The sequence below is a fragment of the Petromyzon marinus genome, chromosome 51 (genome assembly GCF_048934315.1).
Source record: "Petromyzon marinus isolate PM22_M1 ecotype Great Lakes invasive population chromosome 51, UKy_Petmar_22M1.pri1.0, whole genome shotgun sequence".
NCBI classification, from domain to species: Eukaryota; Metazoa; Chordata; class Hyperoartia; order Petromyzontiformes; family Petromyzontidae; genus Petromyzon; species Petromyzon marinus.
Genome location: NC_133717.1, coordinates 2,502,056 through 2,646,234, shown reverse-complemented (window position 1 = coordinate 2,646,234; position 144,179 = coordinate 2,502,056). Strand labels below are relative to the sequence as shown.

Below are 144,179 nucleotides of genomic sequence, written 5' to 3'. Positions count from 1 at the left end.
GTTAAAGTGGCTGGAGATGCCTGAGAGGAGATCTCAGTGGAGTGTTAAAGTGGCTGGAGATCCTGAAAGCAGATCACAGTGGAGTGTTAAAGTGGCTGGAGATGCCTGAGAGGAGATCTCAGTGAAGTGTTAGAGTGGCTGCAGATGCCTGACAGTAGATCTCAGTGGAGTGTTAAAGTGGCTGGAGATGCCTGAGAGCAGATCACAGTGGAGTGTTAAAGTGGCTGGAGATGCCTGAGAGTAGATCTCTGTGAAGTGTTAGAGTAGCTAGCGAGGCCTGAGAATAGATCTCAGGGGAGTGTTAAAGTGGCTGGAGATGCCTGAGTGTAGATCTCAGTGGAGTGTTACAGTGGCTGGAGATGCCTGAGAGTAGATCTCAGTTGAGTGTTACAGTGGCTGGAGGTGCCTGAGTGTAGATCTCAGTGAAGTGTTAGAGTGGCTGGAGATGCCTGAGAGCAGATCTCCGTGGAGTGGTAGAGTGCCTGGAGATTCCTGAGAGTAGATATCAGTGGAGTGTTACATTGACTGGAGATGCCTGAGAGTAGATCTCAGTGGAGTGTTAAAGTGGCTGGAGATGCCTGAGAGTAGATCTCAGTGGAGTGTTACATCGGCTGGAGATGCCTGAGAGTAGATCTCAGTGGAGTGTTAAAGTGGCTGGAGATGCCTGAGAGCAGATCTCAGTGGAGTGTTAAAGTGGCTGGAGATGCCTGAGTGTAGATCTCAGTGGCGTGTTAAAGTGGCTGGAGATGCCTGAAAGTAGATCTCAGTGGAGTGTTACATTGGCTGGATATGCCTGAGAGTGGATGTCAGTGGAGTGTTAAAGTGGCTGGATATGCCTGAGAGTAGATCTCAGTGGAGTGTTAGAGTAGCTAGAGATGCCTAAGAATCGATCTCAGGGGAGTGTTAAAGTGGCTGGAGATGCCTGAGAGTAGATCTCAGTGGAGTGTTAAAGTGGCTGGAGATGCCTGAGAGTAGATCTCAGTGGAGTGTTAAAGTGGCTGGATATGCCTGAGAGTAGATCTCAGTGGAGTGTTACATTGGCTGGAGATGCCTGAGAGTAGATCTCAATGGAGTGTTAAAGTGGCTGGAGATGCCTGAGAGTAGATCTCAGTGGAGTGTTAGGGTTGCTGGAGATGCCTGAGAGTAGATCTCAGTGGAGTGTTAAAGTGGCTGCAGATGCCTGAGAGTCTATCTCAGTGGAGTCTTAAAGTGGCTGGAGATACCTGAGAGTAGATCTCAGTGGAGTGTTACATTCTCTGGAGATGCCTGAGAGTAGATCTCAGTTGAGTGTTACAGTGGCTGGAGATGCCTGAGGGTAGATCTCAGTGGAGTGTTACATTGGCTGGAGATGCCTGAGAGTAGATCTCAGTGGAGTGTTAAAGTGGCTGGAGATGCCTGAGAGTAGATCTCAGTGGAGTGTTACATCGGCTGGAGATGCCTGAGAGTAGATCTCAGTGGAGTGTTAAAGTGGCTGGAAATGCCTGAGAGCAGATCTCAGTGGAGTGTTAAAGTGGCTGGAGATGCCTGAGTGTAGATCTCAGTGGCGTGTTAAAGTGGCTGGAGATGCCTGAAAGTAGATCTCAGTGGAGTGTTACATTGGCTGGATATGCCTGAGAGTAGATGTCAGTGGAGTGTTAAAGTGGCTGGATATGCCTGAGAGTAGATCTCAGTGGAGTGTTAGAGTAGCTAGAGATGCCTAAGAATCGATCTCAGGGGAGTGTTAAAGTAGCTGGAGATGCCTGAGAGTAGATCTCAGTGGAGTGTTAAAGTGGCTGGAGATGCCTGAGAGTAGATCTCAGTGGAGTGTTAAAGTGGCTGGATATGCCTGAGAGTAGATCTCAGTGGAGTGTTACATTGGCTGGAGATGCCTGAGAGTAGATCTCAATGGAGTGTTAAAGTGGCTGGAGATGCCTGAGAGTAGATCTCAGTGGAGTGTTAGGGTTGCTGGAGATGCCTGAGAGTAGATCTCAGTGGAGTGTTAAAGTGGCTGCAGATGCCTGAGAGTCGATCTCAGTGGAGTGTTAAAGTGGCTGGAGATACCTGAGAGTAGATCTCAGTGGAGTGTTACATTCTCTGGAGATGCCTGAGAGTAGATCTCAGTTGAGTGTTACAGTGGCTGGAGATGCCTGAGGGTAGATCACAGTGGAGTGTTAAAGTGGCTGGAGATGCCTGAGAGTAGATCTCAGTGGAGTGTTACAGTAGCTGGAGATGCCTGAGGGTATATCACAGTGGAGTGTTAGAGTAGCTGGAGATGCCTGAGAATAGATCTCAGGGGAGTGTTAAAGTGGCTGGAGATGCCTGAGAGTAGATCTCAGTGGAGTGTTAAAGTGGCTGGAGATGCCTGAGAGTAGATCTCAGTGGAGTGTTAAAGTGGCTGGATATGCCTGAGAGTAGATCACAGCGGAGTGTTAGAGTAGCTGGAGATGCCTGAGAATAGATCTCAGGGGAGTGTTAAAGTGGCTGGAGATGCCTGAGTGTAGATCTCAGTGGAGTGTTAAAGTGGCTGGAGATGCCTGAGAGTAGATCTCAGTGGAGTGTTACATTGGCTGGAGCTGCCTGAGATTACATCTCAGTGGAGTGTTAAAGTGGCTGGAGATGCTTGAGATTAGATCTCAGTGGAGTGTTAAAGTGGCTGGAGATGCCTGAGAGTAGATCTCAGTGGAGTGTTAAAGTGGCTGGAGATCCTGAGAGTCTATCTCAGTGGAGTCTTAAAGTGGCTGGAGATACCTGAGAGTAGATCTCAGTGGAGTGTAACATTCTCTGGAGATGCCTGAGAGTAGATCTCAGTTGAGTGTTACAGTGGCTGGAGATGCCTGAGGGTAGATCACAGTGGAGTGTTAAAGTGGCTGGAGATGCCTGAGAGTAGATCTCAGTGGAGTGTTACAGTAGCTGGAGATGCCTGAGGGTATATCACAGTGGAGTGTTAGAGTAGCTGGAGATGCCTGAGAATAGATCTCAGGGGAGTGTTAAAGTGGCTGGAGATGCCTGAGAGTAGATCTCAGTGGAGTGTTAAAGTGGCTGGAGATGCCTGAGAGTAGATCTCAGTGGAGTGTTAAAGTGGCTGGATATGCCTGAGAGTAGATCACAGCGGAGTGTTAGAGTAGCTGGAGATGCCTGAGAATAGATCTCAGGGGAGTGTTAAAGTGGCTGGAGATGCCTGAGGGTAGATCACAGTGGAGTGTTAAAGTGGCTGGAGATGCCTGAGAGTAGATCTCAGTGGAGTGTTACAGTAGCTGGAGATACCTGAGGGTATATCACAGTGGAGTGTTAGAGTAGCTGGAGATGCCTGAGAATAGATCTCAGGGGAGTGTTAAAGTGGCTGGAGATGCCTGAGAGTAGATCTCAGTGGAGTGTTAAAGTGGCTGGAGATGCCTGAGAGTAGATCTCAGTGGAGTGTTAAAGTGGCTGGATATGCCTGAGAGTAGATCACAGCGGAGTGTTAGAGTAGCTGGAGATGCCTGAGAATAGATCTCAGGGGAGTGTTAAAGTGGCTGGAGATGCCTGAGTGTAGATCTCAGTGGAGTGTTAAAGTGGCTGGAGATGCCTGAGAGTAGATCTCAGTGGAGTGTTACATTGGCTGGAGCTGCCTGAGATTACATCTCAGTGGAGTGTTAAAGTGGCTGGAGATGCTTGAGATTAGATCTCAGTGGAGTGTTAAAGTGGCTGGAGATGCCTGAGAGGAGATCTCAGTGGAGTGTTAAAGTGGCTGGAGATCCTGAAAGCAGATCACAGTGGAGTGTTAAAGTGGCTGGAGATGCCTGAGAGGAGATCTCAGTGAAGTGTTAGAGTGGCTGCAGATGCCTGACAGTAGATCTCAGTGGAGTGTTAAAGTGGCTGGAGATGCCTGAGAGCAGATCACAGTGGAGTGTTAAAGTGGCTGGAGATGCCTGAGAGTAGATCTCTGTGAAGTGTTAGAGTAGCTAGCGAGGCCTGAGAATAGATCTCAGGGGAGTGTTAAAGTGGCTGGAGATGCCTGAGTGTAGATCTCAGTGGAGTGTTACAGTGGCTGGAGATGCCTGAGAGTAGATCTCAGTTGAGTGTTACAGTGGCTGGAGGTGCCTGAGTGTAGATCTCAGTGAAGTGTTAGAGTGGCTGGAGATGCCTGAGAGCAGATCTCCGTGGAGTGGTAGAGTGCCTGGAGATTCCTGAGAGTAGATATCAGTGGAGTGTTACATTGACTGGAGATGCCTGAGAGTAGATCTCAGTGGAGTGTTAAAGTGGCTGGAGATGCCTGAGAGTAGATCTCAGTGGAGTGTTACATCGGCTGGAGATGCCTGAGAGTAGATCTCAGTGGAGTGTTAAAGTGGCTGGAGATGCCTGAGAGCAGATCTCAGTGGAGTGTTAAAGTGGCTGGAGATGCCTGAGTGTAGATCTCAGTGGCGTGTTAAAGTGGCTGGAGATGCCTGAAAGTAGATCTCAGTGGAGTGTTACATTGGCTGGATATGCCTGAGAGTGGATGTCAGTGGAGTGTTAAAGTGGCTGGATATGCCTGAGAGTAGATCTCAGTGGAGTGTTAGAGTAGCTAGGGATGCCTAAGAATCGATCTCAGGGGAGTGTTAAAGTGGCTGGAGATGCCTGAGAGTAGATCTCAGTGGAGTGTTAAAGTGGCTGGAGATGCCTGAGAGTAGATCTCAGTGGAGTGTTAAAGTGGCTGGATATGCCTGAGAGTAGATCTCAGTGGAGTGTTACATTGGCTGGAGATGCCTGAGAGTAGATCTCAATGGAGTGTTAAAGTGGCTGGAGATGCCTGAGAGTAGATCTCAGTGGAGTGTTAGGGTTGCTGGAGATGCCTGAGAGTAGATCTCAGTGGAGTGTTAAAGTGGCTGCAGATGCCTGAGAGTCTATCTCAGTGGAGTCTTAAAGTGGCTGGAGATACCTGAGAGTAGATCTCAGTGGAGTGTAACATTCTCTGGAGATGCCTGAGAGTAGATCTCAGTTGAGTGTTACAGTGGCTGGAGATGCCTGAGGGTAGATCACAGTGGAGTGTTAAAGTGGCTGGAGATGCCTGAGAGTAGATCTCAGTGGAGTGTTACAGTAGCTGGAGATGCCTGAGGGTATATCACAGTGGAGTGTTAGAGTAGCTGGAGATGCCTGAGAATAGATCTCAGGGGAGTGTTAAAGTGGCTGGAGATGCCTGAGAGTAGATCTCAGTGGAGTGTTAAAGTGGCTGGAGATGCCTGAGAGTAGATCTCAGTGGAGTGTTAAAGTGGCTGGATATGCCTGAGAGTAGATCACAGCGGAGTGTTAGAGTAGCTGGAGATGCCTGAGAATAGATCTCAGGGGAGTGTTAAAGTGGCTGGAGATGCCTGAGAGTAGATCTCAGTGGAGTGTTAAATTGGCTGGATATGCCTGAGAGTAGATGTCAGTGGAGTGTTAAAGTGGCTGGATATGCCTGAGAGTAGATGTCAGTGGAGTGTTACAGTTGCTGGAGATGCCTGAGGGTAGATCACAGTGGAGTGTTAAAGTGGCTGGAGATGCCTGAGAGTAGATCTCAGTGGAGTGTTAAAGTGGCTGGAGATGCCTGAGAGTAGATCTCAGTTGAGTGTTACAGTGGCTGGAGGTGCCTGAGTGTAGATCTCAGTGAAGTGTTAGAGTGGCTGGAGATGCCTGAGAGCAGATCTCCGTGGAGTGGTAGAGTGCCTGGAGATTCCTGAGAGTAGATATCAGTGGAGTGTTACATTGACTGGAGATGCCTGAGAGTAGATCTCAGTGGAGTGTTAAAGTGGCTGGAGATGCCTGAGAGTAGATCTCAGTGGAGTGTTACATCGGCTGGAGATGCCTGAGAGTAGATCTCAGTGGAGTGTTAAAGTGGCTGGAGATGCCTGAGAGCAGATCTCAGTGGAGTGTTAAAGTGGCTGGAGATGCCTGAGTGTAGATCTCAGTGGCGTGTTAAAGTGGCTGGAGATGCCTGAAAGTAGATCTCAGTGGAGTGTTACATTGGCTGGATATGCCTGAGAGTGGATGTCAGTGGAGTGTTAAAGTGGCTGGATATGCCTGAGAGTAGATCTCAGTGGAGTGTTAGAGTAGCTAGGGATGCCTAAGAATCGATCTCAGGGGAGTGTTAAAGTGGCTGGAGATGCCTGAGAGTAGATCTCAGTGGAGTGTTAAAGTGGCTGGAGATGCCTGAGAGTAGATCTCAGTGGAGTGTTAAAGTGGCTGGATATGCCTGAGAGTAGATCTCAGTGGAGTGTTACATTGGCTGGAGATGCCTGAGAGTAGATCTCAATGGAGTGTTAAAGTGGCTGGAGATGCCTGAGAGTAGATCTCAGTGGAGTGTTAGGGTTGCTGGAGATGCCTGAGAGTAGATCTCAGTGGAGTGTTAAAGTGGCTGCAGATGCCTGAGAGTCTATCTCAGTGGAGTCTTAAAGTGGCTGGAGATACCTGAGAGTAGATCTCAGTGGAGTGTAACATTCTCTGGAGATGCCTGAGAGTAGATCTCAGTTGAGTGTTACAGTGGCTGGAGATGCCTGAGGGTAGATCACAGTGGAGTGTTAAAGTGGCTGGAGATGCCTGAGAGTAGATCTCAGTGGAGTGTTACAGTAGCTGGAGATGCCTGAGGGTATATCACAGTGGAGTGTTAGAGTAGCTGGAGATGCCTGAGAATAGATCTCAGGGGAGTGTTAAAGTGGCTGGAGATGCCTGAGAGTAGATCTCAGTGGAGTGTTAAAGTGGCTGGAGATGCCTGAGAGTAGATCTCAGTGGAGTGTTAAAGTGGCTGGATATGCCTGAGAGTAGATCACAGCGGAGTGTTAGAGTAGCTGGAGATGCCTGAGAATAGATCTCAGGGGAGTGTTAAAGTGGCTGGAGATGCCTGAGAGTAGATCTCAGTGGAGTGTTAAATTGGCTGGATATGCCTGAGAGTAGATGTCAGTGGAGTGTTAAAGTGGCTGGATATGCCTGAGAGTAGATGTCAGTGGAGTGTTACAGTTGCTGGAGATGCCTGAGGGTAGATCACAGTGGAGTGTTAAAGTGGCTGGAGATGCCTGAGAGTAGATCTCAGTGGAGTGTTAAAGTGGCTGGAGATGCCTGAGAGTAGATCACAACGGAGTGTTAGAGTAGCTGGAGATGCCTAAGAATAGATCTCAGGGGAGTGTTAAAGTGGCTGGAGATGCCTGAGAGTAGATCTCAGTGGAGTGTTACATTGGCTGGAGATGCCTGAGATTACATCTCAGTGGAGTGTTAAAGTGGCTGGAGATGCTTGAGATTAGATCTCAGTGGAGTGTTAAAGTGGCTGGAGATGCCTGAGAGGAGATCTCAGTGGAGTGTTAAAGTGGCTGGAGATCCTGAAAGCAGATCACAGCGGAGTGTTAAAGTGGCTGGAGATGCCTGAGAGGAGATCTCAGTGAAGTGTTAGAGTGGCTGCAGATGCCTGATAGTAGATCTCAGTGGAGTGTTAAAGTGGCTGGAGATGCCTGAGAGCAGATCACAGTGGAGTGTTAAAGTGGCTGGAGATGCCTGAGATTAGATCTCAGTGAAGTGTTAGAGTAGCTAGCGAGGCCTGAGAATAGATCTCAGGGGAGTGTTACAGTGGCTGGAGATGCCTGAGAGTAGATCTCAGTGGAGTGTTACAGTGGCTGGAGATGCCTGAGAGTAGATCTCAGTTGAGTGTTACAGTGGCTGGAGGTGCCTGAGTGTAGATCTCAGTGAAGTGTTAGAGTGGCTGGAGATGCCTGAGAGCAGATCTCCGTGGAGTGGTAGAGTGCCTGGAGATTCCTGAGAGGAGATATCAGTGGAGTGTTACATTGACTGGAGATGCCTGAGAGTAGATCTCAGTGGAGTGTTACATTGGCTGGAGATGCCTGAGAGTAGATCTCAGTGGAGTGTTAAAGTGGCTGGAGATGCCTGAGCGTAGATCTCAGTGGAGTGTTACATCGGCTGGAGATGCCTGAGAGTAGATCTCAGTGGATTGTTAAAGTGGCTGGAGATGCCTGAGAGTAGATCTCAGTGGAGTGTTAAAGTGGCTGGAGATGCCTGAGAGTAGATCTCAGTGGAGTGTTAAAGTGGCTGGAGATGCCTGAGAGTATATCTCAGTGGAATGTTAAAGTATTTGGAGATGCCTGAGAATAGATCTCAGTGGAGTGTTAAAGTGGCTGGAGATGCCTGAGAGTAGATCTCAGTGAAGTGTTAGAGTGGCTGGAGATGCCTGAGAATAGATCTCAGGGGAGTGTTAAAGTGGTTGGAGATGCCTGAGAGTAGATCACAGCGGAGTGTTAGAGTAGTTGGAGATGCCTAAGAATAGATCTCAGGGGAGTGTTAAAGTGGCTGGAGATGCCTGAGTGTAGATCTCAGTGGAGTGTTAAAGTGGCTGGAGATGCCTGAGAGTAGATCTCAGTGGAGTGTTACATTGGCTGGAGCTGCCTGAGATTACATCTCAGTGGAGTGTTAAAGTGGCTGGAGATGCTTGAGATTAGATCTCAGTGGAGTGTTAAAGTGGCTGGAGATGCCTGAGAGGAGATCTCAGTGGAGTGTTAAAGTGGCTGGAGATCCTGAAAGCAGATCACAGTGGAGTGTTAAAGTGGCTGGAGATGCCTGAGAGGAGATCTCAGTGAAGTGTTAGAGTGGCTGCAGATGCCTGACAGTAGATCTCAGTGGAGTGTTAAAGTGGCTGGAGATGCCTGAGAGCAGATCACAGTGGAGTGTTAAAGTGGCTGGAGATGCCTGAGAGTAGATCTCAGTGAAGTGTTAGAGTAGCTAGCGAGGCCTGAGAATAGATCTCAGGGGAGTGTTAAAGTGGCTGGAGATGCCTGAGTGTAGATCTCAGTGGAGTGTTACAGTGGCTGGAGATGCCTGAGAGTAGATCTCAGTTGAGTGTTACAGTGGCTGGAGGTGCCTGAGTGTAGATCTCAGTGAAGTGTTAGAGTGGCTGGAGATGCCTGAGAGCAGATCTCCGTGGAGTGGTAGAGTGCCTGGAGATTCCTGAGAGTAGATATCAGTGGAGTGTTACATTGACTGGAGATGCCTGAGAGTAGATCTCAGTGGAGTGTTAAAGTGACTGGAGATGCCTGAGAGTAGATCTCAGTGGAGTGTTACATCGGCTGGAGATGCCTGAGAGTAGATCTCAGTGGAGTGTTAAAGTGGCTGGAGATGCCTGAGAGCAGATCTCAGTGGAGTGTTAAAGTGGCTGGAGATGCCTGAGTGTAGATCTCAGTGGCGTGTTAAAGTGGCTGGAGATGCCTGAAAGTAGATCTCAGTGGAGTGTTACATTGGCTGGATATGCCTGAGAGTGGATGTCAGTGGAGTGTTAAAGTGGCTGGATATGCCTGAGAGTAGATCTCAGTGGAGTGTTAGAGTAGCTAGAGATGCCTAAGAATCGATCTCAGGGGAGTGTTAAAGTGGCTGGAGATGCCTGAGAGTAGATCTCAGTGGAGTGTTAAAGTGGCTGGAGATGCCTGAGAGTAGATCTCAGTGGAGTGTTAAAGTGGCTGGATATGCCTGAGAGTAGATCTCAGTGGAGTGTTACATTGGCTGGAGATGCCTGAGAGTAGATCTCAATGGAGTGTTAAAGTGGCTGGAGATGCCTGAGAGTAGATCTCAGTGGAGTGTTAGGGTTGCTGGAGATGCCTGAGAGTAGATCTCAGTGGAGTGTTAAAGTGGCTGCAGATGCCTGAGAGTCTATCTCAGTGGAGTCTTAAAGTGGCTGGAGATACCTGAGAGTAGATCTCAGTGGAGTGTTACATTCTCTGGAGATGCCTGAGAGTAGATCTCAGTTGAGTGTTACAGTGGCTGGAGATGCCTGAGGGTAGATCACAGTGGAGTGTTAAAGTGGCTGGAGATGCCTGAGAGTAGATCTCAGTGGAGTGTTACAGTAGCTGGAGATGCCTGAGGGTATATCACAGTGGAGTGTTAGAGTAGCTGGAGATGCCTGAGAATAGATCTCAGGGGAGTGTTAAAGTGGCTGGAGATGCCTGAGAGTAGATCTCAGTGGAGTGTTAAAGTGGCTGGAGATGCCTGAGAGAAGATCTCAGTGGAGTGTTAAAGTGGCTGGATATGCCTGAGAGTAGATCACAGCGGAGTGTTAGAGTAGCTGGAGATGCCTGAGAATAGATCTTAGGGGAGTGTTAAAGTGGCTGGAGATGCCTGAGAGTAGATCTCAGTGGAGTGTTAAATTGGCTGGATATGCCTGAGAGTAGATGTCAGTGGAGTGTTAAAGTGGCTGGATATGCCTGAGAGTAGATGTCAGTGGAGTGTTACAGTTGCTGGAGATGCCTGAGAGGAGATCTCAGTGGAGTGTTAAAGTGGCTGGAGATCCTGAAAGCAGATCACAGTGGAGTGTTAAAGTGGCTGGAGATGCCTGAGAGGAGATCTCAGTGAAGTGTTAGAGTGGCTGCAGATGCCTGACAGTAGATCTCAGTGGAGTGTTAAAGTGGCTGGAGATACCTGAGAGTAGATCTCAGTGGAGTGTTACATTCTCTGGAGATGCCTGAGAGTAGATCTCAGTTGAGTGTTACAGTGGCTGGAGATGCCTGAGGGTAGATCACAGTGGAGTGTTAAAGTGGCTGGAGATGCCTGAGAGTAGATCTCAGTGGAGTGTTACAGTAGCTGGAGATGCCTGAGGGTATATCACAGTGGAGTGTTAGAGTAGCTGGAGATGCCTGAGAATAGATCTCAGGGGAGTGTTAAAGTGGCTGGAGATGCCTGAGAGTAGATCTCAGTGGAGTGTTAAAGTGGCTGGAGATGCCTGAGAGTAGATCTCAGTGGAGTGTTAAAGTGGCTGGATATGCCTGAGAGTAGATCACAGCGGAGTGTTAGAGTAGCTGGAGATGCCTGAGAATAGATCTCAGGGGAGTGTTAAAGTGGCTGGAGATGCCTGAGAGTAGATCTCAGTGGAGTGTTAAATTGGCTGGATATGCCTGAGAGTAGATGTCAGTGGAGTGTTAAAGTGGCTGGATATGCCTGAGAGTAGATGTCAGTGGAGTGTTACAGTTGCTGGAGATGCCTGAGGGTAGATCACAGTGGAGTGTTAAAGTGGCTGGAGATGCCTGAGAGTAGATCTCAGTGGAGTGTTAAAGTGGCTGGAGATGCCTGAGAGTAGATCACAACGGAGTGTTAGAGTAGCTGGAGATGCCTAAGAATAGATCTCAGGGGAGTGTTAAAGTGGCTGGAGATGCCTGAGTGTAGATCTCAGTGGAGTGTTAAAGTGGCTGGAGATGCCTGAGAGTAGATCTCAGTGGAGTGTTACATTGGCTGGAGCTGCCTGAGATTACATCTCAGTGGAGTGTTAAAGTGGCTGGAGATGCTTGAGATTAGATCTCAGTGGAGTGTTAAAGTGGCTGGAGATGCCTGAGAGGAGATCTCAGTGGAGTGTTAAAGTGGCTGGAGATCCTGAAAGCAGATCACAGTGGAGTGTTAAAGTGGCTGGAGATGCCTGAGAGGAGATCTCAGTGAAGTGTTAGAGTGGCTGCAGATGCCTGACAGTAGATCTCAGTGGAATGTTAAAGTGGCTGGAGATGCCTGAGAGCAGATCACAGTGGAGTGTTAAAGTGGCTGGAGATGCCTGAGAGTAGATCTCAGTGAAGTGTTAGAGTAGCTAGCGAGGCCTGAGAATAGATCTCAGGGGAGTGTTAAAGTGGCTGGAGATGCCTGAGTGTAGATCTCAGTGGAGTGTTACAGTGGCTGGAGATGCCTGAGAGTAGATCTCAGTTGAGTGTTACAGTGGCTGGAGGTGCCTGAGTGTAGATCTCAGTGAAGTGTTAGAGTGGCTGGAGATGCCTGAGAGCAGATCTCCGTGGAGTGGTAGAGTGCCTGGAGATTCCTGAGAGTAGATATCAGTGGAGTGTTACATTGACTGGAGATGCCTGAGAGTAGATCTCAGTGGAGTGTTACATTGGCTGGAGATGCCTGAGAGTAGATCTCAGTGGAGTGTTAAAGTGGCTGGAGATGCCTGAGAGTAGATCTCAGTGGAGTGTTACATCGGCTGGAGATGCCTGAGAGTAGATCTCAGTGGAGTGTTAAAGTGGCTGGAGATGCCTGAGAGCAGATCTCAGTGGAGTGTTAAAGTGGCTGGAGATGCCTGAGTGTAGATCTCAGTGGCGTGTTAAAGTGGCTGGAGATGCCTGAAAGTAGATCTCAGTGGAGTGTTACATTGGCTGGATATGCCTGAGAGTAGATGTCAGTGGAGTGTTAAAGTGGCTGGAGATGCCTGAGAGTAGATCTCAGTGGAGTGTTAAAGTGGCTGGAGATGCCTGAGAGTAGATCTCAGTGGAGTGTTAAAGTGGCTGGATATGCCTGAGAGTAGATCTCAGTGGAGTGTTACATTGGCTGGAGATGCCTGAGAGTAGATCTCAATGGAGTGTTAAAGTGGCTGGAGATGCCTGAGAGTAGATCTCAGTGGAGTGTTAGGGTTGCTGGAGATGCCTGAGAGTAGATCTCAGTGGAGTGTTAAAGTGGCTGCAGATGCCTGAGAGTCGATCTCAGTGGAGTGTTAAAGTGGCTGGAGATACCTGAGAGTAGATCTCAGTGGAGTGTTACATTCTCTGGAGATGCCTGAGAGTAGATCTCAGTTGAGTGTTACAGTGGCTGGAGATGCCTGAGGGTAGATCACAGTGGAGTGTTAAAGTGGCTGGAGATGCCTGAGAGTAGATCTCAGTGGAGTGTTACAGTAGCTGGAGATGCCTGAGGGTATATCACAGTGGAGTGTTAGAGTAGCTGGAGATGCCTGAGAATAGATCTCAGGGGAGTGTTAAAGTGGCTGGAGATGCCTGAGAGTAGATCTCAGTGGAGTGTTAAAGTGGCTGGAGATGCCTGAGAGTAGATCTCAGTGGAGTGTTAAAGTGGCTGGATATGCCTGAGAGTAGATCACAGCGGAGTGTTAGAGTAGCTGGAGATGCCTGAGAATAGATCTCAGGGGAGTGTTAAAGTGGCTGGAGATGCCTGAGAGTAGATCTCAGTGGAGTGTTAAATTGGCTGGATATGCCTGAGAGTAGATGTCAGTGGAGTGTTAAAGTGGCTGGATATGCCTGAGAGTAGATGTCAGTGGAGTGTTACAGTTTCTGGAGATGCCTGAGGGTAGATCACAGTGGAGTGTTAAAGTGGCTGGAGATGCCTGAGAGTAGATCTCAGTGGAGTGTTAAAGTGGCTGGAGATGCCTGAGAGTAGATCACAACGGAGTGTTAGAGTAGCTGGAGATGCCTAAGAATAGATCTCAGGGGAGTGTTAAAGTGGCTGGAGATGCCTGAGTGTAGATCTCAGTGGAGTGTTAAAGTGGCTGGAGATGCCTGAGAGTAGATCTCAGTGGAGTGTTACATTGGCTGGAGATGCCTGAGATTACATCTCAGTGGAGTATTAAAGTGGCTGGAGATGCTTGAGATTAGATCTCAGTGGAGTGTTAAAGTGGCTGGAGATGCCTGAGAGGAGATCTCAGTGGAGTGTTAAAGTGGCTGGAGATCCTGAAAGCAGATCACAGTGGAGTGTTAAAGTGGCTGGAGATGCCTGAGAGGAGATCTCAGTGAAGTGTTAGAGTGGCTGCAGATGCCTGACAGTAGATCTCAGTGGAGTGTTAAAGTGGCTGGAGATGCCTGAGAGCAGATCACAGTGGAGTGTTAAAGTGGCTGGAGATGCCTGAGAGTAGATCTCAGTGAAGTGTTAGAGTAGCTAGCGAGGCCTGAGAATAGATCTCAGGGGAGTGTTAAAGTGGCTGGAGATGCCTGAGTGTAGATCTCAGTGGAGTGTTACAGTGGCTGGAGATGCCTGAGAGTAGATCTCAGTTGAGTGTTACAGTGGCTGGAGGTGCCTGAGTGTAGATCTCAGTGAAGTGTTAGAGTGGCTGGAGATGCCTGAGAGCAGATCTCCGTGGAGTGGTAGAGTGCCTGGAGATTCCTGAGAGTAGATATCAGTGGAGTGTTACATTGACTGGAGATGCCTGAGAGTAGATCTCAGTGGAGTGTTAAAGTGGCTGGAGATGCCTGAGCGTAGATCTCAGTGGAGTGTTACATCGGCTGGAGATGCCTGAGAGTAGATCTCAGTGGAGTGTTAAAGTGGCTGGAGATGCCTGAGAGCAGATCTCAGTGGAGTGTTAAAGTGGCTGGAGATGCCTGAGAGTAGATCTCAGTGGAGTGTTAAAGTGGCTGGAGATGCCTGAGAGTAGATCACAACGGAGTGTTAGAGTAGCTGGAGATGCCTAAGAATAGATCTCAGGGGAGTGTTAAAGTGGCTGGAGATGCCTGAGTGTAGATCTCAGTGGAGTGTTAAAGTGGCTGGAGATGCCTGAGAGTAGATCTCAGTGGAGTGTTACATTGGCTGGAGATGCCTGAGATTACATCTCAGTGGAGTATTAAAGTGGCTGGAGATGCTTGAGATTAGATCTCAGTGGAGTGTTAAAGTGGCTGGAGTTGCCTGAGAGGAGATCTCAGTGGAGTGTTAAAGTGGCTGGAGATCCTGAAAGCAGATCACAGTGGAGTGTTAAAGTGGCTGGAGATGCCTGAGAGGAGATCTCAGTGAAGTGTTAGAGTGGCTGCAGATGCCTGACAGTAGATCTCAGTGGAGTGTTAAAGTGGCTGGAGATGCCTGAGTGTAGATCTCAGTGGAGTGTTACAGTGGCTGGAGATGCCTGAGAGTAGATCTCAGTTGAGTGTTACAGTGGCTGGAGGTGCCTGAGTGTAGATCTCAGTGAAGTGTTAGAGTGGCTGGAGATGCCTGAGAGCAGATCTCCGTGGAGTGGTAGAGTGCCTGGAGATTCCTGAGAGTAGATATCAGTGGAGTGTTACATTGACTGGAGATGCCTGAGAGTAGATCTCAGTGGAGTGTTACATTGGCTGGAGATGCCTGAGAGTAGATCTCAGTGGAGTGTTAAAGTGGCTGGAGATGCCTGAGAGTAGATCTCAGTGGAGTGTTACATCGGCTGGAGATGCCTGAGAGTAGATCTCAGTGGAGTGTTAAAATGGCTGGAGATGCCTGAGAGCAGATCTCAGTGGAGTGTTAAAGTGGCTGGAGATGCCTGAAAGTAGATCTCAGTGGAGTGTTACATTGGCTGGATATGCCTGAGAGTAGATGTCAGTGGAGTGTTAAAGTGGCTGGATATGCCTGAGAGTAGATCTCAGTGGAGTGTTAGAGTAGCTAGAGATGCCTAAGAATCGATCTCAAGGGAGTGTTAAAGTGGCTGGAGATGCCTGAGAGTAGATCTCAGTGGAGTGTTAAAGTGGCTGGAGATGCCTGAGAGTAGATCTCAGTGGAGTGTTAAAGTGGCTGGATATGCCTGAGAGTAGATCTCAGTGGAGTGTTACATTGGCTGGCGATGCCTGAGAGTAGATCTCAATGGAGTGTTAAAGTGGCTGGAGATGCCTGAGAGTAGATCTCAGTGGTGTGTTAGGGTTGCTGGAGATGCCTGAGAGTAGATCTCAGTGGAGGGTTAAAGTGGCTGCAGATGCCTGAGAGTCGATCTCAGTGGAGTGTTAAAGTGGCTGGAGATACCTGAGAGTAGATCTCAGTGGAGTGTTACATTCTCTGGAGATGCCTGAGAGTAGATCTCAGTTGAGTGTTACAGTGGCTGGAGATGCCTGAGGGTAGATCACAGTGGAGTGTTAGAGTAGCTGGAGATGCCTGAGAATAGATCTTAGGGGAGTGTTAAAGTGGCTGTAGATGCCTGAGTGTAGATCTCAGTGGAGTGTTAAACTGGCTGGAGATGCCAGAGGGTAGATCACAGCGAAGTGTTAAAGTGGCTGGATATGCCTGAGAGTAGATCTCAGTGGAGTGTTAAAGTGGCTGGAGATGCCTGAGAGTAGATATCAGTGGAGTGTTAGATTGGCTGCAGATGCCTGAGAGTAGATCTCAGTAGAGTGTTAAAGTGGCTGGAGATGCCTGAGAGTAGATCTTAGTGGAGTGTTAAAGTGGCTGGAGATGCCTGAGAGTAGATCTCAGTGAAGTGTTAGAGTAGCTAGAGATGCCTGAGAATCGATCTCAGGGGAGTGTTAAAGTGGCTGGAGATGCCTGAGAGTAGATCTCAGTGGAGTGTTAAAGTGGCTGGAGATGCCTGAGAGTAGATCTCAGAGGAGTGTTAGAGTGGCCGGAGATGCCTGAGAGTAGATCTCAGTGGAGTGTTAGAGTGGCCGGAGATGCCTGAGAGTAGATCTCAGGGGAGTGTTAAAGTGGCTGGAGATACCTGAGATTAGATCTCAGTGGAGTGTTAAAGTGGCTGGAGATGCCTGAGAATAGATCTCAGGGGAGTGTTAAAGTGGCTGAAGATGCCTGAGAGTAGATCTCAGGGGAGTGTTAAAGTGCCTGGAGATGCCTGAGAATAGATCTCAGGGGAGTGTTAAAGTGGCTGGAGATGCCTGAGAGTAGATCTCAGTGGAGTGTTAAAGTGGCTGGAGATGCCTGAGAGTAGATCTCAGTGGAGTGTTAAAGTGGCTGGAGATACCTGAGAGTAGATCTCAGTGGAATGTTAAAGTATCTGGAGATGCCTGAGAGTAGATCTCAGTGGAATGTTAAAGTGGCTGGAGATGCCTGAGTAGATCTCAGTGAAGTGTTAGAGTAGCTAGAGATGCCTGAGAGTAGATCTCAGGGGAGTGTTAAAGTGGCTGGAGATGCCTGAGAGTAGATCTCAGTGGAGTGTTAAAGTGGCTGGATATGCCTGAGAGTAGATCTCAGTGAAGTGTTAGAGTAGCTAGAGATGCCTGAGAGTAGATCTCAGGGGAGTGTTAAAGTGGCTGGAGATGCCTGAGAGTAGATCTCAGTGGAGTGTTAAAGTGGCTGGAGATGCCTGAGAGTAGATCTCAGTGGAGTGTTAAATTGGCTGGATATGCCTGAGAGTAGATCTCAGTGGAGTGTTAAAGTGGCTGGATATGCCTGAGAGTAGATCTCAGTGGAGTGTTAAATTGGCTGGATATGCCTGAGAGTAGATCTCAGTGGAGTGTTAAAGTGGCTGGAGATGCTTGAGATTAGATCTCAGTGGAGTGTTAAAGTGGCTGGAGATGCCTGAGAGGAGATCTCAGTGGAGTGTTAAAGTGGCTGGAGATCCTGAAAGCAGATCACAGTGGAGTGTTAAAGTGGCTGGAGATGCCTGAGAGGAGATCTCAGTGAAGTGTTAGAGTGGCTGCAGATGCCTGACAGTAGATCTCAGTGGAGTGTTAAAGTGGCTGGAGATGCCTGAGAGCAGATCACAGTGGAGTGTTAAAGTGGCTGGAGATGCCTGAGAGTAGATCTCAGTGAAGTGTTAGAGTAGCTAGCGAGGCCTGAGAATAGATCTCAGGGGAGTGTTAAAGTGGCTGGAGATGCCTGAGTGTAGATCTCAGTGGAGTGTTACAGTGGCTGGAGATGCCTGAGAGTAGATCTCAGTTGAGTGTTACAGTGGCTGGAGGTGCCTGAGTGTAGATCTCAGTGAAGTGTTAGAGTGGCTGGAGATGCCTGAGAGCAGATCTCCGTGGAGTGGTAGAGTGCCTGGAGATTCCTGAGAGTAGATATCAGTGGAGTGTTACATTGACTGGAGATGCCTGAGAGTAGATCTCAGTGGAGTGTTAAAGTGGCTGGAGATGCCTGAGAGTAGATCTCAGTGGAGTGTTACATCGGCTGGAGATGCCTGAGAGTAGATCTCAGTGGAGTGTTAAAGTGGCTGGAGATGCCTGAGAGCAGATCTCAGTGGAGTGTTAAAGTGGCTGGAGATGCCTGAGAGTAGATCTCAGTGGAGTGTTAAAGTGGCTGGAGATGCCTGAGAGTAGATCACAACGGAGTGTTAGAGTAGCTGGAGATGCCTAAGAATAGATCTCAGGGGAGTGTTAAAGTGGCTGGAGATGCCTGAGTGTAGATCTCAGTGGAGTGTTAAAGTGGCTGGAGATGCCTGAGAGTAGATCTCAGTGGAGTGTTACATTGGCTGGAGATGCCTGAGATTACATCTCAGTGGAGTATTAAAGTGGCTGGAGATGCTTGAGATTAGATCTCAGTGGAGTGTTAAAGTGGCTGGAGTTGCCTGAGAGGAGATCTCAGTGGAGTGTTAAAGTGGCTGGAGATCCTGAAAGCAGATCACAGTGGAGTGTTAAAGTGGCTGGAGATGCCTGAGAGGAGATCTCAGTGAAGTGTTAGAGTGGCTGCAGATGCCTGACAGTAGATCTCAGTGGAGTGTTAAAGTGGCTGGAGATGCCTGAGTGTAGATCTCAGTGGAGTGTTACAGTGGCTGGAGATGCCTGAGAGTAGATCTCAGTTGAGTGTTACAGTGGCTGGAGGTGCCTGAGTGTAGATCTCAGTGAAGTGTTAGAGTGGCTGGAGATGCCTGAGAGCAGATCTCCGTGGAGTGGTAGAGTGCCTGGAGATTCCTGAGAGTAGATATCAGTGGAGTGTTACATTGACTGGAGATGCCTGAGAGTAGATCTCAGTGGAGTGTTACATTGGCTGGAGATGCCTGAGAGTAGATCTCAGTGGAGTGTTAAAGTGGCTGGAGATGCCTGAGAGTAGATCTCAGTGGAGTGTTACATCGGCTGGAGATGCCTGAGAGTAGATCTCAGTGGAGTGTTAAAATGGCTGGAGATGCCTGAGAGCAGATCTCAGTGGAGTGTTAAAGTGGCTGGAGATGCCTGAAAGTAGATCTCAGTGGAGTGTTACATTGGCTGGATATGCCTGAGAGTAGATGTCAGTGGAGTGTTAAAGTGGCTGGATATGCCTGAGAGTAGATCTCAGTGGAGTGTTAGAGTAGCTAGAGATGCCTAAGAATCGATCTCAAGGGAGTGTTAAAGTGGCTGGAGATGCCTGAGAGTAGATCTCAGTGGAGTGTTAAAGTGGCTGGAGATGCCTGAGAGTAGATCTCAGTGGAGTGTTAAAGTGGCTGGATATGCCTGAGAGTAGATCTCAGTGGAGTGTTACATTGGCTGGCGATGCCTGAGAGTAGATCTCAATGGAGTGTTAAAGTGGCTGGAGATGCCTGAGAGTAGATCTCAGTGGTGTGTTAGGGTTGCTGGAGATGCCTGAGAGTAGATCTCAGTGGAGGGTTAAAGTGGCTGCAGATGCCTGAGAGTCGATCTCAGTGGAGTGTTAAAGTGGCTGGAGATACCTGAGAGTAGATCTCAGTGGAGTGTTACATTCTCTGGAGATGCCTGAGAGTAGATCTCAGTTGAGTGTTACAGTGGCTGGAGATGCCTGAGGGTAGATCACAGTGGAGTGTTAGAGTAGCTGGAGATGCCTGAGAATAGATCTTAGGGGAGTGTTAAAGTGGCTGTAGATGCCTGAGTGTAGATCTCAGTGGAGTGTTAAACTGGCTGGAGATGCCAGAGGGTAGATCACAGCGAAGTGTTAAAGTGGCTGGATATGCCTGAGAGTAGATCTCAGTGGAGTGTTAAAGTGGCTGGAGATGCCTGAGAGTAGATATCAGTGGAGTGTTAGATTGGCTGCAGATGCCTGAGAGTAGATCTCAGTAGAGTGTTAAAGTGGCTGGAGATGCCTGAGAGTAGATCTTAGTGGAGTGTTAAAGTGGCTGGAGATGCCTGAGAGTAGATCTCAGTGAAGTGTTAGAGTAGCTAGAGATGCCTGAGAATCGATCTCAGGGGAGTGTTAAAGTGGCTGGAGATGCCTGAGAGTAGATCTCAGTGGAGTGTTAAAGTGGCTGGAGATGCCTGAGAGTAGATCTCAGAGGAGTGTTAGAGTGGCCGGAGATGCCTGAGAGTAGATCTCAGTGGAGTGTTAGAGTGGCCGGAGATGCCTGAGAGTAGATCTCAGGGGAGTGTTAAAGTGGCTGGAGATACCTGAGATTAGATCTCAGTGGAGTGTTAAAGTGGCTGGAGATGCCTGAGAATAGATCTCAGGGGAGTGTTAAAGTGGCTGAAGATGCCTGAGAGTAGATCTCAGGGGAGTGTTAAAGTGCCTGGAGATGCCTGAGAATAGATCTCAGGGGAGTGTTAAAGTGGCTGGAGATGCCTGAGAGTAGATCTCAGTGGAGTGTTAAAGTGGCTGGAGATGCCTGAGAGTAGATCTCAGTGGAGTGTTAAAGTGGCTGGAGATACCTGAGAGTAGATCTCAGTGGAATGTTAAAGTATCTGGAGATGCCTGAGAGTAGATCTCAGTGGAATGTTAAAGTGGCTGGAGATGCCTGAGTAGATCTCAGTGAAGTGTTAGAGTAGCTAGAGATGCCTGAGAGTAGATCTCAGGGGAGTGTTAAAGTGGCTGGAGATGCCTGAGAGTAGATCTCAGTGGAGTGTTAAAGTGGCTGGATATGCCTGAGAGTAGATCTCAGTGAAGTGTTAGAGTAGCTAGAGATGCCTGAGAGTAGATCTCAGGGGAGTGTTAAAGTGGCTGGAGATGCCTGAGAGTAGATCTCAGTGGAGTGTTAAAGTGGCTGGAGATGCCTGAGAGTAGATCTCAGTGGAGTGTTAAATTGGCTGGATATGCCTGAGAGTAGATCTCAGTGGAGTGTTAAAGTGGCTGGATATGCCTGAGAGTAGATCTCAGTGGAGTGTTAAATTGGCTGGATATGCCTGAGAGTAGATCTCAGTGGAGTGTTAAAGTGGCTGGAGATGCCTGAGAGTAGATCTCAGTGGAGTGTTAAATTGGCTGGATATGCCTGAGAGTAGATCTCAGTGGAGTGTTAAAGTGGCTGGATATGCCTGAGAGTAGATCTCAGTGGAGTGCTACAGTGGCTGGAGATGCCTGAGAGTAGATCTCAGTGGAGTGTTAAAGTGGCTGGAGATGCCTGAGAGTAGATCTCAGTGGAGTGTTAAAGTGGCTGGATATGCCTGAGAATCGATCTCAGGGGAGTGTTACAGTCGCTACGAGGATAATCCGGCACTGCTCACTGCACCGCATGCACTTGCTGAATGCAATTAAAGCTCTGGTTATTAAATTAATGCCTTGTATGTACTGTATGTTGAATTTATTTTTCACCGTACGTATCCAAGCGTACTAATATTGCCGTTTCAAATTAACGTATATATTTAAAAAAATACGCACGTATACATATTTCTATTTTAAATGCATATGTATAAATAATTAAAAAAATTGGTATTACCTGTCATTGCTTTCGATTGCAAAAAATAAGTATATTGAATGAAAATAGTGTCATAATTGTTGTGAAATCACAACTCGATGACCTGTAATCCCCCACTCCACTCGGTTACAGAGACGTGATGGTTATCAGTTTCATACTCGGGAATCTGAGCTCTTATTTTCACGCATTTGTCATCCCCAATGTGTGCGGTGCAATTTTTTGATTTCACACCATCAAAGCAGTGGCTTGCTGCATGAATCATGTAGGGATGGGTGTTGTCTTCTTGAGTTACATGCTGTGGGCATGGTCGTTCGTTTCTTCTTCTAATTAAGTGGTAGGTCTGTGAAGGTGGTGTGTGAATAGTGGGCAGTGATTGTGCAGGATGGTAGTCGTGTGTGATGGTTCTGGTTGGTGTGGGGGGGGAAGATTGTGGGCGATGTATGGGGCTGGGTGGGTGAGTGGTGTGGAGGTGAGTGGTGGTGTGGTAAAGAGCCAGTGGGGTGGAGGTGAGTGGTGGAGTTGTGAGGAGCCAGTGGGGTGGAGGTGAGTGGTGGTGTTGTAAAGAGCCAGTGGGGTGGAGGTGAGTGGTGGTGTTGTGGGGAGCCAGTGGTGTGGAGGTGAGTGGTGCTGTTGTAAAATGGCAGTGGTGTGGAGGTCAGTGGTGGTGTTGTGAGGAGCCAGTGGGGTGGAGGTGAGTGGTGGTGTTGTCAGGAGCCAGTGGTGTGGAGGTGAGTGGTGGTGTTGTCAGGAGACAGTGGTGTGGATGTGAGTGGTGGTGTTGTGAGGAGCCAGTGGGGTGGAGGTGAGTGGTCGTGTGTGATGGGGAAAGAAACGTCTCAAAGACAATTATGGATCACTCTATTGTTCGTGTTTTGTAATAAATCCATCGGTCAGATTAAAGCATTCGTGTGTCAGTCAGATTTGGAGCGTCTGTCTGACTTTCGACACCTACTTTTTCAAACGTGGCACATTCCTTATGACAGCCAGAGGGTTACCTGTCGGAAGTTCGAACCTTCACGTCTTTAAAAGCCGGTCGAGTGGAACTCGCTGATGAAATGTCATTCGTCTCTGCCTGTATAATTTGCATAAGAGCAAAAGAATAACGAGTCCAGCCTGGGGGACAATGCTGCTCAACTTGCTGGTCGTGCCGTTCACGCGTCTTCGTCACCTTTGTCTCTAACACAACACACAAACTACGTGATGTGACATTCAGACGGTGCAGTTGTGCAGTGGCGCGGTGTCGCAGTGGCGCGGTGTCGCAGTGGCGCGGTGTCGCAGTGGCGCGGTGTCGCAGTGGCGCGGTGTCGCAGTGGCGCGGTGTCGCAGTGGCGCGGTGTCGCAGTGGCGCGGTGTCGCAGTGGTTCGCAGCACTGCGATTTAAGTTCAATTCCGGGCCGTGGCTAAAATCAATACTTTAACCATATTCTGTCATTCTGCTCCCCCACCCGGCATTCATTAACCAACATTGACCAGCGTGGTGAAGTATGGTAAAAGAATCCCCATGGACACCAAGGTATGGGGAGGTATTCATTCAGCAGTGAAATGACAAGGATGTAGATGAATGACAAAGGTAAACATATTTTGGGGTCATTATTTGATTCAACGATCGTTTGCTCACTTGTTTGTTCTTTCTAAGTTATATTGTTTATCTCCCAATGCTCTTGCCTTGTTTTTAAGTTCGATTATCATTAAGACACATTGTCATATAATTTTCACAGTAAATCGTGGATTCTCAGAGACAAAATCTTTGTGTGTGTTTAGTTGTCCTGACCCAACACCTCCGATTAGCAGGGCTGGCGAAGTACGGTGTGAAAGAATTTCAACATACATGGACGGGTAAAGTGTGGGTACCCTTCCCCTTCCTGCTCATCAGGCTAAGTGCTGTTCACGAAATATTCACAGCTTTGCCCATCAATTGCTGGATGAAAACCTCCTTATTATCATGTCGGTAATGGGGCCTGTTTGATCACAATTTACTCTGTGGTCGTTAGAGGTTGGTGGTTGGAGGGCATCCAGGACTGGTTCTGATATTGCTTACCAGTGCTGTAACCGTGACAAGGAATCCAACTCACGTTTATCTGGTTGATAACACAGCGCGCTAACTACTACACACAACACGGCTTGCTTCTTCATAGCAGGGTGTACGAGCCACGTGTTCCTTAACAAAATAAAAAAAAACCTGATCTCCAGCTGAGATGTTGTTTCACATGTTTTGCAGAATGTTCAATACTCCCACGACATTTGTTTGCATCCGGTCCGGTTGTCTGCTTGTGCGTGTGTGGATGTGATGGGGAGTTCTGCCCCTTGGTCCCGTGTATTTTTCTCCGGGTCCTCCGGTTTTTCCCTGCACATTTAGAATAAATATGCATTTAGAGTATTTGGCTGCTATACATTTCCACATGATGAGCCACTTCGTTGAGCTATCATTTGTGATAGCCAGGTCGCTTCTGAAAAAGAGCGAAATAGCTCAGGAGGTCTTTCCTGGTTACAATAAAAAAATAGTTGAGCTTAGTTAAATGCGAGAATAGGTTTTCCCCTTTTTTTCTGGCAACAAAACAGGTGTTAAGATGTTAAACCACCAAACTGAAACCTTTTACAAGGAATCTTGTCTGCATTAATGCATTAACCACAATACTTCTGGTCAGAATGCAAACATAGACATACTCTGATAATATATGCATTGTCTTTGAAACTGATTGGTCCACACCAGAAACAGCTTTCTTTTGAGCCTCGTCTCAAATGCTTTTGTCCTATGGGCATTGAGCATCTCATTTGCACTGTTGCTTATATGTAGTGCCTTTCAGGGTTTGTTTCCAAACAGAGATACACCTAAAGATTCGAGTGTGCTTTTTCTTTGTCGAAGTGACAGCAGAGTTGGTTACATGTTCTCTAAAAGCAATTGTACTCTCTTTAAAGAATACACATCATATTAAGAGGCCACCATGTTGAGGGGAAAGCCGGAGGAACCAGAGAAAAATACACGCAACCACGAGGTGAACGTGCAAACTCGAAATTTACAGGCGTCTGGATTGAACCCACGTCCTCCTGCATACCCGGCGAGGCAGTTAACATCTCGCCACCATGGCACCCAATGATATATATTAGTTGAACATGAATATACGCTATGTGAATACATTTCAACTCAAGGGGCATGCAACCAAAAACACAAGTGGCTCTCATCTTGGAAATACAACCTGAGGCAGTGCCTCTAGTATTTTACAAGCGTAAAGATGCCACTTGCGACTTGCTGATATTAATACCGGGGCCCAGCAGTGCCGGGATGAAGTTAGGGGCCGTCCATAAATGACGTCACGCACCTAAGGGGGGGGGAGGTCAGACATTTGTGACGATGTGTGACGATGGGGGGGGGGGGGGGGTTGAGAAATGTGACGTCACATCAAAATGCGCAACTTTAAATATAGACAACACGTTCTACTTAATTAAATAGACTTTTTAATACATATTTTCTCCTACAACAACAGAGTGCAGTGCCATTTTAAATATGCATTACAATGACAATAGTTAAATTTCGATTTAAAGCTTTCGTGACTGCAATGATTCATCTTCTTTGGTTCTTTCGGTAAAGTCACGTAGAATGAGAATAAAATATTTTATCAATTTATTATTTTATTCTCATTCTACGTGACTTTACCGAAAGAACCAAAGAAAATGACAATAGTTTAAAGCTATTTGAAGCATGTTTTATTTTTTGGGGGGAGGAGGGGGGCAGAGCTTTGTGACGTTATATTTGAGGGGGGGGGTCTGACTTTTTGTGACGCCGTGTGACGAGGGGGGGGGGTCAAATATCGTCCAAAATCGCGTGACATCATTTATTGATGGCCCCTTGGATAAACTTCCCTGATTAACCTACCCTAACCCTTCGATCTAAAAGTTACGTGCGGTCAAGGGAGACGGGGGAGGCGGAGCCTCGCCTGTCATACTCCAATGAAAATAGCTTTTACTAAAAGTAAAAAAAAAACACAATCTTACCTAAGTAGTGACTGTACTTGTCACTGTATGGTGCCGGGACATGCGAAGTCATGGCCGGTGACGTTGTCATTGCGGGCTGCAGTACCAACTCTAGCGGTGGTTGGGTTAGCGCAGGTGAGCGCGGAGGCACCGCGACCAGCGTGCGGTGCCGGCTCCCAGTGAGGGAGCGACAGCGAGCGTCAGCTAACCAGGGTCACTCTGGGGCATGACACTCTGGCTGACCTTTTGTCACGTGACCGGACGATACTGGAGGGGGGCCACCGGCGGACGGGGGCCAAGGGGCGGTCACGTGGTCCCGGAGAGCTCTCGGGAACGTTCGAGAAGGGGCCCAAAGAGCCTGGAAGGTGGGCGGGGCTAAGGGCGGAGCCAGCCCCAGCCCGGGGGCATATCACGAGAGCTCCGTGAGGATCTCGTGTTTAAAGATCCACGTCGCGGAGAAGAAGCCTCTAGTCACGGGGTCCGGGACCCAGCTTGTGGTCCGGCCCGGGATAGCGAACCGTGTCTAGCTCTGCCGTAGCGTGGCTAGATGGGCATTCGAGACCCGAGCGTAGGTTGTGTTACGTTGGCACTGTTGTATTAAATAAATAGTGTTGCTCCCAAGTTAACGTCTGCGACTCAGTTGGACTCACTCTGTATGCGTGTCTGTGTGTGTGTGTGGCCGAAACTTGTGAAGGATTTGGCTCTCAAACCGTGGGGTTTACTTTAAAAAAAATTAGCCAGTTACCATGCCATAAGCCGCTGGCTGAGCCAGCGCTATTCCGATTTCACGTCCGTAACCTTTAAAGTAGTTTAATTAGCGATTTAGTGCTGTTTTCGGTTATTTATTTATTACATAGCGCATGCTCGACCCTACCGACCCAGACGCGTTTGGTGGGGGTGAAGGGGGGAATTATCTTTCGTGTGGACACTGCGAGGTAACAGATTTACAGCTCCCTTCAAACATTTATTACCATGACTGTTTACTCATTATAAATTGCATTTTATAGGTTACATTTAATGACAGGGATTAAACAATGTTTTATGACAGTTACCCTAAGTAATACGATTTTTCTCCCCGACTACCACTATCTTTGCTTAAGCGACCTCGTCTTTACGTGAGGCCATGACACTTTTTCTCTTTGAAAATAGGTACATTTCTAAATATCACTGTCCTACGCACAAAAACCAGGTTTGAGGGGAAGAATAGCCCTTTTCTGTACTCTTGAAGCATAATCAGCCACGTAATATAACTTACTGTGTTGGGGCAAACCAATAACTATCCTCATTGTTTTCATTCTATCATACAGTGAAACCTTGGATTGCGAGTAACTTGGTCTGCGGGTGTTTTGCAAGACGAGCAAAAATTGTAAATAAATATTAATTTGATCAACGAGCAGTCCGTGTACAGTATAACGCTTTGTCTGCCGAGCGTCACGTGATCACAACTGAGCCAATGGTTCTCTCTCTGAGGGATTGTGGGTAATCATCTCCAATGCTCGGTCTCAGTCGGCGTGCCTTGCTCGTATAGTCAACATCCGTGCGAGTGTATACTGTTTACTATAGTACTATAGTGTTGTGACCACGTGTGTACTGTTTACTATAGTACTATAGTGTTGTGACCACGTGTATACTGTTTACTATAGTACTATAGTGTTGTGACCACGTGTATACTGTTTACTATAGTACTATAGTGTTGTGACCACGTGTATACTGTTTACTATAGTACTATAGTGTTATGACCACGTGTATACTGTTTACTATAGTACTATAGTGTTGTGACCACGTGTATACTGTTTACTATAGTACTATAGTGTTGTGACCACGTGTATACTGTTTACTACAGTACTATAGTGTTGTGACCACGTGTATACTGTTTACTATAGTACTATAGTGTTATGACCACGTGTATACTGTTTACTATAGTACTATAGTGTTGTGACCACGTGTATACTGTTTACTATAGTACTATAGTGTTGTGACCACGTGTATACTGTTTACTACAGTACTATAGTGTTGTGACCACGTGTATCAGAATCAGAATCAGAAAGGGTTTTATTCGCCATGTAAGTTCACACCGACACGGAATTTACTTTGGCAGGATGGTGCATACATTCAACATATAGGAATCTAAAATCTTAAATAAGTTTTAAACAAGTCTTACTATAATAAGGGTTAAAAGTCTAACACCAAGGGGCTGAAGTATATAAAATTAAATAAATATCGAATATAAAATAGCTTTAAGATATAATTTAAAAATAAAAAATACAAATATGGTAACATAGTTAATATCGGCAAGGTGACGTTATGTAGATCAAATGTTAAAAACAGTGTTAGCCCTTGGCCTTGTTTAACAGGCCAGCAGCAGATGGGAAGAAACTGTTTTTATGGCGTGAGGTTTTGGTCCTGATCGACCGAAGCCTTCTGCCGGAGGGGAGTAGCTGAAACAGAGAGTGTCCAGGGTGGGAGAAATCGGCCATAATCTTCCTCGCTCGCCTCATGGACCTTGTCGTGTGCAGGTCCTCGAGGGTTGGTAGATTGCAGGCAATTACCTTCTCAGCAGTGTGGATGATACGCTGCAGTCTGCTCTTGTCCTTGGCAGTGGCAGCAGCGTACCAGACGGTTATGGAGGAGGTGAGGATGGATTCAATGATCGCTGTATAGAATTGCACCATCATTGTCTTTGGCAGGTTGAATTTCTTCAGCTGCCGTAGAAAGTACATCCTCTGTTGAGCTTTCTTGGTGAGGGAGCTGATGTTCAATTCCCACTTGAGGTCCCGGGAGAGAATAGTGCCCAGGAAGCGGAAGGACTCTACAATTTTGACTGGGGAGTCTAACAGGGTGATGGGGGTGAGTGGTGCTGTATTCTTCCTGAAGTCCACAACCATCTCAACTGTCTTTAGAGCATTGAGCTCTAAGTTGTTCTGGCTACACCAGGTCACCAGATTGTCAGCTTCCCACCTATAGTCAGACTCATCCCCACCAGAGATCAGCCCAATGAGGGTGGTGTCATCCGCAAACTTCAATAGTTTGACGGACAGATGATTGGAGGTGCAGCTGTTGGTATACAGGGAGAAGAGCAGAGGGGAAAGGACGCAGCCCTGAGGAGTTCCGGTGCTGATGGACCTGGAGTCAGAGACTTGTGTTCCCAGCTTAACGCACTGCTTCCTGTCAGACAGGAAGTCTGTGATCCATTTACAGGTGGTGTATGGCACGTTCAGCTGGAAGAGCTTGTCCTGAAGCAGGGCAGGGATGATGGTGTTGAAGGCAGAGCTGAAGTCCACAAACAGGATCCTGGCGTAGGATGCTGGGGCGTCCAGATGCTGTAGGGTGAAGTGGAGGGCCATGTTAACTGCATCGTCCACAGACCTGTTGGCTCTGTAGGCAAACTGAAGGGGGTCCAGGAGAGGGACTGTGATGGCTTTGAGGTGTGCCAGGACCAGGCGCTCAAAATACTTCATTACCACAGATGTAAGGGCGACCGGTCTGTAATCATTTAGTCCTGTTGGCCTTAGCTTTTTGGGCACAGGGATGATGGTGGAGGACTTGAGACAGGCTGGTACATGGCATGTCTCCAGGGAGGTGTTAAAGATGTTGGTGAACACCGGAGACAGCTGGTCAGCGCAGTGCCTGAGGGTGGCTGGAGAGACAGAGTCCGGCCCGGCTGCTTTGCGTGGATTCTGCCTCTTGAAAAGTTTATTAACTTCTCCCTCCTGAAAGGAGATAGTCGTCTCTGTAGTATTGGTGGGGGATGGGGCCTCTTGGGTTGGAAGGGGTGGTTCAGGACAGTCCAATTGTCTTTCAAATCTACAGTAGAACTCGTTCAGGTCGTTGGCTAGGCGGGAGTCGTTAGTGGTGTGGGGGGCTCTGGGTTTGTAGTTGGTGATCTGCCTGAGCCCTCTCCAGACAGAAGCAGCGTCGTTTGTAGAGAACTGGTGTTTTAGTCTCTCTGAGTACAGTCGTTTAGCCTCTCTCACCGCTTTGCTAAACCTGTTCTTCGACTCCTTGAATCTGTCTCTATCTCCACTCCTAAACGCTTCCTCCTTCTCCAACCTCAACCTTCTGAGCTTTGCTGAGAACCAGGGCTTATTGTTGTTAAAGTTCACCCTGGTACGTGTTGGGATACAGCAGTCCTCAGAAGCTGATGTAGGACGTCACAGCCTCTGTGAGTTCATCCAGACTATTGGTAGCAGTCGTGAACATATCCCAGTCAGTACAGTCTAAGCACGCCCGCAAATCTTCCACAGCCTCACTGGTCCACTGTTTAGATGTCCTCACAGCAGGTTTACAGAGTTTTAGTTTCTGCCTGTATGCAGGAATCAGGTGGACCATGGCATGGTCAGAGTGTCCTAGTGCTGCTCGGGGGACGGCGTGGTAGGCTCTACTGACTGTAGTGTAGCAGTGATCCAGAGTGTTCCCCTCTCTGGTTGGGCATTTAATGAATTGTATGTATTTGGGGAGTTCGTGGCTGAGATTACCTTTGTTAAAGTCGCCAAGTACGATAACCAACGAATCTGGATTTGCTCGCGCCACACTCAGAATCTGATCGGCGAGCATGCATTGGGCCTCTTTAACCTGAGGACAAGGCGGCAAATAAACTCCGACCAAAATGAGCGACGCGAACTCGCGAGGCGAGTAAAACGGTTTACAGGTTACAAAAATTGATTCAAGGAGTGGAGAACAATGTTGCAGAATCACTGTGACATCTACACACCAGCCACTGTTAATGTAAAAACAAATACCACCGCCTTTCGTCTTGCCGGAGAGTGCTATGTCACAATCCGATCTTACAAGTTGGAATCCTGCTAGTTGTAGCGAAGTGTCCGGAATCAAATCACACAGCCATGTTTCCGTGAAGCACAATGCAGAAGCTGAAAGAAAGTCTTTGTTTTTTACCATCAGTAGCTGAAGTTCATCCATTTTGTTGTACAGTGAACGTACGTTGGAGAGGAAAAAGCTCGGAAGCACTGTTCGGATCCCGCGTCTGCGTAGCCGTACTAGAGCCCCCGACCGTTTACCCCTTGGGCGGCGTTTCGTTGCTTGAGCAAAGCCTAGCACGGCACTGACTAGAATGCCTACTAATTCTGCCGCTGGAAGCAGAAAAGTAGGAATTAAATCCACAGGAGTTGTTTCCCTGATATTTAAAAGTTCGTCTCTTGTTAGAGAACTCCGAAAATCTTGGCAAAACACTGAATTGACAGACAAAACAAGACAAAACAGGGCGCACCGACCGGCTAAGACTACCATCATCAGCGCCATCTTCTGTTTACTATAGTACTATAGTGTTGTGACCACGTGTATACTGTTTACTACAGTACTATAGTGTTGTGACCACGTGTATACTGTTTACTATAGTACTATAGTGTTGTGACCACGTGTATACTGTTTACTATAGTACTATAGTGTTATGACCACGTGTATACTGTTTACTACAGTACTATAGTGTTGTGACCACGTGTATACTGTTTACTATAGTACTATAGTGTTGTGACCACGTGTATACTGTTTACTACAGTACTATAGTGTTGTGACCACGTGTATACTGTTTACTATAATACTAGTGTTGTGACCACGTGTATACTGTTTACTACAGTACTATAGTGTTGTGACCACGTGTATACTGTTTACTATAGTACTGTAGTATTGTGACCACGTGTATACTGTTTACTATAGTACTATAGTGTTGTGACCACGTGTATACTGTTTACTACAGTACTATAGTGTTGTGACCACGTGTATACTAAATTTTGATTTAAAGCTTTCGTGACTGCAGTAATTCATATTCTTAGTTTTTTCGGTAAAGTCACGTTGAAGAGAAACAACAAAATAACAAAATATATATAAAACAATAAAAAATTCTCACGACGTTTCGACCATAACTCAAACGGTCATCATCAGGTGTGTCGGTTTGCATAAATTTATTTATAAAACGGCACATTTATTTATTTATAAAAAACGTTGGCGTCACGCGCAGCGATTGGCAGTTTGCCCAGGACTAGTCCATCTATTTTTTTTGAAAAGAGGAGGGGGGAGACGAAATTTTTTATAATGTATGCTGTCTGAAAGCCACTGTAAGCGTGAACAATCAATCAAGAACTGAAATGATTTATCAAATCTTTCCAATGATTGCTAAGATAGAATCCATCTTCTCGGTTGAAATTGTCTCTGTGCTTGTATATGTGGATAGCCTCATGAACGAATCTCTCATGGAAGCCAGATGGCTTACAAAGAACCTCCGTCTTGGAAAAGTCAATGGCATGTGAGCCTACTGAATTAGAACAATGATCTGCTACGGCCGAGGTGTTGGTCCTACCGTGTTTAAGGTCTGCTTTATGTTCACGAATGCGGTCCGAGACATGGCGTTTGGTTTCTCCAATGTAACTACTACCACAGAGGCAACTTAGTTTGTAGACACCAGGGTATTGTATGTCCGGAATCACATCTTTTACAGACGGAACCAGATCACGGATTTTATGTAATGTGTTGAAACGGACCTGGATCTTGTGTTTATTCAAGATTTTGGACATCTTTTTTGTGATCCCAGCAATGTAGGGTAAAGTGATGGTTTTGAAAGGTTCCTCAAGAGGGTTCTTCTTCATGGTTTGAGTGATAGCTTTGCGGATTGTATAGTCGGAGTAACCATTATCCCTAAGAGCTTGGTGTACGTGCTTGAGTTCACTGCTTATGTGTTCCTGGTCGGATATGCATTGGGCTCTATGATACAGAGTCTTGATGAGAGAATTCTTCTGTGATGGATGGTGGTGGGAATCCGGTTTCAGATAAGCATCCGTATGGGTAGCTTTCCTGTAGACAGAGTGGCTCATTGAACCATCAGGTCTCTTTTTAATTAGGACATCCAAAAAAGGTATCTTGCCATCTATTTCGACTTCCATGGTAAATCTGATGGCTGGGTGTATGGAATTGATGTGGTCGAAGAATTGGTCTAGAGCAGGCCGGCCATGTGGCCAGATGACAAAAGTGTCATCCACGTACCTCTTCCATAAGGTTGGGCGCAGAGTGGCAGTCTGGATGGCGTCAGTCTCAAATTTCTCCATGAAAATGTTAGCTATAACTGGAGAAAGGGGGGAGCCCATTGGGGTGCCCTCAGTTTGTTTGTAGAAAGTTCCATTCCAAGTGAAGTATGTATTGGTTAAACAGTGTCTCACCAGGGGGGGTACCTCAGTGTTTAGTCCTTGATGAACCAAGTCTTCAATGATTGCAATGGTGTCAGGTACAGGAACCTTGGTGAATAAGGAAACTACATCAAAACTGACAAGCAGGTCGTCTGGGGACAGGGAAATACCCTTGATTGTTGATACCAGGTGAGTAGAATTTTGTACCGCAGAGGTGGTCTTTCCAGTGAAAGGACGCAGGATTTCAGACAAAAAACGAGCTAGTTTGTAGGTGGGGGAGCTGATAGTAGAGACTATGGGACGAAGAGGTGTATCAACTTTATGTATTTTTGGTAAGCCGTATAATCTTGGTGGCCTGGCAGCAGAAGGTTTCAACGAAAACTGTTTAGATTGATCAATTAATGCGGTTGAATCAGAAATTATTTTGTTGGTTTGTGTGACGAGGCTGTTCGTGGGATCTCTTTTTATTTTTGTATAACTACCATCGTCGAGTAATTCTTTAATTTTGTTGTTGTATTCTATTTTATCCATGATGACAGTAGCATTGCCTTTGTCAGCTGAGAGAACTACAATATCATTCCTCTTTTTTAATTTATATAATTCAAAACGCTCATCTTTGCTGAGGTTGCTAGCTGGCATCTTAGCGTTTTTGAGGGTTGCAGCGATTTCAGATCTTGCTACGTCTGCAGCGATGTGACCCAGGCCCCTGAGAGCAACGTCTACTTGGGCAATTATATCATTAACTGGTATGTGTTTAGGTGTGACTGCAAAGTTTAGACCTTTAGCTAAAACGGATTTCAGACCATCGGAAATAGAACTGTTACTGCGATTAATTACGACTTTATTAACGTCTAACTTTTTGGTGTGTGGGTCCGGTCTTTTGTTGAAGAGGAGATTAAATTTGGAAATCAGGTTTTCCTTACATTTGGTCGACATAGTAGCAGCTGAAGAGGCAGTCATATTGTCTACATGTTCCCAATCCGATGTGGACATTATTGCCGTCAATGATAAGTGTGATTTGTAGAGTGTCTTGTCTAACTGATCTAGTTCTGTGCGTATAAGTCTGATTTTTTCTGAGATAAGAGCTAAGCTAGTTTTGAAAAGAATTCGTTTCGCATTAGAAGAAGTTACAGCAGCAGAGGTGAGTGTAAATGCGATTGGTATTACCCCAGAGTCGCGGCATCTCTTCAGGAAGGTGAGAGACTCGATCAGCTGAGCTTTCTTATCCCGGAGTTTGTTGAAGGATCTTAAAGTTATGTGAAAACCCTCCCCGTAGAGGCGATTAAATTTTGATTTAAAGCTTTCGTGACTGCAGTAATTCATATTCTTAGTTTTTTCGGTAAAGTCACGTTGAAGAGAAACAACAAAATAACAAAATATATATAAAACAATAAAAAAATTCTCACGACGTTTCGACCATAACTCAAACGGTCATCATCAGGTGTGTCGGTTTGCATAAATTTATTTTTAAATGAGCCACTCTGTCTACAGGAAAGCTACCCATACGGATGCTTATCTGAAACCGGATTCCCACCACCATCCATCACAGAAGAATTCTCTCATCAAGACTCTGTATCATAGAGCCCAATGCATATCCGACCAGGAACACATAAGCAGTGAACTCAAGCACGTACACCAAGCTCTTAGGGCTAATGGTTACTCCGACTATACAATCCGCAAAGCTATCACTCAAACCATGAAGAAGAACCCTCTTGAGGAGCCTTTCAAAACCATCACTTTACCCTACATTGCTGGGATCACAAAAAAGATGTCCAAAATCTTGAATAAACACAAGATCCAGGTCCGTTTCAACACATTACATAAAATCCGTGATCTGGTTCCGTCTGTAAAAGATGTGATTCCGGACATACAATACCCTGGTGTCTACAAACTAAGTTGCCTCTGTGGTAGTAGTTACATTGGAGAAACCAAACGCCATGTCTCGGACCGCATTCGTGAACATAAAGCAGACCTTAAACACGGTAGGACCAACACCTCGGCCGTAGCAGATCATTGTTCTAATTCAGTAGGCTCACATGCCATTGACTTTTCCAAGACGGAGGTTCTTTGTAAGCCATCTGGCTTCCATGAGAGATTCGTTCATGAGGCTATCCACATATACAAGCACAGAGACAATTTCAACCGAGAAGATGGATTCTATCTTAGCAATCATTGGAAAGATTTGATAAATCATTTCAGTTCTTGATTGATTGTTCACGCTTACAGTGGCTTTCAGACAGCATACATTATAAAAATTTTGTCTCCCCCCTCCTCTTTTAAAAAAAAAATAGATAGACTAGTCCTGGGCAAACTGCCAATCGCTGCGCGTGACGCCAACGTTTTTTATAAATAAATAAATGTGCCGTTTTAAAAATAAATTTATGCAAACCGACACACCTGATGATGACCGTTTGAGTTATGGTCGAAACGTCGTGAGAATGTTTTATTGTTTTATATATATTTTGTTATTTTGTTGTTTCTCTTCAACACGTGTATACTGTTTACTATAGTACTGTAGTATTGTGACCACGTGTATACTGTTTACTATAGTACTATAGTGTTGTGACCACGTGTGTGTGCATAAAGCATTTTTTTTATTTTGTGTCCAAGTGTTGTGACTGTTCTTTCGTAACTGTACTGCAAGTTAAAGTCGTCCTACACAATAACCTCCTCTCTCACGATTAAATGTAATTAATAAATTTGATTACTTTATGTAAAATTTAAATAATAAAAATATAAAAAAGGTATTTTGTATTAATCATTTTTACGTGAATATTTCTGGTTTGTGGAACGAATCATCTTGAGTTGCCATCATTTATTATTGGGAAATTTGCTTTGATCTATACGAGTGCTTTGGATTACGAGGACGTTCCGCGACCGAATTACGCTCGCAATCCAAGGTTTCGCTGTATTTACACATGACCCCTCAGTCTGCTCATAGTTACAGGTAGGTGAGAGGTTTATTTTGTATTCGTTGACTTTCATTCATTTGCCGCTCTTGCTCGCGGCAAATGTTTGCACCAAAATGCCGGAACGTCCTCGGAGTCGCTCCTAATTGCTTATTATACACGCGTGCATTTCCCCTCTCCCTTGCTTATTTCGTTAAAGTTACGTACATAGAAAACTATTATTAACAAACTTATTTGCTCGTTCGTTCGGTAAAGTCACGTAGAAATATATTTTTCAAAAAAAATAGAATATGACGTTTCGATTGCAACACAAGCAACCGTCATCAGGTAAGAATGAATGAGTAAACAAACATAGTAAACTTATAAAGATAAAGCAATACAACACAGAGAGTCGGCTCACACAACAGTCAACAACCTGCCTAGTTGATTATGAGACAACATAGACAGTTTATGTTGTGTCTCTGTGTTGTCTCTATCTGTGTGTCTGTGTCTCTCTCTGTGTTGTCTCTCTCTGCTTGTGTCTCTCTCTGTGTGTCTCTGTGTCTCTGTGTTGTCTCTCTCTGCGTTTGTCTCTCTCTGTGTCTCTGTGTTGTCTTTCTCTGCTTGTGTGTCTGTGTGTCTCCGTGTCTGTGTTTTGTCTCTCTCCCAAATTTAGCAATCTTTGAAAGAACGTAATCAACCAGGTAGGGTGTTTACTTGTATTAACCGACTCTGTGTTGTATTGCTTTACATTTCTAAGTTTACTATGTCTGTTTTCTCATTCATTCTTACCTGATGACGGTTGCTTGTGTTGCAATCGAAACGTCGTATTCGATTATTATTTAATTTATTTTCTTACTACGTGACTTTACTGAACGAACCAAAGAGGAATACCTGCAGTCACGAAAACTTCGAATCTAGTACAAACTTATTTAGTCTAGAAAAAGTTAGAGTGTGCGTGTGTACGTTCATGTGTGCGTGTGAGTCCACATGAGTGTGTGTTGTGTCTGTGCGAGTCAGTATGTGTGTCCGTCAATGTGTGTGTGAGTCAATTTGTGTGTGACAGTCTGGCAAAACAACCCCCTACCTCCTCGTGGTGCCGGATGGACAACGCTGTCATGGGCAGTGCTGTGGGGGGAGGGCCAATTCCGATTGGCCTTTCCCTTCATGGCGTTTGTAACCACCACAGTGGCCAAATGGGGGCTCTGGATGGGTGCGAGGGGTTGGTAACCCCTCTACCTTCAATTAATTACCACTAAACCGCGATAACAACATTTTATAAATAAGCTTGTGCCGGAGGCCCTGGGGGGACAGGCGTCTATGACGTCTCCTGGCCAAACCCCATTTGGCAGAGCCAGGAAACTGAATCCTTACCCTCGGGGCTCCTACAGAAACAACAAAAAATCACTATGTGTGGCCACGTGTAATTTTCGAACGCTCACTGCAGAGGAGAGGCTGCCACTCCTCTGTCGGGAGCTGGACCGGTAACGACTGGATCTGTGGTATTCAGGAGGTCCGGTGGACCGGCCACCATGAGGGGTGGACAGTCCTCTTCTCGGGGCAGGAGACTGCCAAACAACAGGGAGTGGCTCTTCTGAGCAAAAGAATGAAGGGGGGCCTGGGAGCGTGGTGGTGAAATGTGGGAAGCTGGAAGCCCCAGGCTACTTTGGGCTTGCCTTCCCATCAACCAGAGGCGAGGAGTGGTGGTCATGGTTACTTATGCCCCCACTGAAGACGAACATCCGTGGAGGGATGCAGGCAAGGCCGATGAGTCAGATGCCTTCTATGACCTCCTGTCACAGGTGCTAGCTAAAGTGGCCCCTCGCAAGGCTTAGGACTGTGGCAGCTGCAATGGCTGCTTTGGATACATAGTCCAGACCTCCCCAGAGACCTCGGCTGACAGAGGAGGTGTTCAAGCTGGCTGAGAAAAAGCGACAGGCCCACTTTCATCGGCTACAGCATCCCACGTCAAGAATGAGGCTTAACGCAGCCTTCGCTCGGAGGTTCGGAGAGCCGTGAGGCGCTGCAAGGATGGGTGGTGGTCGCGGGTTGCTGAGGAGATGGAGTCTGCCTCAATGGCCCGCGATCACAAATCGCTCTTTAATTACATAAAAAGTAAGCTGCAGCGCCACACCTATTACTATCATTCGGGGATAGAACGGTTATCCAATCTCAGACCCCCAGGAACAGGTTTGCAGATTTGAAGAGCATTTCTGTAAGCTCCTAGGGGAGGGGGCATCCCTCAGCCTGGATAACAACGTGGGACAAAGTGGGGATGAACCTGCTGAGGCTGCGGTGTCTCAAATATTGGAAGAGGAAGTCACCCCCTGTGAGTGGCTGGCTGAGGGTGCCATCTGTTGAGGAAGTACTAAAGGCGATCCAGAGTCTGAGACCAGGAAAGGCACCGGGCAGAGATGATCTCCCAAGCGAAATGCTAAGGGAGGGTAGCGTTTATGCACTGACTGCCCGACATGACATCATAACAGTTTGGACCACTGGATGGGTTCCACAGGATTGGAAGGATACCCTGGCGGTCCCCCTCTTTAAGAAGGGGGACCGCACAGACTGTAACAACTATAGGGGCATCTCACTCCTCAGTGTGCCGGGAAAGGTCCTGGCAAGGATTATTCAACATCGTCTTGCTAGGCACGCTGAGGAGAGGCTTGCCGAGCCCCAATGCGGTTTCAGGAAAGGGCGGTCCTGGACAGATGCCATACTTTCTGTCCGTCTGCTACAGCAGAGGTGTAGGGAATTCCAACAACACCTGCATCTCTGCTTTGTTGACCTGGTCAAGGCCTATGATACCATCAGTAGGCCTGGGTTATGGGTTGTTCTTCGTTTTTTCAGAGTTCTTTCAGAGTCATGATGGTGAGCGGGCCTGGGTAAAACTACGTGGACGGGAGTCGGAGCCATTCCCTGTACACCTTGAGCTGTGACAGGGATGTCCTCTGGCTCCCACATTATTTAACATCTACAGTGAGGGAAAAAAAGTATTTGATCCCCTGCTGATTTTGTGCGTTTGCCCACTGACAAAGAAATGATCAGTCTATAATTTTAATGGTAGGTTTATTTGAACAGTGAGAGACAGAATAACAACAAAAAATTCAGAAAAACGCATGTCAAAATGTTATAAATTGATTTGCATTTAAATGAGGGAAATAAGTATTTGACCCCTCTGCAAAACATGACTTAGTACTTGGTGGCAAAACCCTTGTTGGCAATCACAGAGGTCAGACGTTTCTTGTAGTTGGCCACCAGGTTTGCACACATCTCAGGAGGGATTTTGTCCCACTCCTCTTTGCAGATCTTCAAGTAATTAAGGTTTCGAGGCTGACGTTTGGCAACTCGAACCTTCAGCTCCCTCCACAGATTTTTTTTTATGGGATTAAGGTCTGGAGACTGGCTAAGCCACTCCAGGACCTTAATGTGCTTCTTCTTGAGCCACTCCTTTGTTGCCTTGGCCGTGTGTTTTGGGTCATTGTCATGCTGGAATACCCATCCACGATCCATTTTCAATGCCCTGGCTGAGGGAAAGAGGTTCTCACCCAAAATTTGGCGGTACATGGCCCCGGCCATCGTCCCTTTGATGCGGTGAAGTTGTCCTGTCCGCTGAGCAGAAAAACATCCCCAAAGCATAATGTTTCTACCTCCATGTTTGACGGTGGGGATGGTGTTCTTCGGGGTCATAGTCAGCATTCTTCCTCCAAACACGGCGAGTTGAGTTGATGCCAAAGAGCTCCATTTTGGTCTCATCTGACCACAAAACTTTCACCCAGTTGTCCTCTGAATCATTCAGATGTTCATTGGCAACTTCAGACGGGCATGTATGTGTGCTTTCTTGAGCATGGAGACCTTGCGGGAGCTGCAGGATTTCAGTCGTTCGCGGCATAGTGTGTTACCAATTGTTTTTTTGGTGACTATGGTCCCACCTGCCTTGATATCATTAACAAGATCCTCCCGTTTAGTTCTGGGCTGATTCCTCACCGTTCTCATGATCATTGCAACTCCACGAGGTGAGATCTTGCATGGAGCCCCAGGCCGAGGGAGATTGACAGTTATTGCGTTTCTTCCGTTTGTGAATAATCGTACCATCTGTTGTCACCTCACCAAGCTGCTTGGCAATGGTCTTGTAGCCCATTCCAGCCTTGTGTAGGTCTACAATCTTGTCTCTGACATCCTTGGATAGCTCTTTGGTCTTGGCCATGGTGGAGAGTTTGGAATCTTGATTGATTGCTTCTGTGGACAGGTGTCTTGTATACAGGTAACAAGCAGAGATTAGGAGCACTCCCTTTAAGAGTGTGCTACTAATCTCAGCTCGTTACCTATGTAAAAGACACCTGGGAGCCAGAAATATTTCTTATTGAGAGGTGGTCAAATACTTATTTCCCTAATTAAAATGCAAATAAATTTATAACATTTTTGACATGCGTTTTTCCGAATTTTTGTTGTTATTCTGTCTCTCACTGTTCAAATAAACCTACCATTAAAATTATAGACTGATCATTTCTTTGTCAGTGGGCAAACGTACAAAATCAGCAGGGGATCAAATACTTTTTTCCCTCTGTTCTTCGACCACGTAGTTCGTGAAGCCTTCAATAGCTGTATCGGAGGAATTTCCATCTGGTACAGATACAATGGGAGGCTGATCAATGCCCGGGTGCGGTCAAGGGATGGCTCCCTATTGCCCAACCATGTTATGTATGCTGATGATCTGGTAAATGCTGCTCACTCAGAGGACGAGTTGGAGGCGCTGCTGCTGAACCTGGAGCTTGCCACTAAGAGGTGGGGACTTACCATCAGCCCCACCAAAACTAAGCACCTGCCTGGGTATTGTCCCATCGGACACTCCACCCTCACAACTCCTAATTGGTGATAGGGCAGTAGTGGAGAGAGTGGAGAGTTTTCCATACCTGGTCAGTGTGCTCATGACCAGCTCCGGTTTAACAGCAGAGAGTTCTCACTCCGAATCAGTCGAGCGGCATTATCTTTTAATTTGTTGCGTAACGCTTTGTGGAAGCTACCTGGTCTGTCGCTCCGCACGAAGCTTCAGGTCTTCTCGGCCACAGTCATTCCCTCCCTTCTCTACGCTTGCGAAACGTGGACCTCCCTAATGAAACATTCGCCGGTTAGAAACATTTAGGCTGGCCTGCCTACGATCCATCCTGGGTTTAACCAGGCTAGATTGTGTGAGGAGCTCACAAATCCATCAGTGAGCTCCTCCGGCCGTCAAGGCTGCATTGGCTGGGCCATGTATCCCGCAAGCCCAGCTACCGCATGCCGAAACAGCTTTTGTTCGACCGGATCGAGGGGGCTAAACGGGCGCGGCACGGTCTAGAGAAGAGATGGAGTGAGAAGGATGTGGAGCTGAGTGGACTTGCCGATGACTGGTACCAGCGGTGTCAAGATCGGCCTCTGTGGAGGAGGCTCGTGAAGGACGCTACTGGGCAGTTGGAGGCAGTCGCCCTCCAACAACAATGGAGGGCGGAGGAGTGACGCTGACAACGAGCGGAGCGCCAAGTGGCTAAAGCACAGCAGGTTGGCACAGTAGGGGGCACAGGTGGTGTATCAGCCAGTCGTCTGTCAGTCGACCTCTGGCATCTGGGTCTGCCTCGTTATCTCTAGGCAGCGGGAGTTCGACACTTCACGTGGCCTCAAGGTGCACATAGCCTGCACAAGCGTCGTGGTGATGTCACCGCCACTTAGTGGCGAATAGCGGCTGTTGTTGTGTGTGACAACCGCTGTGTTTGTTTGTGTTCGTCCATTGTGTGTGCGGTGTGTGTTTAAGTCGATGTGTGTGTGTCAGTCGATGTGTGTGTGTTAGTCGATGTGTCTGTGTGTGTGGGTCCATTTGTGTCGGTCGATGTGTGCGTGTTAGCCAATATGTGTGTTTAAGTCCATATGTGTGTGTGTAGGTCGATGTGTGTGTGTGCGTAAGTCAATGTGTGTGTGTGTGAGTCGCTGTGTGTCTGTACATTGATATGTGCGTCTGTAAGTCGATGTGTGTTAGTCCATGTGTGTGAGTCCATGTGCGTGTGTGCGTCCATGTGTGTGTGTGTAAGTCCATGTGTGTGTGTGTAAGTCGATGTGTGTGTGTGTAGATCGATGTGTGTGTGTGTGAGTCGCTTTGTGTGTGTGTGTGCAAGTCGATGTGTGTGTGGGTCGATGTAAGTGTGTGTGAGTCGATGTGTGTAAGTCCATGTGTGTGTAAGTCTGTGTCTTTTTCGCCCGGGCAACGCCGGGTACTTCCCGCGAGTAAAAAAATAAAACATTAAGATTTTTACACTGATCTGTGTTATAACTGTAATTTATGTATGATTCCAATCATTTTTATAGTCAAAAATCGACAAATTTTCGGGGCTCTGCTGCAAATACAGGGAGAGATGAGAGGTGAGGAAGCGACGAGCTCAGCCTCCCTTCTGATTGCGCAACCCCTCAGTAACTGGATGGAGCGTGGCCAATAAGCGCGTGCCTTTTGCTATCTCAGTATGTCACCAATGTAATGTTTGTAGACCCCTTCATTTCATGTCCTCGCCTTCCATAGTCCAGGTAACTTATTTCACGTATATGTGTATAAAAAAATATTTAGGCTCGCTGGTCTCGTCATAAAACTGCAATGAAAAAGCACAAAGGGGGGCAGCTATCACATCTGCCTCAGAGGGGGGCGTGTCATACACGCCCCCGTCAGTGTGTAAATCTGGCTCTGATACTAGCCAGTGCCTCCCAAGCCATTGACCTCACCGCACGTCACTGGATATAAATGCCCCACCCCCCATAAAAGAACGTATAGCTGTGTTAAAAACGTTTTTTATGTTACACTAATGAATAATTTTGTATTTCTGTTCTTTAGAGATACGTTGAATGCGTTTTATCATGGAATGTTTTCATCGGCTGAGTGGTCCGCGGGCCCAAAAAGTTTGAGGAACACCAGTCTAAAATATGCAGTGATAAAATGTCCTATATGTGGGTCACCGGAAATCAGAAACGAGGGACGATGGGAAGGGAGCCCGAGGTTCCATTGCACGGAGTGGCGATACAAAATGCTCCCAGGGAGCGTTTTGTATTTTGTTGGTTTCTGTGGTGGCAAAAAACAGACTGGAGTTTGAGAATGAGAATTCGGAGTGTGCTGGTATCTGCCTCGAGATTAATAAATATTTTCCAATTATTGGTTTCCACCAAAAATTAAGGGTAACTGTCTTTCCACCAGCATGTTATAGTAAACTAAACTATTTTGTGTTATTTTATCAGGTAAGGCCCACTGAGATATATCTCTTTTTCAGAAGTGACCTGGGTATCAAAAATGATAGCTCAACTAAGTAGCTTATCGTCACGTGGAAATGTATAGCAGCCAAATATACTAAACGCGTGATTTTGATTCTAAATTTAGAGAGAAAAACCGGAGGACCCAGAGACAAATCCACGTGACCACGGGGAGAACACGCAACTCCAAATATACAGCAGGCATTAGGTCGGAATTCAACCCATGACCTCCTACATACCAGGCGAGGTAGTTAACATCTTGCTATCTCATCATTAGTGGTTCTATTGCTCTGCTATATGACCTCCAAGCCAGCCTAATTGGTCGTCTAAGTGGTGGATATCAAATGGTCCATGAAGAGTATTAGTAAAATGATGAAAGAGGCTTTGAAGTAAGAACAAAGTAAACCTTTTGACATGCCGACATATCTTTATTTCATAAATAGCAATAAATAAACTCCGCTGGGAGTACACATAGCCACCAAATAAATACAGCAAATCATTACAATCTATGACACTAAAACCACGTACAAAGCATATAGAGGACAGCACATTGTTAGTCACATGCCATAGAGCACAAGACAATGGCTCGAACACTGTAGAATATCTACAGCATATACAATGTGCGCTCGCACACACACGATGGGCTTCCCTGCTCCGATGATCACAAATGATAGCGAAGCAAGCAAGCGCTTACCACTGTACAACGCTGTGCTTATCCTAGGATACACTCCCGACTAAACGGCAATTCTAAACACGGCGGTGTTAGATTTAACACAGACACGATCAACAACACCTTAAACTCAGATTGAGGCAATATTTTGGTTTTCAAGGCCTTGTTTTAAAGATAGCATTTTTTTTGTATATCGGTCACGTCCCTTGTGGCGCATTTAAGCGCTCAAGAACTCGCAATGCATTGTTATGCAAACGCACACAATATGTGCAAATGAAAACATTTAAAGTTGCTCCGTACGATGGGAAACAGCCAGAGTATTATGGGAAAAGCTTGATCGCACAGATGGTATGCATGCAAAGCAGTCTGAACTAACCTGCAGCGTGCCTTTAGACCACGTGATGTGAGTAAAGCTAATCCACCCCGGTATCACTCTGTCAAGGTTCACCACAGTGCCACCATCCATTTTATTTGCAAGGTATTGTGGGATTTTTGCCTTTGTTCTTCGTGACCTAACGTATTTCTACATTCAGCGCATTGAATATTTAAGTCTAGGAATGCACACGTTATTTTCTAGCCGATTCTTTACCAACATTAAGCTTGTTCATGTAAACAATGTCACTTCAAGGTCCTTGAAATTGGTTCAAATGTGCCACGTGATGCAGGTAAATTTTTGCACAAGCAGTGAACATTGGTAGTAAAAAAAAAGAGGAAAAACCTATTATCATTGGTAGTAGACTTAAGGTCGTGGACTTGAGGAGATTGTCAGTATAAACGAGTACGTATTAGGACGGACTGTGTTTCCATTTAGTATTTTTCTTCAAGCTAAAGCTATGCACTATGTTCATGAAAGTTAAAGGCGCAGCCGTGCAATTTCTTATTCGTGTCATTGCTGCCGGAAAGGCCTCCACTAGAGGGAGCTCTAGAGAAGCCCCAACGGTGGCCAAACGTCCTGGGAGAGAGTAAGGCCTAACACTACAATTGTCAGTCCCAACTCTTATACTAAACAATCCCTTCCACCTCTTTCACAATCCAGGTAACCGTAGCAAACATTTGCCAAGAATACAAAAATGTACGCCATGAAAAAGTTTGTCAGGTGAAATTTAAGAAAAATGGCAGTTTCTTCCATAACACCTGGGCCATATGATAAGGAAATACGCCGTGCTCTGGTGTGGTCCGTTTACATCCCCCCCCACCCCCCGCAAATCCTGAAAGGCCTCCGAAACATTCGGCCCAATTTGTGTCCGGAAGCGTGTTTCCACTAACACGATGCAGCAAAAGGGGGAAAAAAGTGCATTAAAAACACAAGGCCACAGCAGACTAAACAGAGCATTAAGGTCCACCAGGCATAAACTCTTTATGCGAATACAATCAACGGCAGTGAAGTGTTCAGGAACCTGAGGAATACGATCCCATGACCGAGAAGAGCCAATTAGAAATTCTGCTAGCTGACTGTATATGAAGTCTAGATTTATAACGTCCGATTCCTTTCTATATATTAAAACAACTGCTTTGTGGAAGCAAAAGTGGTTTGGAAGCAAAGAAGCAGCACTGCCGATCGGGGAAAACGTAAATCCACACACATAAATACGGTCACGTATTAAGACTGTAAAAGTGCCACTTGCCAGTCAGACAAAAAATAAGGCACTGGCGCTCCAGTTTCTGTTTTAGTTTGCCAAGCCATATAAAAGTCGACAAATGTTACAATTGTTAACCAATACCTGTGTTCTAAAATGTTTTTTTTCAACAAAAGGCCATTCGTAACCCTTTCACAAAGCACGACGACCACGTAAGCACGTGGACATTGTTAGACCAATTGCAAGAGAACAGAACGTGGCAGTTGTTGAATCAAGGACATCTTTTCTTGCTGTATTTGTTGTAGGAAATGTAGAACATGGCAGGTGCAACGCCTCATATTTTTTTTCTCTGTGGTCAATGTTGGGATTATGGGCATCTGTAGGTGAATTTATTCTAACACTTGATTTTATCGTTTTTATTCATTTGACGCACGTTAAGTAAACATTTACTGGTAAGTTGTAAACTGAGTGTACCAGCCTGCAATAGATTAATGTGTCCGTCCGTCCGTCCCCTTTCAATACTTTAACGAAGTGAAATCTCGTGCTGTTGGGGTGTAAAAATAAAATTGCGCAAAATTCCAATGTTCCTACCAGCCCACCCTGCAGGGACCTGTTAATAGCAAACAAGAATAACCGGTCGAACTTGTCACTGGAAAAACTGAGTAAATCAGATATATTCTCACTTGGCAATCCACTTCGATAACATTCATGAACATGATGTAAAGCGTGCCAATACAAATGTTTAGCGTTGCAAGGCACGACAAACGATACAGTGTATGGCACAATTGCCGGAGGAAACCCATGACGACCATGGCCCTTGCAGGAGCTGGCAATTCCACACGCTGTGACTCAGCTGGGTCTGTCAAACCCAAGCACGAGGCATTCACAGCTTGGGAACTGAACTTGTGACCTCCACACGCTTGGGAGGGCGAGTGAACAAACAGCCCACCTTTGTGACAGTCCTCAAAAGGAACACCACAAGACCTGCAGGTCAGCACCACGCTCTGTCTGCCGACACAAGACAATGTTAACAGAATTCTCGGTCGGGTAACTCACAACTCTATCCCACGGAGCACGGGCGGCAGCATTCAGGTGCAACCACAAGGACGAGATGACCGGATGTGCGACTGTGGACGCACAAGACGAGTGGCTTATGCCAGCCAGTCTGCCTCTGCTCACAAACCCTACGATTGCATTTACAGCTCCAAATGTCAATGGTTTCATTGATCATGAACACATTCACTGCATTGCCATCATGTTAATAAACATGTATCATGGTAATAACATGTATCATGGTAATACACATGTACAGGAATGCAGAGGTTGGTGGCACAGGTAACCTTTTCAGCAGGGGGGGAAGGTCATGTTCCGTACCACATTACACTATTATACATGGGTCCCCGTGGCTACTCGCTTTTCCAACTTAAGAATAATTCCCACGTACCGGATCAACACTGATCAAGTATGGAATCCATGGTCACCGGATGAAGACAGTTCTGTAAAACGCAGTTTCATCTACATCGCGGTTTGATGTCCGTAAAGGTGTGGCAGTGAAGTACGTTTTGGTATTCGCACCGTTCTTATGGCACCAATGCCATCACTCGAAAGCGCTACGTTTATGCCTTGTGAGCTGCCACAGATCCGGCTGACGGTGACAATCTATGAACAGTGAACCGGCAGCAGAGCTCCGCGTAGATTTTGCCGAACGGCGCAAACCTACGGGGGCCGTGGCCTCGAAGTCTCGGCGCCTGGGAACGATCGGGGCAACTCTACGCTGGCGACAACCGGAGTTGTCGTAAACTCCGGTTATCATCAACTCGGCCTGCTAGTTTGAGCGAAGTCATTTAAAACTAAACACACACACAACTGGTGTAAAGATTTTATGACTTATAATTGAATTCCTCGAAACCTGCCCATGTCCGTCACCATGGCGATGGCTACGTGGGTCGTGCATCACCCCTGATTTGGCAGAGTCCCCAGGTATTTCGTTTGCCAACATCTCGGCTGGAGTTCGTTTTGAATGCTTCTGTGCGTTTGCGCTCCCAAAGGCCGCGCACGATTTTCTGTTTTGGAAACTTAATTATATCACGGACGTGTTGCCGACATTCCAACCGGTCAATCTTGCCATCTATGCCATTCAGAGACGGATGATACACCTCCGTGCATGCCTTGAAAGCTTTGTCTTGTGTTTTGACAACTGTGTAAGTTATGTAGGATCGGATATTGTCGCCTGGGAAATGTTGTCATCAACAGGAAGAAGAGGAGTATCAACATGCCTTAAATCATTGAACATATTGGTTGTTATAGCAATAAATTAATGTAACGTTAAAACTAAACTTCATGTCTTTCTGTAGCACTGCTTTTACCAACAACCATAGACAATAAAAACGAAATGACTGTTCATTTATGTACATGCAGTAATGCTATTTAATAATAGGATGTGACGGAATAAAAAGGGAACCTAACAGCATACAGTACAGTATTTAAACTAAATTAGTTGTTTGTTGTCCTTCCCCCACACCTCCGATTATCATAGTTGACGATGTAGGGTGCGAAAGAAGTTCAACATACATACAGTTATGCTTTTAAATCTTAACCCAGCAGAGCCTCACCGATTCTCAATGCTGTTTGGGGAGGGTTTTGTTGGAGATATTTTTTTTTTACCACAGTAATATTGTGCATGGGGAAAGCAGGGTGCATGCAGATAACCCACGTAAGAGTGGTCAACTTTTTTCTTTATAAAAAAAACTATTTTGATGCATTGGCGGTACACCGGTGCAGCATAACATCACACCGGTGCAGCATAACATCACACCGGTCCTCATAACATCACACCGGTGCAGCATAACATCACACCGGTCCTCATAAAACAGTCTCGACGATGTCGCTGTTGCCCTTGAGCGAGCTCCAGGACTCTCCATCAGAAGTTGCACTCAGATTCAACAGCTGCTGTCCCCATTCCAACGTGTGACACCACGAGTCATCATCTTTTTATGCCACCGTCCGCACAAAAAAAGATGATTCCGGAAATGAATCGAGGAACCGTCCGACCAAGTCTAGGGCACCAGGAGTCAAACCTTGCCTTTGGAACACCGATCCGATCCTCACCAGGCTGGGTGCTGCTGTACGGCAACAGACTGAACCTTCTCGTTCAGCTGCTGATAACATTCGCCTTCCGACTGCTTCGACATCACGACAACTGATTTTGACGCACCACCGCGCAAGATTTTATGAGCGGGGTTGCGAATCGCGGGAAAATAATGATTACGAAAAATTAGCTTTTTTTTTATACTGACGCACTACCGGTGTACCGCTACTACGCTAATTTACCGAAACCTGGAGCCGATATTTCCATCAAATAAAAACTTTTTGGTCCCATAATTTCCAACTCTGCACCCATATCGTTGTGTCCCTACCAACCCCCAACCTTTTGCGGCCGAGGCGTGCAAGCCAGGCATGGTGCACCCTCTTCTGGCCAGAAATCTTGGCAAGTTCAGGGTGGGGGTAGCGGGTGAAGAAATGTTCCTAAAAACGATATTTGTGCAGGGTGAAAATTATTAAAGTAACAAGCGTTACAAAGCTCGGCATTGGTCGACACCATCGATACTGATTCATTATAATGGTCTACATATACAACATTATTAATAACCACAAGTTCCCCTGGACTATATAAACACTCCCAGCTCAGAAAATGAATGTAATTAATTTCGAAACAATTTCCTTGTCTTTCTGTTGCAGTAAAATGTCTTAAAAATAAGTTATCAGATGATGTAACGTGCACATTTAAGGTTCGCATAAAACATTATTTAAATATAAAGCTGTAAATAAAACACACAAACCAAAATGACCTTGCATATTAAAAAAAAGACAAGCCAATGAATTATTCAACAACATTGAAACTCATTAAATGGCAAAATCAGCTTAGCCAAATTGAAATTACCTCCGATGAAAAAAAAACATCGATACAAAAATAATTTTAAAGACAAAGCCGAATCCGTCACATATATCCGCTTAAGCACGAAACGTAAAGAAACGCGACCAAAACATTCCAAATGCAAACAAATTAAAACCAAAGGTTCATCCAAATAATGATGAGATACCAAAAGCTGCCAAACAAACAAAAAACAGAAAAACCGGGGCCGACTTGGCACCGTTCTTAAATGTGGGCAAATGCTCGGCACTGCTGCCCTTTTCAAGCACTGTCTGACTATGGGAAGGCTCCTTCCATTGGCACCGCTGGACAAGCAATCGGTAAGAAAGGTTAAACAATGGAATACATATCCCAGCGACAGGAGCCAAAATATGTAACAATTAATATGTACGTAAATTCACGTATAAAAGGAAAGCATCGCTAAGCCTCGAGACTTTTTCAGGAGCATCTTTACGAGAGGATGTTTGTCCATTTCCACGGTTAGGAGTGTTTGAATGTATGTTATGTATGCGAGAAAGCCAGAGAACCCAGAAGACAAAAACACCCACGTTTACAAGATAACGGCGAAAAGATCTGAACAGACAGGTGAACGACCCATTTGCTGTACTGCCGTCGCCTGGCCATACCCAAGTGGGATTTGGGAGTTTCACAGCTTTCCATTGCGCCTTTAAGTCGTATTCTTTGGGTCTTTCGGTAAGTCTTGTTTTAAATGCATTAGATTACAGGAAATGACCCCAGTGTAACTTGTAAGCCTAATGATTTAAGAATATGCGTGCGCACTACCCGCTTTAAAGCCACCGGCTTCAAAAGGCACAGGAAGCTCCGTTGGGTTTGCTTATATACCTTGGCAGCAACTCAACACGGCACATGTATACTACCTTCACACTCACTAGAGATTATCTGTGCAGCGTAAGCTCGTGCAAGCTCTAACGGCATCGTTTGTGCTTTGTGTTTTTATCCATGTAGCTATGTTTTTTTTTACATTCGTATGCATCATCGTGATCCATGGGAGATGGCCCCAGAGGTGTTTCCACTTTCCTCTGTCTTGTGTCAATATGCTCAAGTGGCGGCCACATCTTCCTGACACCAACCTCTTGTGTGGTCGTCAAGCCATTCTCTCGTATGCATTGATATAAAATAAATTCCATGTTTTTTCCCGGCTGCAATTGCCAATGACCTGTAACCTACAAGTCAACGAAAAGCTGTTGCTTTGATGTTTGTTAACTTATACTTCATACAGTGGTAAGAATCTACTTAAGGGACACCGCAGTACAGACAGTACTTGATATTAAGGGATCTTTTAACGTCTGGATCTTTAGCATCTTTAACGGCCGTTTTACAGCAGAAGACACCCTAGTAATTAAGATAACACCAATTATGGAAAAAAACCCCGTCATTGTCATGGGAAAACACACTCGTGCAAACACTCACAGGATAGCAAGGCAGGAGATGTATGTAATCCAGGTTGCACCTTTACCCATGATCATTTTACTTGTGGCTCCAAATTTACACTACTAGGAAATACTGAACATTCTATGGCCTTGTTCGGTCGCATTTGGACATGGCAACCAATTCATTTTACATGCTCTGGAGTTTGAGAGCGGACACCCACCTTCTGGCTAGTAATATTGTGCCCGTGGGGGGGGGGGGGCAGTACAGCAAGTAGGTTCACGACCGACTGTCCATGCGATTTTGAGCATTCTCCATTCACGTGCCTCTGGTTTCTCCTCACAACTCCCCTTTTTTCTGCAACGTGCATTAAAACACTCAAGGGATTGGTCCCACAGCCCAAGCATTATCCCTCAGCGTCAGTTTTGAAGACTAAAATGAGGATTACCTCGTGTAACGATAAAAAAAATAACAAAAGTAAGTTGTTACACGCAAGCAACAAGGCTGCTGCTGCTGCTGCACTGGCGGTAAACACAAGGCAGTCAACGTGTGTATTGCTATTAGGTGGTTCGCAGTAAAAATGTAATGGAGTGACGTGCATTATTCACTTCATAAAATGTCTCTGCTGTTTTGTAAGTATTCAATTTGTTCAACATAAAGAAACACAACTGAAATAAAAAAAAAATGTATTTTACCAGACAAGGCCCCTTGAGCTATATAGCTTTTTTTATATATCAGAAGTGACCTGGCCACAAATGATAGCTCAACGAAGTGGCTTATCACGTTGAAATTTATAGCAGGAGCCAAATACTCCGAACGCGTGTTTCTGAAGTCTTCACAGTGGGCGTGGGTTTGGATCAGTAGGCAGCACGAGCCACAGGTGGGGGTGGACAACGTTGGAAAGTTGTAGTTGCCGTGGAAAGCGAGCCCCCCCTTTTCTCATCACAAGAGACCACGAAGCCACTGCCAGTCCCCCAGGAGTGGCTTTGCTCAACGTGGATGGATTCCGAGTGAAATGTGACGCCGCTACAGAACAAGGGTTCAGCGCCTGTGTCACGCTTCGCCACAGCACGAACGGCATGATTAGATGGGCGATACGAAAATGCAAAATTGTTCAGGGCACGGCCACGTTTTTCCACGTGGTTACAAGGCTTAAAATAATAAATCCAGAAGACGGGTGCACAGCACGTTGCTGAGACACATGCAGGATGTGTATCTCTTAGACAGTGCAACGTGTTTGAAACCGTATGATTGAGAACTGTGCACTTTGAAAAACGGAGTATGGAGATGTGGCATCTCAAATTGGAGCTTTTCACATCCATGAAGTGTTGTGTCAAAAAAGAAAGGCTCTCAGTAAAGCAAGAAAGTGTGTCGGCATCACTACATAACCAAGAGACCACCTCTGGCAAACTTTGTGAACTTTGCAACCTTGAAAAAGTGCGTCAATCGATCCATCTAAAAGGCTCAACGCAGGAAAGCCCAGGCAGTTTCAACTGCATCAGACTGACGACACAAAGTGCCGTGCTTCATGAGAACTCTTCCTACAAAGTGATATTCTTAATGCATCATCGTGCTTCCCACCAAATTCCAGTTGCGATATGGGATTTGCGATGTAAAACTGCAATTTTTCTTAATGACGGAAATGTCCTTATCCGATGTTTTAAGACGAGTGTATCTATACACAACACCGTGGCTGCTTTCCCAGTCTCCTCATTACCCAAAGGAGGTACCCAACTCAATTGCACATTCAGAATCCACGATGAGGCAGTAGGCATCAGTGTGGGGTCGTCTACGCACGGGATCCGCCAAGTGGGTCCATGAGGGCGAAGCCGTTTCTGTAAAGCGGATTCTGTTGCACCTGTATTTCCGACTACACAACTGCTCTTCATTATCAGTTGAGTTCCCACGAACGGCGTTATTGTGAGTAATCTGTTATAAATCCAAAATATTATATTTTTGGGGAAAGTGTGCTTTATGTGCAATATATGCAGTGTAATTTCTACGAATTAATGCAATAATAATATCCTATATATATTCAGGGAAGTCTCAGCAAGTTTCAGGAAGGTCCTGGCATTGAGAGACGTTTGGCCAACCCCTTGCTAACAACGTTTGCGAGAGCGAGAGAATAACCGAGTTGTGTGTAACGATGGTTTCACGAACCCACCTTTGTCGTACGACCACCTCCTGGCCACCTCGCAGCTCAGCAGGGTTTGGAGACTGAATACGAGAGACGCAAACCCCTGCCTCCAAAGTGCTGATACGAGGCGCATGCCACAAACACGCCCGGCAAACGGGCTCCGAACCCCTCCGGGCAGTGCGCGTGTGTGTACGTGCGCATGTACGTGTACGTGCGTGCGTGCGTGCGTGTGCGCGCGTGGGGAAACGGGAATGGGGTTAAAGGAGCGGAGGACAGCGAGGGTGGCGGGGGCAAAGAGGCTACGCGATGATGCTGTAGACACGGCCAAGTCGGCCGAGCCAGTCGCGCACGGCTTGGCGCACGCGCGAGTCCGTCACGTGGCACGTCAGCTGGCTCAGGCTGGGGAATATGGCCGGCTGTAGCGCGACGAACGCCGGCTCGGGCAGCCCCAGCAGCTGGTTGAGCAGCATGAGCACCATGTTGGTCCACGCCTGCGAATTGGGCAGCGCGCAGATATCCCGCGTCAGCCACCGTTCAAGGATAAGGGATTGCACGTACATAATGGGTGGGCTGATTTGACTTCAAATCGGCGACTCAAAAGCGCCTCACACCAGATCTCATCTGAACCACTCCAATTGCCATGCTGCAGTCTAGCCAAGCGGATCCCAAAAGGGGGAAACTGTCCCTGTGCGGCTTAAGTTGTACACCCATCACCTGCCTACAAACGGAAATTATTCTGCCATTAATGGTTTTCCCAATAAAGTATTTTAAGCAAACTGAGAAAGTCTTTTTTACACTCAAATTCAGGACCATAACACCGCCACCACCACCACACATGGCCCCTTCCTCTTTTCCAAACGTCACGCGATCTTTAACTTCCAGACGGTGATGCTAAATTATCCACTCACAGTATCAACTAGGGCGGTTCGCGCGGCTCATACCACAAACCTCTGCAACAAGCGGAAAATGTACGACACCACTTGGCCATGTCATCGCCCACGACGACCTGTTGTGCATGGTGGTCGTGTATCAACGCGCTCGTTGAATATGCATTGTGTGTGTGTATGTTGAACTTCTTTCGGACCGTACGTAGCCAACCATCCTAATCGAGGGTGCCCTGAGGCCCCAGTGTGCGTGTCTATAAAATCGGTCAACCCAGCAGCATTTGTTTAACGGGCCACGCGCTACTTTCAGAGGATCAGCGAAGTAAAAACTCGTCCAAAGTTTGCCCCGTTAAAATGAATAACTCCCCCATACATGAAGGAAGAAAAGGGTCGATGTCACGGGGTTTCCGGATTGCTTGCAGGTGAGATCATCATCACCCAGCCTCTACTGTATCCTTACTCGCTGGTCTCAGTCGTAGACGCCCTTTCACGCGTTTCTTCTGCACCAGAGTTGCTCTGGGAAGAGCAATGTTCAACGACCAGCTGCTATCCCCACTGCGGCCTTGTGGTCTCTGCTCCCAGTGTCCTGAGCCTAGCCTTTTCTTATCCATCCCTGGGTCTCGCAACCCATCACCAATATCATAATCGAATCGGCCGTGCTGCACACTTTTTTTTTTACCGAGAGACTTGTGGTGCCCTCATTCATTTGTAACTCCTGCAGCCTGGCACATCGCGGTAACTCAATCCGCATGCAACGCCTTGGCCACTCGCTTTGTTCCGAGTGCTCAACAAACGAACGTTGCACTCTCACATGACGCCATTAAACATTCTCAAACCTCATAATCCTACCATCTCGTGACGACACACACGAACAAAGAGAGATTAAATTGACACACAAGTCTCAATTGCAAAAGAGCCGTGGGTTACAAAACAAAGATTGCACAGAGTATATAATTACTTTCAGGCCCAAATGGAACAACACAATTACCTGGTCTCCAAGGGCCTTGTGGTTCGCAGACCATTTTGTTTCAGTGATGAAGCAGATGCGTTCTCTGTTCGTTCACCTGCCTATCTTTCTACATTTCTATACGTTTACATGTCAATATATACGTTTTATATAATTATATCTAAATGTCGATCGGACACCATTCGATTGTCAGCCACAGTCTTATCTCACCAAGCAGAGCTCTCCCCGGCCAGAAGCATAACAAATCTATGAAAGTCTGTTTAACTTCTTTCGCACCGTACGTAGCCAACCGTGCTCATCGGAGGTGCAGTGAATGACAACAAACTAAATGCAAAAAGCAGATCTATAGAAATTCGTGTTCTTTAGAACTGCTTTTTGTGATCAAATCTTCAAAGACAGAGACCGTGTCCAATGCTTTCGTTCCACCCTAGCCCGACTTCTCCCACGCCCCCTCGCCCCCCTCACCTGCAGCTGAGCTTCGGAGTCCCGCGAGGCTCCGGACGGAGAAGCCGAGCTCTGGCTCGCCGAGCGACTGCGCGGGAAGCGCTCCGAGCGCGGAGTCTCGGGGCCGCTCGTGGACGAAGATCGCCTTGGGGGGAGCGGCCCCCCCTCGCCCAGCGGGCCCAGCCCCCCTGGGCTCGGCAGCCCCGCCAGGCCGGCGGGACGGACGCCCTCACATGGAGGCCCGGGCCCTGGCAGAGAGAAGGTTTCAGCGGTCGTAGCCGATTAGTGGAGCAGCGGTACAGGCGTCGAGCCGCGAGTGGGAGAATTGATTCATGGGATAATTTCAGTCACCGAAATGTGTTCTTGCCCATTCTTCCCCTTCACGATAACCGTCAGGATGTGAATGGGACGAAAAAATGGGACAGCACAAGGGACAGAGACACTAAAAACGAAACGCAGCACAGATAAGGTAGACGATAGGCATTACCAAAGAGACAGCCACATGTGAAAAGGGCAGCGAAAGTAATTCAGAATACAGAGATGGCGCAATTGACTCAAACAGTCCAATTTACAAATGAAACCGATGGTGCAAATGTGAATGAGATGGTACCAAACGATACAAATACAATTTTTACAAACAAGACAGATGGTACAGACATGATGACTGAGGAAGTACAAATGAGACTGGCAGTGCAAATGAGAAAGACAATTAGGACAGAACTGTACATACAGGAAAGAATGATCGATACAAAATGATTCTTGAATCATGACAATTCAACATATAATGACAATGCGTGGGATGCTGCAAGGCGGGCCGGAAGGTGGGGTACATGCCTCCTAGTGGGGCAACAGGGTCCGTCGTGCCCTCTGCCTGCTGCTGCATCGGCCGTGGGCTCAGCACCAGTGACGACCTCTGACCTCCTGTAGACTGACACGGGTTCTTCACTGAGGATCCATCTGTGGAGGAGGAGGAGAAAGATCACCAGTGTCCAAAGAGTGAGCGGAAGGATACTCAGCGCTCGCCATGTGTGGTAGTGTAGAGTGCAGCACTGTTTACACAAATACTACCCACACATTTTAATTGGATCTTGGATTTCATTGGCATAACTCACTCACCGAACCGGCCACTCGTTCACTCACTCACCCACCTACTCAGCGTATCACTCATCCACCCGTCCATCCACCCACCCACTCACTCATTTAGTCACTCAAGCATCCAACCACTCATCCATCCACCTACCCATCTCCCCAGCCGCTCATTCACACACTTATCTATCCATTTATCCACCCACCTACCCATCTACTCATTCACTCATCCATTCACCTACCTACTTGTGCACCCATCCACTCATTCACTCACCAATTCATCCACACACCCACCCACCTACTCACTAATCCATCCATCTATTCACCCTTCACCCACCAATCCACCCAACCACCGACCCGTCAGTGTATATTGGACACCGCGCTGCTGGGAGGTGCTCACCTGCATTGGCGGCGAGGCCAGGGCGCGTGGGCTCGCGCACAAAGGTCGTCAGCGTGTGCTGCTGCTTGCGCCGCTTGTACTCAGCCACGAGCTTGCTGATGGTGCGATCCGTGGCCACTGTGTAGATCTTGCCGCCCGTGCTCTCCCACCACTCACGCTGCTGCCGCCGCTTGCCGCTGCGCATACGTGTGCGTGTAGACGCGGCAAAAAAACAAAGACAAAGACAAAGATCCTCCCCCATCCCCGTGTAGCCTTCACAGACTGTTGGGGCAAGTGCTGTTAGCGAACACCTACGAAGGTCAGCACGGCACACGAGGGGGTAGGTGGCCAGCATCACGCCCGGCCACCTTTGTCTTCCAAAGAGCGATGTTTACACACCGCACCATGTACACAATTGAGGCCGAGTCGATTTAGGTTAGATATTCGTCAGTGATGTTGGCCGTGAGCAGCAATTGAACTCGGGACGCCAGGTTCATCGCGCAGGGCGCTAACCGCCACACCACAGCTCCCCACGCAAGTACACACAAACGCGTACAAATACATTCTTGTGTTGTCTCATCCCTTAACCGTGTTCAGCTACCGGCACTGCAGGCAACAACTCTTTTCTTTCTGCTTCTTCCATCGCACAGCTCCACAGTTTGGAATTCCCTCCCATCGTCTCTTTCCACCGAACCCCTCCGTTCTTATAATAACCTTGCTCAATTCAATAAACGCGTTACACTCTTATCTATTACAGTGAGGGAAAAAAGTATTTGATCCCCTGCTGATTTTGTACGTTTGCCCACTGACAAAGAAATGATCAGTCTATAATTTTAATGGTAGGTTTATTTGAACAGTGAGAGACAGAATAACAACAACAAAATCCAGAAAAACGCATGTCAAAAATGCTATAATTTGATTTGCATTTTAATGAGGGAAATAAGTATTTGACCCCCTCTCAATCAGAAAGATTTCTGGCTCCCAGGTGTCTTTTATACAGGTAATGAGCTGAGGAGCACATTCTTAAAGGGAGTGCTCCTAATCTCAGCTTGTTACCTGTATAAAAGACACCTGTCCACAGAAGCAATCAATCAATCAGATTCCAAACTCTCCACCATGGCCAAGACCAAAGAGCTCTCCAAGGATGTCAGGGACAAGATTGTAGACTTACACAAGGCTGGAATGGGCTACAAGACCATTGCCAAGCAGCTTGGTGAGAAGGTGACAACAGTTGGTGTGATTATTCGCAAATGGAAGAAACACAAAAGAACAGTCAATCTCCCTCGGCCTGGGGCTCCATGCAAGATCTCACCTCGTGGAGTTGCAATGATCATGAGAACGGTGAGGAATCAGCCCAGAACTACACGGGAGAATCTTGTCAATGATCTCAAGGCAGCTGGGACCATAGTCACCAAGAAAACAATTGGTAACACACTACGCCGTGAAGGACTGAAATCCTGCAGCGCCCGCAAGGTCCCCCTGCTCAAGAAAGCACATTTACATGCCTGTCTGAAGTTTGCCAATGACCATTTGAATGATTCAGAGGACAACTGGGTGAAAGTGTTGTGGTCAGATGAGACCAAAATGGAGCTCTTTGGCATCAACTCAACTCGCCGTGTTTGGAGGAGGAGGAATGCTGCCTATGACCCCAAGAACACCATCCCCACCGTCAAACATGGAGGTGGAAACATTATGCTTTGGGGGTGTTTTTCTGCTAAGGGGACAGGACAACTTCACCGCATCAAAGGGACGATGGATGGGGCCATGTACCGTCAAATCTTGGGTGAGAACCTCCTTCCCTCAGCCAGGGCATTGAAAATGGGTCGTGGATGGGTATTCCAGCATGACAATGACCCAAAACACACGGCAAAGGCAACAAAGGAGTGGCTCAAGAACAAGCACATTAAGGTCCTGGAGTGGCCTAGCCAGTCTCTAGACCTTAATCCCATAGAAAATCTGTGGAAGGAGCTGAAGGTTCGAGTTGCCAAACGTCAGCCTTGAAACCTTAATGACTTGGAGAAGATCTGCAAAGAGGAGTGGGACAAAATCCCTCCTGAGATGTGTGAAAACCTGGTGGCCAACTACAAGAAACGTCTGACCTCTGTGATTGCCAACAAAGGTTTTGCCACCAACTACTAAGTCATGTTTTGCAGAGGGGTCAAATACTTATTTCCCCCATTTAAAAGTAAATCAATTTATAACATTTTTGACATGCGTTTTTCTGGATTTTGTTGTTATTCTGTCTCTCACTATTCAAATAAACCTACCATTAAAATTATAGACTGATCATTAGACTGCTCAGTAATAATTGATTATTTTTATTTTATTTTATTGACCAGGAAAAGCCAATTGAGCTATTAACTCTTTTTCAGAAGCGTAATGATTGCTCAACGTAGTGACTTATCACGTGAAATTCATAGCAGCCAAATACTCTGAAAGCACGTCGATTCTAAATGCGGAGGGGAAAATGTGGAGGGGAAAAAGTGGAGGACCTGGAGAAAAAAATCCACGCGATCACCACGGGCAGAAAGAGCTGCTGCAAACTCGAAAATATACAACAGGCGTCATCAGGGTCAGGATCAAACCCACAACGTCCAGCATACCAGGTGCGGGCGATAATAAATAAATAAAAACTCAAACCCATCATCACTCACTCTCTGTCGGCATCGGCGTCGACGGCGCGGGGGCTCGTGGGCGGCCCACCCCCACCGGCTCTCTCGGCGTCCACCTCCTCGGTGACGAGCGACCGCACCGTGTCGCCCGACGAGAAGCTCTCCTTGCTGGTGGACGACAAGGACGACGCCGCGGGCTCCAGCGGGAAAACGGGCAGCAGGAAGAGCGTCTCGGGCGCCATCGCGCCCCTGCCACCCGCCCCCGCCGCCCCAGACGCCGCGTCGCCGTCCGCGGCGCCCTCCAGGTCCAGGTGCATCTGGATGTACGTCTGGCAGAGCTCGAGGCACAGGCGGTGCAGCCGCTTCACCAGCCAGCACCAGTCGGCGTTGTTCGCGGGTTGCACGCCGAGGGAGGGCGCGCGCCGGTGCTGCGGCGTGACACGCGAGCCCACCCCGTGCTGCCGCCGAGCCGGCTGTGGCCGCGGTGGCTGCGGTGGCTGCGGCGGTGCTGCCGCCAATACGGAGAGTGGGGTCACCACGGTGGTAGATGTGGTGATGATCGGGGCTGCTGGTGGCTGCTCATCCTCCTCATCCTCCTCTTCCTGCTGCTGCTGCTGCTGCTGTTGATGATCCTCGTCCGATGGAGATGCCAGGGATGAGTCGGAGCTCTCATTGTCCTCCTGAGACAAAGTCAAGAGTGAAAGTTGCCGTCCTCTGAAATGTGCATTACTGCAAATGGTTCTCACGTCGGTAAAACCACACGCATATTTCATAATCGTGAACTATCGATTTTAATTGCATGAATGAAAAAAAAATCTCAGTGCTTCCCTGGACAAATGAGTAAAGAGTGGCATTACATCCCAGTGGCGTGGTTAAAATTCCACAATTCCGTGGTAGAGGCCAGTCTCTCCGTAGGACGATCACTGTTGACTTCACCACAAAGTAGCGTGCATTTATTGACCCCCTAGAGGAGTCTGGGTCAATCATGGGACAAATGTTACAATCTTAGAACCGAGCCAGGTTTTTTGTGACCCGTCATTAAACTGGGTCTGAGCGAAGCGAGTTGAAGGTCCGAGTCCGGTCACAAATCACTGCACAAAAAACCCGTCACGTAATATTTAGCTTTAAATAAGTTGGCAAATTCCATTTCTGAGAAATGGAATGTTTAAAATGTGTTTGCCATGCAATCAAAAACATTTCTGCAGCAAGACACACGAAACGGTGCGCCAACTTCGAAGCAGTTCTATGATCTTGATTTGAAGCTTTCGTGACTGCAGGAATCCATACTCATTGGTTCTTTCGGCAAAGCCACGTAGGTATAAAATAAATCACGATGTTTCGGGCGCAACACAAGCGCCCGAAACGTCGTGATTTATTTTATTTTATACCACCTGATGAAGGACGCTTGTGTTGTGCCCGAAACGTCGTGATTTATTTTATTTTATACCTACGTGACTTTACCGAAAGAACCAAAGAGTACAGCTCTATGATGTCATTTTTCCAGAGGCCGTTCTCGATAATATAGGGTGATAAACTTCTTTCTGCAAGAGTTCCCAATAGAAATGTATTCATCTCATGACATGACACCTAATGCACTATTAGAATTGGGATATTTTTTTTTTAACCATCAGGGGATGAATAGCTGAGTCAACTTCCGACCATGATTTGAACTTGCAGACTCCCAATTGAAAAGATAATGATTGGCATTTATAGGGGGCTTAAATCTATAAACTGAAGCTATTTTTATTTTACCAGGTAAGGCCCACTCAGCTATACAGGTTCTTTTTCAGAAGCAACCTGGCCACAAATAATAGCTCAACAAAGTGGCTTATCATGTGGAAATTTATAGCAGACAAGTAATCTAAACGCATGTTTATTCTAAATGTGTAAGGAAAAACCTGAAGACCCTGAGAAAAATCCACGCGACCACGGAGAAAACATGCAAACTCCAAATATACACGTGTCAGGGTCGGGATCAAATTCACGACCTCCTGCATACCAGGCGAGGAAGTTAACATCTCGCCATCACATCTCATCTCAATCTCAGAGGCCCAGGACGATTTATGATTCTTGCCAATGATGTGACGCACGATTGGGAATATAACTTAAGTCGTTGGGTTCGTAGCGCAGTGCGCTAACCGCTTACCTATGACAAAGATTCCCCATTTAGTCACACAGACAGTTGTGCTTCGTCTTGTTGGCGAGGAACCTATTAAGGCTTCACCCCTGACACAAGTGACGCGGGGCACGTATACTAGCACCACCCTTGCTGATCTCGTCAAGGAGAATAAACCATCATGCAAACTCCGGTCACCCTCGCAGCAGCAGCTTTTGGCTAATCATCGGACAAAGAGGGTCACCGCATCGCATGCTTTTAGGCGCACTTTTGCGGCCTTTTGGAATGCTCTTCCGATATTAGAAAGCCACTGAAGCTATGCTCTTTTAACTCATTACATTGAAAACAAATTTCTTCAGAAGTTTGTTGTCCTTCCCCTGCACCTACAATTAGCACGGTCAGATACGTATGGTGCGAAAGAAGTTTAATATACAAAGATCCCCCATATAGCCTTAACAGACTATTGCTGTTAGCAAGCACATATGAAGGCCGGTACGGCACACGAGGGGGTGGGGGTGGTCAGTACCACGCCCGTCCACCTTCGTCTCCCCAGTGGCATGGCATTATTCACACAGCATACCAGATACTCATTTGAGGCCGAGGTGTTGTCCGTGAGCGGGAATCGAACCTGGGTTGCCGCGTTCGTGGACACAGCGTGCTCACCGCTACTACACGACCGCTCCCCACATACACACACCAATACCGATACCCGCGATCCGCCACTTAAGCGACGGCGACGTCACTGCTGTGGCGCCTGTGTAAACACACAAGACACGCAAACCCGCGCGGGTACCTGCTCGAGCTCCGCCACGATGCGCTTCACTTGCTCGGCACTGAGGTCATCGCGCGCCAGCAGCTGCAGGGCGGCGAGCAGCGCCTGTCCGTACACGCCCAGGCTCATGGCCGCCTGGCGGTAGAGGTTGGCGGGCGCACCCATGCCCGACACCTTCATGAGCAGGTACTTGAGGCCAGGCCTCGTGTCGAAGTCGCGCGCCGCTCGGTACGAGTCGAGCAGCAGGTCGAATACAAGCGAGAGGTTCAGCATGGAGATGTGGCGCAGGAACGGGGCCGATGTCACCACCTGCAACAGTAAAAAACAGTAAAAAAAAAGACAAGGATCCACCCCTCTCCCCCGTAAAGCCTTGAACAGATTGTTGCGCTGCACGGATTTCCGCACCTCCAAGCAAAGGCAGCGGTAAACCTCATTCTCGGATGAGGGATGTTAAGACACGGAAAACAAAAATAAAGATTCCCTGTGAAGCCTCAACAGACTGTTGGGACAAAGTGCTGTTAGCGAGCACCTACGAAGGCCGGCACGGCACACGAGGGGGTGGGTGGCCAGCACCAGGCCCCGCCACCTTTGTCTCCCTCGTGGCAATGTTTTTACACACCGCACCAGATACTAATTTGAGGCCGAGGAGCATTTAAGATATTTGTCACTGGTGTTGACCATGAGCGGGAATCGAACTCGGGTCTCCGGGTTCGTAGTGCAGCACGCTCATCACTACAACTACCGCACCCACACACACACACAGTTTGTCGTTTGTTCATTTTGTTGGGTTTGTTTTTAAAATAAATAATTTTAGAATCGTGGATGCCGCCATGGCTTATTGGTTAGCGTAACGGACTTCCAGAGGCAGCCAGTTGGAATCTACTTACGGGGCAGGTGAAACAATGGACACATTTCTTAAATCAACCCACCACCTCTGTCCACCCAGTAGGAAATATAAATGGCTGAACCATAGTTCACCTTGCAAGTCAAGTGCGGTGGTGTCAACTGCCGCTTAGCCCCACCTCCTTACAAGACGCCGGGCCATCGTGGTAGAGTAGGCCAATGTCACTAGAGGGGCTCTCTAGACACCCCCCCCCCTCTAGCGGACGCTGTTCTGTCAGTGGTGGAGTGAGTAAGCAATTGCAAGACTCCACCTTTACTTATATATTGTAATTGTGCTCCTGGTGTCGTGTGCTGAGATGAAGAAGTGTCTATTCGATACGGGCAGGGGGCAATTTAACATCACCTCTCGTCAGCGAGCAGGCTCCACAAGTTGCCATCACAGAACTGGAGGCAGTCTCTGGTTTACGACAGTCCGATTTACAGTAATCCACACTCACAACTTTATATAACGCCACCATGGATCAAATTACGACGCGGAAACTTATTTTACGATACATCTTCCGACATAACTCCGAATGCATTTGAACAGAGTTAGTCTGATTTCCAATGTGACTTGGCGTGGAGCTTTTGTTATTCTTAATTTTTTTTGTGGATTTTTACCCATTAAACCCCGTTCAATACTGCCGATAAAAGGATGTTTCTACTATGGGAAAACAGGGTCTGATTACGACGAACCAATTTACGGCGGCGTTTCCAGGAACGTATTGCTTCGTAAAAGCGGGGACCGTCTGTGCTTATAACTGCAGGCCCTTGAATGTATGTTGAACTTCTTTCGCCACGGTGGCAAGATATTAACTTCATCGCCTGGTATACAGGGCATGGGTTCGATCATGACTCTGATGCCTGTAAATTTGGAGTTTGCATGTTCTCCCCATGGTCGCGTGGATTTTTCTCCCGCGTCGTCCGGTTTTTCCCTCCACAATTAGAATCAACGCGCACTTAGAATATTTTGCTGCTGTAAATTTCCAGGTGATAAGCCACTTTGTTGAGGTATCATTTGTGGCCAGGTCGCTTCTGAAAAAGAGCTACACAGCCCAGTAGGCCTTACTTGGTAAGATAAAAAAAAAAGTTTAGCCAAGTTTTAGTTTTGCACGTAGCTAGCCATGCCTTTCATTCTCACTGCACTCCCTCGCGCCCTGTCGTAGACAGTTTCAGTTTTCAGTTCCAGTTTATTTATTTATTTTGGTATAGCCCTGTGAGCCATTCAGCTCTTGAATCGGGTGCAACCACAACAAACAAAAACCAAAAACACGAACAAGAAAAACATCTTAAAGTGACTGTGTGACTGTGCAAACAGAAAATCCAGAGGTGCCCTTCGCATCGCGGCCAAAACTCGACCTGCAGCGGAGCCACCACGGAGACGGGCGAGTGATCGTCACGCGAGCCATCCAGCGAACGCGACCCTGAGCCCGGCGGCGCCGCCGGCTCGTCCAGCAGCAGCAGCTCCAGCAGGTTCTGCAGCAGCACCTGGTGCGACAGCAGCCGCACCACGATGCTCCGGAAGGGAATCCTGCAGTCACGGTGAGGGGTGGGGGGGGAGGGGGGGGGCGGGGGGGAGGGGGGGCGTGCGTGTTGGCGTCAGCAGTCACCACCGGTTTCACGGCGGTCAATGTTAGCCCTGGCTAGGAGTCGGAACTCGGGTTGCCAGGTCCGTAGCGCGCTGCACTTACCGCAAAGCAGCTGCTGCAACCAATGGGTATAGCAAACGATCGATAGAGTAATATTATTCTGCTTCCTTTCATTCTTGTATGACAGGAATGACAGGTAACGGGGGGGTTGTTTTACTAAAATTGTATCCGCTGACATAAAGAGATTAAAATTATGTAGGGACACTGCCTTTTGAGGTTTTCTGTCAACAGTGTTCTCGGTGAGGAGAGACTGAGCTCCGTCATGTAAAATATCAAATTTCCACTTATTTGTGAATTTTGGCTCAGGGCCACAAATGTGATTTGATGGGAAAACCAACACTTTAACGAACGGGGAAACCTCTGACATATGAGAGAAACCTGTGTTGAATGCAGTGCTCCTGTACGGGTTTGAGTGCAGACAGGGGCACATGCCCTGACAATCGGTCCACACGATCCCTGCCACTGCCAGGGCAAACCTGTAAGCCCAGACAGTTATTTCGGCCATCTGGCCAAAAACGAAGAACGTAACCACCAACGGCTGCTCCAAAACGACTTCCCTGATTATGGGATGAAAGAGGGTGGGGGTATGAGGGAGGGGCAAGGTGGTGGGGAGAGGGGGGGGGAGGACACGAGGAGGGGGAAGGGGGGTGCACGTTCTCAAGCCCTTACCCTATTTTTCTGTCCCGATGGAGGCAGCACGGAGCAACACAAACACAGGGTAAGTTCTCGACAACACGGCACGGCACGGCACGACACACACACACACACGACTGTGGAGCCATCACGAGCAAGGGTGAAGCGATGGGGCCCGTGTGATCAGACAACGGTGCGAGCGATGGAGAGGCATCGCCATCCGAGAACGCAGCAGCAGCAGCCACTGTAGTACCGATAATACATGTGCTAATTCTGCTTGCAAAGAATCGACAAATGGCAGATATAATGTTATTTATGATAAAATAACTTTATTTAGAAAATAACGGTTAGTTTTACTAGAAGGCAGGTGTTTTTGAATATCATGTGGCAGATAAACCAGTCAGAAGAATGGTAATACAGCAGCTTAGGGGGGTGAATTTTATTTCCTCTGAAAGGACATTGATGTAGGTACACACCTTGGCTGCCTTTAATGTTTTTTTTTTGTTTAAAGCCAGAGCCAAGTGACCGAGTTAAATGAGTCAAGTGCAGTGAGTTAAGCTAAGCGAGTTAATTACATACGACTGAGCTAAGTATATAGCAACAATCATTTATGTTATTTGGAACACTAATTTCGTGGCCAATCCATAATCTGATTCTGTTTATTTACTATGTTAAAGAGCCCATTGGGCTCATTGGGCTCTTTGACCTACGATACATCTCGTCACAGTGGCGAGATATTTACTACCTCGCCTGGTTTATAGCAGGTTGTGGGTTCGATCCCGACCCCAACGTTTGTATATTTGGAGTTTGCATGTTCTCCCTGTGGTTGTGTGGATTTTTCTCCGGGTCCTCCAGATTTTCCCTCCACATTTGGAAACATGCATTTAAAGTAATTTGGCTGCTATAAATTTCCACGTGATGATAAGCCATCTCGTTGAGCTGTCACTTGTGGCCAGCTCGATTCTGAAAAAGAGCTAAATAGCTCAGTGGGCCTTACCAAGTAAAATAAAAACAGTTAAATACTATAGTATATAGTAGTAATTGGCCTTTGAAAAAACAGCTGAGATTTGTTGGCACAATATTTATTGACCAACCCCACACTGACCAGAGATTTGGACATTTCTTAACGAGTTGTTTTTCTTTCTATGTGCGTGGTAAGAAATCAAGAGTGCCTGGAGAAATTCCCCAAATAACAAGAGCCATGAACGGAGGACAAACCCAGTACCCGTTCAAGCGATGAGACACACCGAAATTTACCGAACCTGACTCGACAGGTTAGCATTAGGGTCACTGCCGATACGACAATATATCTTTGACTCGTACTGGATGCACACGGAAAACCGCACAAACAACACAGTAAAAATACAACTATAAAGTTGTGAAAAACTAATATCGTGATGATCATGGTGTCCTTAATATCAGTATCGTGTCATTAAAAATAATATTATCACTGCAGCCCTAGTTACGTGACACAGAGAAGCCAAGGTAGCAGCACTGGGCAGGTCTGAGCACATCAATACCCATGAGCCCCGCATATCTCCACACTACCCCGTGACAAAGTCTCCTGCTGTTGCTGCTGCATCAGAATCAGAATAATGATCTATACTGGAGGAATCCGATGAGCTATAAAGCTCTTTTTCACAGGTGTCCAGTAGGGGCACGGGGTCAGAACATTAAAGCTGCTGCTATAGCTGCTGTGAGCTGTAGCAGTGAAGGGGCGGTCCTCTCACCGCTTCTGCAGGGAGGCCCGAGTGCCAGCGTGCGAGAGCACTTCGATGATGAGCACGCACGACTGTGCATGCTCCAGCCCCTCCTTGCTGCTGGGCGTCTTGGCCACGCACTGGCTCTCGAGCAGAAACACCTGAGGCCGGGCGCAGCGATCACAGTAGGGGGCAATCCGGATTAGGGCAGGTGTGTGCGTGTGTGTGTACCTGTGGAGCGTGCCACTAAGAGATGGGGCCTTACCATCAGCCCCAACAAAACTAAGCACCTGCCTGGGTATTTTGTACCATCGGACACTCCACCCCCACAATTCCCAACCGGTGATGGGGCAGTGGTGGAGAGAGTGGAGAGTTTCCCATACCTGGGCAGTGTGCTTATGACCGGCTCCAGTTTAACAGCAGAGGTTTCACTCCGAATCAGTCGAGCGGCAATATATTTTCATCGGTTGCGTAACGCTGTGTGGAAGCTACCTGGTCTGTCGCTCCGTACTAAGCTTCAGGTCTTCTCGGCCACGATCATTCCCTCCCTTCTCTACGCTTGCGAAACGTGGACCCCCCTAATGGAACATCTTCGTCAGTTAGAAACATTTAGGCTAGCCTACCTACGATCCATCCTGGGTTTAACCAGGCTGGATTGTGTGAGGAGCTCACAAATCCTTGAAAGATCTGGACAAGGTCCCATCGGTGAGCTCCTCCGGCAGGCAAGGCTGCGTTGGCTGGGTCATGTAGCCCGCATGCCCAGCCACCGCATGCCTAAACAGCTTTTGTTCGGCCGGATCGAGGGGGCTAAACGGGCGCGGCACGGGCTAGAGAAGAGATGGAATGATGTGGTACAGGAGGACGTGGAGCTGAGTGGACTTGCCGATGACTAGTACCAGCGGTGTCAAGATCGGCCTCTGTGGAGGAGGCTCGTGAAGGACGCTACTGGGCAGTTAGAGGCATTCGCCCTCCAACAACAACGGAGGGCGGAGGAGCGACGCTCACAACAACGAGCGGAGCGCCGGATGGCTAAAGCACAGCAGGTTGGCACAGTAGGGGGCACAGGTGGTGCATCAGTCAGTCATCTCAGTCATTTTAGTCAGCCGACCTGTGGCACCTGGGTCTGCCCCGTGACTTCCTGCCAGCGGGTGGTCGACACTTCACGTGGCCTCAAGGTGCACATGGCCTGGCACAAGCGTCGTGGTGACGTCACCGCCACTTAGTGGCGAATGGTGGTTGTTGTTGTTATATCTGTGGTCGGGCGTGGTACTGGCCACCCACCCCCTCGTATACCGTGCGAGCCTTCATAGGTGCTCGCTAACACCACTTTGCCCCAAAAGTCTGTTTAGGCTATACTGGGGATCTTTGTCTTTGTATATCTATCTGTGTGTCACAACCTGTGAGTGGGGAGCGGTAGAGTAGAGGTTAGCGCGCTGCGCTATGAACTCCGCGGTCCGAGTTCGATTCCTGCTCATGTCCAACACCAGTGACGATTATCTGAACCGGTCCTGGGCCTCGCCTAGGTCGACTCAGCCTCAAATGAGTACCTGGTGCAGTGTGTAAACATCGCCACTGGGGAGACAAAGGAGGGTGTGGTCCTGGCCACCCACCCCCTCGTCGTATATGGCTCGGGCCTTCATAGGTGCTACTCGCTGTTGAGGCGACCAGGGGGATCTATGGCTTTGTATAGACGTGTGTGTCTGTGTGTGTTTCTGAGGTTGGAACGCCACCTGCTGAGCCATGGCGCGGATCCTCCAGTATTCGGCCTCAACGCTGTCCGAGTGGTGAGGGGCCGCTACCTTCACCTCGCACGCGTCCCCGCCGAAGCTGTCAGAGCCCGACTGGAAGCAGGAGAGCAGGTCCTGGTTGACAGCCAACGGCAAGAGCGTACAGATACACACACACAGAAAGAGATCCCGGGTGCAGCCTACACAGAGATCCCACGTGCAGCATACACAGAGGGTCCCGTGTGCAGCCCACACAGAGGGTCCCGAGTGCAGCCTACACAGAGCTCCCGAGTGCAGCATACACAGAGGGTCCCATGTGCAGCCTATACAGAGGTCCCGAGTGCAGCCTAAACAGAGCTCCCGAGTGCAGCATACACAGGCTGTCGTGCCAAGTGCCGTAAGCGAGCACTTATGAAGGTCAGAACGGTGCACCAGGCGGTGGTGTGGCCAGGAACCATGCCCGACTGCCTTTATCTCCTCAGTGCTGATGTTTACATATCTACTCATTTAAGACTGAGTCGTCTTACGAGAGGCCCAGGATGAATTTGGATATCTGTCACACGTTGGCTGCGAGTGAGAATAAGACTCAGGTCGTTGGGTTCGAAGAGCAGCGCGCTAATCACTTCGCTATCACTCCCCACACATTCATACGAAGACAAAGATCCCCCGTATAGCCTTAACAGACTGTTGGGGCAAGTACTTTAAGCGAGCACCTATGAAGGCCGGCACGGCACACGAGGGGGTAGGTGGCCAACACCACACCAAGCCACCTTTGTCTCCCGAGTGCCGAAGTTTACACACCACACTCGGTACTCATTTGAGGTTGAGTCGACCTAAGGAAGACAGGAACGGTTCAAATAATCATCACTGGTGTGAGCCGTGAGGGGGAATCGAACCCGTGTCGCTGGGTTTGTAGCGCAGCACGCTAACCGCTACACTACCGCTCCCCATTCATACACACGGACACACATTCGTGCACATTTGGAAAAACGTGCACACCGTGTTCATTATACACCCACACAATTTAATATCTGTATCCAGTGGTAACGCAGCCTGAAATTCAGTCCTTATTCACTTGCAACTCTGCTGCACTGTGTGGGATGGCGATGGCCTTTACCCAGCAGTAGATTGAGCATGGCTGAAAATATATTTATGTATAACTTCTTTTGCACCGTACATAGCCAACTGTGCTAATCGGAGGTGTGGGGGAAGGACAAGAAACTCAACACAATTTAGATTTAAAAGTGCATAGCTCCAGTAGCCTCCTTATTCACTCAAAACTGCTCTAGAGGAGTTGTACACCCCTAGCTGCCACTGCTATTCAGTGGCCTAAAATAAAATAATGTTTTGCTCAGGATGACCGCTGCAAAGTATTAGCTGTATTTTGATTTAGTGTGCTGATCTTAAAGGTGCATTGAAAAATGTGATACTCCGACTGACGCTCCTGTTGTTTGTGGAGTGACTCATGCAGCCAACTGTGGCTCTAGGGTTTGGTGTTACATGCTATTTATGTAGTTTATTGTAAAAAATTCGGTCACAGTTCCTATGATCACTGTTACATTGCATCTATGGCTTTATTTTGGTGATTTCTAAAAGTTTTTTGGTTTGGCCATGTTTTTGTTTATTGTAGTGCGGAGTTAGACTGATGGCCTTAATCTAAGTTTTCTTGTTGTTGTTTGACTTGCATCCCACTGGGATTTTTGCACACAGCATTGGTGTACGGTGCTATTTCAGGAATATTTTGATGTTTTTTTCCTGGATTTTCTGTTTGCACATGCACAAAGTCACTTTAAGATGTTTTCTTGTTCATGTTTTTGTTTTTTTGTTTGTTGCGGTTGCACCCGATTCAAGAGCCGAATGGCTCACAGGGCTATACCAAATAAATGAAACTATGAAATTATATCGGAAGGAAGTGCGTTCCAGACGGCCAGACAACAAAAATTATGACGACAATCGATTACTTAAACGCATTTATTTTAGCAGGAAACCCGCTATGACGTGGACCGTGTGGCACTTGAGAGGTCCCAGCCAGGGGAGTGGTACCTTTACGGGCTGCAGCGTGGCTGCAAACGCATCTTGGAGCGCGGAGCAAGCGAGCTTCCACATCTCATCCGTGAAGACTGGACCCGCAGACACGAGTAAGTAGCTGCGCCACCACGCACCCGAGGGGGGGGGGGAATGAGAGAGAGCAGAACACAGAGAGACAGTAGAAGACATCTTTATCAGGATGGCAATGACGAGCTCATTGCGGATAATCGTCACGGATGGTAGCCATGGCGGGGAATCAAACTCGATCCGCCGGGTTAGTAGTGCAGGGCACTGATCACTACACCACTGCTTTCCACATACCAACAGCTGCCTTTAAACACTTCTTCTTCTCCTTTTCGTATGGCTGATGTAGATGCAGAGGAACAACTACAATTTCACATTCGGGTGGTCAAGCCAGACATCCGTGTCAGGAGCAGCTGTGATGTCTCCTTCGTATTTGTGCAGTGGGCATTGCATCTTTATACGTTCTACGGTCTGCTCTGGATGTCCACAGTCGCACGCTACTGGAGAATTTTTTTAATTTTCAAGGTATCTGCATCTGCCATGGTTTGTGCAGATGTGGTTTCGGGTGGACCGTGAGCTTCGTGGAAGATCAAAACCAGGGATGTTCTGCGTTGGGTCAACACTAAGTGATGGTGATATAAACACAGTGCTTGTGTCAGGAGAAGTAGACTACAATTTCAAGTGATTTGGCGAAGGCTCGCTGGCAGGAGTTCACGGGACACCAAAGCGATACGGATTAACTGCTCTCCGTTGTGCCAGCTTGCTGTGCTCCCAAGAAAAACACAAAAACAAAGATCACCCGTATATCCTTAACTCACTGTTGGGGCAAGTGCTGTTAGCGAGCACCTATGAAGGCCGGAATAGCACACGAGGGGGTGGATTGCCAGCACCACGCCCGGCCGCATTTGTCTCCCTAGTGGCGATGTTTACATACCACACCAGGTACTCATTTGAGGCTGAGTCGACCTAGGGGGGCCCAGGAGCATTTTAAATCATCGTCACCGGTGATGACGGGTGTGAGCGGGAATTGAATTCTGGTCTCCAGGTTCGTAACGCAGCACACTAATCGCTACACCACCGCTCCCTACAGTCTGTGGGAATAGAAAGCGGCCGCTGCTGCTGCTGTCTAAGTTGGCGGTTTTCCACGCACCGTATGCAGGAGCAGCCAACGCGGGAGATGGCCTCTGCGGGCTCGGAGATGCAGGCGACGAGCAGGCGGAAGAGCTGGCGCAGCATCGCGCTCACCATGCCCTCAAAGCCGATCTCTGCAGCAGCAGCAACAGCAACAGCAAACGCAGTGTACAGATACAGAATCAAAGGAATAATTTTATTAATTCCATAAGCCTATGTTAAGATATGGTTTGCAAGATCTGAAAATATTGCTTCTTACCGACACGATTCAACACGTGGACCATGAGCATAAAGAGGAAATATTGATCGTTGCATCCCTACACTCACCCACCAAGTCCCTTCCCTGCTCCCTCATGCATACTCACCCCTTCCCTCACTCAGTTTCTTCCCACTCACCGCTCACCCGTCCACACTCACCACTACCCTGCACACCATCTCCCTGACTCACCCATTTATACTCACCTCTCCCTGTATTATCATCTCCCCCATTTACCTATTTCTACTTAAGCCCTCCCCTGCCCACTATCCCCCTTACTCATCCCTTACACATTCACCACTCATCCATCCACACTCGCTGACGGTGCACGCACATCCACAATCAACACCCCCCCTAGCCAGCACCAGCTATAGCTCCTCGCAGATGCTGGGACGGGGGGGGGGGGCAGTAGAGCTGTTGTGTGTGGCAGGAGGGCACGATAACAGCGATTCACCGCTCAGGAGGAATATGGGGGGCCCTGCGGCCATCGAATGCCCCTTTGGTAGCCCAAAGGAACACTCAATGGCCGCAGCGCCGCTGCGCCCCCCCTCCCGTACCGCACGCCCCGTCGCTCACCCATCTGCGTAAAGTTGTGCACGTGCTCCACGACGAGCTCGGAGCAGAGGCCGATCGCGTGCTTGAAGTTGGCGGCCGCCTCCTCCCAGTAGGCATGGCTGCTGTGCGAGCGCTGGAGCCACAGCGTCATGACGGGCAGCAGCAGGTGCGTCACCGCATACATGCCGAACTTGGGGCCTTGTCCACCACGATGGGAGATAAGGGGGGAGGGGCGGGGGGAGAGGCGGGGGGAGAGGGATGGGGGGGGGGCAGGCGGGGGGGGGTGCGGCACGGCAGACAATGTTCGTAACTGGAGCTAGGGACGGCTCGTCGGTCTTGATACCAAGAAGAGGTCAGCGAGGTCAGGAGGTTAGTGATAATTTCAGGAGGTTAACAGAGAGATACCTGGAGGCTATTAATACCCGGGAGGATGTTAAATTAAGACAGTGATATCCTTGGGAGATGGAGATACCTGGGAGGTGGGCGACGGCTCTAAGCAAGTAGAAGAGCAGGCTCAGGGTAGGGGGCTGGTTCTGCCGAGGGCACGCGGACACCGCGGACGCCAGGTGCTCCAGCAGCAGGCTCCACACACACACGAGGCCTGGGCACACGAACACACACGAACATACGTGCACAGATAAAGATGGCCCGATAGCCTTAAGAGACTGTTGGGGCGAGCGCTGTTAGCGAACAGCTACCAAGGCCAACTTGGCGTCGTGGATAGCACAATGCCTGGCCACCTTTGTCTTCCCAGTGGTGATGTTTATAAACTGCGCTAGGTACTCATTCAATGCTGAGTCGACCTACGGCAGGCCCAGGTCCTGTTCCGATAGTTACCACTGGAGTTCGGTCGCCGACACCGTATCGCAGTGTGCTAACCAGCGCACCACTGCACAAACGAATGAACACAAGGGCACACGCGCACACAACACGTCCCCCCATGGAGTTTCTCACAATGTTGGGGGCACGTGCTCTTAGTGAACGCATGTTTGTTTTTCAGCCATCTCCGTGGCACAGTGGAGGCCAAGGAGCGGTTCCAATATTCGCCATCGGTTGTCAGCCGCGAGTGGGATTCACGTCCAGGGGAGTTGCCCAGCCACGCAGGAAGCTTTCGGGGCTCCAGGGGGTACGAAGGGGAATTGGAGAGGGTCCGGTGGTCGTGGCGCGTTACCGGAGCCGTCGTCGAACTCGCCGGGCGTCTCGGGTGTGTCGAGGCTGTCCTCTGACGTGCCGGTGCCCGTCTCCGCGCCGTGCAGGGTGAGGCCGGCGAGATGAGCGCCGTGGAACATCGGCCGCGACGGCATCTCATAGATCTTACTCAGCAGCTGATACGCACACGCAGACAAAACAAAGATCCCCCCCCACCGCCATGTAGCCTTAACAGTCTTTTGGGGAAAGTGCTGTTAGCGAGAACCTATTAAGCTTGGCACGGCGCACAAGGGGGGTGGCTAGCCAGTACCACGCCTGACCGCCTTCGTCTCCCCAGTGGTGATGTTTACACATCGTACCAGGTACTGCTTTGAGGCCGAGTCGGCCTAGGGGGTAAGGCCCGAGACTGATTCCAATAATCATCACTGGTATTTACCTTGAGTGGGAGTCGAACGCGGGTTACCGAGTTCGTAGTGCGGCACGCTAACCGCGACATACACACACAGTGGCACATAGAGATACACAAAGACAAAGATTCCCTGTATAGCCTTAACAGACTGTCGGGTCAAGTGCCATTAACGAGCATCTCCGAAGGTTCACCCGGCATATAATGGCATGATCTGGCCAGGCTTCCGGATTACTTAATCTCCCGAATGATTCTGTTCACACAACACCAAGTGTCATTTAAATCTGAGTCAATCTCGGGGAGGCCCCGTATAAGTTAAGATACCACTTTACTAAGTAGACGTAGCAAAATGTGCGATCCACTGCACCACCACGATGCGGCTGGTGCTATTGTCAGTTCTGCTGGGGTCTGGCCAGGGCATGATTGTGGTCTGGCTGGGACACCGTGATGGTCCTTGACACCCATGGGTCGCCCTATGGTGAGATGTAAACTACTTGGCCTGGTATACAGGTCGTGGGTTCGATCCCGACCCTGACATCTATATATTTAGAGTTTGCATGTCTCTCTCCCCGTGATCGCGTGAATTTCTCTCTCCAGTTTTTTCCTCCACGTGCGTTTAGAGTATTTGGCTGCTATGCATTTCCACGCGATAAGCCACTTCGTTGAGCTATCATTTGTGGCCGTGTTACTTCTGAAAAAGAGCGATATAGCTCAATGGGCTTACCTGGTAAAATATGCACTTTTTTTTACGAGGTCTGGCCGTGTGATTTTGGCTGGGTTTAGCTGAGATGAACTGGGTCGGGCTGGATCTGGCTGGGTTTAGCTGGGTTGAACTGGGCCAGGCTGGATCTGGCTGGGTTTAGCTGGGTTGAACTGGGCCAGGCTGGATCTGGCTGGGTTTAGCTGGGTTGAACTGGGTCGGGCTGGAGATCTGGCTGGGTTTAGAGCAGCACCTGCGAGCACTGGCGGAGGTAGTCGAGGGCTGGGAGGCACAGGCCGAGTGAGGAGTATCCAGAGGAACCCTGGGTGTTCGAGCACGACTCCCGGCCATCGCCCTCCCCTGCACGCAGCCATGGGACACGTGAGAATGTGTCCAGTGCTTCACTACGATACAAATGCATCACAAAGCACATCACCAGCTACGAACCAACCAGCTGTCAAGAGGCGCTCTCAGATGCAACGTCTCTCCGCCCAAACGAACACGGGGCGGCACTCATCTCTGTCGGCGATCCTGAGCAGTGATGAAATTTCCACATTCATATGATGGGATTAGTATTTCTAGTCCCTGACGATTGCTGAGTTCCCAGAAAGTTTACTCATTTTATTCACTCTATAGGAATGAAGGTGAGCTGAGTTGACCCCCAACCTTGACACGAGTCCAGCGTTCTGATCATTTAGCACGGTTGGCTACGTACGGTGCGACAGAAGTTCAATATACGTACATATATAAAGTGAGGGAAAAAAAGTATTTGATCCTCTGCTGTATTTGTACGTTTGCCCACTGACAAAGAAATGATCAGTCTATAATTTTAATGGTAGGTTTATTTGAACAGTGAGAGACAGAATAACAATAAAAAATCCAGAAAAACGCATGTCAAAAATGTTATAAATTGATTTGCATTTTAATGAGAGAAATAAGTATATGAACCCTCTGCAAAACATGACTTAGTACTTGGTGGCAAAACCCTTGTTGGCAATCACAGAGGTCAGACGTTTCTTGTAGTTGGCCACCAGGTTTGCACACATCTCAGGAGGGATTTTGTCCCACTCCTCTTTGCAGATCTTCCCCAAGTCATTAAGGTTTCGAGGTTGACGTTTGGCAACTCTAACCTTCAGCTCCCTCCACAGATTTTCTATGGGATTAAGGTCTGGAAACTGGCGAGGCCACACCAGGACCTTAATGTGCTTCTTCTTGAGCCACTCTTTTGTTGCCTTGGCCGTGTGTTTTGGGTCACTGTCATGCTGGAATACCCATCCACGACCCATTTTCAATGCCCTGGCTGAGGGAAGGAGGTTCTCACCCAAGATTTGATGGTACATGGCCCCGTCCATCGTCCCTTTGATGCGGTGCAGTTGTCCTGTCCCCTTAGCAGAAAAACATCCCCAAAGCATAATGTTTCCACCTCCATGTTTGACGGTGGGGATGGTGTTCTTGGGGTCATAGGCAGCATTCCTCCTCCTCCAAACACGGCAAGTTGAGTTGATGCCAAAGAGCTCCATTTTGGTCTCTTCTGACCACAACACTTTCACCCAGTTGTCCTCTGAATCATTCAGATGTTCATTGGCAAACTTCAGACGAGCATGTACATGTGCTTTCTTGAGCAGGGGGACCTTGCGGGCGCTGCAGGATTTCAGTCCTTCACGGCGTAGTGTGTTACCAATTATTGTCTTGGTGACTATGGTTCCAGTTGCCTTGAGATCACTGACAAGATCCTCCCGTGTAGTTCTGGGCTGATTCCTCACCGTTCTCATGATCATTGCAACTCCACGAGGTGAGATCTTGCATGGAGCCCCAGGCCGAGGGAGATTGATAGTTCTTTTGTGTTTCTTCCATTTGCGAATAATCGCACCAACTGTTGTCACCTTCTCACCAAGCTGCTGGGCAATGGTCTTGTAGCCCATTCCAGCCTTGTGTACAATCTTGTCCCTGACATCCTTGGAGAGCTCTTTGGTCTTGGCCATGGTGGAGAGTTTGGAATCTGATTGATTGCTTCTGTGGACAGGTGTTTTTTATACAGGTAACAAGCTGAGATTAGGAGCACTCCCTTTAAGAGTGTGCTCCTAATCTCAGCTCGTTACCTGTATAAAAGACACCTGGGAGCCAGAAATATTTCTGATTGAGTGAGGGTCAAATACTTATTTCCCTCATTAAAATGAAAATAATATTTTTGACACGCATTTTTCTGGATTTTTTAAAAATTGTTATTCTGTCTCTCACTGTTCAAATAAACCTACCATTAAAATTATAGACTGATCTTGATTTAAAGCTTTCGTGACTGCAGTGATTCATATTCTTGGTTCTTTCGGTAAAGTCACGTTGAAGGGAAACAATAAAATAATAAAATATATTTTGATTTAAAGCTTTCGTGACTGCAGTAATTCATATTCTTAGTTTTTTCGGTAAAGTCACGTTGAAGAGAAACAACAAAATAACAAAATATATATAAAACAATAAAAAATTCTCACGACGTTTCGACCATATATATATTTTGTTATTTTGTTGTTTCTCTTCAACGTGACTTTACCGAAAAAACTAAGAATAATAAAATATATGTTATATATAATATGTTATATATATTTCATTATTTTGTTGTTTCCCTTCAACGTGACTTCACCGAAAGAACCAAGAATATAGACTGATCATTTCTTTGTCAGTGGGCAAACGTAAAAAAGGGGATCAAATATTTTTTTCCCTCACTGTATATACAAAGCGACACCAGGCCTCGAAATCCTCAACTGGGCATTGGGCAAATTTAATCGAGCAGGGCCCTTAACTGAAGATGTGTCCGCCCAGCGGTGCGCTCGTCACCGAGTGGCAGAAGTGAACCCACCCAGGCCTTGCACGAACTTGATGAGGCAGAGGATGCAGTCGACAGCTGCGTTGGCAAACACCTGCACGCTGTCCGTGCTCAGGAACGCCTCGAACACGTCGAAGACAGGAGCCCGTGACTTCCCTGCGCGTACCACACGAACGCGGTCATTCAGTTAATTGCTCGCTCATTCACCCGATCAGACGGTCGTTCACTCAGCTGGTCGTTTACAGGTACACAGGCTTAAGCAGGAGCGTCATTCAGAATATATATTTATACTGGAGGAATCCGATCAGCTATAGAGCTTTTTTTCACAGACATCCAGTAGGGGCACGGGGTAAGAACGTTACAACAATAAAAACAGTACAAAAACATGATAGTAGTGCAAAGTACAAGAAAGGTATATAAATCACACAAACACATACAAATAAAAATAAACCATCCCCATCCTACCAGGCAAAGCCCACTGAGGTATCAACTTATTTTTGAGACGCAACCTGGCCACAAATCATAACTCAACAAAGTGGCCCATGATTAGGACATTTATAGCACCAAAATAATCTAAATAGTAATCATCTAATGACTCTTATATTCTTGGTTATTTCGGTAAAGTCACGTAGAAGGAAAATAATAAGATAAAACTAACTCTCGTTAGTATCTATGGAACCACGGCAACACTGATTTGGAGAGGTTTATAAACAGTATTTGCAAATGAGTAATAACCACCCTCTTGTAAAAGTTAAAAGATGCAGCCTTGCATTTGCTTGCTCACTACTGGCAAAGGAGCCTCTACTAGGGAGCGCTTTAGAGAGCCCCTCAAGTAGAGGGACTTTTTCCTTCTCTCCAAAGCTGGCCAGACATCTTGTAAGTGGTAGGAGTACCAAAACTCCACCATGCCACACACAAACTGCCGATCAATGCACTGTTGCCTTTGTAATGCAGTGCACTATTGCTGCTTTGGAGAGGCTTGCGAATGTTATTTGCGAATAAAAACTATATTAGTTCCTGACAAAGGAATTAAATTGCTCTTCGGTTCTTTCGGTAAAGTCACGTAGAAAATAAAATAATAATAGAATATGACGTTTCGGTTGCAACACAAGAAACTATCATCAGGTAAGAATGAATGACAAAACGCAGACACGGAAACAGCATAGGCAGACACACATGCAGAGAGAGAGACACACACAAAGACACGCCGAGCGAGACACACACCAAGACAAACAGAAGGACAACGAATCTCTGCCGAGGCCTTAAATCGAGAGAGGGGGGAGGGGCCGGGGCAGAGAAAGGACTGGGGAGGTGGGACCAGTTGACAAACGAGGGGACAAAGAGGGAGCAGTGTGGAATTCCGGATCACAGTGGCCGGAGGAGAGACAATGGTTTAGAGCAATAAAATCGAAAGTTTAAGAAAGCAAATTTAGTAAAATTAAGAAGTGTAATGCAACACAGAGAGTCGGTTAACACACAGTTAACGCATAGCCTGGTTGATTAACATTCTCCTAAAATTAGAAGTGTGATAAAAGAATTAAATTGACCACTCCTATTAACGTTGTCTATAACCCATAGTAGGCCTCAATTAAGCTCTAACCTTTGTTCATTGATTCCTCGGCCTACTGTTAACATGCCTCTCCCAAATATTTCATCACCTTTTGTAATAATAATTTTAATTAAAACATTTTTTATTTCATCAAATTCTATTCATCATCTCAAGTTGCTGGGCAAGGCTAACCCCAAGAGAATCATATTCCACCAATATTTGGCAGAAAAATGGGTATACTGGTCATAATAACTGTCTGCATATGTAGCCTTTATCAACCTAAAATTGGCAAAAACTCGTGTGAATGTCAATGCACCAACACATGAATCAAGTCTCAAATATCTGTTCACTGTCTCCCAGGCCCAATCTTAGCCAGGCCTCCGTCAGGCCGATGTCCCAGGCTGGTGGATGGCTTCACCATCATCATCATCATCACGATCCATGTGCAGATAGCACGTAGGTGTCAACGACACATTTGGTAATTTGTTTCCACTTTCCTCTGTCTTGTGCCAATATGTTCAAGTAGTGGCCACATCTTTCTGGCACCAATCTCTGATGTCGTCATCAAGCAATTCTCTCTTACGTCTTCCTCTCTTTCCGGTTCCTTCCATTTTTCCTGAACAACATCTATCATGAACCTGTCGTTGTCCATCCTACACAGGTGATGTGTCCAAATAGTGCCACAGTTTCCTTCTCATTACTGTCTGCATCATCGGGTCCTTTCTCTACGCGCAAACTTTTCCTTAACTCCCACGTCGAAGCACGGCTTTACCCATGGTGTATTCTCCGATGAGGTACTCCTTGGCGTCCGGCCGGCTGGCGTGGACGGTGCGCAGGGCCCCAAACAGAGGCCTCCACCCCGATTGGATGCGTGAGGCGCAGGCCTCTACCAGCTCCCCAATCGATGTGATCACCTGCGGGGGCACGCCACAGAGGGTGAATGGACAGTGCGAGAAAGACACGTTTGACGCTTTCCCCATTCCGTGTACGTCATCGGTTTTTCTTCCGATTCCGTTCCGATGAAGCGTACACGTCTGTCATCGGAACTGAGTCGAAATAACGGAATCGGAAGAAAAATTTAAAATAAAATAACTTTATCGGTACCGAGGCTCCCACTAGGCTATGCGGGAGGGCGTGTGGCATAGTTTGGCGCCAGCTATCGTAGACTGCGATCGTGTTGCTACAGTTCTTTGCGGTGAGCACGTCTTTAAAAACAACGGCGCTACGCCTTTCTAAATGAAGTTAACACGAACGGCTTGCGCATTCCGCGATTCAGTGGTAAACGGGACACCCACCCTGCAACTTGCAGATGTATCGGAATGGGAAAAGGTTAAGTTTCAGTCCTGTTTGGTTCAAGTGCAGCTATTTCAAGGGCAAAGGCAGTCGAAAATCAAACAAACAACTTCATGCATATGAGGGCGCCGTGGAAGCGAGATGTTAACTATCTTGCTTGGTATGCAGGAGGTCGTGGGTTTGATCCCGACCCTGACACCTGTATATTATGAATGTATATTTGGAGTTTGCATGTTACTCTCCCCATGGTTGCGTGGATTTTTCTCCCAGTGCTCAGCGTTTATAATAAACATCATGCTTTTAGAGTAATTGGGCTGCTGTAAATTTCCACATGATAAGCCCACTTCGTTGAGCTATCATTTGTCGCTTCTGAAAAAGAGCTGTATAGCTCAGTGGGCCTTACCTGGTAAAACGAAAAGTGTAGTTTTTCTATTATATGTTGGAAGCTCATTGTCATCATAATCGGCCGTGATCGATCCACTCCTGCCTCACCTGGTCCTGCACGTCCTCGTCACACAGCTCCAGCTGCATGATGTGCTGGAAGGGCCGAAAGAGCGCCTCGCCCATGTGGAAGTGGGGCAGCTCGCTTCGGCTCGACAGCACCTCGGTCAGGATGTCGTGCAGGAAGGAGACAGCTTTCTGGGATACGTGCCGCTCCTTGTGGCAGGCGGCCTGGGCACACGGTGGCGACGCACGGGAGCACCGACGACGAGCAACAGGGAGCGATGAGTGGCGTGCGCGATCGCTCACGGCGGCCCTTTCGTTATTCCACTGCCAAACAAGGGGCCTCTGCGCACCGTGCAGGTCCGGGGAGAGTTATACGGCCATACTTCACCACGCTGATCATTACGGGGTTGGAGAAGGTGGAGAGCATAAATGCGAGAGCATAGAGGTACAGTACAGCAAGAGATTGTGGTCCGCCTCCTTCCGCTGCTCACTATGCAGCTCCACTGCCGATGACACCTGTTGTTCATAGTAATCGCCCATCTAAGCACTATCCAGGTTCAACTTTGCTAAGCTTCCAAGATCTGATGAGGTCGGGCACATAACAGGTGACAGGCAGTAGAAGTAACAACAACAATAGTGCATGTTGTTTATTTCATTCTCCATGAAATTGTCACCAAGTTGCAGAACTCCTCAGGAGGGTCCTGCATTGGGACGTTTTGGCAGATTTCTTCACGACGTTTTACATTTTGATTTAAAGCTTTCGTGACTGCAGTAATTCATATTCTTAGTTTTTTCGGTAAAGTCACGTTGAAGAGAAACAACAAAATAACAAAATATATATAAAACAATAAAAAATTCTCACGACGTTTCGACCATAACTCAAACGGTCATCATCAGGTGTGTCGGTTTGCATAAATTTATTTTGAAAACGGCATATTTATTTATTTATATATAAAAAAAATAACGTTTGCGTCACGCGCAACGATTGGCAGTTTGCCCAGGACTAGTCCATCTATTTTTTGAAAAGAGGAGGGGGGAGACGAAATTTGTTTTTATGTATGCTGTCTGAAAGCCACTGTAAGCGTGAACAATCAATCAAGAACTGAAATGATTTATCAAATCTTTCCAATGATTGCTAAGATAGAATCCATCTCCTCGGTTGAAATTGTCTCTGTGTTTGTATATGTGGATAGCCTCATGAACGAATCTCTCATGGAAGCCAGATGGCTTACAAAGAACCTCCGTCTTGGAAAAGTCAATGGCATGTGAGCCTACTGAATTAGAACAATGATCTGCTACGGCCGAGGTGTTGGTCCTACCGTGTTTAAGGTCTGCTTTATGTTCACGAATGCGGTCCGAGATATGGCGTTTGGTTTCTCCAATGTAACTACTACCACAGAGGCAACTTAGTTTGTAGACACCAGGGTATTGTATGTCCGGAATCACATCTTTTACAGACGGAACCAGATCACGGATTTTATGTAATGTGTTGAAACGGACCTGGATCTTGTGTTTATTCAAGATTTTGGAGATCTTTTTTGTGATCCCAGCAATGTAGGGTAAAGTGATGGTTTTGAAAGGCTCCTCAAGAGGGTTCTTCTTCATGGTTTGAGTGATAGCTTTGCGGATTGTATAGTCGGAGAAACCATTAGCCCTAAGAGCTTGGTGTACGTGCTTGAGTTCACTGCTTATGTGTTCCTGGTCGGATATGCATTGGGCTCTATGATACAGAGTCTTGATGAGAGAATTCTTCTGTGATGGATGGTGGTGGGAATCCGGTTTCAGATAAGCATCCGTATGGGTAGCTTTCCTGTAGACAGAGTGGCTCATTGAACCATCAGGTCTCTTTTTAATTAGGACATCCAAAAAAGGTATCTTGCCATCTATTTCGACTTCCATGGTAAATCTGATGGCTGGGTGTATGGAATTGATGTGGTCGAAGAATTGGTCTAGAGCAGGCCGGCCATGTGGCCAGATGACAAAAGTGTCATCTACGTACCTCTTCCATAAGGTTGGGCGCAGAGTGGCAGTCTGGATGGCGTCAGTCTCAAATTTCTCCATGAAAATGTTAGCTATAACTGGAGAAAGGGGGGAGCCCATTGGGGTGCCCTCAGTTTGTTTGTAGAAAGTTCCATTTCAAGTGAAGTATGTATTGGTTAAACAGTGTCTCACCAGGGGGGGTACCTCAGTGTTTAGTCCTTGATGAACCAAGTCTTCAATGATTGCAATGGTGTCAGGTACAGGAACCTTGGTGAATAAGGAAACTACATCAAAACTGACAAGCAGGTCGTCTGGGGACAGGGAAATACCCTTGATTGTTGATACCAGGTGAGTAGAATTTTGTACCGCAGAGGTGGTCTTTCCAGTGAAAGGACGCAGGATTTCAGACAAAAAACGAGCTAGTTTGTAGGTGGGGGAGCTGATAGTAGAGACTATGGGACGAAGAGGTGTATCAACTTTATGTATTTTTGGTAAGCCGTATAATCTTGGTGGCCTGGCAGCAGAAGGTTTCAACGAAAACTGTTTAGATTGATCAATTAATGCGGTTGAATCAGAAATTATTTTGTTGGTTTGTGTGACGAGGCTGTTGGTGGGATCTCTTTTTATTTTTGTATAACTACCATCGTCGAGTAATTCTTTAATTTTGTTGTTGTATTCTATTTTATCCATGATGACGTTGCTCTCAGGGGCCTGGGTCACATCGCTGCAGACGTAGCAAGATCTGAAATCGCTGCAACCCTCAAAAACGCTAAGATGCCAGCTAGCAACCTCAGCAAAGATGAGCGTTTTGAATTATATAAATTAAAAAAGAGGAATGATATTGTAGTTCTCTCAGCTGACAAAGGCAATGCTACTGTCATCATGGATAAAATAGAATACAACAACAAAATTAAAGAATTACTCGACGATGGTAGTTATACAAAAATAAAAAGAGATCCCACCAACAGCCTCGTCACACAAACCAACAAAATAATTTCTGATTCAACCGCATTAATTGATCAATCTAAACAGTTTTCGTTGAAACCTTCTGCTGCCAGGCCACCAAGATTATACGGCTTACCAAAAATACATAAAGTTGATACACCTCTTCGTCCCATAGTCTCTACTATCAGCTCCCCCACCTACAAACTAGCTCGTTTTTTGTCTGAAATCCTGCGTCCTTTCACTGGAAAGACCACCTCTGCGGTACAAAATTCTACTCACCTGGTATCAACAATCAAGGGTATTTCCCTGTCCCCAGACGACCTGCTTGTCAGTTTTGATGTAGTTTCCTTATTCACCAAGGTTCCTGTACCTGACACCATTGCAATCATTGAAGACTTGGTTCATCAAGGACTAAACACTGAGGTACCCCCCCTGGTGAGACACTGTTTAACCAATACATACTTCACTTGGAATGGAACTTTCTACAAACAAACTGAGGGCACCCCAATGGGCTCCCCCCTTTCTCCAGTTATAGCTAACATTTTCATGGAGAAATTTGAGACTGACGCCATCCAGACTGCCACTCTGCGCCCAACCTTATGGAAGAGGTACGTGGATGACACTTTTGTCATCTGGCCACATGGCCGGCCTGCTCTAGACCAATTCTTCGACCACATCAATTCCATACACCCAGCCATCAGATTTACCATGGAAGTCGAAATAGATGGCAAGATACCTTTTTTGGATGTCCTAATTAAAAAGAGACCTGATGGTTCAATGAGCCACTCTGTCTACAGGAAAGCTACCCATACGGATGCTTATCTGAAACCGGATTCCCACCACCATCCATCACAGAAGAATTCTCTCATCAAGACTCTGTATCATAGAGCCCAATGCATATCCGACCAGGAACACATAAGCAGTGAACTCAAGCACGTACACCAAGCTCTTAGGGCTAATGGTTTCTCCGACTATACAATCCGCAAAGCTATCACTCAAACCATGAAGAAGAACCCTCTTGAGGAGCCTTTCAAAACCATCACTTTACCCTACATTGCTGGGATCACAAAAAAGATCTCCAAAATCTTGAATAAACACAAGATCCAGGTCCGTTTCAACACATTACATAAAATCCGTGATCTGGTTCCGTCTGTAAAAGATGTGATTCCGGACATACAATACCCTGGTGTCTACAAACTAAGTTGCCTCTGTGGTAGTAGTTACATTGGAGAAACCAAACGCCATATCTCGGACCACATTCGTGAACATAAAGCAGACCTTAAACACGGTAGGACCAACACCTCGGCCGTAGCAGATCATTGTTCTAATTCAGTAGGCTCACATGCCATTGACTTTTCCAAGACGGAGGTTCTTTGTAAGCCATCTGGCTTCCATGAGAGATTCGTTCATGAGGCTATCCACATATACAAACACAGAGACAATTTCAACCGAGGAGATGGATTCTATCTTAGCAATCATTGGAAAGATTTGATAAATCATTTCAGTTCTTGATTGATTGTTCACGCTTACAGTGGCTTTCAGACAGCATACATAAAAACAAATTTCGTCTCCCCCCTCCTCTTTTCAAAAAATAGATGGACTAGTCCTGGGCAAACTGCCAATCGTTGCGCGTGACGCAAACGTTATTTTTTTATATATATATATATAAATAAATATGCCGTTTTCAAAATAAATTTATGCAAACCGACACACCTGATGATGACCGTTTGAGTTATGGTCGAAACGTCGTGAGAATTTTTTATTTTTTATATATATTTTGTTATTTTGTTGTTTCTCTTCAACGTGACTTTACCGAAAAAACTAAGAATATAACGTTTTACATGTGTGGTAGAAAACGAACATGCACAGTGCCACAGTCGCCAATCTAGCGTTCAGGGAGATGCTTCGAACGGCGGTCTAAAACCCGGCCGCGCGAACCCGGCCGCGTGAATGGCGACGAGGCACAGCAAGCGGAGCTCACCTCGACGAGGTGGGGCGCCACCACGGCCCACGTGCGGAAGAGGTGCAGCAGTGGGCGTCGCGAATCGCGCACCACACGCAGCATCGTGTCGCCCAGCCGGAAGAGGTGCAGGGCGCTGCGGCGGCCCTGCGTCGACCTTGCCACCCCCTCGGCGCAGCACAGCACTGCGATGGGGGGGGGGTGCGTGGGGGGCACACACAGACGGCGACCTCGTTGCAAAACGCGACTAGCTGGCGCAGAGATCGCAGCCCCATCGTGTGGAATGCTCGAAGGCACAACATCGAGAACAAACCACCTCGGGCTCGACCACTTACAAGCGTGACCTGAAGAGACACATTTACGTAGCGTGCGAAAGAAGTTCAACAACAAATGTACAAACTGCACATAACCACGGTTTTGCATTTCTTAAATGACTATTCACCTTATATTACACACACAGCATGGAGGGAATGGGCGTTATACGCGACTTCTTCTTACACAGGGGGTCTCTCGGGCAAGTGAAGGAGGAGCAACAATGGGGTAATCTGAAATTAAGATAATCACAGCGTTTAACAACCCATCAATTAATATAATAAAATTGATTCTTACACTCGTGATAGGTGCGCAGAGAGCCATGCTTGTGAGAACGATCGTTTACATTCGTTCATAACATAGGTATTTGGGTTAGATCGCGTAAATATATAAATGTGTCGTTTTGCACAAAACGTCAACATTATCAAAATCATATTCTTAGTTTTTTCGGTAAAGTCACGTTGAAGAGAAACAACAAAATAACAAAATATATATAAAACAATAAAAAATTCTCACGACGTTTCGACCATAACTCAAACGGTCATCATCAGGTGTGTTGGTTTGATGATGACCGTTTGAGTTATGGTCGAATCGTCGTAAGAATTTTTTATTGTTTTATATATATTTTGTTATTTTGTTGTTTCTCTTCAACGTGACTTTACCGAAAAAACTAAGAATATGAATTACTGCAGTCACGAAAGCTTTAAATCAAAAATTATCAAAATCAATTGAGTGTCCTTGTTAGCACGCGTGTTCTGCTATTGCTGACAGTTGCATTTGGGAGAATTAAATGTTATGTTTGCCCAACATAACATTTACCACACGTGCAGTTAATCCTATACACCTTCTGTTGATAGCTTCGGTAATACATCTTTTGTATCAGATATTAAATTCTGTATTTTATGTATCGTGCCAAATCTGACTCGGATGTTTTGTTTTTCCAAACATCTGGATAGTTTTTCAGTTACTCCCGCAAAGTACGGTATTTTGATTGTTTTAATTACTTGAGCAATTTAAATATTCTTGTTATTTGATTTGGTTTTGGTATTCAATGCCTTGTTGATTTCTGCAACATTGTAACCGTTCATTTGCAGCGTTTCTTTAACATGTTGAATTTCACTTCTCAGACTGTCACCATGTGACACTTTTTTAGCTCGATGAATGAGCGTCTTGATATAAGAGCAGATTTTTGTGCGGGGTGATGGTGACTCTGTTTTAATATAGGCGTCAGTATGCGTTTTCTTTCGGTAAACACTGTCTGTTATTTTACCATTTCTACCCCGTCCGAGCAGAATATCCAGAAATGGTAGACTTCTGTCAGTTTACACTTCCATGGTGAACTGGATGGATGGGTTTTGAGAGTAGAGATTATTTAGAAATGCGTTCAGTGTAAATTTGCCGTGTGGCCAGACCACCAATGTGTCATCCACATATCTAAACCAAGCAGATGGTTTTAGTGTGCTTGAAGCTATTGCTTTTGTTTCAACATCTTCCATGTACAAATTCGCTATCACAGGATACAAAGGAGAGCCCATTGCTGCTCCTTCCTTTTGTTTATAGAAATCACCTTGCCACAAGAAGTAGGTGTTTTTAGACAGTGCTCAGCTAGTCTTGGGATATCTTTGGCTAAACCGTTGTTCGTTACCAGAGTGTCGAGAAATGTAATTGATTCGTTGACCGGAACCCTCGTGAACAGAGAGGTCACGTCATTAGGATTAAGCTTAATATCTTTAATTAAATTGATGAGATGTTCAGAGTTTTTGATGAACGAAGAGGTCCGACCGATGAAGGGCTGTATTAGTTTCGTTACGTATTGTGCTAATTTGTACGTGGCAAAGCCTACTGTACTAACTATGGGTCTTAATGGGACATCAGGTTTGTGAATTTTTGGTAGCCCATAAAGTCTTGGTGGTTTTGATGCCCTTGGTTTGTTCAGGTATTGCTCTTCCTTGGGAATTGATGACTTGGCAATGATTGCCATTGTTTTAAGTTCCAAGGTGCTGGTTAGGTCTCGTTTAATTTTAAGGTAAGAACCTTCATCAAGTAAATCTTTGATTTTATTATCATAGTCCTCACGGGGCATCACAACAGTCGATGGGCCCTTATCAGCAGCAAGAATTTGGATATCTTTATTTGCTCTCAATTCGCTTAAGGCTTTTACTTCACTCAAGTTAATATTTGTTTTTGGCACTTTGTTATTCTCACTAATTTTGGCAACCTCGTGCCTAGTCATCTCTGCTTGATTATGAGGGAGATGTCTAACTGCTGATTCAACTTCAGCAATGATCTTATCGACAGGGATTGTACGTGGGCCAACAGCAAAGTTAAGACCTTTAGACAGGACTGAAACCATCTCGCTAGATAATTCAACGTTAGTCATGTTGATAACCGTTTTATTTATGAGATGTTCATTTTCTGTTGAGAGTTGTTTGTTAGTTAGTCTAGCAAATTTGTAAATTTGGGTAGTATTCGTTTTGTTAAATACATTATCAGCTGATTGCAGTGTAATTGTGTCGATTATATTACAGTGATCTGTAGAGACACTGTTACTCATTTTTACATGTAAGGAAATTAGTGATTTAGAAGTGTGACTTAGTTCACTTCTATTATGCTGTATTCTCAATAGACAGAAAGGACAAGTTCAAAGTGCTCGCATAATGCACATGCATAATGTACGTTGCCTCAGTAATCACCCCCCCCCCACATTGTGCAAGAGCGCACAAGAAGTACGCCTTTTGGCATCCTCTGGTCTAACACCGTTTGAGACGAGGCTCAAAACAAAGCTGTCTCTGGTGTGGACCAATCAGTTTCAAGGACAATGCCACTATATTATCAGAGTATTTTTTTTGTTTGCATTCTGACCACAAGTATTGTGGTTAATGCAGACATTATTCCTTGTAAAAGGTTTCAGTTTGATGTTTTAACATCTTAATACCTGTTTTGTTGACAGAAAAAAGGGGAAAACCTCTTCTCAGTGCAGAAGGGTGGTCAACACATCTACGCCTCTATATAAGGAACGAAACAGTAAGACGTCTCCACAAATCTGGCTGTCGCCTGATGAAGCTAGTTGTAATTACTGGTGAAATGTCGTACTCAGTTTGTAAATGTTGTGGCTTGGCTCTCCAACACACCGGTGTGCTGTACTAGTGACGAGTTGGCATGTTCTGTTTACATGACAACCCTTACTAGTTGGCTGTGTTGAGTGGTGGCGGGTTTTAACGACACATTTATACATTTACGCGATCTAACCCAAAAACCTCTATTATGGATGATATTGGTCGCGAAAGCCAAACGTTTTTACATTCGTGTATGTTAGTGTACACTGTGGAGAAAAGTCACTGTTGCACAGTGCGGTCTGTTCCCCGTTCTTCGGCTTCTGAAAGCAGCCCGATGCCACGGTGGCCGTGTGGGCATGAGGGCCGGTACCTGGCATGGCGAGGGCGTAGTCGGTGCTCTCCGCCACCGAGTCGAATAGCTGGGCCTGCGACGCGCGACGCAGCTGCTGCAGGAAACCGACGAGTGCGGCCAGGTTCAGCTTGTACGCCGCCTCCTCAAATAGCCTGCCACCAGCCAGCAGCACAGACGAGCACAACCGTCGTACGGAGCGGGTAGGGGTGGCGCGGATGTGGCCCCGGCGCTACAGCGTTTAGGGGCAGCAGGGGTGGGGGGGGGGGGGGTCACAGTTCGAACCCCCGTGGCCGCCCTAGTTAACACTGTGGGTGTATTGACCGTAAAATAAATGCGCCGTCTGCTTCACAGGTTACGTTGAAGAGGGGGGTGCGGGGTGGAGGGGGGGTGGGCAGTGTGGAAAAAAAAAGCAATGCAGATGTTCACGCGATTTACGAGGTGTTAATTTTAGACCGAGTCAACCTACAGGCATTCAGGACAGCTATCGCCTGTCCACAAATGCACAAAGATTCTCTATGTACTCCTTAAGACTGTAAACTGCAGGTGCCAGCACCTACCGAGGTTGGTATAGGATACAAAGGGGTGGGTGTGGCCGATATCATGCCCAGCCACCTTTGTCTCCGTAGTGCTGGTTACGCACTGCAATAGGTATTCTAAACAAAACTATTTTCTTCACCAGGTAAAAGCCCACTGAGCTATTAGCTCTCTTTCAGAAGCGACCTGGCCACAAATGATATCTCAACAAAGTAGCTAATCACGTGCAAATTTATCGCAGCCAAATAATGTAAAGGAATTGTACACCGTGCAGGCCTTAATGTACAGTGAGGGAAAAAAAGTATTTGATCCCCTGCTGATTTTGTACGTTTGCCCACTGACAAAGAAATGATCAGTCTATAATTTTAATGGTAAGTTTATTTGAACAGTGAGAGACAGAATAACAACAACAAAATCCAGAAAAACGCATGTCAAAAATGTTATAAATTGATTTGCATTTTAATGAGGGAAATAAGTATGACCCCTCTGCAAAACATGGCTTAGTACTTGGTGGCAAAACCCTTGTTGGCAATCACAGAGGTCAGACGTTTCTTGTAGTTGGCCACCAGGTTTGCACACATCTCAGGAGGGATTTTGTCCCACTCCTCTTTGCAGATCTTCTCCAAGTCATTAAGGTTTCGAGGCTGACGTTTGGCAACTTGAACCTTCAGCTCCCTCCACAGATTTTCTATGGGATTAAGGTCTGGAGACTGGCTAGGCCACTCCAGGACCTTAATATGCTTCTTCCTGAGCCACTCCTTTGTTGCCTTGGCCGTGTGTTTTGGGTCATTGTCATGCTGGAATACCCATCCACGACCCATTTTCAATGGCCTGGCTGAGGGACGAGGTTCTCACCCAAGATTTGATGGTACATGGCCCCGTCCATCGTCCCTTTGATGCGGTGAAGTTGTCCTGTCCCCTTAGCAGAAAAACACCCCCAAAGCATAATGTTTCCACCTCCATGTGTGACGGTGGGGATGGTGTTCTTGGGGTCATAGGCAGCATTCCTCCTCCTCCAAACACGGCGAGTTGAGTTGATACCAAAGAGCTCCATTTTGGTCTCATCTGACCACAATACTTTCACCCAGTTGTCCTCTGAATCATTCAGATTTTCATTGGCAAACTTCAGACGGGCATGTAGATGTGCTTTCTTGAGCAGGAGGACCTTGCGGGCGCTGCAGGATTTCAGTCCTTCACGGCATAGTGTGTTACCAATTGTTTTCTTGGTGACTATGGTCCCAGCTGCCTTGAGATCATTGACAAGATCCTCCCGTGTAGTTCTGGGCTGATTCCTCACTGTTCTCATGATCATTGCAACTCCACGAGGTGAGATCTTGCATGGAGCCCCAGGCCGAGGGAGATTGACAGTTCTTTTGTGTGTCTTCCATTTGCGAATAATTGCACCAACTGTTGTCACCTTCTCACCAAGCTGCTTGGCAATGGTCTTGTAGCCCATTCCAGCCTTGTGTAGGTCTACAATCTTGTCCCTGACATCCTTGGAGAGCTCTTTGGTCTTGGCCATGGTGGAGAGTTTGGAATCTGATTGATTGATTGCTTCTGTGGACAGGTGTCTTTTATACAGGTAACAAGCTGAGATTAGGAGCATACTCCCTTTAAGAGTGTGCTCCTAATCTCAGCTCGTTACCTGTATAAAAGACACCTGGGAGCCATAAATCTTTCTGATTGAGAGGGGGTCAAATATTTATTTCCCTAATTAAAATGCAAATCAATTTATAACATTTTTGACATGCGTTTTTACGGATTTTGTTGTTGTTATTCTGTCTCTCACTGTTCAAATAAACCTACCATTAAAATGATAGACTGATCATTTCTTTGTCAGTGGGCAAACGTACAAAATCAGCAGGGGATCAAATACTTTTTTCCCTCACTGTACATATGTACAGTCATACCTCGGTATACGACCGCTTTGGAATATGTCGAATTTCGTATACGTCGTGTTGTGACGAGAAAAACATGTCTTGGGATACGACGTCTTGCTTGGGATACGACGCGCTTGCTAGAACTTGCATGGGTCAGGATGAGTCACCGCGTACACGCGTAGACCCCATTCACGACTGAAACAAAGCGCCGCTCCTCAATCTGCCTGTACAGTAGATCTCGTTCAGTGCACAACCCTTGCTGTAACTCGTAGGCTATCAACTCCTCTCAGCAAGGTAAAGTGACGTGAAATTTTATTGTTATTTCAATTTATTTTAATTTATTTATGCATTTATTTCCATGTATGTATGCATTTTAACAATAAGTAGTGTCTACATTATGTTATACAACCCCATTAATGTTTAATATGCCATATAAAATATAATTTCTTATACTCTGGAACGGATTATTTCCTTTCCCTTTATTTCTTATGGGAAAAATTAGTTTGGTAGACGTCACTGTCGGTATAAGTCCTCCTACCTTCCTGAACGAATTAACGACGTATACCGAGGTACCACTGTATGTTTACTTATTTAACACCGTACGTAGCCAACCATGATAATCAGAGGTGCGGGGGGAAGGACAACAAACTAAACACAAACATCAGTACTTTAAGAAATTAGTTTTTAATCTAGATAATGTGTTTTGGGTACCAGCACTTGTCCAAACGTTCTGTAAAACATTTTTTTTAACAAGCGAATCATGGCCTTTGTGGCGCAAGCTTACGACTCCACGGGGCTGCCTCACCGGTCGACCTCGGTGGACAGGCTGCAGATGACCTTGGCCATGTTGGCAGGGGTGAGGACGCCTCCGTTTCCCCCAAAGTCGAAGCTGCCGCGGGGCCTCGCGGCGCTGTCCCCGATCAGCTCCTGCACGCTCGGGCTCTGATGGGCGGGAAATCATTCAGTCTAGCATGGGGGAAGTCTAACATTCAATCTAGTGTGGGACAGTCTAACATTCAGTCTAGTGTGGGGGCAGTTCAACAGTCTAGTATTCGGTCAAATTAACATGCATATGGCACAATTCAGAGCAGCGCTCTACCCCATAGCATTGTGATTGAATTTAAGAATTCTCCTATGCCTTGTTTTACTGTCTCATTTGTATTCACTCTACGGTAACAAAGTTACAGTGTATGAGGTCGAAACAGGAGGATTTCTTCACAACTCTGGCTGTCACCACGGTACTCGAATTGTAAATATTGCAGTGGGTTTACTCTCCAACACACCGGTGTGCTGAACTAGTCACTAATTGGCACGTATTGTATAAGTGACAAACCTTACTAATTGGCTGTGTCCGGTGGTGGTGGGTTTAACGACATATTTATATTTATGCGATCTAACCCAAGAAAAACCTCTATCATTGATAATATTGGTCGCGAAAGCCTACCACATGTTAAACAGGTAACACAGTCCCTTCCTATTTGGCGCACACCCCCTCCCCCCCAAAGGGACATCTCCCTCCACGGTTAAGCTCCATCGGCATGATCCCCATGTGGCAAGCACTCACCTGCGGCCCGGGGAAGGGCCCGGGAAAGCCGGAGGAGCCGAGGCCGGGAGCGGGGCCGGGGGTGTGGCCTGGGGAGCCCGGTTCGTCCAAGAGGCGGCCGGGACTCGTCGCCGCCAGCGGGTCAGCGTCGCGCGGCGGGCGCGTGAAACCGCGCGAGGTCGACGTGCCGCCCTCGCAGAAGTGACTGTGCTCCAGCGCGCTGATGTACTCGCACACACTGTGGCAGACGCGCGTGGGCACGGTGCGTTTATTAAACCACCATCACGTGAACTGCGGTTTATCCTCACGGCGGCGGTGGCGGCTTTTGGCTGGCCATCGAACAAAAACGGTCACTGTATCGCGTGCTTTCAGATGCGCTTCTGCGGCCGTCTGGAACACCCTGATTTCAGATATAAGGAAGCCACTGGAGCTATGCACTTTCAAATCCAGATTGAAAACTAATTTCTTTAAAACTGCTTTTGTGTGTATAAGTGCGGTTTGGCTATATATGGTGCAAAATACGTTCAACATACGTATTTATGTATGTAGAACTAATTTCGTACCATATGTAGCCAACCATACTTAAATTGTAAATGTTGTGGGTTCCCTCTGCAACACATGGCTGTACTGAACTAGTAATTAATTGGCCCGTTTTTATTTACGTGACAAACTTTACTAATTGGCTGTGTCTGGTGGTGGTGGGTTTAACGACACATTTATAAGTATTTATGCATGTATGTTGAACTTGTTTTGCACAGCACGTAGCCAACTGCGCTAATTGGAGGTACGGGGAAGGATAACGAGGGGCGGAACAAAATTGGGATCAGGCCGCGGCACAGCTCAGGGTGAGCTCGCCGCTCCTCGCCTCGAGAGGGAGACACGGTGAGCTCGAGTCGAACACGGGACCTCATGGTGCCGCAGGCGTGCGGGTTGGAAAGAGGAGGTTGTGCCGGGGGCTTGCAGCCAGGGAAAGTGGGCGCGGGCGCTCACCGGAAGACGTGGTGCCAGCACTCGGACGCGTGGCTCCCCATCTCCAGCCCTACGTCCAGTATGGCCTCCATGCAGAGGGCGTGGGCCGCGTGAAGCCTCACGCCGGCGGGGCGGCCCATCTGCTCAAGTTTCTGCTCTACCTTCTGTCTCACTGCACACACAAATGCGCACAAAAGATCCCCCGTGTAGCCTTCACGGACTGTTGGGACAAGTGCTGTTTTTTTTTCAAAATTGAAAACTCATTTTTTTTCGAACTGCTTTTTATATTTCCTCTGTTGTATTTTCACCCTCGCGCCTCAGAATAGCACGGTTGGCTACTTACGGTGCGTTAGAAGTTCAATAAACATACGTACATACGGAGCACCTACGAAGCCCAACATGGCACAGGAGGAGGGTGGGTGGCCTGCACCATGCATGGCCACCTTTGTCTCCGCAGTGGCAATGTTTACACACAGCACAAGGAAGCCATTTAAGGCCAAGTCGACCTATGGCAGGCCCAGGTGCTGTTCCGATATTCACCACTGGATCTGGCCGTGAGTGGGAATGGACCTCGGACTGCCGGGTTTGTAACACAGCACGCTAATCGCCACACTACCGCTCCCCACAAAATAAGTTTAACACACGTACATATTTATGTGCCCTCTGTCATGACTGTTGATTTGGGTTCAATAAAATAAAAAAGCAACCACAGTGCAATGGTTTAGGCATCATTTAAGGCTGAGTTGACCTAGGCTATGTCCAGGTCATGTCCTGATATTCACCACCAGAGTTGGCCATGAGAGGAAAATTAAACTCGGGTCATTGATACTGTATCACAGTTTGATAACCAATGCACCACTGCACAAACGAATACACACAAGGGCACACACGCATACACCACGTCCCCATAGAGTCTCTCACACAGTTGGGGGCACGTGCTCTCAGCGAACGCAAAATGTGTTTGTCAGCCATCTCGGAAGGCTCACACCTGGGTTTGAACCCAGGAATCTCAACAACGCAGGCTCAGCGTCTCTCGAAAGGATACAACTCCCCTCTGCATCACCCCACCATTTAGCGCACATGCGTTCCAAATACATGTGTTGATCACGGACGTGTGTTATTAATGTGTGAGTGCACTCAAAGGAGGTGTCATGGATGTTTGTGGGGAGGGAGAGGAGGGAGGGGAGGGAGGGAGGGGGAGGGAGGGGAGTGAGGGAGGGGAGTGAGGGAGGGGAGTGAGGGAGGGAGCGTCACCGTGGGAGATGGAGTCGGATGGCTCCGTGATCTCGCGCTCGTCCCGGTCGCTGAGCACGCACGACGCGTCGGCCATCTGAGCCAGCGCTGAGGCGCAGTTCGCTGCTACTCCTATACGAAACGAGACAAAGACAAAGATTCCCCCCCCCATATTGCCTGGGCAGACTTTTAGGGCAAGGGCTGTTACCGAGTAGCACCTAAGAAGGCATTGCCCCAGACACTCATTCGATGCCGAGATGACCTAGCGGAGGCTCCGGATTGGTTCAGATAATTGTCACCGGTGTTGGCCGTGAGGGGGAAACGAAACTCAGGTTGTTGAGTTTACAGCATCCTGCCATAACCGCTAAACTACATACATATAAATACACATACAGTTGATCATCGATTATTCGTCTGCTTCCAACATTACCCGGCGGTCCCAGGATGATCCGGCGAAACCAGAAAAAACGTTCCAAAGACTGTACCAGTCCGGTGATCGGCACCGTGTGCATGACAAAAAAGTATCTATCTTTGATTTCAGTGTCAAATATTATTAACAGTACATTACACACTACATACAACAATTTAAACAATTAAAATACTGCACGTATATATACACACATTTTTCATGACGAATAACTAAAGTACTAACAACAAAAAATGTACAGTGCGATCCGGTGAAAAGTGTGTGTAAAGGCTGCATCAGTCCAGCGATTGTCAAACACTTGTTGTTGATACAACAGCGTAGTAGTGTGTACATGACCCCATGCAGAGTCTTTGATATTGCAGTGGTAAGTATGGTTCAGCAACTTTTTACAGTGGGATATTTATTTTTGTCTATTTGTATGTTAATTTGTTCCAATTTCATGTAGTAAACAATTTAAAACACTAAAAAACATATACACACAACACCAAAAGACTTATAGAAGAATGTGCAAAAATAAGCTATTTTAAATCATTATTATCTGGCTTTTTGAAAACCCGGCACCTCCTTCCCTCCGAAGCCGCTGGATAATCGAATGATCCACTGTACATACATACCCTTACAGATACATAAACAGAGGATAGATGCATACACTGATTTTTTTTCTCTAGTCGACGTGTATGTACAATTCTCTGCCTGAATGTTTGATGAAAGGCAGAGAGAAAAGGGAGCCCTTGAAAAAAAACTTCTGTTCACGAGTCAGTCTGCGTACCTCAGTCGGGTGTTAGCTGCTGAGGTCGTGATGGGTTCTCCTTTCATTCCTGTTGCTCCGTGCCCCCTGCGCACCGTTCCCCTTGTGTCGTAATGTGCACCGACGCCTACTTTATCGAAGCCGATATTGGCACGTTAAATCGAGATTTATTGATGTATTAATCTCGTATGTATGAGCACGTCAGTATATCAGCCTGTCAGTCCGCCCGTGAGTGAGTTAATGTGCCATTTTACGATGGGACTACTGCTGTGGTGTCATCTTGGTGTGGTCTGCGACTGTTGTTGTTTTTTCGACCTTGCCCAATCTTCATAAATCGGACCTATGTAACGAATTGATTCAAAACTTATTTATATTTAGTGACTTGCTTACTATTTTCTCTATTTTGCACCCTTATCATGTTTTGTTGTATTGTTTGCTGTTGTAAACTTACTGACCCCGTGCCCCCTACTGGACATCTGTGAAAAACATATTTTCATAAGCTCATCGGATTTCCTCCTCCTATTCTAAAAGAAACATTCTGATTTTGAGTGAGTGAGTTCGTCCACCGACACAGGTGCGAAGCCCTCTCACCGAGCTGGCAGCTGAGCCGCGCGGCTTTGCGGAGTCCGTCCAGGCTCAGGCACACGGCCTCGCGCTCGCGCTGCCGTTGCTCGCGAGCGCCGTCGCCGCCCAGCAGGGCCGAGAGCCCCCGTGTGCCGCCCCTGTTCCAGCCGCCCAGCGGCGCCGACAGGATGTCGATCAGGTTCCGCCAGCAGCCCACCAGGATGGTGCGCGCAAAGCTCGCGCCTGCAGAGGGGGCGGGGAGACGAGAAGAAGGCAGGTGTGCGTGTGTGTACATATGCTGAACTTCTTTCACACCGTGCTGATCGGAGGTGTGATGCGCAAGTTCTGTGGAGTACGGTGCAAAAACAACCTCACACCTTCTCGGTGGTGCCGGACGGTAACGCTGCCGTGGCTGTGAGCAATGCCATTGGGGGGAGGCCGATTCCATTTGACTGTTCGCCTCATGGCGCTTTGTAGCCACCACATCGGCAAATGGGGGCTCTGAATGGGTAAGAGGGGCTGGTGACCCCTCCACCTTCAATTCAATTACCACAAGACCACGATTTAAATATCAAATTAAGCTTCTGCCGGAGGCCCCAGGGTGCAAGGCATCTTTGACATCTTCTGGCCAAATCCCATTTGGGGGTGCTAGGAGACTGAACAGCACCCTCAGGGTTCCTCCAGAAATGGCAAAAAGCCACTACGAGTGGCCACGTGGAATGTTCGGAGGAGAGGCTGCGACTCCTCCGTTGTGAGCTGGACCAGTACCGCCTGGATCGCTGTGGTATTCAAGAGGGCGGATGGACTGGTTCTGGCTCCAGTCACTATGAGGGGTGGACAGCCATCTACTTGGGGTAGGAAACTGCCAAACAACATGGAGTGGTTCTTCTTCTGAACAAAAGAATGAAGGGGGGTGTGGAAGCTGGGCGGTGAGGTGTGAGAAGTTGTTAGTCCGATGCTGTTTGCATGTGTCCCCATCAATGGGAGGTGGGGAGTGGTGGTGGTGGCTTACGCCCTGCCAAAGATGACCTTCAGAGGAGAGATTCCTGCAAGGCCAAATGAATTAGACGCCTTCTATGACCTGCTGTCACTGGTGCTAGTTGAAGTGGTCCCTCGGGATAGTCATCCTGTTGGGTGACTTTAAAGCCCGAGTTGGTCATGACGCAGGCGCCTAGGCTGAAGTGATTGGAAGGCATGGGCCAGATTAGCTCAATAGCAATGGGAGGAGGCTGCTACACTTCTGTGGAGCCCATGGGCTTTTAATTACCAACACACATCGGCGCATCCACACATCATGAATGCACGCCAGGTCCAAGCAAGAACATCTGCTGGAGTATATAGTGACGGAACAGCGGATACGGGCCTATGTCCTTGACACCAGCACCTACCGTGCAGCTGATCTGAACTGCTTTTGTGTTAAGTTTGTTGTCCTTTCCCCGCACCTCCTATTGCACGACTGGCTACGTACGTATTCTTGGGTCTTACGGTAAAGTCACGTAGATAGGTTCAAAGAAAATAATAAAAAATAACAAAAAACTACGCCGTTTCGATTGCAACACAAGCGGTCATCTTTTTTTTTTTCGTGAAGATGACCGCTTGTGTTGCGATCGAAACGCCGTAGTTTTTTTGTTATTTCTTGTTATTTTCTTTGAACCTATCTACGTGACTTTACCGAAAGACCCAAGAATATTAATTCCTGCAGGCACAAAAGCTTTAAGTCAAGATTTGGCTATGTACAGTGTGACAGAAGTTCAATATAAATACACATCCTGGGTTTGCAGGCTGGATTACGTGAACTCACAAATCCTTGAAAGATCTGGACACAGTCCCATCAGTGAGCTCCTCCGACACGCAAGGCTGTATTGGCTGGGTCATGTAGCCTGCATGCCCAGCCACCGCATTCCCAAACAGCTTTTTCTTGGCCAGATAGAGGGGGCTTAATGGATGCGCCATGGTCTAGAAAAGAGATGGACTGATATGGTACAGGAGGAAATGGAACTGAGTGGACTTGCCGATGGCTGGTACCAGCAGTGTCAAGATCAGCGTCTGTGGAGGAGGCTCGTGAAGGACGCTACTGGGCAGTTGGAGGCAGGCGCCCTCCAATAATAGCGGAGGGCAGAGGCGCGACGCTCACAACAACGAACGGAGATCCAGGCAGCTAAAACACAGCAAGTTGGCACAGTAGGGGACACAGGTGGTGCATCTGCCAATCATCTCAGTCAGCTAACCCATGGCACCTGGGTCTGTCCCGTGGCGTGCACATAAAGTGCACATAACCTGGCACAAGCGCCATGGTGACGTCACCACCACTTCGTGGTGATTGGCAGTTTTTTTTGTTGTTGGTGTATGTAACACATTGGTTTTCTAAATGCATTTTCGATGCGAGATAATGAATATGAACACATAGAACAGGGAAGATACGCAGATAGACTGTCAAAATACTAAGTGTATGGCTGGGTCATGTAGCCTGACTGTCAAAATACTAAGTGTATTTTGACAGGACATGTCGCTAGAAAAGATCATGGGAAGAGACTGAAACTAATGATAAGAGTGGAAACCAATGGACATCCACCACAGAAATGGAGTAATAAGATCAGCTTATACGCAGGTGCTAGGTGGACTGTTACACCACTAGACTGTGTGTGTGCGGCTTACGCGAGTGTTCATAGAGGTTTATACATGTCAGTGTGATGCGTCCAATGCTATGAAATCGTTACCAGCTGAGACGGAGTCGCACTGAGCCTCGGCGTAGCGGTTGCAGGCCAGGGGAGAGTGACCCGACACCTCGAACACCATTTGTCCTCCGATCAAGTTGCTCCCAAGTCCGTCCAGATCTGCAATGAACAGCAACAAACGCTCTTCGAGGCAATGCCAGCCGGTCACTGTTCATATGTTGCAGTTCGAGTGGGTGATGGGCAATCGAAAAGGTTCAAGCTTGAAACTCATTTAAGTCTCAGTGCGTAGCTGCAAGGTGAGAGCCGTTTGTTTTGACTGCATATACGTTTTTTGAGGTTTGTGCTGTAATGCTGTCCAATATTATTTTGGGTTGTACTGCGCAGCGTCCGGCACGATTTCACTCCACGTGCTGGGAACTGAAGCTCCCAGGATGTAAAGAAATTGTTTTATTCTGAAAATATTTCGCCTGGAAAATCCCTCGAGATGGAACATCTCGTTTGCATGAGTGGTCAAGGGTATCATGTCGGAAATGATACCCTGAGACACAGCAGGAATCATGTCAAACAACAGGTGGTAACCACACCAACATCACATCGGATTCCTTGGTTTAATTGTGTCTGAATCGAGGGAGCTCTACTCAACCAGCCACTGCCCCCCCTCTCCCAGCTGTCCCTACGCCCCCCTGGTTTGGTTAGAAAAGGAACCCGGTACACCTTAACCAGTCTCTGTATGGGGAGATAGGACTACCCAGAGAGCGCAATCCCTGAACTGCTTTTTGCGTGTCGATTTTGTCGTCCTTCCTCGGCACCGATGATTAAAACAGTTGGCTAAGTACGGTGCGAAAGAAGTTCAAAAAGACAAAGATACCCCCGTATAGCCTTAACAGATTGTTTGGCGAAGTGCTGTTAGCGAGCAGCACCTATGAAGTCCAGCACAGCACACGAGGGAATGGGTGGCCAACATCATGCCCGGCCGCCTTTGTCTCCCCATTGGCGATGTTTAAACATCGTACCAGCCGAGTCGACATAGGAGAGGCTCAGAACCGGTTCAGATAATTGTTACTGGCGTTGGCCGTGAGCGGGAATTGAACTCTGGTCGCCGGTTTCGTAGAGCAGCATGCTCACTGCTACACTATCGATCCCCACAAAAGAAATTCAACACGCATACATGCATGTTTATGTGCCCTGTCATAACTGTTGATTCGGTTTCAATAAAATAAGATAAAAATCTACTAGGACTGCAATGGTGCAGGCTTCCTGTTCCTGTCCGCGCCGGCGCCGCACCGGTGAGCATGGTGACGAGGGCGGACGCGTTCTCCTGCGTGCTGGCCCGGTAGCCCGCCTCGCTCAACAGGTTCCTCTGCCGCACCTGGTTGTAAACTTCCTCCAGCCACGTGTTGGACAGCACCAGCATGATTCCGTTGCACTGCAGCTGCTGGGCAAACTCCCTCTGCCGCGGGGGAAACATTCGGAAATGCATAAGTCAGAGGGCAAGGGGGTAAGCGGGCATGCATGCTGAAGGGTGGGTGAGCAACTAGGTGGGTAGGTAGGTGACTGGGTAAGTAGGTGAGTAGGTAGGTTGCTAGGTGGGTAGATGGGTAGGTAGATGAGTATGTGGGCAGGTAGGTATATAACGGAGAAGTTAGTGTGGATATTTATCCAGGTGACCTACAGGGCTAGTGAATAGGTCATCAGTTAAGTTTGGGCAATGTAAATATAAATGTACAAGATGAATAGATCGATTACATTGCAAATGGTGTAGGATACGTTGGAAGGCGAATGTGTACATACATCTGCACAGAAATATGTATCATACCTGTCAACCCATACGGTTTACCCGTATTCCTGTAAAGGGGAATTGAGTAAAAAAATGTATGTCGATTTGTGTTGTGTTTCTCCTTTGTGATGGAACTTTGTAGGATGAACGTTGATATTTATAAGGGCACGGGGTGACCAACAAGGTCTGAATTGGTCTGGAATAAGCTAGGCACTGATAAGGGATTGACATGTATGATGTATAATTAACCAAAGCACTTGTCTCATGGACAAATGCAATCGTTCAACTTTGATATCGTGGCCATCGTGCCCAACTCACAATCGAGAAGTCGTGAGATCGATCCCGAGTTGGGGGACCAACCCAAGCTCACAATCGTTCCTCTGAGCCCGACCTAAGCGAGTCCCACTAGCTCCCGTTGAAACATCTCCGCCGCGTTCGACGGCAGCATTCCCTGCAGCGTAGGGCGGAGGCAGGTGACGATCGGGGGGGGGGGGGGGGTGCGAGGGGGGGATGGTGGCGCACCTGAGAGACGGGCGCTCGCGCGCACCGTCCGCGGTAATACTCGGCGTGGATGAGCTTGAGGTTGAGCAGCAGGGTGAGCAGGGACAGCGCGTAGAGGCTGTCCCCGTTCAGGAGCAGGTGGTTGGGCGTGGAGCGGCCCGCCCGGCTCCTCGATGATGCCAGCATCCCTGAGCCATGGGACACCACGGTGGGGGGCGGGGGGTGGGGGGCGGGGGGGGTCGACACGGGCGACGGCGGTCACAAAGCTGCGAGTTGCGATGACGGCGCAGTGGGATTTCCACGTCGTTTTCTCAGCGGCTTCCTCACTACTAGCGGTCGGCAATCTGTGACTCCGGAGCCAAGCCCAGTTCTGTAAGGACTGCTTCCTGATGCTATTTGCATCCATTGCGGCACTTGAAATCGTTTTTACCGAATAAAAAAAAAATGCCGAGTTAATTCATTTATATGTCCAAATAACCCAGAATGTACGTCGATCCCATCAGGCCTATCAAGCTGGGCACAATTGGGCCAGGATCATACTTGGAGAGGTGAACAACAGGCTAAACAAACGTGCAGCAGCCGTTGTGAACGGTAGAGGGCAGTGCAGCACAATACTGTACATCGTTGTTATTTCCTCCAACTTCATCAACCCGCGCTGACCATTGTGGTGAAGTATGGTCAAATAATCCTCAGTCCCAAAACATTTGACAGAGACTTAGAGGGCCAGATTGTCATCCTGACAATAGGTAACACGTAAAAAAAATTTGTGGTGAAAACGTGCCAAGATCACAACTAATCAGGGGCCTGGTTTGCCCAGGGCGTTGCGTTGACGCACCTGTCCTGGGAAAACTCTGTAGTCTTCCCAAAACATTGAAAGTCCTAGTTTTTGTCAGCTGCATAATCACGAATCACTCAAAACAATGCATTTATATGCAATTTGTTGTCCTTCCCCTACACCTCCGATTAGCACAGTTGGCTACGTATGGTGCGAAAGAAGTTCAACATACATTGTAATTGTGAGATATTCTTCTTCACATGTCGAGTGTTTTTTTTGTACCTAAGAGGCGGAAACCCTAAACCCTATCCACAACGGGGTAAACCTCTAAAACTGTGCACAGCAAACGAACGTGGCCCTTAGAATGAAATCCCAAACTTGATCGTTCACACAATTAAATTCATGGGATTTCCCGAGCTCCCAATGTCCTGATAGTGGAATTGTCTTTGTGCTGTTCGCCTTTTGGCGTCCTCTGGTCTATCGCTGTTTGAGACGAGGCTCTAAAGAAAGCTGTCTCTGGTGTGGACCAATCAGTTTCAAAGACAATGCATATGCTACCAGAGCATGTTTTTTGTTTGCATGTTCACAACAATTATAAGTGGCTAATACAGACATGATTCCTTGCCAAAAGGTTTTAGTTTGGTGTTTTAACACATTGACAACTGTTTTATTGCCAGAAAGGGTAAAACCTATTCTTACAATTAAGTTCGTCATTTTCCCCATCCCCAACCTCGCCCCGTGCCTACGGAGTCCACAGCGCCCACCGGTGGTGAAGTTCGACGCCAGCGTCTGCAGCTGCTGGTCGATGTCCTCTGCGCTGGCGGCCTGCAGCATGCGGGGCAGCACCGAGGCGAGCGCGTGCACGAAGAGACGCGCGTTCTCGCACTCCGCCTCCATGTCGCGCAGCAGCTTCTGCGACAGCCGCCCGTGGTGCGTGTGGTGAGAGCCGCCGCCGCCGCCGGCTCCTCCTAACCCTCCTGCGCCGCCGATGCCGCCCCCGCCGCAGCCGCCGCCAGCCACCGCGCAAGAGCCGGCGGATCCGGCCGTGCCGTCGTCGTCGGCGAGGGAGATGTTCTCGGACGAGCCGAGCTCGGAGAGGTCGGAGCGAGCCGAGTCGCGCTCCACCAGCATGGAGTAGCGGTCGCACGAGTCGAGCTCGGCGCGGCAGAGGTCGTGGTCATCGTGGCCGCACGACGCCACGCCGCCCACGCCCGAGACGGAGGCCGGCACGCAGCGCAGGCGCGAGCTCACCGACAGCAGGTTGCTGATCACCTGCAAGGTTGGGGAGGGCGAGGTAGACGCTGGTTTGCGCCGTGGTTTTTGTGTTTGCATTCGGGCTGTCGGAGCGGCATTGCGTTTTCGGCCTCCGTGTCTATGCTCAGCAACCGTAATTAATAAAAAAAATTATAATAATCAAGTCACGAGCGCTCTGGAGTCTTGATCCTGCAAGGTGCCAAACGTGATTTTGCTGCTAGTGTTGCTGATGAGTTAAAATTTCGAATTGGCAGTGACTGTCACAAATTGGAAGAAATGTTATCGACGCTCCTGAGTCAGTATTAACGAGGCTATCCATAGCATCAATGCTTACTCTTTGGTTCTTTCTGAACCAGCTGAACGTGTGGTTTGATTGAGATGTGACAAAAACACCATGAGTGGGTGTGCCCCATGTGTTCATGAAGAGGCCGCCCGAGGTGACGTCAGAAGTAGTTCTTTGATGTCAATCTTCCTAGGGTTATTCCTCGGTACAAGTTAGTGCACCGCTCACTGCATGAGTTTTGCATGGAAATATCTTCATTTAATGCGAGCACAATGTGGATATAACTATAATTGGACAAAACAAAGGTTAATGAGTGTACTATTATGTGCCATTACCATCTTATCAAAAGACAAGAACATGTCTGTTATCAACTCGTACAGAGAGCACTGATGTCGTATCACGTCCGAGAATGGCCCCAAAAGACGAGACATTCGATGCCAAGGAATCGTCTAATGGTGATTCCTGTAAGCACATTCAAGCTAACCATGTAAGAATGTAATTGAATGTAATTGGTCTTTTTTAAAAATGGGAATCTTCCATGGAAAAATGCAATTCCTGCGAGGTCTCTCCAAGGTGGAACCATGAGATTTGAATATGAAGTCCTGCATTAATCACCACCACCAACACAACCACTGCCACCACCACTCATGCCAATGCCACCATCGCCATCACTGTCACCAACACCACCACAGTCACCATTTCCACAACCACCAACGGGAACGCTACCATCAACGCCGTCATCACCACCAACATCACGACCATCCCTAATAACAATACAAAAGGATCGCCCGTGTAGCCTTAACAGACTAAATGAGCAGGTGCTATTAATGAGCACCTATGAAGGCCGGCACGGCACACGAGCGGATGGGTGGCCAGCACCAAGTACGTACTCATTTGAGGCTGAGTAGACCTTGGGGAGGCCCAGGATGAGTTCAGATAATCGTCACTGGTGTTGACCGTGAGCAAGAACCGAACTCGGCTCGCCGGGTTCGTGGCGCAGTGCGCTAACCGCTGCACTGCTACTCTCCAATAACACCATCATCACCAACAGCACCACGATCAACAGCACTGCAATCACCGCCACCATCTCAAATCACTATCCCTACCACCACCGGCATCAACGTGTCAGACAGTAGTCTGTCACCTCAGTGGGCAGGTGGATGCTGTGTCCGCGCTCCTCCAGCCTCGACTCGGCCCCACAGCTCCCACTGATAATGCTGCCCCCACCGCCTCCTCCTGCTCCCCCGCCACCACCGCCACCGCCGCCCCCTGTGTGTCCTTCTCTGTCGAGGCTGGCGGCATCCTCACTCGGGGTCTCACGCTCCTGTGGCACAAGGGCAAAGGAAGAGTCGAGTGTCATCCCCTCATGTGTGTGCGTGTGTGGGTTTCTCCAGGCCCTCCGGCTTTTCTCCTACATGCATTAAGTAATAACTAAACATTTTTTTTTATTTCACCAGGTAAGGCCCACTGAGCTGTGTCGCTCTTTTTCAGAAGCGACCAAGCCACAAATGATAGCATAATGGAGTGGCGTACCTCGTGGAAATTTATAACAGCCAAATACTCTGAAAGCACGTTTCTAAATAACCAAATGTCCAAAACCATGAACCTCTTGAAAATGTCTTGAGGCAGCAGCGAGGCATCCCTGGATGGAGATTATCATTATAACTACATCAATCGAGTGAAAGTGGTGCACTACTTAAATGAGCAGTGTTAATAAATCCACTGTCGGCTTCCAACAACGTGGTACTCATTTATCGACCTTAAAAGGATAATTACGATGCCCTTAGTGAAGCATTAGTAACTTGGCAAAAGCAATTACACAGTTTAAAAACATTTGTCTTGCGTATGGCAGTATGGCATTAAGCCCAAGGGCAATGTTGAGATATCCAAGCCACGAGAGAGGAGAGGGCTTCAGCAGAGAGTTTGTGTCATTTTGCTCTTCCTCCATTGAAGGAGCAATCTCGTGCCAAAATTATTGAGAACAGCAAAATTGCCAAAAACCAATATTAACTTGAGTGAAGTAAAAGCCTTAAGAGAATTGAGAGCAAATAAAGATATCCAAATTCTTGCTGCTGATAAGCAAGAATCACTGTTGTGATGCCCCGTGAGGACTATGAAAATAAAATCAAATATTTATCTTCTGGGTTCTTTCGGTAAAGTCACGTAGAATGGGAATAAAATAATAAAAATAATAGAATTAAATTATGTTATTATGTCCGGAAGACAGCGCTGTCTTCCGGACAGTCCTGTTTCTTCACCTGAGGAAGGCTACTTGTGTTGTGGCCGAAACGTCGTGAGAATTTTATTATGCTATTATTATTTTTATTATTTTATTCCCATTCTACGTGACTTTACCGAAAGAACCCAGAAGATGAATCCCTGCAGTCACGAAAGCTATGAATCGAAATCAAATATTTACTTGAAGAAGATACCTTGGAACTTAAAACAACGGCAATCATTGCCAAGTCATCAATTCCCAGGGAAGAGAAATACCTGATCAAACCAAGGGCATCAAAACCATCAAGACTTTATGGGCTACCAAAAATTCACAAATCTGATGTCCCATTAAAACCCATGGTTAGTACAATAGGCTCTGCCGTGTACAAATTAGAATACGTAATGAAACAAATACAGCCCTTCATTGGTAAGACCTCTTGTTCATCGAAAACTCTGAACATCTCGTAAATATAATTAAAGATATTAAGCTTAATCCTAATGATATTCTCGTAAGTTTTGATGTGACCTCTCTGTTCACGAGGGTTCCGGTCAACGAGTCAATTCAATTACTCGACACTCCGGTAACGAACAAAGGTTTAGCCAAAGATATCCCAAGACTAGCTGAACACTGCCGAATAAACACCTTCTTCTTGCGGCAAGGTGACTTCTATAAACAAAAGGAAGGACCAGAAATGGGCTCTCCTTTGTCTCTTGTGATAGCGAATTTTTACATGGAAGATGTTGAAACAAAAGCAATAGCTTCAAGCACACTAAAACCATCTGCTTGGTTTAGATATGTGGATGACACATGGGTGGTCTGGCCACACGGCAAATATACACTGAACACATTTATAAATAATCTCAACTCGCAAAACCCATCCATCCAGTTCACCATGGAAGTGGAAGCTGACAGAACTCTACCATTTCTGGATATTCTGCTCGGACGGGGTAGAAATAGTAAAATAACACAGTGTTTACCAAAAGAAAGCGCATACTGATGCCTATATTAATACAAAGTCACACCATCACCCCACACAGAAATCTGCTCTTATTAAGACGCTCATTCATCGAGCTAAGAAAGTATCAGATGGTGACAGTCTGAGAAGTGAAATTCAACATGTTAAAGAAGTGCTGCAAATTAACGGTTACAATGATGCACAAATCAACAGGGCATTGAATACCAAAACCAAATAAAAAAGCAAGAGCATTGAAACTGCCCAAGTAATTAAAACGATAAAAATACCGTACATTGCGGGAGTAACTGATGAACTAGCCAGATGTTTGGAAAAACAAAATATCCGAGTCAGATTTGGCACAGTACATAAAATACAGAATTTAATATCTGGTACAAAAAATGTATTACCGAAGCTATCAACAGAAGGTGTGTACAGGATTAACTGCACGTGTGGTAAATGTTATGTTGGGCAAACAGGACGAATTATCAGCACGAGACTAAAAGAACATCAGAGAAATATTAAATTCTCTCAAATGCAACTGTCAGCAGTAGCAGGAAAACGCGTGCCAACAAGGACACTCAATTGATTTTGATAATGTTGAAGTTTTGTGTAAAACTATCTACTACTAGCCAAGACTAATTATAGAATCTATCGAAATTTAAAGAAATCAAAATTACTTTAACCGTTCGGATAGCTACCGTATTAGTGCTGCTTGGAAGCGAATCTTCAAATAATACATTATTTAAAAGCATGCCTACAAAGGGCAGCTTACTTAAATAGGGATTACCGTTGGTAGGGCTATGTCAATAAACACAATAGACAGGAAAGACATGTTCAAAGGGCTCGCATAATGCACATGCATAATGTACGATGCCTCCGTAATTCCGCCCCCCCCCCTCATCATTGTGCAAGAGCGCAGAAGGGTGATCACCACATCTACGCCTCTATATAAGGAACGAAACAGTAATACTTCTCCACAAATCTGGCTGTCGCCTGATAAAGCTAGTTGTAATTACTGGCGAAACGTCGTACTCAGTTTGTAAATGTTGTGGATTGCTCTCCAACACACCGGTGTGCTGTACTAGTGACTGTATCGACACAAGCACTGCTTCCCCCCAATGTTCCGTTTGGAATTGATAAAAGCTACCATACTGCCTACTGTGACATCGTGTATAAATCAGCCCCAAGTACTGTACTGAAGAAGCTTGATTCCATCTATTACTCGGCCTTAAGATTTACATTGAACTGCCCATATAGGACTCACCACTGTGATCTCTACATTGGGTCAAACTTAACATCTCTTAATGTTCGACGGCTTGTGCACCAGATCTTATTTATTCACGATGTACTTACAAAAAAATCCGCAGACTACCTGCTGGATCTCCTCTCTGTTTCAAAGAACAAATTTGACCTCAGGCCTTCGCTCATTTACCAGCTTCACATTCCCTATTGCCGTACAAAAACTGGAGGAAGGGCCTTTGCTATTGATGCGCCCAGCGTCTGGAATGCTATTGCCAATAAACTGCAACTTGAATCGCTACCAATGAGATCTTCTCTCAAAACTGTTCTAGAGGAGTTGTACACCCCTAGCTGCCACTGATATTCATTGGCGTAAAATAAAATAAAATGTTTCGCTCCGGATGACGCTGCAAAGTATTATCTGTATTTTGATTTAGCGTGCTGATCTTAAAGGTGCATTGAAAAATTTGATACTCCAACCGATGCTTCTGTTGTTGTGGAATAACTCATGCAGCCAGCTATGGCTCTAGGATTTGGTGTTACATGTTATTTATGTAGTTTATTGTAAAAATTCGGTCACAGTCCTTGTGATCACTGTTACGTTGCAATTATGGCTTTATTTTTTGGTGATTTGGAAAAGTTTTTTGGTTTGGACATGTTTGTTTTGTTGTAGTACGGATTAGACTGATGGCCTTAATCTAAGTTTGTGGTTGTTGTTGTTGTTTGACTTGCATCCCACTGGGATTTTTTGCACAGCGTTGGTGTACGGTGCTTTTTTTCAGGAATATTTTTGCTGTTATTTTTCCATGAATTTTCTGTTTGCACAGTCACACAAAGTCACTTTAAGATGTTTTTCTTGTTCGTGTTTTTAGTTTTTTTGTTTGTTGTGGTTGCACCCGATTCAAGAGCTGAATGGCTCAAAGGGCTATACCAAAATAAATTGAACTGAAACTGAACTGAACGTGACAACCCTTACTAGTTGGCTGTGTATAACCCAAAAACCTCTATTATGGCAAAATAGCTTAATAAAAATTACCTCACAATTTCACAATATTTCTCTCCATCAGGAGGCCGCTGGGCAAATGAATCGCAGGACGACTCGGGGTCACACGTTCACTGCTGGCCGTGTCACGTGTTTGTTCAATTTTGGGATATTGTGGCTTACTGATTCTCAATGCTGAGTTTAATCCAGGATGTGGGCCATGGCACACACACACCCAAGCCGGTGGTGCTATGGGTGTGTGTGCCCACAACACAATCTGAATTATTATTTATTCTGGTAATACCCTGGTTTACGTCGGGGATGCGGTCCTGAATGGTGCGACGACGAATATCGAAGTGACGTAAATCGAAGCGATTTACAGGGTAGCAGTAGTAAGTGGGTGGTGGGGGTGAAGGATGACGAGAAAGGACGGACGATGCTGTCAGCGACGTAAGTGTGGGTTGAAATGACGCAAATCGGGTAGTGATATTCATAACAAAGTGATGACGTATTTGCAAAATGATGTAAAAAGGGGATACGTATATGGGGGTATCACTCACTGTATTAGTAAGGCTTCAGACATCACGACTGTACAGACTAATTTTAGTCGATGACAGCAAACAAGCAGTGGTTGTGATCACGACAAAAACGACTTCGTCACAAGTGAGCAGCCGCCGCAGCAACAGCGGCGTGGTGGTTGCTCTGCTGGCCCCCGGTGGCATGGTGCCGGTACCTGCTCGCCGAGGGCCTCGTCGCTCGTGTCGCGCGCCACGCTGATGCTGATGTCGGGACTGCGCTCAGCGCGCTCGTCGCACGGCTCCGACGGCGACGGGAACTCGGAGGCGTAGAGCCGGCTCAGCCGCAGCTCGGACGCGCTGCCCCCGCTGCTGCCGCCGCTGCCGCCGCTGCCATTTCCGCCGCCGCCGCCGCCGCCTCCTCCTCCGCCTCCTCTCGCGGCCGTGCCTGCGTCTGGGCAGCCGTCGCTGAGCTGCTCGCGCTGAGCCAGCAGGAAGGCGGCCCGGTCCGCGCAGAGGCCCTGCCCGCGGCTCAGCGAGTCGAGGGAGCCCAGCAGCGCCCAGACGCAGGAGACGGCGGCGCAGCCACTCTCCACGCCGCCCTTCACGCACGCCTCGCTCACCCCATCCATTATGCTGCGGGGGCACGCGGGGACAGACGGGCGGTCAGTTCGGTGTCCACGGAGGGCGACTGGGCTGCTTGTCTACGTCTAAACAGTCCATGAGATGCCAGTATGTCAGACTATCGTTGTCTATTGACCCCACAAGAGAACGGTCCTGTCGGTTCCCTAATGTATATACACTTCTGCAGAGACCGGTCTGTCAGCTGCCAGCCTAAGCGAGTATATAAATCGCGAGCACGCCCCATGTGCCCGTCACTCACAGCTTGAGCAGGTCTAGGTGGGTCTTGCGCTTGAGTCTCCGGCGCGTGACCCCATCCGGCACGGTTGGGGCCGCCAGCTCAAACAGCCGCTGGGGGCTCGACAAACTCTGCACGGGGAGCCCCATCGCACAGCAGCAGTGAGTACAAGGCACAGCACAAGCCAGCTCTCCGAGACGCTGAGCAATACAGACATTTCTCCTGCGACAAACACCTGTCACCTACACACTACGGCGTGTCTGCGCATTACTCCACGGACATTCACAGCCCTTTGTCAAACGACTGCTGGATGAAGGCCCCCTCCCCCCCCCCCCCCGCTGCACCGTGTTAGACGCGATGTCTGTTTAATCATACTTCACCACGGGTCGGTGATGATATTGAGCCCAGGAACCGGTCAGATACCACTCGTCGCTATCAGCCGTGGCAGGTCGTTCTGCAGCGTGCAAACCACTGCACCACAGCTCCTCCTCAACACTACGTACCCAGACACTGCTGCTTCACGCACACCCGTCTCTCAAAGTGTGTGACACCAGAGCTCGGAAGTCACACTCCAAATGCCCAGACACCTGTCCCTTAAACGTGTAACACCATATTGCGTAAGCTCTAGCTCCCGATACCCAGAGCGCCCACCATCCCCTCGCCACGCGACACTAGCACCACCTGCACTCCCCACTTTGTCAACTTTCTGCGTTTTAGCCGCCTGGCGCTCAGCTCGTTGTTGTGAGCGTCGCTTCCTCCACCAATGAACTCCAATCATCCTCACAGCAGCGGCTTTTGGCTAACCATTGAACAAAGACGGTCACCGCATCGCGCGCTTTCAGATGCACTTCTGCAACCATCTGGAATGCTCTTCGTTCCGTTAAAAGGAAGCCACGGGAGCTATGCATCTAGACTGAAAACTCATTTCCTTAGAATTGGCTACGTACGGTGCGAAAGAAGTCCAACGTACATACATACACATACATAGAGCACGGTTAGCTAAGTATGGTGCAAAAGAACTTCAACATACATACACACAATACAACACAGTTGGCTATGTAGTGTGAAAGAAGTCCAACATGCACACACACACACACACTAATCCGTGTGAGCACCGCTATTCATGTGCCGGGGGACCGCACCTCGCGCAGAACCTTGAGCGCCTCGATGCGGTGCTGCGGGGGCGGGTAGAGCAACATGCGGTGGTAGAGCGACTGCAGCACGGGCCGCAGGGACTCGAGCGCGCCCACCAGCCGCACCAGCTCGGCTGCCAGGCTGCACACCGTGCGAACCACGGGGGCCAGCAGTGCCGGCGCCGTCCAGCAGCAGCCCGAGCCCCTTCCCTGGTCACTGACCGTCACCGCCAGCGGAATGGGGCCCCCCGTGACCGCGACGCCCCCCACGAACCCGCTTCCGCCGCCCCCGGCAAACACTTCGGCCACCCCCGTTGCCTCTGACTGCTGCAAGGCATTGTGGGAGGAGGCGACCACCCGGTCCTGCATGGGGTTTCCCAGCAGCACCACGAGAGTGGGGCACAGCTGCTTCCTGTGGGGATGAGACACGATGCGCAAGGTCCATAGATATTAATTATTCATCGTCATAGTCATTAGCCACTTTTTATTCCCCGCTGGATGTAAGGTGCTTGAACGTGCACTGCTCGCTGTGAGGATGGAAATTCCATATTTCTACGCCAGTCTTTAAGGAACAATCACTGTCTAAATTAACAGAAAAATTTTTGCTATCAAAGAGAAACAAAAAAGATACCCAAAACGATATTAAATAACAATTTTAAATATATTAGTTAATGCAGAGTACTCACAAGACATGGCAGCAGAGATTGCATTTAGAGAGGGTAACAGAGTGTACAGCAGCGGTGGGCGACTCAGACGAGTCGGTGGGCGAAAGGAGCAGCCCTCCTTCACCCCAGTGGGCCACAAAGCTTGACATCGTCCTTGTGAATTGCGTATGTTCAACTTCTTTCGCACCGTACGTAGGACACCCATGCTGTATGTATGTGTGTATGTATGTATGTAGAACTTATTTCGCAACTTACACAGCCAACCGTGCTGTATGTATGTCTGTGTATGTAGAACTTTTTTCGCACCATACGTAGTCAACCGCGCTAATCGGAGGTGCGAAACACTAATCACGACCCCACGCTTCACCCTAGACACACCGAGACCAGGCTACCATGCGTTGCGGCACGGAGACGCATGCGGCACCGAGGCCGCAGGTTGCCCGCTGCTGGTGCACAGAGTATGGCGGCGACGTTGTAAACACCGAGACCTGGGCGCCCCGCTTTTGCGGTGCCCTGGCCTAGCGTGGCATCGTCATCACACATACTGCTCAAACCACTGCCGCCTTCTTTTGTTTATATTTTTCAAAATAACGTTGAAGTGAATCAATGCGTTATAAATCGAATTACGCCCCTTGATTCGTTGGCGTCGTTACCGTGAGACTAAACAAACTTTATTTTACCAGGTTCGGCCCACTGAGCTATATAGCTCTTATTTAGAAGCGATCTAGGCCACAAATGATAGCCCGACAATTTGGAGGCTAAAAATCGAAGGACCCGGAGAAAAATCTACACCACCACGGGAAGAACATGCAAACTCCAAATGTACAGGCGTCAGGGTCAGGATCAAACCCATGATTTTCTGTACACCAGTTGATGTAGTGAACATCTCGCTCGCCACATAAGCGAGAAGTTAACTACTACCGTATATAGAGGGCTTACTGTATTTTTTTCCAGGGAAGCTCCTCTCAGTCTTAAGACCTTTCCACGAGAGTCCTGCTTTGAGCTGTTGACAAGTATTCTCCACGTGGTAGTGTATAATGCTCAAATATCTGCAGACATGTAAATACGCCATGTTGCTGTTCTGCCATCTCCCGGCAAACTAGCATGCCGGTGAAAACTTAAAAAAATGTCTACAATCATCAATTACTTGGGTGCCATCACATCGAGTGTTCCAAGGATTGAAATGAGAATTGGCCACTCGCTCACACCTCTCACGCTGCTTCATGGCAGGCCACTGCAGGGCACATCCCTGGTGTAGAAAAGGAGGTTGGCCGAAAATCTTCAAAAATATTTCTATGACATCATCTTCCCTCTCATCATGATGTGACGCCAAGGTGGTGAGATGTTAACAAGCTCGCCTGGTACGTAGGAGGTCGAGGGTTTGATCCCGACCCTGATGCCTGTATGTTTGATGTTGGCATCTCTATCCCCGTGGTTGGGTGGATTTTTTTCTCCGTGTCTTCCGGTTTTTACCTCCACATTCAGAATAAACATGTATTTATATTATTAAAATAATATTCCTGCTATAAATTTCCACGTGATAATCCACTTTGTTGAGCTATCATTTGTGGCCAGGTCACTTCTGAAAAATAAGCTAATAGCTCAGTGGGCTTTACCTGGTAAGATTAAAATAGTTTAGTTCTATTTGTATATTTTAAGCGATGTGTTTACCTTTCCTATAGTTTGCGCTCCTATTATGTGTTTGTATTGTTTGTTATTGTAATGTTCTGACCCGCCCCTACTGAACATCTGTGCAAAAAGAGCTTTATAGCTCATCGGATGCCTCTAGTGTGGATAAATATTCTGATGGGAAGTGTAATTAACTGCGTGGCCACCGTTGAGGCCTGGCCAGGAGCTACAGCGAGTTGCAGGATGGCGCTTACCACACGAGGTCGGTGAAGCTGCGCTCGATGTGCATGCTGGACGAGAAGTTGCTCAGCAGAGCCAGGATGCACTCAAGGTACAGCAGTTGCATCTGTTGGCTCCCACTGCAGTCACAAAGACAAAGGTCCCCCATACAACCTTTAACAGACCGTTGGGGCAAGCGCTGTTAGTGAGCACCTATGAAGGCCGGCATGGCACAGGAGAGGGTAGGTGGCCAGCACCACGCCCGCCCACCTTTGTCTCCTCTATTGACAATGTTTACACACACCGCACCAGGTAGTCATGAGGCCGAGTTGACCTAGGGGAGGCCCAGGTCCGGTTCAGATATTCGTTTCTGGTGTTGGCCATGAGTGGGAATCGAACTCGGGTCAACCGGTTCGTAGCGCAGCGTGCTAACCGCTGCACTACCGCTCCCCACACCGTGGTCACCGCACGCACGGGCGCTCAGACGCGCACATGGCAGCACGAGAGCGTGGCAAAAGCACGAATACAGCATGACAGGAGCATGGCTACAGCACGAGAGCTGCCCCCAGTGTTGGGAGGGTCACAAGAGGTGTCGTGTGCACAAACAGCCCTTTTCCCAATACACTGCTGGATGAGGGTCGCCCCGTGTCATGAGTACGATTTGAGAGGAAATTATTAATCAGGGAGTTAATGCAATACCTCCGAAGTGTGTGTGTGTTCCCCGTCCCGTGCGTTCCTCTGTCTCTCAGGGTAATTCTCAAGTGTCAGGGCCGTGTGAGGTGTAGCGCAATACTCACTTCACGACTCCTTGTAGTTTGTCACAGAAAATGGCGAGCACCGAGACCACATCATCCCTCAGGGCCATCAGCAGTTTCATGTTTCCTGCACTCGCACGCAGCAGCAACAAAATCAGTGCTCCGGGGCTGGCGACCGTGGCACTGCTCATCAGTCTATGCCAGGGGTCGGCGGCCAAAATATCAAGAAGAGGCCGTTTTTTTACAAATTTGATTAAAAAAAACTATTTCAAGAGCTGCCATGTATGTTAATGACGGTGGTGGTCCTTGATAAATTACATCATGAAGCAGCCTTTAAAGAGCCGCATGCGGTTCTGGAGCCGCAGTTTTGCCGACCAACGGTCTAGGCAGTCAACGCAAAGTTTTTGCTCCGCTTCAGGGCGGCCCACTCTTCTCCACTAATCGCCTTGAACCGGTGGTGGAAATTTCACAAAAAAACAGCTTTGACTTCTCACAAAGCAGTACTCATTTGATTTGATCCCACCAGGATAATGGGTTGACTCTACGCTTGAGTAAGGGGGAGCCATGAACATACAATACCCCCTAATGTGCAATGTGGGGAATGGAAATTTCAGTCCATAGTCCCTCTCGCAACCTGTACCTGCATTGGCGACTTTCTCCTCGTTTCTCTCTCCATCTGCCTCCTGCTGAGACAGGATTTTCATCGGTAAGCACAGGCACACGCATGCACACGTGCTTGTGTGTTTATGTGAATTTGTGTGTTTTTGGTTCTAGCAATACAATACGAACAATTCTGGTCTGATCCTTTGCATCGTGCAAATTGGTAGCAATGAATGGCCAATTCTCATTTTAACCCCCTTAATTTTTGGTTCTTTCGGTAAAGTGACGTAGATAGAAATAATTATAAATTTCAAATAAAGTGAATAAAAAGATTACGACGTTTCGATCTCAACACAAGCGGTCGTCATCAGGAAAAGGGGTTAGCCTCTAAAGGCAAACTGTTTATGAAGGTTTGGAGATGGGCGTAGCCCAAGTGTATCAGTAGCACCAGCAGCATTGGCGGGGCAGCAATATCAATACAGCAGCAATGCCAATGCAGCAAAGGGCCGCCAGAAAATCACTGCACCCTGCTCCACACACGACACTGCTGACACAAGTCAAGTCATGACCCAAAGTGGTTGATGACATCTTTCCAATGATTGCCGAGTCTATAACCTCTTAGAGAAATAAATTTCGTGAGAGCCAGCCGCATTAAAATAATGATCAGCCACGGCAGAAGTATTGGTCCTACCGTGTTTCAAATCTGCCTTATGTTCATGAACACGGTCCGAGACATGTCGCTTAGTTTCCCCAATGTACCAACTGCTGACGCAGATACAGCTTAGTTTTTAGATGCCGGGATATTGCATGTCAGGCATCGTGTCCTTCACAGATGGAATCAGATCACGAATTTTATATACTGTGTTAGATCGGACCTGGATCTTGTGTTTGTTCATGATTTTGGAAATCCTTTTGGTTACTCCTGCTATGTATAGCAAGGTGATGGTTTGATTGGATCCTCAGATGGCTCCTTCCTCACGGTTGGGGTGATGGCTTTGCGGATTGTGTAGTCAGAATATTAATTCACCTTGAGAGCTTGGTGTACGTGTTTGAGTTCACTGGTTAGGTGTTCATGGTCAGAGATGCATTGAGCTCTATGGTGTACCGTTTTGATGAGGGAATTCTTCTGGGATGGATAGTGGTGGGAATCAGGTTTTAAGTATGGCGTCAATATGGGTTACTTTCCTGTAGACAGAATGGCTCATTGAGCCATCTGGTCTCTTTTGATTAGGACATCCAAGAAAGGTAGCATGCCATCCTTTTCTACCTCCATGGTGAACTTGATGGCTGGGTGTATGGAATTGATGTGGTTGAAGAATTGGTTTAGAGCCAGTCGGCCATGTGGCCGGATGACAAACGTGTCATCCACGTACCTCTTCCACAAGGACGGGTGTAGAGTAGATGCCTGGATGTCGTCCGTCTCAAATTTTTTCCATGAAAATATTGGCTACAACCGGAGATAAGGGAGAAACCTTTGGGGTGCCTTCAGTTTGTTTGAAGAATGTTCCATTCCAGGTGAAGTATGTATTGGTGAGGCATTGTCTCACCAGGGCCGGTGCATCAGCATTCAATCCTTGTTGGACCAAATCTTAAATGATTGCAATGGTATCGGGCAATGGAACTTTGGTGAACAAAGAAACTACATCGAAACTAACGAGCAAATCACCTGAGGACAGTGAGATGTCTTTAATTGACAATACCAGGTGAGCTAAGTACAGAAGAGGTGATCTTACCAGTGAATGGCTGTAAGGTCTCAGACAGATATCGGGCCAGTTTGTAGGTGGGTGAGCCAATGGTGGAGACGATGGGACGAAGGGGTGTAGCTTCAATATGGATTTTTGGTAAGCCATATAATCTAGGTGGCTGAGCAGCAGAAGGTTTTAAGGAAAACCGTTTGGTCAGTTCAATTATTGAAGCTGAATCACTGATACTGTTCATTTTTGTAACGAGGCTGTTGGTGGAAACTAAGCGACATGTCTCGGACCGTGTTTGTGAACATAAGGCAGATTTGAAACACGGTAGGACCAATACTTCTGCCGTAGCTGATCATTATTTTAATGCGGCTGGCTCTCAACGAAATTGATTTCTCTAAGACGATGGTACTTTGCAAGCCGCCTGGCTATCAACAAAGATTCGTTCATGAAGCCATCCATAAATACAATCACAATTTCAACCGAGAAGACTATAGACTCAGAAATCATTGGAACGATGTCATCAACCACTTTGGGTCATGACTTGACTTGTGTTTTCTTGTCAATCAACCTCCACCGTCAGCTGTGTGGTGTGTGGAGCGGAGTGCAGAGATTTTCTGGCGGCCCTTTGCTGCATTGGCATTGCTACTACATTGGCATTGCTGCTGCATTGGCATTGCTGCTACATTGGCATTGCTGCTGCATTGGCATTGCTGCTGCATTGGCAATGCTGCTGCATTGGCATTGTTGCTGTATTGATATTGCTGCCCCGCCCATGCTGTTGGTGCTGTTGATACACTTGGGTTACACCCATCTCCAAACCTTTATAAAAAGTTTGCCTTTAGATGCTAACCCCTTTTCCTGATGACGACCGCTTGTGTTGCGATCGAAACGTCGTGATATTTTTATTTACTTCATTTTTATTATATTATTATAATTATTTCTATCTACGTGACTTTACCGAAAGAACCAAAGAACATGAATTCCTTGCAGTCACGAAAGTTTTAAGTCAAAATTTAACCCCCTTCTCCCCTAGGTCAAATCAGATATAACTATCTGCGGAGTGACCACCAGCAAAGCAGAGATGACGTTGACCAGGTGTGGTGGTGTCCGCACCACCCTTTATCTGGGGACTGGTTCTGCGTCTCCCCTAGGTTGATCACCATAAAATGAGTAACTGGTGTGGAATATTAACATCGGAACAGGTGACACAATACCCCCTAGTGCACTGTGCTCACCCAAATAGGTGCCCAGCTAAACACCACTGGCAACAAACCCATGTTAAAGGCTATATGGCAAGTCTGTGTCAATGTACATGTAACATGTAAAAGTATAGCCCTTTTCAAAATCTAGCGAGGGCCTACCTATTGTCACGAGGGTCACTGGAGTTATTTGATTATACTTCACACTGACTAGCCGGGGGGTTGTTGGAAGGCGGGAAGAAAAAAGGCATGGGTACGCTCATGAATTTGGCCATACTGTGTGGATTGGATGTATGCAGGTTAAAATAGTGGGCTAGTGAAGGTCTCAGACACTGGGTGTGATCGTGCCGCATCAGCGGGGGGGAGGAATTATACGGGTTTCATATTTCACAACAGGCAGCAGAAAAAAATCATTTTTTTTTCCCGCAATTCAAAGCTGGCTAGCCAGGGAACAAGGCCATTTATTACTAAATGATTACTCAAATTAACACATCCTTGCAGGATTGTTGACTGTCTAGTCTCTAATAGTGTGTAGGTGTAAGGTATAATGCAGAATACAGATTTTTGGGTGAGGTTAATCGCGTAACTTAATAGGTGTGCTTCTTATAAGAACAAAACCAACCATAACCAACCATCGTGGTGTATGATTAATGTGAATCACAAAGACAAGACCTTCAAAACACAAAACAAATGGTGTAAACATGCAAATTAAATGAAAGCATTAAAAACATGTTAGTTGCAGAACATTCATCTTTCACTGCTAAGTGACCCCGACTATAACAATAGGTTTCTCCGCAGGAAAACCACTCTTTCAACACAGAATGCAGACATAAACATCATGTTTGGAGTCTTCCATTGCATTGTGGGGGTCACTTGCATGTGAAAACACCTTTTGGTTACAGGTACGTGTTATATTTCGTGCTTGTTAAAAAAAAACAGGCAGCAGATTTTGTCAGAAACACAAAGAAAAATACATTAAAAAATAAAACAGGGCAGAAAGCAGGAAGTTAAAAAAGCGGGTGCGGAGGATAGCAAGTTGAAAAGTCAAAATTGAATTCGTGGTTCAATATTTATCTCGTCAAAAATCCCGGTGAGACGTATTATCTCGGCTTAAGGGAGATCTGATTTGTTGTTAAACCAAACATAAGGGACTGTTTCTGGCAGTCGTGTGCAACCAGAGAACATAAACAACACCTCATCACTGCTGCCATCATTAGCACCGCCTTGCAAAGGTCAGCGTCCCAGGTGGCGAGCGTGAGCCTTCGGTGAGAATTCCACATTCCTATGACAAACCCAGTATATCCTGCCATATGAAAAATATGCAGTAGGATTCAATCTAGATTTGAATGTTTTCGTGACTGCAGGGATCCACTCGTAGGTATAAAATAAATTGAATTAAATCACAACTTTTCGGGTGCAACACCAAGCGTCCGTCATCAGGTGGGACAACCACAGCAAGAAACAATTGCTGAAGTGGGCAAATACAGTAGGCTTACATTTAGGAAACCGGCCTTCTCGGCTCCCTATTCGCGGTTGAATGTTTATATTATGCGTCGCAAATAACGGTACCGGTAGGTACAGTTATGAAGAATTATCTAACATTGACACATACATACTATCAATGAGATAATTGGAAGAAAAAAATCAACGTATATCAAACACTGTTATTGCTGTTGACCGTGAAAATATATTTAATTCAGTGTAAATTATCATATTTTCAAATGCATGTGTGTGTTTTGTTTTCAACTCAAAGCTGAGCAATTTTCATAAAACGCACTCGCACTCTGCAACCGGGGCACACAACGTCCTACTCTTTAATGTCTAATTTACAGGGAATGACACGGTCTGATCATTCCCTGCATACAACATAAATAACCGGGTGCCTGCAACGAGAAAACTAACTGCCGAGAGTCATTACAAACTGGCTCAGTGACGGGCGCACTGGCTGCTAATGCTGATCTGACACACGAGGTCTGTGCAGGGAAAGTCTCACTACACCCACACGGGAACAGATGAACACAGGCAGAAGGAATAGGCGATCAGAATGAATCAACATCTGCAAAGGTTGTGGGGTGATGGGACCAGTCCTTTGGGGAGCGGACGGGGCAACAGTGACACATGCATACAACAAACAAGCCGGCTCAACCCAGCCATGTAAGCGAGCTTTCACCGTGGAAGAAACTAAAAAGCCACTTGTGGAATGTAACCAATGGCATGCCATGACGCAATGGAGGTGATTGCGATGAACGGTGCTTTTACTGCAAGATGCTACACGGACACATGGAAGCTTGTAAGATAATGTCCAGTCCATTACGGGATATCGTGGGTATATTGAGAACTGCTCTATTAGATCATCAATTATTGCATCTCACCGAACAGCAGGAGTATAATAAAAACTCTTATTCTTCAAGAATGTATATTTGGGTGCGTTTACTATGCGCCTGTGACTGTCAATTGTCCAAGTATCACCCAATAAATATGTAAATGTACTTTGTACAGTCGAGAGCCCACTGAGAGTAATTCTGCTGCATTGGCGATGGTGATGCAGCAATTGGGTTTGTGAACCCCATGTCAAGCCTCTGAGTATTGTCCCATCAAATGCACGAGATTCAAATGAGGCTTTTGCAGATACATTTTATTATTAGGGATGTCAAAGTTGATATAAGTCAACAGTGATTTTCCTATGGATAGACTCAACCCTATTATAGGAATGTGGAATTTCCACCACTTGCTCAGGGCTGAGCAACACCTCAATGCTCATTTGATCAGGGGAAGATACAAATCTGAACGGGCTCTTACCAGGTTAAATAAAGATACCAATCTCCCAGCCCAGTTAACTGTACCTCAGTTTTATTGTTCACGTAATGGCAGTGCCCTGGTTCACATTGCACAGCGAAGGCTCATATCACAACACAAGGCAACGAGTGCTGGGCACGGGGGGGAGGGGGGGTTAGTCTGGAGGCATGCACGATCTTGCAGGGGGGGGGGCGGGAAGGCATGCACGGGGAGGGTGGGAGGTGAGGGGTAGCATCGGGGACGTGGTGGTGGGGGGCGGCGGCTTAAAAAACATGCCCCGCCCCCTCTCTCCTCCGCCTCACCATCTCCTCCTGCTTCTGCCGCAGACTCTGGCTCAGGTCGCCCAGCATCTGGCTGAGCGTGGCTCGCACGGCCGTGTTAGTGCTACGCAGGTGGCTGTTTGCCACGTACGTGTCAACGCACACCTGGGAAAGACGGCGGCACGCATGTGGGGTGGGGTGGGGGGTGGTGGTGGCGGTTAAAGGAAGACGAAACCTGTACAACGCTAACGGCTCTTAGCTTGTAGATGCACGCCTAGTCTGTGTCTCCCAGCGTGCGAGACACACATCCGAACCTTCGCCAAAGTGAAAGGTAAAGGTGCAGCCCGGCAATTGCTTGCTCCTGCCACTTCTGGTGGGAGGACCTCCACTCCCAAGGTAATTTGGCCTACCCTTCCACGCTAGCCAGATTTCACACTTTACTCCACCGCACACGACTGGCAAATCAACTAGCCGTGGGGCACACATTTACACTGCTGGCTGGACAAAGACCAGAGATTTAGGAAAGCGGCCCATTGTTTCAACTGCCACACCTGGAAGCTTTATAAGAAACGGGCTTAAAAATAATGATCAGGCAGACCATTATGGCACGCTAGTGACACCAGGGACCTCCACCACTTTAGACAAAATAGAGTTACGCCATGCTAGCGTTATCACAGAGTCACGACCGTTATTTCAAAGTATTTATTTCCAATTAAGAAAACTTTAGTCAGGTCAATCGGCAAGTCCTGCGTGGTGACATAAAGTGTGGGTGTTCCCGCCTTTCCAGGCTGTCTGGTCAGCGTGGAAGAATAGGCCAAACGGCCTCTGCAGCGCTCTCTGGATCTCCCATGAGTACAGGCCATTCCAGCAGGAGCAGCAGGGCCGCAACTTTGTCGAGGAACACTTCAAAACTTGCGTTGGACAGCCCGAGACACACACGAGAGCTTGTGTTTACAAGATAAGAGCCGCGGATGGTTTTGCAGGTTTGCGCGCTTCCTTCAAAGGCCCTCGAAACAGACGGGGAGCATCCTCAGCGCGGTGTACAAGGAGGAACCGAACACACCGTCTCCAGCCGGGAGCATCGCCTGTCCGCTTGGGCAGAACGTGGCATGCGGAAAACAAGAGCACGGTGGTGGTGCACGTCATTTGGGGGGTCGAGTTGGTGTATCCCACAAAGAGACTGCCGCATACTTCACAACTCCCAACCTCCGGGGCTGAAAAATTGCCAAGTAGATGGAAAAATCTACAAGTGGGTTTGTGAACCTGTCTGTGGGAAACTTTAGAGTGTTATCCCCTTATATCGATAGATTTGTTTTGTCCGAGTACTCGGGCTTCCACCAGCATGGTAAAAAAAAGGAATTGACCAAATACAGTAATACCCAGGTTTACGTCAGGGACTGCATCCCTAAAAGGTGCAAAGGCGAATATCGAAACGACGTAAAATCAAAGCGATTTACAGGGTAGTAGTAGAGGGTGGTGGAGGCGAAGGCTGAGAGACGACGGATAACGAGAAAGGGTGGACGACGATGCTCTCAGTGATTTAAGTGTGGGTTGAGGCAACGCAAATCAGGTAGCGGTGTTAATGAAGTGACGACGTATTTGTGAAACAACATAAAAGGGGGAGACGTAAATCGGGGTATTACTGTATCCCAATGCAGGATCCCCCTTACAAATGCTTGACACATCAGCGACGCAATCCTAGATCATAAAAAAGGACATTATTACACGTGTGTGTTTGCGTATTCTGACACGATTTCAAATCTCACACATTCAAGTGAATCACACTTGTGGTGCGCGCCATCATGAGAAAGAGCTGTAGTAAAGCAACAACAGGCCGCTCCTAAGTACACGGACAGTTGTGTCATCAGTACACTGCTGGATGAATGCCTTTTCACGCTGTTGTGCGGATTGGTGGTAGAGCATAGAGCTTCGAACATAGAAGTATAGCACAACAATTACTTTTGCTGCCCACTGCGTATCTCCACTACTTCTATACTGCATGTTAAGAAAATCATTGTCTCCCTGCTCATATGAGCAACAGAATGTGATGCTTTTTTCCAACTGTGGCTCCGACTTTGTGGTGGAAATTCCATATTCCTATGGTGGGGGGCCAGTTACTCCACAGGTTATAGAACATTTCACGTCTGTCAAATGGAATCAGCAGTTAAGGAGGTTTGTTTAAATCACTTGCAAAGACCTACATTAATATCCAGGACAACGCTTTACTCAATCGGCAAAAAGAACGTTACTTATCCATTTTTCTATGTAATATTACAAATAGTCCGGCTCCCCTGCTGTTCACAACATCAGGGCACCCAGTGCCATTGTATTATGAAGCAACATCTTGCTAACGAGAATGAGTTGAAACAAATCCAAGGTGACCTTGTTGAATGGACGAACACAAGTGGGGAATATTGATCTAAGGAAGGCACGTGGGCAAAACGATTAAATGTTAACGCAATCGTAAAAGAACTCCACACAAGCTCTCAAGCTGTAGGCACACCCGGTGGGGGGCAGGATCCCTAGGCTGCCCAACACGGATGAGATTAAGGTTGTGACAATCTGGAAAACGACATGATGGCAACACCCGAAAATCACTTTTAAGTTTTCTTCTTCTTCTTGTTCTCCCCGAGCTTAAAATTGTGTCGGGCAGCCAAAAACGAAACGACCTGGTTGTGGTTTTGGGTTGGTCCTCCTTTGCACGAATTCCCTTTTGTGTTAATTCTTTTGTATAACTTTTTTGTTATTGTGGAAGCTTCCAAATCATGTCGCACAACTCATGACACACGGCCTAGGTACGTATACGCAAACGCCATTTGTTGTTTGTGTTGCACAGTGATTTTGCTCAAAAGCTAGTATCTGTAAAAGGTACGTTTTTATCAGTCAATATTATGATTAACAATTGATTTTTAGATGAACCCAAGTAGTGATTGGCCCAATTTTTTTGGTACAAGACCATCCACCCGACATGTACCAGGGTTTAATACCCAAATAATTTTTTCAGCTCACCTGGGTGAGTTGAATATCAATCATCATAACCATATTTAGCAATTAGATACGACGTTTCTCTTGACACTGCATCAAACATCTTCAGAACAGGACCCAAGACAGTATATTTACATTTACAATAACCTTTTCGAAAGCGCATATAAAACTATCGCCAATCACACAGTGGGTGAGTGACTGCGAAGGAGCTCTCCGCTAGCTTACACGGAGCTCAGGGGAGCCAAAACTCACCTCGGAGATCTGCAGTAGGGACTTGCCATTCAATTCAAACGTGGACGAGCAGGCGAGACACAGCAGCACCTAGGCACGTGAGACAATCACAGCGGTCATTACAGTCCCAGCACGTGGACCGCAACGTCGGGCATCCTGCCGGACGGCACCAAACACAACCCAAAACACACGTGACGATGCCATGCAGCACAACCGCAAACACCACTGCGTACAGGTTTCCCTCGCTCTACGCGGCCGTAGTAGATGCATTCCCAAAAAAAAAGGGGGTCTCACAAAGCGAAACCGCACACGAGGCAGCTGCCTGCCGAGTAGCGCACACGGTACGCACGCGATGTTGTCCCACAATCTGACCGCATGGCCGCGTACAAGAGAATTCAAACCGCTGTTTGGCGAATTTTAGGTAGAAGTAGATTAGCCACATATATACACTAAATCGTACAAACTGAACCCGCATAGACCGAGGGAAATCTGTACGTGTGATAGGATTCTATTCTAACACGAGACCACAGGCGGATGTCCTTCATGAGGTTACAGTTTTCGTCAGCTACAGCGACATCCCTGGTGCCGTTTCCTCGTCACCACAGCAATGTACAAACGAAGACCGATCCTGGTACAGGTTGAGGTTTTCAAATTGTAAGTGGAATGGTGGACTCTTTCAAACCCTCTACGCCAGCGTGCTTTTTGGAAAGGAGAGGGGAGGATATTTTTGCTGATTCCTGGTGTATTCCTCAAGCTTGTAGCTAGTTTCTCACGTTATAAGTCGAATTTCAGTTATTTCAATAAATCACCGAACCTTCACCTGTATCGGATCATCCATTTACCTCGTTACAGACTTTAACGTTTTCAACCTGAGGTGGAAAGCATTCAAAGCTTATGCAAGATGTTCAAATTTTGCAAAAGAGCATTTCATCAAGATTCTCAGGTTAGATTGGAACCGGCAAAACCTGCATTCTAAGGCGTATGTACCCGATATGAGACAATTGCACATCTGTCATATTTAAAAAATATTTTCATAAAGACAGAATTATATATTTTTTTCACTAATTCCAAATAGTACTCATCTGCAAGCTTTCATCGTGCTTAATCTTGCATATCGAAAAGAGGAACTTCTTGCCTTCGAGCCGTCTATGTTTGCACAGTGCTTTGCTCAGTGATTTAATAAAGTGCCCACAGCAGACAACTGCAATTGTAACACACTGTACATGAATATCATGACGGCAGCAATCACTGGGTAACTTTGCCTCAATTAGCCTCGGGGCTTGTGACACGGTTTCTGGGAATTCCAGCAATGCAAGGGGCACGGTCGACGAGAAAACCATATTACTACGAGACAATCAATTCCAATGCCATGTGTTCATTGTCCAAGTTACATTTGTTTTGCTTTGTTTTCTCTCAATCTTATTCCAGCTGTTCACGTCGGCGGTATCTTAACAGGCAGGCAAAGTTTCTACGTCGTTTGCTCGCAGCCAGCAATGCATCAAGTTGAGTCAAAGAATGGCCCCAGAATAAAACGTGAAAGTTCGACAATACTGATGAAGCTTTTGCAATACACCTCCTCATACAAACTCGGGGCACACCTTTTATATGCCCTGTGAAGAATTTCCGTGGCGTGTCAAACGCAGCGTTGTAATTTCCAAGCGTGAATATGCAAATAAAGTGACGGAATAAATGTTGTGGGTTTACTCTCCAACAAACCAGTGTGCTGAACTAGTAACGAATTAATCTTCTTTGGTTCTTTCGGTAAAGTCACATAGAATGAGAATAAAATAATAAATTGATAAAATAAAATAACACAATAATATTCAGACAGTCTCGTCCCTTCACCTGATGAAGGCCGCTTGTGTTGTGGCCGAAACGTCGTGAGAATATTATTGTGTTATTTTATTTTATCAATTTATTATTTTATTTTCATTGTACGTGACTTTACCGAAAAAACCAAAGAAGATGAATCCTTGCAGTCACGAAAGCTTTAAATCGAAAAATAGTAACGAATTGGCACGTTTTGTTTACGTGACAAACCTTACCAATTGGCTCTGTCGGGTGGTGGCGGGTTTAATGGCACATTTATATTTAGGTGATCTAACCCATAAAAAAACCTTTATTGTGGTATCAAGTTTCATTCCCAAAGTTCCATCACAATTCATCATCGTCTGTCGAGCCGACATTAAACAGCTTGTAATATAATCGTATGAGTAAACCACTGTGTGCCAATGCTCAGCTGAAATCTACATCTGATATTTACCTGCAACTGAATAGGGGGAAAACATTCCAGTGTGTCGCTATAGTCTCTTAACAATTGTGTCATGAAGCTTAATGGGATGTCACCCGCATAATTATGAAAACATGTTTGTTATTTTCTGCTGCATTTCTTCTGATGCCCAACACATTTACCCACAGACAGCCTATAAAACGCTTTTTATGCACGGTGGTCACCCATTTCAGCAATATCCAGGCTCATTCTGTGCTTAGCTCTGTGCTCCGGAGGGATCGAGCATATTCTCGGTGATTTTGGCAAAGGCCGGCGGCCACGCAAGTAAAACCCAACATTGGCAACCACAACAAAACACTGACTCAACACCGCCAGGTTTGGCATTAAAACTCACTTTGTTTCAAAATCACTTTTTTTTATGCATCTTGTCATTTATTTGAAAAAAGGTTGCTTGTAAATCAATAGAATGTTCAAATTGTATGATGTTCTTTTAAAAACCTCATTATACTTTTGAACAAGGTTAATGTGTGAATAAATGCAGTTTGGATGCAGTCGACACATTGTTAGTTAATATAAGCCAAACATGAGGACATATTCCATACAATTGCAGTTATAATCAGAGTTTTACCATAAAAACAATGCGTTAATCAAAGCACTCAATGTCAAACAAAGGAGAAAAAAAATCTGGTTTTCAGAGCCGGTAGATTTTTCAACCTATTCAAATAAAAAAGAGGGCAATTTCAATTCAATAAGGGAAGCTATTTCTCCTACTTAACAGAAACCCAGTGAATAATGGCCAAGTATCCACTGTATTTACTGCCCCGTTCAAAAGCAGTGTCAAATGTTTATACTGGTATAGTAAAACCTTGGATTGCGAGTAACTTGGTCTGCGAGTGTTTTGCAAGACGAGCAAAAATAAATATTAATTTGATAAACGAGCGAGGGTCTTGCAATACGAGTAGTAGTACGTACACGCTTTGTCTGCCGAGCATCACGTGATCACAACTGATATACGAGTGCTTTGATATATGAGTGCTTTGGATTACAAAACACGTTTCTGGAACGAATTATGCTCACAATCCAAGGTTTTACTGTATAAGCTGAGTGAATCATATTCTTAGTTTTTTCGGTAAAGTCACATTGAAGAGAAACAACAAAATAACAAAATATATATAAAACAATAAAAAATTCTCACGACGTTTCGACCATAACTCAAACGGTCATCATCAGGTGTGTCGGTTTGCATAAATTTATTTTGAAAACTGCATATTTATTTATATATATAAAAAATAACGTTTGCATCACGCGCAACGATGGCAGTTTGCCAGGACTAGTCCATCTATTTTTTGAAAAGAGGAGGGGGGAGACGAAATTTGTTTTTATGTATGCTGTCTGAAAGGCACTGTAAGCGTGAACAATCAATCAAGAACTGAAATGATTTATCAAATCTTTCCAATGATTGCTAAGATAGAATCCATCTTCTCGGTTGAAATTGTCTCTGTGTTTGTATATGTGGATAGCCTCATGAACGAATCTCTCATGGAAGCCAGATGGCTTACAAAGAAACTCCGTCTTGGAAAAGTCAATGGCATGTTTGTAGAAAGAAAAAGAGATCCCACCAATAGCCTCGTCATAAAAACCAACAAACTGAGGGCACCCCAATGGGCTCCCCCCTATCTCCGGTTGTAGCCAACATTTTCATGGAGAAATTTGAGACTGACGCCATCCAGGCTGCCACTCTGCGCCCAACCTTATGGAAGATGTACGTGGATTACACTTTTGTCATCTGGCCACATGGCCGGCCTGCTCTAGACCAATTCTTTGACCACATCAATTCCATACACCCAGCCATCAGATTTAACATGGAAGTCGAAAAAGATGGCAAGCTACCTTTTGTGGATGTCCAAATAAAAAAGAGACCTGATGGTTCAACGAGCCACTATGTCTACAGGAAAGCTACCCATACGGATGCTTACCTGAAACCGGATTCCCACCACCATCCATCCCAGAAGAATTCCCTCATCAAGACTCTGCACCATAGAGCCCAATGCATATCCGACCAGGAACACATTGCCAGTGAACTCAAGCACATACACCAAGCACTTAAGGCTAATGGTTATTCCGACTACACAATCCGCAAAGCTATCTCTCCAACAATGAAGAAGGACCCTCTTGAGGAGCCTTTCAAAACCATCACTTTACCTTACATTGCGGGGATCACAAAAAAGATCTCCAAAATCTTGAATAAACACATGATCCAGGTCCGATTCAACACATTACATAAAATCCGTGATCTGGTTCCGTCTGTAAAAGATGTGATTCCTGACATACAGTACCCTGGCTTCTACAAACTAAGTTGCCTCTGTGGTAGTAGTTACATTGGAGAAACCAAACGACATGTCTCGGACCGCATTCGTGAACACAAAGCAGACCTGAAACATGGTAGGACCAACACCTCGGCCGTGGCAGATCACTGTTATAATTCAGTAGGTTCACATGACACTGACTTCTCCAAGACAGAGGTTCTTTGCAAGCCATCTGGCTACCATGAGAGATTAGTTCATGAGGGTATCCACATATATAAACACAGAGACAATTTCAACCGAGAAGATGGATTCTGGCTTAGCAATCATTGGAAGGATTTGATAAACCATTTCGGGTCTTAATTGATTGTTCACGCTTACGGTGGCTTTCAGACCGCATCCATTACTTTTCGTCTCCCCCCTCCTCTTTTCCGAACATAGATGGACTCGTCCATCTGAACAAACTGTCAAATCTCTCTCCGTGGTGCTAACGTTAAAAATAAGCGCCACTTTTTTCAAATGTTCTTGTTGTGGTTTTCACACCTGATGGCGATTGCTTGTGTTGCGGTCCAAACGTCGTGATAATTTTATTGTTTTATATTTTTATTATTTTATTGTTTCCCTTCTACGTGACTTTACCGAAAGAACCAAGAATATGAATCCCTGCAGTCACGAAAGCTTTAAATCAAAATTTACCCGTTTAACATGTCGGCTTTCGTGACCAATATCAACTATAATACAGGTTTTTTGGGTTAGATCGCATTATGGATGATATTGATCCTGCACAGAGGAGACTGCAGTACACAGCGCCACGAGCACGCACCTTCATGACCTCCACCTGCAGGTCCTCGTGCAGCGCCGGCGTGCTGTGCACCGTCTCCAGCACCTGGCTGAGCAGACGGTGCTCCTCCTTCTCCTCGGGTAGCCTCGACACAAAGCGCTCCTCGGCCAGCAGCCTCTGCGCACCAGCAGAGAGGCAGGCAGCTGCGTCCACCGATGTGTGTCTGGGACACTCCGCGTGAAAGCAACACAACTGGACGCACAGGGAACGGAATGGTGGCGCGGTGGTAACACCCGTGCCACACGGCCAAAAGGGCACAAAAGTTATATTCCAAACTTGGATGCTTTTTTTTCTGCGTGGGATTCGTATTTCTCTCCCCCTGTTCTGCACTGGTTTCTTCTGGGTTCTCTGGTTTCTTCCCAAAGCTAAAAAAAAACATACCATGCAACTGTCACTGGCCAAACTTTCCCATGCTGAAAACATACCTGCAAATTACTCGGTTGGGATCACACACAGTGGCAACATCGCCCCCGACCACACAACCTTGGCGCGGACCCTCCTAAGATGTTTTCTTGTTCATGTTTTTGTTTTTTTGTTTGTTGCGGTTGCACCTGATTCAAGAGCCGAATGGCTCACAGGGCTATACCAAATCAATGAAACTATGAAACTATGAAAAAAGAGTCTTGAGACTCAGTGAGGCTTTCCTGGGTCAACTAAACTCTTTTATTTTACCACGTAAGGCCCACTGAGCTATATAGCTCTTTTTCAGAAGAGACCTGGCCACAAATGATACCTCAATGAAGTGGCTTATCACGTGGGAATGTTTTGCAGTCAAGTACTGTACTCTAAACGCATGTCTCTAAATGTGGAGGGAAAAACTGGAAGACTCGGAGAAGAATCCACGCGACCACGGGGAGAACATACAAACTCCAAATATACAGACGTCAGGGTCGAGATCGAACCCACGACCTCCTGAATACCAGGTGAGGTAGTTAACATCTCACCACCGCGGCGACATCATCAAAGGTAATTAAACAAGCGTAACAATAATACAACTCACACAATGCTTCAGACAGCCTGTAAGGTGGCCTACAGTTATTAAAGCCTATGTGGGGTCTTCCGGCTCGGGCCATGTGTTGAGTTTTTCTTCTTTCAGGCTTTCACCACGCATTACTGCGGGAATCTTCAGAAGTTAAAGTTCTTGACCCAGCAGTATGCAGTGTGTGGCGAAAGCCTGAGAGATAAAATATCTCAACACGTGACCTAACATGGAACACCATACTTTGCTTACGGGCTGGTGCAGAAACTTACAAACTAAAACTCTTCAGCTACTGACTAAATCACGCGGAATGTGCCTGATCTCATCAGATCTCGGAACCTAAGCAGGTCTGAGCCTGGTTAGTGGTTGAATGGGCCACCACCACATACAGACGGTTGTTGGAGGAGGTGGCTGGGGGGCTATGTGGTGAGCAGCAGCATAAATATGGCAAATTACATTGCTTGCTATACTATGCGTCTGCAACTATGCTTCCCACCTTCACCAACCAGCACGGAGCAGTGTGGTGAAGTATAGTCAAGTAACCGCATGGCTAACATAGGGTGAAGAGGACTTCATACAGCACTGGCTTGACAAAGCACTGAATATGCTTACGAATACCCACACGAAATTAGCCAAAACACCCTGGAGTCTATACTCAACGAGGCCTTTCTCGGTAAATGAAGAATCCTGTTACGGTTGTTGTCGTTGGTACCTGCACTCCGGCCAAGGCATACTGCGAGAGCTTCGTGTTCTTGGATTCTAGCGCCAGTCTGAACGGAGTGAGGCATTTCTCCCTGCAAGACAGCCAGACACAGTAGAAAGATGCATTACACAGCACACAACATAATTGAGAGTGGGGACACATTCAGTCTACAAGGGGCGCTCCGTGGGTCTCTCCTGAAGCCGGTTCTCGAGAAGGTGCTCTTGAAGTGCAGTCCACCTGGTCCATCATATCTGCCCTGGGCTTTAATCCCCTCTATTCCCTCACTCACATCACACAAATATATGAAGGGCGCTACAATGGCTAGATGTTAACTCCCTCGCCTGGCATGAATGAGGTCATAGGTTTGATCCCAACCCTCACGCCTATATTTTTGGAGTTTGCATGTTCTCCCCGTAGTCACATGGACTTTTCTCCGGATCCTCCGTTTTTTTCCTCCATATTTAGAATCACACGTTTAGAGTATTTGGCTGCTGTAAATTTCCACATGCTAAGCCACTTCGTTGAGCTATCATTTGTGGCCAGATCGCTTCTGAAAAAGGACTAAGTAGCTTAGTGGGCCTTACCTGGTAATATATAAAAAAACATAATGCTCTATGTCATCATAGAACATAACAATGCTTCCTCTGTAAGTAGTTATTTAACGGTGAAGACATGTGGGAGGTGAACAGTGTATTCTGAGTATTGTATGTACTATGTATATTGAATTTCTTTCGCACCATACGTGGCCAACTGTACTAATCGGAGGTGCCGGGGGAAGGGCAACAAACTAAACACACGAGATAATGGAGGTGGGGTCGGTAGCGGTAAGGGAGACATGGGTGAAGGGGTTAAAAAAGCAACAATGGAACGCAGCAAGCGTAGTCCAGCACCAATCAGAACAAAAAAGCCACAATGACTGTGAGAAGGCAATACAGAAAAGTGGATTGAATTCATCCATACAAAGCTCCGTGTGGTCACCTCGTATGTGTCGTGGGCTTTCTCCGGGTACACTGGTTTCCTCCCAGATGCCAAACTCTCATTAATGGAATTGGCCAAACATCCATATTGCAGGACGATCCAGAAAAAAAGTCTACGCGAGGCTTTGCTTGTAAAATAAAGGATAATTATGTTTCATAATTATGCATGGGAAATTAACGGTGGTTGTTCCATAATAATGACAAGTACATGGCACGGGATAATGAGTACCGCCCCAAAACTAGTTTGATCAGGGAAACACTTTGATTTTGACTCCACTGACTGTGCTAATTAGGAAAAAGTAATTTTCGTGGTGAATTGAATGTCATTAAAGATAAATAAGACCGACTCCAAAGGACAAATGAAGTACAGACTGAGATGAAAGTGCTCGTAACATAATTTGTACGGCATCTCAAGATTCATGTATGTGTAGATGCTTGATATAACCAATTTGTATTATGCTGTCGTACAATCCTGAGTTCCTTTGCAGAAACAAACCAATGTGGCTACCATATGTACTGATCGAGAGACGACCATATTTGATTATCCACAAGAATTGATCTTGTGTACAAGGAAAACTCATTATTCGTCTAAGATGTGTCTGTTATGTACATTAATTGTATTCCTCTGTGTTGAAGCCTGCAGAGTTACATCATCTCCAACGGGAGACACGAAGAATTACCGCTGTGCCAGTCAGAAGTACGTTGAGGTACAACCGTAATAAATTACTTGCAGGGAGATTATGCACATCGCAGTGCTGTTATGAATTAAAAGTCACGACTATTAGAATTACAGAAATAAATACAAGTACTGTGTTAAACTTTGTTAATTCTCCACAGAATTTGTTGGGGCGCCTGAATCAGGCATAAAACCGTCAATCCATGCACGCAGATGCCAATGCGCGTCGATACAACTGCACTTCCCCGAGCCCAGAGCCACACGACGTGCGTGCGTCTCATTGCCAACCCAACAGGATAACCTTTAGACAATGGCATCAGTGACGACAAAGCGGTTACCCTGGTGCCTGGGTACCAGCTCTCAAACAGTTCGCTGGTTCGCTGAGTTCAACGGTATCCTGCGCTCTCGTGGTGGACTTTAGTAAGCTGTGCATCGGCATAAAATTAATCGTTGGTGAACCAAACGCCTTGGCATTGTAACATCGAACTACCAGAGCCGAATTTTCTCATTTGTCATTTGTGACACTGGATTTGGGACTGTGATTAGAGGAGTGATGCTGTATTTATTTATAAATCTACAGCTAATCGTTGTGAAAAAAAGCAACTGCTACTTTAATTCACAGTGAAACTGTCGTCCTTCACATTTCTGTCCAACCCATGTCATCTTATTCCCACCAATCATGGACATAATAAGTGTGAAACAAACATTTTAAAATTCGTGTTTAACAAGATGAACACTGTTTCTAGGGTATGCCAGCCCTTGTTCAATGAAACAATATAAATATAAACATAACCGAAAGCAACATTATTACACAAATGTGTCTTTTTTATCTCATGAAAGTAAACAACATCAAAAACAGGAATTAAACCCTAATATATTTAAATGGTATCACAATCTTCTTTGGTTCTTTCGGTAAAGTCACGTAGAATGAGAATAAAATAATAAAATAAAAATAAGACAATAAAATTCTCACGACGTTTCGTCTGAACGAAGCTCGTTCGTTGTCCGTGGTGCTGGTCGTGGATGGGAAGAAAAACTGCCATTTGTCGCAATATGGCATTGTGATATATAACGACTTATTGTTGGTGGCTCAGCTGGTTGGAGAGTATATAGAGTTTATTGATAACATTGAGGTAGTTTATATTTTGGTTTTCATTGGTTTTACTATATGGTATTCATTATATAGTGCAGTGTATACCCAGTTGCTTTGTGATTAATAGCTCAGCTTATTGAAGAATATATTAAGTACAATTATTATATTGATGTAATATAGACTTAGTTTTTTCTCACATTGGTTTACTGTATGATAGTTGGGTAGTTGGAGACCCTTAAGCGTCCATATACTAAATGCCTCTGTTGATATGTAAACTTTGACTTTAACACAGCTATTTTTACCATTGGAAACCTCATTTGCCAGTAACAAAATATGATAATTGGGTTTTTACCCTTTTATCTGGCAACAAAACTGACACCTTTTTTTTTACAAGGAGTCATGTTTACATTGACCACAATACCTGCGGTCGGAACGCAAACAAAAAACAACTCTGATAATGTATGCACTGTCCTTGAAATTGACTGGTCCACACCCGAGACAGCTTTCTTTAGAGCTCTAAAGAAGTTGACAAAATGGAATACATTCATATACAATACTAAATAAAATACAAAATTAGACCTAAAAACACAAAAATACAGATTCCCAAAAAATGTAATCCACAACTCATTGCGTGTGTGTCGATGACATTGGCTCATATAAATCACTAGGGCAAACACATCATCAGTTTGCGAATCAAATTTTGACCCCTAATTGTGACAATTCATCGACCTGTGCACGTGGTGACTCATGCCATGCTCCATTTGTTCACCTTCGTGTGCACTGCAGACATCTATAATGGCCCTATCAGATGAAAACAACTCTGCAGGGTATATCTAGCCTTCGTGCCAAGAAAGATGCCTCTGTCACAAGAGATGGGCTGAGGCAGCTTCGGCTCAAGTGCCACACGCGACCCAGCTGCAGGCAGAAGTGGCATCGCGACAAGGGGCTGTTAATGCAAACAGCTCGATTAATGCAGAGGACACCTCGGAGCTTGCAAACAAAACACTGGAGGCGTGTCTGCTGGTAGCACTCCATGCAATTTTTTTATTACTACATTCATCAAGTTCGCAATTTACCCGGTTTGCTTGCGCATCAATGTAGCCAAAAACACTAATATGGAATTGGCCAAGCTTTCAATGCGTGGCCTTCCTTAATACGCATTTCCTGGATATATAAATGCATTATTAGAAGCATTTGATTAAATAGAAACAATATGGACTGATTTCAACGTCACTATGTCTCAGCATAAGTCATCATAACGGAACCGGTAGAAAAACTAAAATAACTTTATCGGTACCGAGGCTCCCACAAGCCCTTGCAGGAGGGCGTGTGGCACAGTTTGGCGCCAGCTATCATAGAATGCGGTCGTGTCGCTACGGTTCTCTGCGGTGAGTACAATGTCTTTAAAAGCAACAGTGGTATGCCTCTGTGATCCGAGATTCAGCGGGGAACGGGACCCCACCCTGCAACTTCCAGATGTCTCGGAACGGGAAAGGGTTGAATTGACCTCTCACTGAACACTAGATGCTGCTCCTTCATGCTGTATACTAAATGCCACACAGTGAGTGTGGTGTGCTGAGTGGGTGTGTGAGATGGGCTGCTGGTTTACCTGAGCTGATGAGGGGGGATATCACTTCCGCTGGTGTGGGAGTCCAAGGTGTCTGCACACAAGGGCAAGGGGACAGCCACTCATAAGCATGCGCACGCACACCCACCGTGGTCCAATTAAATATGCAGGCCCATGCCCCTTACAGACGATGCTATTTTAATAACGCATTGCCAAGGCAACTTGAGCTAAAATCTCAGAGACTGTGATGGTGATGGTGTTAAAGGACAGGCTGAGAATACACTGCCACCGACAGCATGAACAGATTGCCGTACACCTTTGTTATAGCATTACTAGTAACTGGTGGGAAAATTTTTCCCAGGTGTACATTTTGTAAAATCAATACACACATTAATCACATGCACATACAATACAAAGATCTCTTGTATGGCCTTAAACAGACTGTTTGGGCAGGTGCAATTATAGCGAGCACCTATGAAGATCGACACGGCACATGAGGCGGTGGTCTGGCACCACAGACGGCCACCTTTGTCTCCCCAGTTTTGATGTTCACGCACTGCACAAGGTACCCATTTAAGGCCAAGTCGACCTAAGAGACGTCCGGGACCAGATATAATACGAGTGATATAACTTGCTGCAAATGTTAACCATAGCTGGGAACTTAACCCAGATCACCCAATCACTTTTGCAAACGAAACTATCCTGGTCTCTTGAGTTCTCACCCAATTAAACAAAAATAAAACCAAGTGGCCAGATTTTTAGTACAGTGTGCTCACTGCTGCGCACCACTTCCTACTTTTTGTTCTTTCACATAGTTCATACAAAGACAAAGCCTGAACAGCTGTTAGCGAGCACCTATGAAGCCATGCAAGGGACACGAGGGAGTGGGTGGCTAGCACCACGCCTCGCCGCATTTGTCTCTCTAGTCACGATGTTTACACGCCGCACTAGGTATTGGACTCAGTTGAGGCCGAGTGGACCTTAGCGGAGAACCAGGACCGGTGTTGGCCGTGAGTGGGAATCGAACTCGGGTAGCGGGGTTCGTCGCGCAGTGTGCTAACCGCTACGCCACCGCTCCCCACAAAAATACGTACCCACAAGAGCCGCCATTCGCCACAAAGTGGTGATGTCACCACGACGCCTGTGCCAGGCCAGGTGTACTTTGAGGCCATGTGATTTGTCGAAGGCTCACTGACCGGTCATGAAACAGATACAGGTGCCATGGGATGACTGACTGATATGATTGTCAGATGCACCAGCTGTGCCCCCTACCGTACCAACTTGCTGCAATGTATCTGCCCAGAGCTCCGCTCGTTGTGAGCATCGCTCCTCTGCCCTCCGTTTTTCTTGGAGGGCGACTGCCTCCAACTGTCCAGTAGCGTCCTTCACGAGCATTATCCATGGAGGCCAATCTTGACACCGCTGGTGGTAGTCCACTCAGCTCCATAATTTCCTGTACCGTATCACTTCTCTTTTCCAGCGCATGTAGTGCCCCGTTTAGCCCCCACACACACATATTTTCACGTACATAACTGGGCCAAGCCTTTCTGAAGCTCAGTCTATCCCGGTCAAACCAGAATGTTTGTAAACTTTACAGTGGCCTACTGGTGGCCTGTAGAGAGAAATCCATGCAGCCAGGACTGCTCTTCTCTGTCAAAAGGCCACGTGGCTCCTGGAGTTAACGCCTGCCCCAGGGCTTGGCAGTCTGATCACACTAACGCGCTCCAACCACACACACACACACTCTCTCTCGTGTTATACACAGGTACAATGGTGAGCGGTGGCGCAGTAGATTGCACACCGAGTTGTAAACCCTGCCGAGCCACAGTTCGACTCCTGGCGAGTGATATCTGAACCGGACCCGAGTCTGTCCGTCTCTTCACTTGACCGACCCGCAATGGCCAGGGTGGTGAAGTCTGGTCAATCAACCTGATGACCGACACGGGGTGAGGAGGCCTTCATCCAGCAGTGGATTGACAAAGTCCTGAAAACGTATATGTTAAATTTTGATTTAAAGCTTTCGTGACTGCAGTAATTCATATTCTTAGTTCTTTCGGTAAAGTCACGTTGAAGGGAAACAAACAAAATAATAAAATATATATAAAACAATAAAAATTCTCACGACGTTTCGACCATAACACAAGCGTTTGTGTTATGGTCGAAACGTCGTGAGACTTTTTATTGTTTTATATATATTTTATTATTTTGTTTGTTTCCCTTCAACGTGACTTTACCGAAAGAACTAAGCATATAACGTATATGTTGTATACATATACTGTAGATACAAAGATCTCCCTATGGCCTTAACGGAGTATGTGCTGTTAGCGAGTACCTATTAAGGCCAGCACACGAGGGGGTCGGTGGCCAGCACCACGCCCGACCGCCTTTGTCTCCCCAGTGCTGTTTACACAATCGCACCGGGCACTAATTTAAGGCTGAGTCGATCCACACGTTAATACACATACAGTACATACAGACCCATACATTGTGCGTACACTGTACATACAGATGCACCTCCGATGAGCACGGTTGGCTACGTACGGTGCGAAAAAAGTTCAGCATACATACTTACACATGGTACAGCACTGACACGCATATATTGGTCACGAACTTGCGGTGACGTCACCACTGCGTTTGTGCCAGGCTAGGTGCACTCCCGAGGCCACGAGAAGTGGCACGGGACAGACCCAGATGGTGCCACGGGTTGGCTGAGACGATTGGGAGATGCACCAGCTGTGCCCCCCCCCCTCCCCTCACTGTGCTAATTCGCTATACTTTATCCGCCCGGCGCCCCGGTCGTTGTTGTGAGCGTCGCTCCTCCGCTGTTGTCGGAGGGCGACTGCCTCCAAGCTGCCCAGCAGCAGCGTCCTTCACGAGCCTCCTCATCGATGCACACCAACACACTCGCATACTCTACGCACAGAAGACTCATCGTACATTATGTAGAGTATAACGCACAGAGCATTGTACATTCACAAGCACACACTCACACAGAAAGACAAATACAGTATATCCCATGTAGCCGTATCGACTGCTGATGCAAGTGCTAATACACACACACGCTTACAACAAAGATCCCCCGTATAGCCTGAACAGACTGTAGGGGCAAGTGCTGTTAGCGAGCACCTATGGAGGCCGGCACGGCACACGAGGTGGTGGGTGTCCAGCACCACGCCCGACCGCCTTTGTCTCCCCGGTGACGATGCTTTACACACAGCGCACCAGGTACTCATTTGAGGCCGAGTCGACCTAGGGGAGGCCCAGCACCGGTTCAGACAATCGCCACCGGCGTTGGTGGCCGCTTACAACTCACATCTACACACATGCAACTACTGTACGCACAATCATACATTACACACGGAACAGAAACCCAACCTTCCCATGGTGACCTCCACATCCCCGTGATAACTCCCTCCCTTTAACAACACTACAGTTAACCCCAGTGATGGTGATCATGGTGGTGGTGTGGGGAGCGGTGGGGCAGCGGTTAGCGCTACGCTGCGTTACGAACCCGGCGACCCGAGTTCCGATTCCCCGCTCACGGACAACACCAAGTGACGATTATCTGAACCGGCCCCTGGGCCTCCCCTAGGTCCACTCAGCCTCGAATGTGTATCTGGTGCGGTGTGTAGTAAACATCGCCCCTGGAGAGACAAAGGCGGCCGGGCGTGGTGCTCACCACCCAGCACCCTTCGTGTGCCGTGCCGGCCATCATAGGTGCTCGCTAACAGCACTTGCCCCTACAGTCTCTTACGTCTATGCCGGGGATCTTTTGTCTTTTTGATGGCGGTGATAAGGATGATTATGGTAGTATGGTGATCGTGACGATGATCGTGACGATGAGGATTATGATATACAGTGATGGTGGTGTGGCTGGCCTCACCGCAAGCCAGGCAGCACGCCTCCCTCACAGCCCTGTGCTTGTTCCCGCTAGCCTCCTTGGCCAGGCTCTTCAGGGCTTCCTCCATCGCCTATTGATCTTCACTCTGCTCAAATATCTTCTCCTACTAATCCTCCTCGTCCTCCTCCAGCGAGCAGCAAGAAGACCATGGGGTCACAGGACCCAGGCGGTGACCGTGGTTTTACAATGTCGAGAAGCAGCAGCAGTGAACAGCAACTGTCGTAGAGGATGCTGCTGATGAATGATGTTTATCAATCTACGATGACAATGATTCATCTACGATTATGAGGAATCTATGTTGAAAATAGCCGGTGGTAATGCTGTACCTGCGATAATCTCGGGTGATGAATCAATGAAGATGGGCGATTATTAATAAATGCCAACGATTATATTGGCGATGATGACGTTTTCTTTAAGATGATGATTATGCGTATATAATTATGACAATGTACAATTACGGCACACACGTACGTTGATGATGAATCTGTGTGGACGATGTTTAACCGATGCAATTGATGACGGTGATAATGGAGTCTATGATGACGAGTCGATGATGACACTGATGAACCGTTGATGTTAATGATGGTGATGATGATGGTGATGCTGTACTGTATATACAATCACACAGCTGGCAGATGGCGCAGACGCGGCAGTGGGAGCCGTGGCAGGGCCGGGCCGCGTCTGACCAATGGGGAGGGGGACAGGGGGCGTGAGCTGGGATCAGCTGTACCGGGCTGGCACCACCCACAGACACCACCCACAAAACACGACTCAACACAGACAAAGATCCCCCGTGTAGCCTTTCACAGACTGTTGGGGCAAAGTGCTGTTAGCGAGCACCTATGAAGGCCGGCACGGCACGCCGAGGGGTGGGTGGCCAGCACCACGCCCGGCCGCCTTTGTCTCCCCAGTGGCGATGTTTACTACACACCGCACTAGGTATCCATTTGAGGCTGAGTCGACCTAGGGGAGGCCCAGGACCGGTTCATATATTTGCTCCACCAGCATCACTAACACCGCAGGAGCATATCAGCATATGATCCAATCAGCTGGGAAGCTAAGCGGGATTTGATCCTGGATAGTTTCCATAATGCATTAAACAGGTGAACGTATTCTGTGTGGGCAGTAGAGAGCACTACTTTTGTATGGCCGATGTACATGTTGATCGAGATGTCTTATGACCCACTATTAATTGACCCCTAACATTTTTGTTCCTTTGCATATTCATTTCTGTTTTAAATAAACCTTTAAAAATATATAGAGGATTACATGGGGATCACAACACATCTGGACCAGCCTGTAGATACAGAGCAACATCTACAATGTCAAATTCGGGTGGTCAAGCCAGATAACCGTGTCAGGAGCAGCAGAGTGCATCACCGCTGTGGTGTCTTCTTCGTATTTGTGAATCGGGCATTGAATCGTTATATGTTGTATGGTCTGTTCTGGAGGACCACAGTCGCACACTGGAATTTTTTTTTACTTTCAAGTATACGCATCTGCCATGATTTGTGCACTGGGATCACTGGATGAATTGCACCGTATAAATGTCTATAATTATAAAAAAAAATCACTCGCTGTTCTATATTTCCCCCCACGTGTTCTGGTTCATGTTCCAGCACGGTGAAGTATGGCTAATTTTCCATCACTCCCTGCTCAGCGTCGGGAGACCACATTTGAATCTATGTTTAACTTCTTTTGCACCGTACGTAGCAGACTGTGCTAATCGGAGGTGTATGATGGGTGACAAAACGATATATATATTTTTTTACGTTTCAGTGCTCGAATAGGTGAAATAAAGTGGCAAAATTAAACGTGGTGTTTTATTGTTGTTCGTCACTTGGCTGAGACCATTATTAGCTTTGATATTCACACGAGGTGGCTGAGACCTGGATTCACACTTCAAAGCCATGGTCTCGGTATTAGCCTCTTGAACCACCAGCCATCTCACGAGCAGTAACTTCTGTAAGGTCACTGCCACCAATGCTACCTACTATTACGACACATCCTACGAATGCCACCAATACCAGTCACGCCAATACTTGTGTATTACAGGACTACAAAAAGACAGATCCCCTGTTTAGCCGTATACACAATGGAGACAAATGTTAGATTTCTGCTCCCCGGTGTACGTATTGACGACACCGGTGAAAACAGGTAACACAGAGTTATCATGGGAGTCGTTATGGAGAATACGGTACTAAGTAACAACATAAATAAGAGGACCATATGCCTCAATATATCTGTCCCTCCACATACAAAATTAAATGTTATTTTTATACATCCCATCAGCCACACCGCCTTCTGGGAGTGCACAATTTCCACAGCAGTCACAAACAGTGGCAATAACGACATCATAGGAGGTGGGTGAAAATATCAATTGAGGGGCTCAAATAAAAACAATTTGAGGGCTAAGTACAAGATATTTAATGAATATGTTTTTTTCAACTTTAGAAATGTAATGTAAGGTCGCCTCTAATAGAACACGTGGTGGACATGGGTTCACCGCTTGCGTCAGTCTATCTTGTTCTCTGCGAGTGTGGGACCTTGTTCTCTCTCAAACTAAAAACTAAACTTTTCATTTTACCAGGTAAGGCCCACTGAACTATATAGCTCTTTTTCAGAAGCGATCTGGCCACAAATGATAGCTCAAGCAAGTGGCTTATTTCGTGGACATTTACAGCAGTCAATTACCCTAAAACGCACGTGGAGGAAAAACCGGAGAAATAAAAGTCCACGCGACCACGGGAAGAACATGCAAACTTTAAATTTATAGGCATCAGGTTTGGGATCGAACCCACGACCTGCATATCAGGCGAGGTAGTTAACATCACGCCACCACGTTAACGAGTCCAGCTTCGAGAGGGTTTACTGCAGAGGCTGCTCGAAATCATGCTGGTTAATGCTTTTGAGGAGGCTTAGCCCTGCATGTTAGCCATAGCCACCCACCCTCTATGGTGGGGGCAAGTGGAAGACCCCGAATAATTGTATTTTAATTATTTTAGCAGATAAAATATTATTAATATAGGGCCACCGTTTAATTTTTGGAGGTCCATTAACCGAGAGTAAGTAGTCCAGGAGTTGAGCTGGGAGCTTATTTGAGGGCGCGCGTGTTCATTGGTCCCACGTTCCACCGTCAAAAGACGCCCCTGGTGCAAAGTCCCGCCAGCTCTGAGGCACCGGGGCTTTACACACAGGGACGGGAATCTGTCAGCTGTGCAAACTCCCGTAGGATCAGCCTCTTGGCCACCCTCATTTTGCCAAACGTGGAACTTGCAGCAGCTGGTAGACATTCCAGGCCACAGGGATCTAAGAACTTCTCAATGGGGAGCCATGGTGGCGAGATGTTAACTATCTCGCCTGGTGTGCAGGAGGCCTTGGGTTCGATCCTGACCCTGAAGCCTGTATATTTGGAGTTTGCTTGCCTCTCTCTCTCCGGGTCCTGAGGTTTTTACCTCCACATTTATAATCAACATTCGTCTCGAGTATTTGGCTGCAATAATTTCCACATGGTAAGCCACTAAGTTGAGCTATTCATTTGTGGCCAGGTTGCTTCTGAAAAAGAGCTTTGTAGCTCAGTGGGCCTTACCTGGTAAAATACAAAAAAGAGTTCAGTTTAATTTCAATTGGGGAGGTGGGGTCATAAGTTATTAATAATAAAGCACTGCATATATTTTTTCCGATAAATATGAATGAACCAATATTCGGAATTTCAACAGAGAGCAGGGGTCACGGAATCACGAAATAACTTTTCATATCCGCAGTGATGTGTTAGACCAATGTCATGCATCCTATTATTCCTGGGGTAATCCACAACTTTACTGCACTTAGCAGACACAAATGCGAATTTGGATTAATTTAAGGATAATAGGGAGGGGCCTGAAAATTTAAGTTTTTGCGGACCCTACATCTCACCTGGATTTTAATACATTTTCCAACATTTAATACTTTACGTGTAAAAGGTCAAAACACTCCCCTGTGATGTGGCATCAGACTGATATCTCACGCCCCTCTCTGACCACGCCTCTCGCCCCGCCCCCCAACTTGACCCCGCCCTCCCACCCCCGCGTTGCACGCGCCACGTCAGCGAGCGCCCCAAACAGCTGTTGCCATGGCAGCAGCACGTGACCGTTTTGAGTTCTTGGGTTTCAAAATA

General features: G+C 47.0%; 1 protein-coding gene across 2 annotated transcripts; it reads right to left on the bottom strand.

The window, feature by feature from the left end:
• Positions 1 to 42,547: 42,547 nt before the first annotated feature.
• Positions 42,548 to 140,753, bottom strand: ARFGEF3 (ARFGEF family member 3). 2 transcript variants are annotated; one of them, XM_032973440.2, is made up of 42 exons: positions 140,006 to 140,753; positions 136,165 to 136,216; positions 131,819 to 131,900; positions 130,110 to 130,244; positions 124,775 to 124,843; positions 121,580 to 121,702; positions 115,629 to 115,674; positions 115,031 to 115,115; positions 114,269 to 114,373; positions 111,730 to 112,132; positions 110,612 to 110,718; positions 109,947 to 110,364; positions 104,964 to 105,143; positions 103,047 to 103,554; positions 101,529 to 101,695; positions 100,514 to 100,679; positions 99,272 to 99,388; positions 96,582 to 96,797; positions 94,837 to 94,947; positions 93,604 to 93,754; positions 92,635 to 92,851; positions 91,876 to 92,012; positions 88,675 to 88,808; positions 84,958 to 85,121; positions 80,097 to 80,276; positions 79,084 to 79,225; positions 76,796 to 76,918; positions 74,198 to 74,304; positions 72,861 to 73,014; positions 72,162 to 72,290; positions 71,711 to 71,887; positions 70,898 to 71,012; positions 69,739 to 69,841; positions 67,699 to 67,830; positions 65,999 to 66,129; positions 63,346 to 63,517; positions 61,126 to 61,413; positions 58,259 to 58,896; positions 55,626 to 55,801; positions 54,974 to 55,096; positions 54,161 to 54,387; positions 42,548 to 52,335 (listed from the first exon to the last, which is right to left on the bottom strand). In XM_032973440.2, the coding sequence occupies exons 1-42, from the start codon at positions 140,088 to 140,090 to the stop codon at positions 52,144 to 52,146; spliced, it is 7,287 nt and encodes a 2,428-aa protein (XP_032829331.2). In that variant the 5' UTR covers positions 140,091 to 140,753; the 3' UTR covers positions 42,548 to 52,143. The 2 variants fall into 2 exon arrangements, with proteins under 2 accessions (XP_032829331.2, XP_075931017.1); XM_076074902.1 differs by having other exon boundaries at positions 115,629 to 115,671.
• Positions 140,754 to 144,179: the final 3,426 nt, after the last annotated feature.

What these genes read in the sequence shown, in the direction of transcription:
- ARFGEF3 (XM_032973440.2), bottom strand. Translation starts at nt 140,090, where the DNA reads ATGGAGGAAGCCCTGAAGAGCCTGGCCAAGGAGGCTAGCGGGAACAAG. An exon ending in ATGCCTTGGCCGGAGTGCAG is followed by an intron (nt 130,245 to 131,818) that starts GTACCAACGACA and finishes GCTGGTGCGCAG; the next exon opens with AGGCTGCTGGCCGAGGAGCG. An exon ending in GGCGTCGAACTTCACCACCG is followed by an intron (nt 101,696 to 103,046) that starts GTGGGCGCTGTG and finishes CCCATGGCTCAG; the next exon opens with GGATGCTGGCATCATCGAGG.